Source organism: Dermochelys coriacea, chromosome 24 (assembly GCF_009764565.3).
Source record: "Dermochelys coriacea isolate rDerCor1 chromosome 24, rDerCor1.pri.v4, whole genome shotgun sequence".
In the NCBI taxonomy this organism is placed as follows: domain Eukaryota; kingdom Metazoa; phylum Chordata; order Testudines; family Dermochelyidae; genus Dermochelys; species Dermochelys coriacea.
This window is the reverse complement of record NC_050091.1, coordinates 8,138,627-8,281,507: the sequence shown is the minus strand read 5'-3', so window position 1 is coordinate 8,281,507 and position 142,881 is coordinate 8,138,627. Positions and strand designations below refer to the sequence as shown.

The window sequence follows — 142,881 nt, the reverse complement described above, 5'->3', positions numbered from 1 at the left end:
CAATGGTAAGCAGAAATGCTTTCAATATATTATGGGTGTGGGTGTTCAGGGGGAGATGTTAGGCCACAATGGTAGCTATATGCTTTTGTGCTCGTGATCCTGTGAGATTTCACAAGCTAAGTAGGAATTGGTCAAGTTAGTACTTGGATGGGAGAACTCTTTTAAAAACTCTAGGTTCTTTGAGTGCTGTCCCTGTGGATGCTCTGCTTCAGATGTTGGTGCATCCCGGCGCCACTGATCGGAGATTTTTGGTGGCAGTGCCTGGTCGGGACATGTGTGGGCAGTTGCTGTCTCACAGTTCCGTTGGCACTTCATCTAGCGCTCATGCGGCCCCAGTTCCTTCTCAACCGTCCTTGGCTGCAGATAGAGCTCCAACGGTCGTGTCAGAAATTTACCTAGAAAAGTGTTTCTAATCTTATTGTTAAGTTTAATTCCCAGTAGTTAGTTAGTCTTAGGTTTCTGTTTAATGACTTAGACTTTCCCCATTTAAAAACAAACAAACAATCTTGGAGAGCCTTTCTCTTCATTTCTATCTCCTTGTACCATGACAAAACTGGACAACGAAAATGCCCAGCTTTCTGGGTTTTAAACAGTGCTCTTCGTGTAAGGACGCTATGCCTGTCTCCGATGGACACTCACAGTACATCTGTTGCCTGAGGTAGGTGCACATCCCTCAAAAATGCAACCATTGGAGCAACTTTACAGCCAGAGAGAGGAAGCATAGGGAGCTCAGACTTAAAAGGATCCTTATGGAGAAATCCCTAACACCACCATCTACCTTGAAAAATCCCTATTGGGGATTTTTCGGGTGCCTCCTCGCTGGACAGAGCAAGTTCCCTTTCCTCCAGAAAATTGAGGAAGAGGTAGGTGTCTCCAAACCATGGAGAACCACTGAAGAGGAAATGTTCTGTAGCATGATCTCTACCCTCGGTACCGATGGCCAGCAGGGTGATCACATCTGTTGCTCCAGGCACCTCCACCACCGTCCATATTGGGACCTCTGCCAGCAGAGATAAGGAGTCAAGTAGTAGGCACAAATCAGCCTCCTCCTCCACGGCATCAAATACCCCGAGGAAGGACACGGTGCCGATAGCACCTCCGATTACCATGCCTCTATCGGTGCCGCATGCTGTGGAGCTGATGCCTGAATGCACTAAGTCGGCACCAATCGAGGCCACGCAAAAGCCTGTGGTACTGACAGGACCAACCTCACAGGCCTCTACACATAAGAGCACGGCACCTATGCCCATTGCGCCACGCTTCCTCACTCAATCAACTGACATTGAGATAGCATCCAAGTCTCAGTGAGCTATACTCGGCACCAACAGTTCTCCGGTGCTGATTGCACTGGTACAGACGTACTCACCTAATGCCCAATAATTTTTCAAGTGATGAGGAAGATGACCTAGAAGAGGCAGTCTTCTATTCAGAGCACTCCTGTGCATCAGGCACCGAGCCTCCACAATCTCATACAAGTGCCAGTGACCAGTTACACAGGGACATACCCTTATGGCCAGCTAACCCATGGATGTGCCATTCCCAATGCAGTGGGCACAATGGGACCCATGGGAGGTCTACAGATCTCAGACCCCAAAGGCCTCACACTCCACAGAGGCAACAGATTTGCCTTTCTACCGTGACAGCCACTGACCCCTCGGAGGCGCAGGAGGATTCCAGTACTCAAGGCTGCTCACCTGCCCATAAATCATCTTCATCTTTGGATGAGGCGGTAGTGCCACCTCCGCCTACCGTCGCAGATGACTCAAAACAATTCCAGGACTTATTCAAACAGGTTGCACAAAGTCAGAACATCCCTCTGGAAGAGGTGACTGAAAATCAACATCAGCTCTTAAAAAATACTACACCCAGCGTCCTCAACAAAGATAGCACTACCAATTAATAGCGCCCTGCTGGAACTGGCAGAATCAGTATGGCAAACTCCGGCTACCATACCCCCCACGAGCAAAGGGGCAGATAGGAAATGTTCTGATTTAGTTACGGATTGGTCCTGCTTTGAGCAGGGGGTTAGACCAGATGACCTCCTGAGATCCCTTATAACCCTGATATTCTATGATTACATGCCCAATAAAGGCATGCATTTCCTATTCTCTCACCCTCAACAAAACTCCCTAGTGGTGGACGCAGTGAATCTGTGTCACAGGCACCACCAGCCAAGATGCAATTTGATGATTTGATCGAGGGTCTGATAGACATCCCCTGACAACCAGCACATATTACACAACCTATCCAGATGTTTGGCCACCAACTAAGGCCATTTTTCTGAGTGTGGGCGTCCATCACCACAGATCACTGGATATTGGAGATAGAACGATCTGGTTGTACCATCCCACCTACCCATCCCTCTTCAGAGACTCTTCCATCTTGTACAGCTAGGTGCCATGGAACATGTTCCAATACAACACAGAGGGAAGGGGTTCTACTCCCACTGCATCTTGACTCAAAAGAATAATGGAGGATGGAGACCCATTTTAGATCTCAGAAGACTCAACAAATTTGTACGTACCCACAAATTCAGAATGGTTATGCTGATGTCAATAATTCTGGCATTGGGAGAAGGGGACTGGTTTTCAGCCCTCAACCTACAATATGCATATTTTCATATCACTATAGACACTGCACACAGACAATTCCTACAGCTCACAGTAGGGAGAGACCACTTCCAATACAGGGTGTTACCATTCAGACTCTCAACAGCTCCAAGAGTCTTTGCCAATACCCTTGCCATAGTAACAGCACACTGATGCAGACAGGGAATTATGATATTCCCATACTTGGATGATTGTCTATTGAAGGGTCGCATTCAAGCAGAAGCAATACACTTCACACAGAAGACTATGACACTTTTCCATACCCTATGGTTACAAATAAACTATAAGAAATCTACTTTAATTCTGGTTCAACAGCTAGAATTAATTGTTGCTTGCCTAGACTCGATAGAAGCCAAAACTTCGTTTCCATTGACCAGATTCTCCACAATGACCACTCTCATATCCATAGTCACAAACAGTCCAAAGGGTCTCTGCGTGCACCTGCCTACAATTATTAGGACACATGGTGGCTTCTACTTTTGTGATCAAGAACAAACAACTACATATGCGCGATCTCCAGGGATGACTGAGCACACTCTACATACCATGCAAGCACAGTCTAAACAGACTCCTGTCACTACCACCAAAAGTCATACAATTGCTACAATGGTGGATAAACCCATGAAATGTGTGCGCAGGTGTCCCATTTCACCAAGATCCAGCATCCATCCTGATCACTACAGATGCCTCACTAATCGGATGGAGTGTAAACTTGAACCAACACACAATCCAAGGGAAATGGTCTCCCGTGGAGTCATTATTACACATCAGTCTCCTCGAACTACAAGCAGTTTGAAATGCATGCCAACATTTCCTACCAATGATAAGAAACAAATCACTAGGAATGATGACAGACAATGTAGCCTGTATGTTCTACATAAACAAGCAGGGAGGAACTTAATCTCATTCCCTGTGCACAGAAGCCAAAAAATTATGGAACTGGTGCATTCTCCACAATATTACCATTACAGTGTCGTACCTCCCGGGCCAACAGAACATGATGGCAGACACATTGAGTAGACTGTTTTCCCATGAACATGAATGGGAACTGAACAATGACAACACAACACATATTCTGCATGTGGGGGTCACCATACATCAGTCTGCTCACAAAATCACAAATGTCCAAGGTTTTGCTCATGAGCAGGACTAGGACCACAATCCCTAGGAGATGTCATCTGATGGAACGTACCCCTCCTGTACACATTCCCACTGGTACTGTTATTATCCAGAGTGATACACAGATACGGACCAACAGAGCCAGGATCATACTGATAGCTCCGACATATCCCAGACAGACATAGTTTCCATACTTGAACTGCATGGCACTTTGCACCCCATACACCCTTCCTCTCCGTCAGGATCTTCTCCCTCAGGGTGAGGGTCAAGTTCTTCACCCAAATCTGGGAAAACTCCACCTGAAGGCATGGCTCCCCTATGGTTCCATCATGACAAACTAACCTGTTTGGCAAAGGTTAAAAAGTTGTTGCTAAACAGCGGGAAACTTTCCATGCATACCACTTACCTCCATAAATGGAAGAGATTTTCCTCGTGGTGTCACAACAGCCACATATCTGCACTTACAGTGCTGATGCATTCGATTTTTGAGCACATGTTGTATTTGAAACATTCAGGGTTATCTATTAGTTCACTTAGAATACAACTTGCAGCCATAGCTGCTTTCCGCTACAATATAGATGTTTTTTTCAGCCTTTGCGCACCCGATTACGAAATGCTTCCTTGCAAGTATTCAGAACAGGTACCCTGAAGTCCGCAACCCTACATCAGCAAGGGACCTAAACCTAGTCCTTACAGGCCTTACCAGAGCCCCTTTCAAACCACTTGCTACGTGTTCTCTACTACATTTATCAATGAAGGTAGCGTTCCTGGTCGCAATCACCTCAACACGTAGAGTGGGTGAAATTGGGGCCCTCCTTATACCATATTCTTTAAAGACAGAGTGACTATGGGACCACACCCTAAATTCATACTGAAGGTACCTTCATCATTCGATCTCAATCAACCTATCCATCTACCTGCGTTTTACCCTAAGCTAGATGGGTCTACACAGGAATCTATTCTCCTCACTCTAGATGTTAGAAGAGCACTAGCATTTTACCGAGATGGTGACTTATGGAAAGGTTTTGTTCTAAGAATAATCGAAGGGTGCAGTCATTTTGAAACAGACTATTGAAATGGATTTCGAATTGCAGCCATTATGTTACCAACACCAAAATATAGAACCCCCAACAGGGATCAGAGCCCATTCAACTAGATCAATTTCTGCCTGGACCACATTCCAAGCTATTCCATGGGCTTCCATACACATCTTTGCAAATTACTACATAATAACTCAGAGTTTAGAGGCCGATACAATACTTGGCCTTGCAGTACTAGCTTCAACTGTACAGCCAACTCTGAAACGCATCCTTCCATAATGGGGTACTGCTCTACAGTCACCTGAAGCGGAGCACCCACAGGTACAGCACTTGAAGAAGAAGAGACGGTTACTCACCTTGTGCAGTAACTGAGGTTCTTCAAGATGTATTCCCTGTGGGTGATCTACTACCTGCCCTCCTCCCCTCTACTTTAGAGTTCGCAGAAAGGACTCTGTGGTAGAGAAGGAACCAAGGGGATCGGGCCACGGGAGTGCTAGATGAAGTGCCAGTGGTACCGCGAGACAATTACTGTGCATGCGCATCCCAACTGGGCACTGCTACTGAAAATCTCCGGCACCGGGACGCACCGACACCCGAAGTGGAGCACCCATAGGGACACACATCTCGAAGAACCTCAGTTACTGCACAAGGTGAGTAACCTCTTCTGCTGGAAGTGGAATAGATGCTTCTCTTTTCTCTAATTCAATACTGAATCCAGTGCCCCAGCATGTTAGGGGACACTGCTGTTGCCAGTTGTATAGTCTTTCAGATGTGGTATAACACAAAGGTTTTGACTACTTGTGGTCACTAAAGAACCAGTATTGCATTTTGGAAGAGTAGAGATATTAAACTGGTGCATTGGCCAACTTTAAATTTGAATATTATTTCCTTGAACTTTTCCTGCTGTTTGAATTGGATAATGGTATTCTTTTTCACTTCCTATCCTAAAATTGTCATTCAGTGTGCTGTTAAGTAGCTGCCATGTTTAATTTCAGAGGTGGCTAAAGCAATTTCTCTCTATAGTTTGTATTTCAATGTATAACGTTAATAAAGAGTGTTAGGATCCTTTGGGATTAAAGGGGCTGTATAAATGTAAGATTATTATTCAGTGTTCAATAAATCTAATTAAAAATAATCAGATACCCAATTTTTTAATAGAAAAATTGATCATATGTGCAGGTAATAGGACAGGTGCTTTACCTTATTTGGAGTAGTAATTCATTTATTGAAAAAATACCATATATATTTAAGAATCACTACATAGCATATTTGTGATAAATATTTAATAGTTCTAATGATAAGGGTTGATTAGGGAGATACCTTAAGTCAATCACAAAAAATTAATACAAATCCTTGTGGTATTGGCATGCTGATTAGATTAACACTAATAAACTAAAGCTTAAGGGTTACTGATAGATAATATTCAATATTTTAAAAGTCTGTTAGAAATACGCATTAATCAGTAAATCTGAGCTTGCTAGAACAGTATTCAAAATTTGTACTTTTAACTTAGGGGGTGGTCACTATGCAAGTGATTCCAAATATCTTCTAACAGGTTAGAGTCACAGAAATTGAATTAGAATAGTTTTTTGTCACATCTGAAATTATGATGATTCTATGGTAGTCCTGCCAAAGTCTGACAAACCATCTTATTTTCTCCACTTTTTTTTTGGCTGTCTAAAAATGAGTCTTGGAAAACTTCTGCCATGATACTCTTAATTCAAAGCTCCAGTGTCTCATCTGAAAACAAAACCTGATTCTTCTCTCTTCCTTTCTCAGTCTTTGCTGCATAGAGTCTGAATGTGTCAAGCAAACCCTTTGGGCATTTAGAACATTGGAGGCTTAACAAGATTACTAACATAATGCTTCAGGCTAGTTAGAAAATTTTAGTATGTGTTCTGTAAATCACAGAAGTATATAAAATTGTCTTCCTAATGTATTAGATGCTTGCAGTACTGTTAATGCCCTGGCCATGAACAGGTAGTATTACATTTCTACACATCTATCGCTCCAACAGTTATATTAAAAGGAAGAGGTGTGGTCTCAGTTAACTAAGCCTCTTTTCTTTTCTTTTTTTTTTGGTCTGGCTTACAGAAATGCATTAGCAATTGGCACTGTGCAAATGTCACTGCCTTATGTTTTTTTTAATCCTTAAGGAAGAGATTAAAAACTTCAGTCACATAGACTGAGCTAAGCCAAATGAGGGTCCCCCTATCATTCTCCACAGTTATTTTTCTTTTGTGTGTATGTGTTTGTAGACTGTCTTTCAGTCTCAGGCTACCTGACATAGAAATGAACGAAGAATTATTGTGTGCAGCATTGCAGGTGTTGCCAAAACTCTATTCAATTCTGGATGGCACTTGCAACTTTCAGGAGCATAGGAGCTTCATCTAAATATTTTGCGTACTTAGATCATGGGTGGAATACTGCATGTTGGGACCTATGGTCACCACAGGATGGTCTAAAGAGGAGTGAGTCTGAGGGCTCAAACAATTACTTTTTAGGCCAGATGTTGGCCAGGAAACACTATGGTGACTACAGAATTCTGATGCAAAGTCTTTTAACTAAAGAGGTGTGTGTAAGGGGAAAATACTCTAGAGAAGCAGAGGGGGAAGCTTAACAATGACAACATGGTATTGGGGCAGAATAACTTCCCAAATGCATGGAATGTATGACTGTCAGTTGTGCTGATACAAAAGTATCTGAGACCACTGTCCACTTGTGCTGGAGTGCAAGTCTGATGAAGTTGGGATGTATATTGCTATCTGGTATCTGTTGAAGATGGAAGTGGAAGCCTGTTGAAGTACATTATCGAACGCTGTAGGCAATATGAAAGTGGAAACGCATGCACAAGTGTTAACTTCTTATTTCCGTTCTTTTAAGATTTTAAATGGATGCAATGTGTCCATCAACCTTAACTGCTACTAAACTTAGTTTTGTGGTGGTGGTGTGTCCAAAGCCTGAGGGTCTTTTTAAAAAAAAAAAAAAAAAAAAAATTGTTGCTAACATTGGTTTAAGTTTTGTGAAATGCTTTGCAATCCCTTGAGATGAATGGAGCTGTAGAAACATGACTATTTTCTATATCTCTCTAAAGCCCATTAGTTTATATACATTAGGCTACATTCTCCTTTTGGTTGCTGTCATACTTCTCCATTAATATCAATTGGATTACTGGTACAACAGAGAAAAACTCGGCCAATTAACTTTTAAATCCAATAAGAATAAAATTCTTTGGCTGTGAATGTGGACTTTTCTTTCTGGAGCAGTGGTGTTATTTGAGCTGATGTCATCTCTTACTATTTTGACTTTGGCTCACAGGGGAATCCCTTTAGGCTTGCTGCCAGCAGGGACCGAAGAGGCAAAGTGCCAGAGGGACATCTGTCACCTCTACAATCCCTGCAATATCTACTGGCCCAATAACTGTGAGGGTCAAATCCTGTTTTAAACTTCAGACTACATTGCAGGCTCAAGAAATGAGCCACGTCTGGAGCTATCCCAGCTTTCAGCAATTAATTTTTTACATTCCTAGGTTGTCTTGTTGCATTTTGCTTTACACTCATTAGAAAGAATTCCAAATTAGAGTGGCAAAAGTCCATTAAATCTCATCCATCTTCTCCTAGCCAATACACTGTTGTTTCTTATGCAATGCTGCATGCAGGCTAGCAGTCCTAAAATTTAACTTCTCTTAAACAAGATCCACCATGTTGATAAAAAGCCAGTTTCTTGTGCCTGTGACCCTACAGTAACAAACCCAGTGCAGGGATTCCCTTATGGGCATTGTACATTTTCAGTATTAAAATGTACAAGACTCTAATGCTATGTCTACACTACCACTTTTGTCGGCAAATCTCATGTCGCTCAGGTGAGTGGGAAAAAAACACAACCCTGAGCGACATAAGTTTCGCTGGCATAAGTGATAATGTGCACAGTGCTATGTCAGCGGGGGAGCTCTCTTCTATCAGCCTAGAGCAGCTACACTAGTGATCTTACAGTGGCACAGCTACATTGGTACAGCTATCCTGCCGTAAGCTCACCAGTGTAGATATGGCCTAACTCTCTTTCAGAAGAAGGGGAATAGAAGGACATAGTGGAGTGGACGGTGGTACCTTTGTGTGTCCATGAATCAAATAACAGAGTTGCAGAAGTTAAAGATGGACAATATCTGTTGGTTCATCTAGTCCGTTTCCCTGCTGGAGCAAGATTGTTCCCTACTGTTCAGTTTTAAATGTCTGAAGTGATTAGGCTCCCACCACTTTTCTTGGGGAGATTTTCATAAATACATCTCACTTCAGCAAGTCTTTTAAATTGGCATTCAGTCTACATGGTCCTGTTGTTATTTCCTTCAATTATTCCTACTTCTACCTCTGTGCCCCACCCTAAATAATTCTGGTGTTTTACATATATAGCTAGCAGGTCCAATATTCGTCTGCCAGCTTTGACAGTGTTCCCTTATGTTAAAAAAGAAGCATGTTGATATGAAAATGTGGTAGGTGTCCATCTTCCACATTAGTGTGACAGTTTTGATTCATAATTTCACTGTCAAATAAAAATATAATTTACATTCCTGTAGCACTTTTCACCCCAAGAAGGGCAAAGTGCTTTACACGCTTAAAATAGTGAAACATATAAGGGTAATATTTTACCCATCTCTAATTCGCAACGACAACAACCTGACAGGATACAGCAATGCTATACAATAGTTTAGGACAAGAAGTAGAGAGAATACTATGTCCAGTTACAACTACTAGGGGAATTTAGGCAGGCATATTATAATTTCCTTCGAATGATTGTCGACATGCATTGGACTCTTGCTATGCTACACACACACGACTGATTCTTTTGGTCAGCAGAGTCCACTGGAGGCCCTTGGGGCCCTCACGCCTCCCCACCTGACTGCATAAAGAGCAGAGCAGGCCCAACTGGCTCTTACTTCCTTCTTACTGTCCATGGCAGTTAGTTGGAACCCTGCAATTTCTGCTTACTCTGCACGCTGTCATTTTTTCTTAGCCTTGCGTATAATATTTGATTGGTATAGTTTTTTCTTTTTTGCACCCATTGGTTTTATTTCTATATAATTAGATAAGTTAGCCTACATCCCTCCCCTTGTGCTAGGGTACTAGCATTATTGCAGAATCTAAGTCACTGGGATTTAAGACCTGTTCCTTGTGTCATGCTTTGATGCCTGTTTATGATGGGCACTCTTGATGCTTGCTATGCCTTGGATGAGGCAGTGAGTTCACCCATGTTGGCCTCAGTTGATGAGTCTAAGGTATTCTAGGACCTGATGAAATATATGGCAGAAACCTTAGATGTAGCCCTGGAAGTGGTCTGAGAGAAGCAGCTCAAACTCATGGATATTCTACATCCCTCTATGCTAGTCAGGCTTGCCATGTCCATTAATGAAGGGCTACTGAAGCAGGCAAAAAATATCCATTCTGGTTACATTCAGAAGAACTAACTGGGACTACCACATTCCTGATCAGGGATTCAGGGATTTTTATTTTTATCCAGCACTGGGTTTTCTTGTAGTAGTAGCAGTTCAGGAGAGATCAAAACAGCAGGGACTTCCTAAGTCCACACTGAGGAAAAAAGGATAAGAAATGGGGCCTTCTTCAACTGCATGGCATATTTGTCAGCTAACCTCCAGATGAGGGTGACTATCAGGCCCTCATCTCGAAATATGGTTGTTGTTTTTTTTAAACTGAGATAAGTTGTCTTAGTTTATAAACAGGCTTCTCAAGGAACACCAGGAGAACATGAAGTCTGTCATGGCAGAGGGACAGCTGACTGTCCACACTTCCCTAAAGGTTGCGCTGTACATGTTTAACACTACAGCATTCACAAGGCTGCTGCAGTAGCCATGAGGAGGTAATACTGTCAGTCTTTGGGGATTCCCACGGAGGTCCAAGCAACAGACGAAGATCTCCCCTTTGAGGGTAACAAACTTTTCAACACTGGAATGGATGAGGCCCTCTACTCCTTGAAGGATTCAAGCGTCTATATCCCGGCCCCAAGGAGGAAGCAGTCACTCCAGGAGCCATCCTTCATACAGCACTCCTCTATCCAATATTACAGTTGGCCACAGAGGACCTCGGAGCCGCTGAAGAGGAGACAGATACTATTGCAAATGGTCCTCTGCTGCCCCACAGTCTAGGGTTTCCACAAGGCAGCAGGTTTTATGCCTACTGCTGAGAATGGATAGTATAGCCTGATGCTCTCTCTGTGTTCAAGGGCATTGACCAAGGTTGTGACAGCTTATGTAAGGAAACAGGGAAACGCAGTCTAGCCTTACTTCAACAAGCCCACTGCTAGCTGGGCAGAGGAACATGGCCGGATTCTGGTTAACCTCTGGTGTGAGGCGAGCAAGACATTCGTCTTCAGCAAGAACATGAGAAATGATCATACCTACAAAACTGTATCTGAGTAGCAGACAACAGACAAAAATCCACACTGATTTGGAACATAGAATTTATAGCAGCACTGTTAGGCTCCAGATCAGCAAGAGATTACCTTCTTCAAGTGAGATTCCTAACAAAATTTAGGTGAAACTCCTGAAGGAACACGAGTGAGAACATCTCAGACTTCCAGAACACACAGCCTCATGTACTTATATTGTACAGCATGCTAGACTTCACTTACACTCTGCCTGACATGGTCTGGGACATCACCATTCAGATCCCATACCTGGACACAGTTTCCTTATATCTGACAGCCTGGATGCTGGCTAGATGACATCCACCAAAAGAAGCTGTTCAGCTGAGGTTCAGAACATTCTGCTACAAAGCAGGAAATATTTAGCTAGATTTAATTGCAAAGGTAAATGGAAGAGGTTTTCTGTTTGGGCATCACCACTAGCTTTCTCCCTTAAAAGCACCAATACTGGACTATTTGTTAACCCTGAAACAATCTGGCTTTCCATCCACTCCATAAGGCTCCATCTAATAGTAATATCTGAACATCATCTTCCTATATAGGGGTCACAGTGTATTTTTCCACCCTCAGTGGCAAGATTTCCGAAGAATCTTATACTTGGCTTTTCCTCTAGTTTGGGCGCCCCCATGCTCCTGGGACTTCAGTACAATACACCCTCACTGTAACAAACCTGCCGGGATCCAAGCCATTTGTTTGTTATAGCCAGGGTTTCATTATAGTGAAAGAGGCCGGCTGCGGGGAGGGAGCGGGAGAGGAGAGGAGGCCGCTGACAGCGTCTCCAGCCTTGTGGCTATGGCAGGAGCTGACAGCTCCTCCGGCCTCGTGGCTGTGGCAGGGCTGGAGAAGCTGTCAGCCTCCACTGCAGCTGTGGGGCTCGAAGTGGGATTCGGGAACCGGGTTCTTTATAGTCGAAGGTTTGTTATTATGAAGGGCATTATAGCAAGGATATACTGTATAGAGTTAGCAAGGTGAGAGCATTTGAGCTCAGGCAACCTCTGCTGCGTGTTTGAGGAATGTCTCTATATCTGAAATGTGTAGGGCAGCTACACGGTGTTCAATCTACATACTTACAAGACACTGTTCCTTAGTAGAAGCTTTCAGATCAGATGGTGGTTTAGTAGGGCTGTTCTGCAGTCATTTATTTAAGTAGAACTCCTCTAATATGCATCTCCAAGGAATGGGACAACTACACTGCTTTTTAGTCACCAAGAATAAAATCTGTCAGGGCAATCACTTGAAGAAAGAATGATTATTTCCCCTGTATTAACTGGGATCTTCGAGATGTGTTGTTCACACAGATTACACAGCCTACCCTCCTTGCCCACTTCTACTAATTCCTACTTCTGTGGGATTCTCTATTGGTGAAAGAACTGAGGGATGATTGGATTCACTCTGCCGTTTATGCACTTGGGAGTGTGGGGGTGCAAGGGCAACTAGGACACAGGCATAGCCCCAACTAACACTGCTGACCAAAGTAATCCTATCTTGCATGGAGGGGGTTTGCCCATTAAAAGCAAAATCTTTGTGGACAAAGCTTCTCAAAGAACCACAGTTACTGCAGGGTATGTAACATTCTATTCTAGTTGGATTTTGGCCAAGATACTACTGTTAATTCTTCTTGTTGTGCAAATATTGCTGTGGGATCTTTAATGACCATGAGTGTTCAGAACCTTGGTTTTATGACTCTTCTGAAAGAACATATCCTTGAGCACAGACCTGCTAATATTAGTTCAGTACTGATTTGAAGAATAACTCTTCTTACTGAATTGCTGATGGTACTATATGAAATACTCATTAAAAGGAGATCCCAGCAAAATTCCTTTCTTTCGGGGTTGTAGTCATGGCCTATTGTTGAAGAGTTCTTACCTGTACAGTCTTATCTTGGCATTTTGATACAGTCTCTAACTACATGATCACACTGTTTTTTCTGCAGGACCCCTGCCTCAATCAGTGCACAGGAACAATGCTGCTGACCGAATGGGTAGCTATGCAATACTTCTTTTTACCCTCATCATTTAATGTCTGACCCCATGCCTTTTTTATTGCACACAAATTTAAATCCTGAATACAGTATTATAAATTTCCTCGTGGCTTTTCTTTGACATGCATCACTGTGGTATCTGAGTGGTTCATAAACATTAGTGAATGAATTTCATCTTTGCAATATCCCAGTCAGGTAAGATGGTATTATCCCCCATTTTACAGATGAGGCTGTGAGACAGATTGAAGCCAAAATCATCAAATGCCCCACTTATTTTGGGAGCCCAACCTGAGATGCCACAGGCTTGATTTTTATTCAGAGTACTTAGTGTTTTTATAGCACTGTGTGTGTTCAAAGCACAGCTCCATTGACTTCAGTTGCAGTTGTGAGCTCTTAGTACTTCTTCAGATCAGGTTTCAGGTGTTCTAAAGTGGGAACCCAGAAAATGAGGAAGATCCTGTGGGCGCTTGTGAAAAGTTTTTGGGTTAAGTGACTTACCCCTTATCAGACAGGAACTAAATGGGAGAGGCAGGGATAGACTCCCGTTCTCTAGGGTTACATTCAACTGCCATAAGCACAAAAACCCCTTTCTCCTCTTCCAGTCCCTTGGTTCATTCACTACACATCTTCCAACTTCTGCAACAAATGAGGCTGGCTCATACAGATGACACGGTCTCATTTGTTACACAACCTTGATTCATTCCCAGAGCACTTTTCGTCTGTGCACTGAATGAGGCAGAGATTCTGTGGAAAATATATTATGTGACCATGTAATTAAAGTCTGTATCATAATGTATATGCACAAGGGGAGTGAATTAAAGTTGCCTCTGCAACCTTAATTGGGCATTAATCTAACTTTTACATGCTGGGACTTTTCAACCACAATGTTCTTTTGACATAACTTTTTTTTTTTTCTTCAAGCTCAAAACAAAACAAGTAAACTGAAAAACAGAAATTTAATCACATGGAATTCTGTGACCCCCACATGGGTCATCAGCAAGACTGGCACCTTTAGGCCCACAGCATAGACTTCAATTAACAGGATTTATTTCCCCCAGGTGGCTAGCCCACATAGAGGATAATGAGATGCACATTTTGACAGTGAGTTTCACTGCTATTTAGTGGTAACAGAGGTATGATAGAACTCAAGAATCCTGTGTTCTATTGCAGGTTCTGTAGTGGAGTATGTTTCAGTGGTTAAATAGCTTTTTGCCCTATTTTTCCCCTTTCCTAGTATGTCCTTCTCCCATTCTGTTCCAGTTCCCCTTGGCACCTGTCCCCTTAGCCTGCGCCCCCTAGCCTGCCCGAGTCTTCCCCTCCCTTCTCTTGCTCCTTCCCACTCCCTTTCTTTTGTGCAATCAGGTTGTTTCCTCCTATTCCTTCTCGATCCTTCGCGCTGCCTGGGTGCCAACTGAAGAAGCATAGAGCGTGCAGGAGAAACAATCGCTCTGTTTTCAGTTCTGGTGCCACAGCAGCTCTCTGGGTGCCAGGAGGGACAGTTGCAGGGACAGTCCTGCTAAGCCCCTACATTCCCTGCAGCCTTAAGACTGAGCTTAGTTGCACTCTGGGGATAGTGCACGGTCACTGTGGTTGACATAAAGGAGCTGTAGTGACAGAATCTTTGAAGAATAATGGAGTCAGTGTCTAACAAACCTCTACTGAGCATGTGCAAATGAAATTTTTCTGATGCTGATAGTCAAATTTGGTGTTTTTTCATGTGGGATAGAAGAAGACACATCCTCAACACCAGGGCATCTCTCTGGGCAATATAAAGTTCCTGCTACATAGCTTAGAGGTGCTAGAATTTCTCAACAAAACACTGTAAGAATTTTTTCTATCATGAGTAGAAACAACATATTTTCCCTTAATCTCACTCTCTGAAATGGTGAACCATTTTATGCTGAAACTTTCCTAAGAAAATTCATCTTGAGCAGACACCTGTCATGGAAAAATTTAGCCTGGACAGTCAAATCTTGCAAAATTAATTGCAACTGAAAATGGCATTTATAAGGAGAAAGTGCTAGGCAACTATAACAACAGTAGGCAAAACCAGCACTGCATATAATAATAACAGGCAATGGTATTCCTGCAAAGATACCTATTAGGTGAATAATAACTCTTTGAGACCAAAGGATTGTGATGGACTATTTCACATACCCTGTAATATCAGGAATATTTTAATCAAGGACACCAAGATACTGTCTTTTTCACAGACATGTAGACTAGGCAAAAAGAGTTACTGTTCTTTAATTTAAAAAAAAAAAAGAGAGAGATTCTGAATGAAGGGGCAAGGCCTTAAAGTATGTTAGGGTAGTCTCATGACTCTAGTGTGATCCAAATGTGCTCAATAATTTTCTGTATATAAGGCTGAAAGTGAGATTGTGTACTGTATCTCTTGGATGTGCAGCACATTGCAAGCACTGTCCAGGAGCAGGAAGAGAGGCTAAGGTGGCTTTAAGTTACCTTGTGCCCTCCTTCCAGTACTGGGTTGTTCTAGGGAGCAGTGCAGCGTCTCAGCATGATTGTGGCTGCCATCTCTGACCACCTATGGTTGGCAGTGCTGCCCAGAATTTCTATGATGCTGTGCACTGTGGTTCTTCTCCTGGCAGACCACCTACACTGGGGCTTGCAAGAGGTCCTGTGTCAGTTTGCTTACCTCACCCTGAAAGCAGTGCCTGCGTGCAGTCGAATTCTCTTCTTGTCAGCTAAGAGACTTTTTTAGTCTCATTACACTGCCGGAGCAGTGTTCAACAGCTATGTTGGGGGCAGGAGAACTCCATCTTTGAGATATTTCAAACTACCTGTGGGATTTGGATGCCCAGTGCCCTGCACAGCTTTGAAAATCTCAGGATGTGCAGACTAGTAAAATGATACTGGGAGGGGTGGGTCTTTTGGATAATATATTTTAAAATTGTTCAGTGTAACTAATTCAAATTGTGGAGGCTAAAACTAGTCACTGAGGAATTGGTGTGAAAAAATTTAAGGTGTGTAAAATAAGTAGATCTTGTTTTCTTCTAGCTGCCAACCCTCTTGTTCAGCAAGGTGGACAGCCACTAATCCTTACCCAGAACCCAACCTCGGGGCTAGGCACAATGGTAACACAGCCAGTGTTACGACCTGTTCAGGTGATGCAGAATGCCAACCATGTTACTAATTCACCAGTGAGCAGCCACCTATCTTCATAACAACACAGGTGAGTTTTCTGTTCCCATGTACTTAAGCATTCTTAAATATTTGAAGCACTCTACATAACTGTACTTAAGTACTTTTACGTATTCTGTACTTAGTGCTTGTATTTAAGTACTATTGAAGGTATCTAAATCATAAGTAACTTAAAAAAAAAACTGCAAGTACTTTTTCAAACTGTCCTGGATTCTGGTTCGTCCCCAGAAACCACTGTCCTGGTTTGGGCACTTTAGGCACTCAGTTCCAGCTGCCATGGGCTTTTTTCTGTTCCTGCTGTTCCACCAGCAGGGAGGGTGGTGGCCCTGCCCTCTTCATTTCTGATTGTTAACTGCGACTGGTTCAGCCTATGGAGGGGTGAGTCAGTATGGGGGAGGGGGCAGAGCAGGCAGACACATACCTCTCAGTGTCCTGCATTGAGAAAACAAGCCCAGTAGCTGCATACCCTGCAGGGTGGGATAAGAAATGCCTGCCAGGCACTGGACATTCTCCAGTGCTGAAGGGGCTATTGTGAAATTGAGGCCTAAGGAATTGTTTTGTCAACTTCTGCCAGTGCCACCACTGCCAGTCATTGTATCAGTTGATTATACTTCCTGTTTCATTTCCTTTTGAATTGTAAATATTCTTAGTCTTCTTTAATCTGGAAATATCTCTTCAGTCACTAATGGCGTGTGAAAATAAAATGTTGCCGATTGTAGTGAGAACTACTTCTCAGAAATTGTTGAAGATAATGGGAACTTTATGAAGCAGTTTGTAGTTTGTGCAAACCAAAAGAAAGACGATTCACAGACAAGATAAGGCACCCTCAGATTTCACCAAACATGCAGGTAAATAATTATTATTAATTAAATATGGTTCATTCCATTTTTTGCTCACTATATTTTCTCATCAGTTGGACATATTTATTATTTCTTGAAGTGCTGTTTTAATATGTTCCTGAAATTGTGATTACTTGCCAGAAAAGGCCATAAATACCATATTTACTCTAATTTAGTTTGTTGTAAAACACAGACCCCAAGCAGTATTTATGGTATGTTTTATACATCATTTAGCATTTGTTTTTCCTTTTGTATTTGAGCAGAATAATAATTACAAATTTTTATATATATAGTTGCTCTGAATAAAATAAAATAATTTTTGTTTTTTAGAGAAGTCGTGGAGAAAAGGACTTTGGATATAAGCAAACTGTTGATGACTTGTTCACAGCATCTGGGGAAACCCCAAAGTGAAAGACCCCCAGTTTTGATACTTTTCTGCAGCAATTACTCTGTGATGGAGCAGTGTCCAAAGAAAATATAGACAAGCTAATTCTCAGTTTTATTAGTGATATGCTGACTCTGTCAACTGTTGAAGGGTGTGGCTTTCGCAGTTTATTTATTGGAATTGTTCCCAAGGCTGCTGTCATGTGAACTGAAAAAATAAAGATTAAACTACTGGGACAATACATAAAAAGCATAAAAAACAATTGGCATTTCTACGTTATGTTTGCACAACTGGAGATGTGTGGACACATCAGGCAAGAAGCTATCGTGGATATTACCTGTCACTGGATTGACTACTAATCCAACAAGAGTCCGCAGTCTTAGGCTTCCATCACTTTGTTGGAACACATAGGTAACAATAAGATCATTCTCTATTGACTCAGATCCATTCACAGTGTGATCTGGATTCAGTAAAATAACACTTGGCAAAGACAGTGTTAGCAATTTTGTTAAAGCCTTCAAGCTGTTTTCAGGACCTGGAGTGTTGGAGGATGATGTGATAAGGAAGTGGAGGAAGATGCTAGTAAACAAGTGGACACCCCACGTTCTGATAGATGTAGCCATGTGAGTATTGATGAAGTTTTGACAAGCGGTACTGCTGACTGTTCATATATATTTACCACCAATATTTTGCCACTACATATGAGTGTTTTTCATACACTCTGAACTTGATAGCAACTACTGATGCTTCTAGGGCTCTTGCCAAGAACTCTCAATACAAGCGTCTCTTCAGAAGCGTAGTGGGTAAGTGCTCTGTCCTTAAGCAACACTGCATACCAGAGTTCAAAGAGTTCTGAGCTTGTGATGACACGCTTGGAAAACAATCTGCAAACCTACCTCTACGCAACAGAATTCAGTAGCTTTCACCGTATTTACAACATCCCTGATAGAGTTAATATTGTGATGGAGCATTTCCCACTGCCAAAATTCTCCAACACAGCTGGAATATCTAAGTAAGTTGTTGGAGGTGATGTCCACAGTTGCCACTGGACTTGGTAGATAATGTGAAGGAAGGCCATAGAAAAGGTTTGGACCGTATTTTGACATTTGATGCAGCTGCGAGTAACAAAAGTGCAAAGTCATTTGTCACTGTTTCTGTGCCACACCGATTTTTTTTAAAGTTGCATTGGCTGCTGAATCAGATTGAGAGAAAAATTGCAGAGTAAGTTCTTTTTACATGATCTGGTTTGTTGTGATAGCCTACCAAAGCCTACAGATCAAGTGACAACATCCAAAGATGCCACTAATTTCTACTGCTTTGCTGATCATGGGGCATCTGACTCCCGCTTAAGAATTGTTGGTATGTAACTCCTCAGTGATCCATCTCATGAATTTGATCAACTGAAAAAATATCCAGTAGTTGTTAAACTTTTTATCAAATTTAATACTACCCTACCAATCATGTTCCAGTGGAAAGATTATTCAGTAGCGCTGGACAAATCCTTTTGCCAAGAAGGAACTGTCTTCAGGATGATACGTTCAAGATTCTACCATTCGTTGAAGAAAATGCCCATTTAATCAAATGAGCTGCTGTTTGTACATAATTAATTATATATAAAAAATGATGTAATGGAAAGGAAATGTATTTATGTTTTAAGTGATTTTTTTCCATTGTTGTTCCATCTCTTTTGTGTATATAAATAAAATTTAATCGTTGCTCTTTTTCTTTCTCTTCTACTATGTGCTTATATTATTTAGGTGGTAGTTCATATATTGGCCAGGAAATACAGGCATTGAAAGTACTTGCACTTGTATTTTTTACCTATAAATGCATAAGTATTATTTCCACAATATATTGTATTTCTAAGTTCTTCTTTAATGATATACTTGTCACTTTTATATTAAGTCCTTTTTATCAGTACTTATGGCAACACAAGGGGATGATGCTGGTACCATTGACTGGCACAGAGGAGCCTGGGCTCTTGGATCAGTCAGTTCTGTTGGTTAGTTTTATTTTAGTAATAAACAAACACCTGTGGAAAACAGAGAATAAAAATGCTTGGAAGACTAACCTGTCTTGGCTAATACTTATCAGTTTGTCACTCTGATCACTTCATATGATTTACTCAGACTAGTGCTGTCAATGTGAAAAGTCTTCATTTACTTTTACTTTTTTGAGGTGAGTGGGAGGAGGTTGGGATTAGAGGATCTTTTGAGCAGATTTCTACTGGAAGAGAAATGGATTTATTGCTTTGCAGAAATAGGGTCCGATCTAATGCCAACTGAAATCGATACAAAGATCATACTGACCAATACTCGTTCTTCTGTGGTTGCTGAATTTGTCTCTTCCACTCCTAAACATACCTAGCAAACCTCAAAGAAGTAATTTGGGAAGGACCATTCAGGCACTAACGCCACATTGTGGTTGGTAAACTGCACACGGATTATCTCTGTTTTTGGTTTGTTGGAATAAATATGTTAAAGATAATTTTGCCTCTTAAATGCAGGGATTTCCAGTAAGGAATGTCCGTCCTGTACAAAACACAATGAATCAGGTTGGAATTGTTCTGAACGTACAGCAAGGCCAAACTGTTAGACCCATTACCCTAGTCCCAGGTAAGCAGTGTATCCATTGAAACAGACTAAATGGGCATGTGGTAGAAATCTGTTGTTTAGCGTTTATCCAACTAAAGGAACATAAACTAAAAATATTATATCTTGAAATTTGTTTCCTTATCTGTGTTGCCAGTAGTCCTTGAAGAGTGGATTTTTCTTAGGGGACCTAAGCCCCTGGTCCTGCAAACACTTTCCTACCATGAGTAGTCTCACTCGTAGCAGTAAAGCTAAGCACATATGTAAGAGTTTTCAGGATCGGGGTCTGTATGACTAAGAGTACGAGTCCCATGAAAACTATGGTACTTTGGCAAATCCCACCCAAAATTATTAAAAGGGAAGAATTTGAACATGTAATTTTCACTGTCTGTTTCCTTTTGCATTTCACTCATCTTGGAAAGTGAAACTATTTTCAAATGTGCTGAGCATTCATAATCTCCAGCGAAGTTAGTGGGAGTTGTGGGGGCTCAATTCTGCTGGGAAACAAGCGTTAGAAATCTGACACGTCAAGTGGGAGCATCTGCTCTAACCAGGTTTTCTGTTCTTTTTGAAGCCCCCAGGTACCCAGTTTGTTAAACCAACGTTGGAGTTCCTCAGGTTTTTTCTCAAATGGCCCAGGTGAGACCAGGTACAACCATGCCGGTGCGACCCACTACCAACACTTTCACTACGGTCATTCCGGCCACGCTTACCATCCGGAGCACTGTACCACAGACCCAGTCACAACAGCAAAGTAAGTCCACTCCCAGCACCTCCACAACTCCTACTTCAACGCAGCCAACAACACTGGACAGTTAACTGTGCAGCAGCCAGGGCAATCCAGTCAAGCTACTAACCCTAAATTAGGTAAGACCTCCCATGGGAAAGCAGTGGGACTCAAGTGTTTATAATTTGATCTTCAGATATGTGGCCTAGTGGCTAGAGTATGGGAGTGGGAGTCCTGGTTCTATTCCTGACTTGGTCACTGACATACTGCGTGACTATGGGCAAGTCACTTAACTGCTCTGTGCCTCAGTTTACCCATCTGTTAAAATGGGGATAATCCTTCCATATATCCCAGATGGGTATGAGAATTAACTAATTTGTGTTTATAAAATGTTTTGAGATACTCAGATGAAAGACCCAAGAAATGCTTATTTGTGTGTTTTTAAAAGATTATATATGAAGCTGTTTTTAAGATTAAGAAGGGCACAATGGAAATTAGTTATTCCTTTTTATGATGTCCAATAATACAATAATGATGGATTGTTCAAAAATAATGGCAAACAACTTTTAGAACAATAATAGTACTGCTTCATTCAGCAAGAGGTCCAGACAATGTAATTACATTTTGGAGGTCAGAGTCAAATACTACAGCAAGATTCAGAAAAGGGTGTGGATAATTTTGACAATCAATAACATGTATAGTTATTCACAGGATAAATCTCGTGTTTCATGGTGTAAGCTGATAGCTGGAGGGGGTCAGAAGAGTGTTGTCCTCCCCTAACCCTTCTTGTACAACTCTGGTGAATTAGGTATTGATCATGGTCAGAGTCAGGATACCAGAACTGATGGTCTTATGTGGTACAGTAGATGATGGGGGACATGTTCGACCCATGGTCTGATCGGATATATCAGGATGTAGGACATGAGAGATGAGAGGTCTTGCCTGGTATATCAAATCCGGTGTTCCTAAATTTTTTTTCTGCATTGTCCCTTCTGTTGGCAGTGAGCATTGCAAGCTTTGTGACTGTGAAGAGACCTGGAGTAACTGGAGAGAACAGCAATGAGGTTGCTAAGTTGGTGAACACACTGAATACCATTCCTTCATTAGGCCAGAGCCCTGGTCCACTTGTGGTTTCTAATAGCAGCCCTGCACATGGTTCCCAGCGATCCAGTGTTTCAGAGTCGTCGTCGTCGTCATCATCACTGAAAGGTACGGTCTGTGGTAGCCTAGATTCTGCTGAAAGCACAGACTTCTAAAGATGTTTCTAACACTCAATTTCTGAAGCAGAAAACAGTAACTAAGCATGTTATCTAGATTGCATGTAAAAAGGGAAACAGACATGTTAAACAGCTATACAGTTGAATTTCATGTCTTCATTGCCCTAAAGTTTTTCCTAGTGAGTGTCCTATATTTATCATGTGAGTTCCCGACTACTCCTTGTATTTATAACTGTGTACTCAATATTATGGCTGCCCATACTACCATTGTTAGAATTATTATTTACACATTGCCATGGGCATACAGAGCTTTTTACAGACATGCAAGAGGGTAGCTTCTGTGCTACTTCTCCTGCACAGAAGGCACATCTCAGTGGGAGTGAGGCAAAAGATGGCTTTAAGCCACCTTTTGTGCCATCCAGATTCTGGACTTCTGCCCATGTTTGGAGGTGAGAACAAGGAGTTTGAACTTGATGTGGATGGGGGCAAGAAGTCAGTGAAAGGATACAAGGAGAGTGGAGTGTGATTGGAGTAGTAGAAGAAGATGATTTTAGCTGCAAGATGTTTATCAGAAAGTTCTTAGGACACCAGTGACTGTGTTCTGAGGAATGATGAGTGTGCAGTGTATCTCATATGAATTGTCATAAATCTGCACGTTTTCATACCTCTCCTCTCAAGTCCTGTTAGCAGTTAATGTTATTACTCTTGAAATGAATCACTTTCAATAAGGCCAGAAGTTAGATCCAAGTTTTTATTGAAATGTAGGGGTAGTATCAGATTCCAGATCTGGCTTATCCAGTTTTTTATTATTGTTGTTATTATTGTTATTGTTATTACAGTCAGCTCTTCTCCTGTCCCCACATTTGATTACAAGATGGTGGCCGGAAGTCTGCCCAAGATGCAATGCCCAGTTTCGAGTGACTGAGGCTTTAAGAGGACATATGTGTGTAAGTAACCATTCTGAGATGAAGAATTCATTAGTCAGTACTATTGATTGTATACGGCAATACTGAAGAACAGTGTTCTCCCCCACGGAAGGGGCTTGGGGAGGACAATCTGATGGGGGAATGGAAAATCTACCACAGGATCTTTAATAACTCCAAGTAGGCTGGACCTAGTTTTATATCTTGTTAGAAAGGACTGTTCCTCCAGTAGCACTGCCCCCTCCTAGCACTGGTCTCACCCAGCTGTACTGACTTGGAGGGAAGAACATCCACCTCACTACTTCCTGAAGGTTGCTATGGTGGGCTCCCAGCTTGCTTAGAGGCCCAGCCTGCTTAGCTTGTGCGAACCAATGAGGTCACAGCCCACATTGTATGTGTAGTGATATAGTTACTGTTATGTACAATCTAATCATTAGTGTGGCTTTTCTTTTTCCTGAAGTACTGCTGCCCTGAAATGGTTGAATTCCTCAAGAAAGGAAAATCTCTGGAACCTGAACCAAATATTCAGCCTACAAAGCCTCCATCTCCAGAAAAAACTGCAGCTGTTGCTTCACCGCCCTCCTCTACACCTATCCCTGCATTGTCTCCACCCGCTAAAGCTCCAGAGCAAAGTGAAAATGCAGGTGACTCGTCTCAGAGCAAACTCATCATGTTGGTAGATGATTTCTACTATGGCAGGGATGGCGGCAAAGTGACTCAGCTTTTGAACTTCCCCAAGGTTCCAACATCCTTCCGGTGTCCACACTGCACCAAGAGGCTAAAGAATAACATACGGTAAGAGGAATGCCACATGCCCCTATAACAGTACCTCGTAGTTCTTGAATCTGCACCTCTCAAAGTGAGTTACTATGTCAATCAATTAAGTTCCAGAGCCCCCTTATAGGGTAGGTAAGTCACAAACAGAGGCATGGAGAGGTGAAGTGATTTGCCCATGATCACACAATGAGTCAGTGGCAGAACTGGGAAGTGAACCCAGAACTCTTTTGGCTAGAACAGGGTTCCCAAACTTTTTTCCTTGAGGCCCTCCTGCAGCTGCAATAGCACTGCGGCTGACTATTAGCACTTCTTGCTGCTTTCCAGGAAGTGGGATCCGGGGGTGGGGGTAAGACTTGAGCTGTTCAGAGGCAGCTGAACTTTTAAATTATGCCCTCCCCGCTATCAATGTATACAGTTTGATAGTGCTCCCTCTCACTCACCCACCAGGCAGGTGAGCCATCATCCCCTCAGGATGATCATATGGGAAATCAGGCAAGGGGCTGTCTAGCAAGTAGTCTGTCATGTCGCATGTAGCCACGCGTCTGTCAGGGAGAGGGCACTGTGGAGCGTGCACAGCCCCTCGCCTCAGCAGGGAGCAGGGACAGCAAAAGGGTGAAGGGGCCAGGCAGGTGCCACAGCCAGCCCCCACTGACACCGTCTACCTCTGCAGCCCACTGAGTGCCTTGTGCTTGTCATCTGGCAGCCTTGCCCCAGTCACCCACCCAGCACCCATGTGCGCTTCATAGGCACCCCCTGCCTGACTGCCATGGATTGTGGGGGTGCAGTGGCTTGGAGCTGGAACAACCACGAACCCACTAGCCACCCTGGGAGCTGCCATCTCTCAGGGTCAGCCCCTTCTCGCCCGCCGCACAGCGGCTCCACATCGCCCTCTGTGGGCGCTGAGCTCCTCTGGCACTGAGCAGGGGCCATCACTAGCTGCCACTTCGTCACTGTTTGCTTCACAAACTCCAATATCCTCTCCAAACTCAGCCCATGGCTGTGTCAGTAGACCACCAGGGACTGTCTGGTGGGCCACGGCCCACAGTTTGGGAACCTCTGAGCTAGAATAATGGAATCCTGAGTCCTAATAGAACTTTTAACACCTGTAATTTCTGATTAACTCACCACTAGTCCAGTCCCTAGAAACCACGATAGAGTATTCTCCACTGCTTTATCCAGTTGAGTTTGAACATGAGAGCTGAAGAGAAGAGGTAATTTCCTGTTTGTGGAACAGATTGTACAATGCACAAGAAGCCTCTCTAGTATCTTATTGCGATAATAGTTAGTATTAAAATTGACTTTGAGCTGATATGCTTTGTCATGGCAGATGAAGAATTTTAGTTGTTATCCTCTTGATACTGCTCCTTCAGTGGGCAGTTAGAGAGCAGAGTCAGATGTATCCTGCTATCCAGGGGCTGAATAAGCTGCTGTTGATGCATATCTGGGTCACAGAGTGAGGAATGTCATGTCCATCTCTTTGATGGAGGAGAGTTGCCATCATGTCAGGCTTTTAGTAGGGTTAGTGAGAAGAGAGTATCTTAATGCTATGCCAAAAATGCAGTTATTTTATTAGCTATTTGAAAATAAATGTTTTTGCTACTAGTGAAAGCAATGCCAAAATAACCAACGTAAAAGGATCTGGTTCACATCATTTCCAGGGTTGATGTGGATGCGAATGTTTTTGGATTTATGTTCACATACTCTCTGCTCTCCTTCAGGTTTATGAATCATATGAAACACCATGTTGAACTAGATCAGCAGAATGGGGAGGTAGATGTCCATACTATCTGCCAGCACTGTTACAGGCAGTTCTCCACCCCGTTCCAGCTGCAGTGCCACCTAGAGAATGTTCACAGTCCCTATGAATCAACCAGTAAGTGGTGGTAGCCGGGGGTTTGTTTGTTTATTTCAAGATTTCAGTGCAAGTCTCTGGAGAAAGAGGTCTATCCATCCTGGGAGCATGCCATCATGATGCAGGGTGTGATGTGGGGTTACATGTAATTACATTTTCTTGCATGCCTGCAAAAGTTCAAACTAAACTGTAGTATTAGTCCAAAGCGATTTCATTGTCAAGGACATTTTAAAGGTCCAAAACACTCATAATCAGATAATGTTTAGGTTCTGATATGAACCTCCTAAAGGAATTAAATTCTGAGCTAAGGTAACTCCATGGAGCTTTTATTGGGGCTTGTTGTTTATTCTTTTAAACAATAAAATTAATCTAGTGCAGGTGAAAGCAGACTGAAGTCCTCAGTTTATACACATAAGATGTGTTTCCCCACACCATGCTCATCAGTGCCACCTTGTGGGATGAGAAAGTTCAGGTACTATGCCTTACTCAATCTCTTGTAACTTTTCAACTGTCTTAAAACCTGATGACTAGTCATTGTTTATACCTTTCTTTGGACAATGTACATCTTGTATGTTGTACATCTTGCATGCATTTTGTGGTTAGTTTATTGCTAAAATATCTGTCACAGCAATTTCAAAACATGCCAAATGTTATGCTTAGTAAAATTCCACTACTTAAAGTTAGCTTTATTTTATCCGCAACGCATGATGGGACTGTTGTTTTCACACAAGTCTTAGGTTCTTTCTTTGGCCTGTTCTAAAGGTCAACAGGACACTTTTCAGAGTAGCAACTGTGTTAGTCTGTATCCGCAAAAAGAAAATGGACACTTGTCCATTAGAAGCTTAGAATCACAGAAGATTAGGGTTGGAAGAGACCTCAGGAGGTCATCTAGTCCAAACCCCTGCTCAAAGCAGGACCAACACCAACTAAATCATCCCAGCCAGAGCTTTGTCAAGCCAGCCCTTAAAAACCTCTATGGATGGAGATTCTGCCACTGCCCTAGGTAACCCATTCCAGTGCTTCACCACCCTCCTAGTGAAGAGTTTTTCTTAATATCCAACCTAGACTTTCCCCACTGCAACTTGAGACCATTGCTCCTTGTTCCGTCATCTGCCACCACTTACAACAGCCGAGCTCCATCCTCTTTGGAACCCCCTTCAGGTAGTAGAAGGCTGCTATAAAATCCCCCCTCACTCTTCTCTTCTGCAGACTAAATAAGTCCAGTTCCCTCAGCCTCTCCTCATCATTTTCATTGCCCTCTGCTGGACTCTCTCCTATTTGTCCACATCCTTTCTGTAGTAGGGGGCTCAAAACTGGGCTCAATACTCTAGATGTGGCCTCACCTGTGCCGAATAGAGGGGAATAATCACTTCCCTCGATCTGCTGGCAGTGCTCCTACTAATGCAGCCCAATATGCTGCTAGCCTTCTTGGCAACAAGGCACACTGTTGACTCATATCCAGCTTTTCGTCCACTGTAATCCCCAGGTCCTTTTCTGCAGAACTGCCGCTTAGCCAATCAATCCCCAGCCTATAGCAGTGCCTGGGATTCTTCCATCCTAAGTGCAGGACTCTGCACTTGTTCTTGTTGAACCTCATCAGATTTCTTATAGCCCAATCCTCCCATTTGTGTAGGTCACTCTGGACCCTATCCCTACCCTTCATCTTATCTACCTCTCCCCCCAGCTTATTGTCATCTGCGAACTTGCTGAGGGTGCAATCTATCCCATCATCCAGATCATTAATGAAGATATTGAACAAAATCTGCCCCAGGACAGACCCCTGGGGCACGCCGCTTGATACCAGCTGCCAATTAGACATCGAGCCATTGATCTGTACCTGTTGAGCCCGATGATCTAGCCAGCTTTCTATTCACCTTATAGTCCATTCATCCAATCCATATTTTTTTAACTTGCTGGCAAGAATACTGTGGGAGACTGATCTGTAGTTCCCCAGATTCTCCTTCTTCCCTTTTTTTTAAAGATGGGCACTATATTTGCCTTTTTCTAGTGGTCCAGGACCTCCCCCAGTCGCCATGAGTTTTCAAAGATAATGGCCAGTGGCTCTGCAGTCACATCAGCCAACTCCCTCAGCATCCTTGGATGCATTGCATCCGGCCCCATGGACTTTTGCATGTCCAACTTTTCTAAATAGTTCTTAACCTGTTCTTTCACCACTGAGGGCTGCTCCTCTCCTCCCCATACTTTACTACTCAGTGCAGCAGTCTGGGAGCTGACCTTGTCTGTGAAGACCGAGGCAAAAAAAAGCATTGAATACTTCAGCCTTTTCCACATCATCTGTTACTGGATTGTCTCCCCCATTCAGTAAGGGTCCCACACTTTCCCTGGCCCCTTCTTGTTGCTAACATTCTTGTAAAAACCTTTCTTTTTACCCTTGACATGGCTTGCTAGCTGCCACTCCAACTGCATGCTCGAGCAATATTTTTATACTCCTCCCTAGTCATCTGTCCAAATTTCAACTTCTTGTAAGCTTCCTTTTTGTGTTTAAGCTCACTGAAGATTTCTCTGTTAAGCCAAGCTGGTCGCCTGCCATATTTGCTATTCTTTCTGCACGTCGGGATGGCTTGTTTCTGTGCCCTCAGTAACGCTTCTTTAAAATACAGCCAGCTCTCCTAGACTCCTTTCCCCTCATATTAACCTTCCGGGGATCCTGCCCGTCAGTTCCCTGAGGGAGTCAGTCTGCTTTCTGAAGTCCAGGGTGTGTATTCTGCTTCTCTCCTTTCTTCCTTTTGTCAGGATCCTGAACTTGACCATGTCATGGTCAGGGCTGCCCAGATTGCCACCCACTTTTACTTCCCCTACCAATTCTTTCCTATTTGCAAGCAGCAGGTCAAGAGGAGCACAGCCCCTAGTTAGTTCCTCCAACACTTGCACCAGGAAGTTGTCCTCAGCACTCTCTAAAAACTTCCTGGATTGTCTGTGCACTGCTCTATTGCTCTCCCAGCAGATGTTAGGGACATTGAAGTCCCCCATGAGAAACCAGAGTCTGTGATCTGGAAACTACTGTTAGTTTTCTGAAGAAAGCGTCGTCTACCTCATTCTCCTGGTCTGGTGGTCTATAGCAAACACCCACCATGACATCACCCTTGTTGCTGTCGCTTCTAAACTTAACCCAAAGACTCTCAACAGATTTTTCTCCAGTTTCCTATTGGAGCTCTGAGCAATCATACTGCTCCCTTACATACAGTGCAACTCCTCCACCTTTTCTCCCCCACCAGTCCTTCCTGAATAGTTTATACCCATCCATGACAGTGCTCCAGTCTTGTGAGTTACCCCACCAAGTCTCTGTTATTCCAAGCTTAGTTGTGACCTTCCAAATTCATTTCACATAGGGGTTACCAAATAGACTTCAGATGATGTTAAACTTACCTGATCAAAAATGTACTTTTGGAAACAGTGCAGCATTGGCCTGGGCCAAAGGAAATGGAGCTTTTCCATGTTCTTTGACGACTCAGTTTTACTCCCTGCTCAATTGGTTTTGGTGATGCCTTCCAGAAGATGCTGAGAATAGATATAGATAGATATATTTAAATCCATGCCCCAGATGCAAGAGGAGAGAACCAGTAATATTTTGCTTCCTTTAAAGGGATTATATTATCTGATTTCAAAGTCATTCACTGCAACCCTTGTGTTGTGGGGGTTTTAACTGTTACTTTGCTTTTCCTTCCTGTTACAGCGAAGTGCAAGATTTGTGAATGGGCATTTGAGAGTGAACCAATGTTCTTGCAGCATATGAAGGATACCCACAAGCCTGGAGAAATGCCCTACGTTTGTCAGGTATTACACACATTTTAAACTCTGTGCTTTAGACTGTTTCTATGAAGTCCAGGAGGAGGTCTGGAACTTTCCAACAAAGCATTTAAGTAGGTGATTAATCCTATTGGAGTCAGTGCTGAGGGAGCAGACACTAGTCGTTCACATTGGGGGCCTGGAGATTTCTTTTCAGGAAAGAGAAGCTGTCACTCTAGAGGAGAAGATAAGGCTCTGTCACTCACTCACTACATCCCCAGTTGCTGTCTAACCCTGAGATCAGTGCTTGCATCCACTCTCAAGATGCTACCCTTCATAAATTGGCCCCACTGCTGCCTGTCCAATGAGAAAAGGAGAAGAATAAGAAACTTCTAAAATGTAACCTCTTTCAGTGTTACATAGGGCCTGAGTGAATTGTTCTATCTGACATACTGTGACTTGCTTTTCAGTAACTCCCTATTATTCCTGTTTGCACTGTTACTCCCTCTCTTCTTTTTAAATTGGATGGATAGTGTCATTAACTGCTAATTTTATAACCATCTGAAAGAACAGAATTCTCAGGAGAGATCTGTTCTCAGAAATATTAATTTTAAGATTATGTAGTCTCTTCAAAAAAAATCTAAGTGGCTTATTTTTATTCTTTATGGGTATCCCATAGTAAACCCTGATGTTCCCCCCCGACGCCTTAAGATACCGCTCTCTTCTTGTAGCCCTCTATTCTGAGTGATGAGCTCTGAAAGGAAGTAAATCTTACGCAGTCTTCATTACTCCTCAGGTGCTCAGGAACCATGGTTATGGTTGCCATGTAAGAATCTACCTCAATTGACCAGCCCCATTTTTACCTAGATTCATAGATTCATAGATACTAAGGTCAGAAGGGACCATTCTGATCATCTAGTCCGACCTCCTGCACAGCGCAGGCCACAGAATCTCACCCACCCACTCCTATGAAAAACCTCACCCATGTCTGAGCTAATGAAGTCCTTAAATCATGGTTCAAAGACTTCAAAGAGCAGAGAAGCCTCCCTCAAGTCAACCATGCCCCATGCTACAGAGGAAGGCGAAAAACCTCCAGGGCCTCTCCAATCTGCCCTGGAGGAAAATTCCTTCCCGACCCCAAATATGGCGATCAGCTAAACCCTGAGCATATGGGCAAGATTCACCAGCCAGATACCCAGGAAAGAATTTTCTATAGTAACTCAGATCTCATCCATCTAATATCCCATCTCAGGGGATTTGGCCTATTTACCCTGAATATTTAAAGATCAATTACTTACCAAAATCCCATTATCCCATCATACCATCTCCTCCATAAACTTACCAAGTAGAATCTTAAAACCAGATAGATCTTTTGCCCCCACTGCTTCCCTTGGAAGGTTATTCCAAAACTTCACTCCTCTGATGGTTAAAAACCTTCGTCTGATTTCAAGTCTAAACTTCCTGGTGGCCAGTTTATACCCATTTGTTCTTGTGTCCACATTGGTGCTGAGCTTAAATAATTCCTCCACCAAATGCATCCGATGAAGTGAGCTGTAGCTCACGAAAGCTTATGCTCTAATAAATTTGTTAGTCTCTAAGGTGCCACAAGTTCTCCCTCTCCTGTATTTATCCCTCTGATATATTTATAGAGAGCAATCATATCTCCCCTCAGCCTTCTTTTAGTTAGGCTAAACAAGCCAAGCTCCTTAAGTCTCCTTTCATAAGACAAGTTTTCCATTCCTCGGATCATCCTAGTAGCCCTTCTCTGTACCTGCTCCAGTTTGAATTCATCCTTTTTAAACATGGTTGACCAGTACTGCACACAGTATTCTAGGTGAGGTCTCACCAGTGCCTTGTATAACGGTACTAAAACCACCTTATCCCTACTGGAAATGCCTCTCCTGATGCATCCCAAAACTGCATTAGCTTTTTTCACAGCCATATCACATTGGCAGCTCATAGTCATCCTATGATCAACCAATACTCCAAGGTCCTTCTCTTCTGTTACTTCTAGTTGATGCGTCCCCAACTTATAACTAAAATTCTTGTTATTAATCCCTAAATGCATAACCTTACACTTCTCACTATTAAATTTCATCCTATTACTATTAATCCAGTTTACAAGGTAATCCAGATCCTCCTGTATAATATCCCGATCCTTCTCCGAATTGGCAATACCTCCAGCTTTGTATCGTCTGCAAACTTTATTATCACACTCCCACTTTTTGTGCCAAGGTCAGTAATAAAAAGATTAAATAAGATTGGTCCCAAAACCGATCCCTGAGGAACTCCACTGGTAACCTCCCTCCAACCTGACAGTTTGCCTTTCAGTAGGACCCGTTGCAGTCTCCCCTTTAACCAATTCCTTATCCACCTCTTGATGTTCATATTGATCCCCATCTTCTCCAATTTAACTAATAATTCCCCATGTGGCACGGTATCAAATGCCTTACTGAAATCTAGGTAAATTAGATCCACTGCATTTCCTTTATCTAAAAAATCTGTTACTTTTTCAAAAAGGAGATTAGGTTGGTTTGGCACGATCTACCTTTTGTAAAACCATGTTTTATTTTGTCCCATTTACCATTGACTTCAATGTCCTTAACTAATTTCTCCTTCAAAATTTTTTCCAGGACCTTGCATACTACAGATGTCAAACTAACTGGCCTGTAGTTACCTGGATCACTTTTTTTTCCCTTTCTTAAAAATAGGAACTATATTAGCAATTCTCCAATCATTCGGTACTACTCCTGAGTTTACAGATTCATTAAAAATTCTTGCTAATGGGCTTGCAATTTCAGGTGCCAATTCCTTTAATATTCTTGGATGAAGATTATCTGGGCCCCCCGATTTAGTCCCATTAAGCTGTTTCAGTTTTGCTTCTACCTCAGATATGGTAATATCTACCTCTATATCCTCATTCCCATTTGTCATGCTACCATTATCCCCAAGATCCTCTTTAGCCTTATTAAAGACTGAGGCAAAGTATTTGTTTAGATATTGGGCCATGCCTAGATTATCTTTAACCTCCACTCCATCCTCAGTGTTAAGCAGCCCCCACTTCTTCTTTCTTAGTTTTCTTCTTATTTATATGGCTATAGAACCTTTTACTATTGGTTTTAATTCCCTTTGCAAGGTCCAACTCTACTCGACTTTTAGCCTGTCTCACTTTATCCCTACATGTTCTGACCTCAATTAGGTAGCTTTCCTTGCTGATCCCTCCCATCTTCCACTCCCTGTATGCTTTCTGCTTCTTCTTAATCACCTCTCTAAGATGCTTGCTCATCCAGCTTGGTCTACAACTCCTTCCTATGAATTTTTTCCCCTTTCTTGGGATACAGACTTCTGATAGCTTCTGCAGGTTTGATTTAAAGTAATCCCAGGCCTCCTCCACCTTTAGATCCATAAGTTCTTCAGTCCAATCCACTTCCCTAACTAATTTCCTTAATTTTTGAAAGTCAGCCCTTTTGAAATCAAAAACCCTAGTTGCAGATTTATTTTTGTTAATCCTTCCATTTAGTTTGAACTGAATTAGCTCATGATCACTTCTGCCAAGATTATCCCCTACAACCATTTCTTCTATGAGGTCCTCGCTACTCACCAAAATTAAATCTAAAATGGCATCCCCTCTAGTCAGTTCAGCAACTACTTGATGAAGGAATCCATCAGCTATCGCATCTAGGAAAATCTGAGCCCTATTATTATTACTAGCACTGGTCCTCCAGTCTATATCTGGGAAGTTAAAGTCTCCCATGATCATGCAGTTTCCATTAGTATTTACTTTATTAAAGACATTAAAAAGGGCTCTATTCATATCCAAATTAGATCCCGGAGGTCTATAGCACACCCCAAGCACTATCGTAGGAGAGGCTTTACTAGTTTTCTTCCCCAATGTAATTTTTGCCCAGACGGACTCTGTCTGATCCATTGCATCGCTTCTTATTTCTTTACATTCTACCTCATCATTAATATACAATGCTACTCCACCCCCTTTACCTTTGTTTCTGTCTTTCCTAAAGAGCACATACCCTTCAATACCTGTAGTCCAGTCATGACTACTATTCCACCCTGTTTCTGTTATCCCTATAATATCTGGTTTCACTTCCTGCACCAGTAGCTCTAGTTCCTCCATTTTGTTACCTAGGCTCCTCGCATTGGTGGACAAACATCTTAATTTTTTACCTGATAGAGATCACTCACTGTTAGGTCTCACTTCCTATTATATCTCCCTTCCTGCTTACTTCAGATAAGTTCATTCAGTAACTTAAGGGATGTAGGTTAGCAGCTGCTTAGATGCTTCAGTGAAAGTAACCATATACTACAGTGATAGATGTGATATAAATTCCTAGATTACTTCCATGTTAATTGTTTGCATTTGTTCTTCCCCAGGTCTGTCAGTATCGTTCATCGCTTTACTCTGAAGTGGATAGCCATTTCCGAATGATCCACGAGGACACACGGCACCTGCTCTGTCCTTATTGCCTGAAAGTCTTTAAGAATGGCAATGCCTTCCAGCAGCATTTCATGAGGCACCAGGTAACCCAAGTACGGAATTAGGTTATATTCTTCTCAACGTTTTGGTTAAAATGGTTCACTTTTCACAGAAACTTCATTGGGAATGGAGTACATGCCTAAAGCTGAATCAGGGCCTGAAACAGGCAATGTGCCCACTTCATCACACACACTCTCACACGCATGACTATGCCTCTTACCTCAGCTATGATTAGCACAAATATCATGTGTTTTCCTTGTCGGTACTTGTTTCCATTTTGTAATTAACAAAGATTGTTGGTGGGTGATATCAGCCCTTTATCCTTCTGGGTGAAAAGTTCAGATTCCAGAAAATAAATTCCATCCCACAGACCATGTTTTGTACAGCTGTTGGGAAGCTCTATTTCCATTTTTGTTGCCTAGAATGGTGACCTCATTTAAGTGTGAGTAGTTCTAAGCGTACTTATAAATTATGTAAAATTAGTGCTTTTGGCAGGTAGCAGATTGACAACCCTGGAAGCCCTTAGTTTACCCACAGAACAGGTATAGGATAGGCATTGGAAAGGCAAGCAGCTTCCACGTGCTACTCTGCCAGCGTGCCTCAGCTATGACTTGGAGAAAACCCCCTCTAGGAGAAAGAGAAGAGTTCATTTTTCTTGACCCTGCAGTTCTTGGTACCTCTGCAGATAAAGGGACCAATTGCTGGGGTGAAGGTGATTTTATGATGTGGACACGTTAGCCACTAGAAATGGAACAAACACCACCAGTAACTATTTTTAATACAGCATTTTCAAATGGCACCTAAACTTGGCTGGACTTAAGGTCAAGGGAATAAAAGAAAGAGAAGCCATTGTTTTGGTTTCTTTAAATAAATAAAATAAACCACCCAAGAGCTTCCCTTTTTGCCTCCACTCTCCAAAATTAAAAATTCCTTTTTTATTTTGCTTTAGAAGAAGAGTGTTTATCACTGTAACAAGTGTCGGCTGCAATTCCTATTTGCCAAGGATAAAATTGAACACAAGCTGCAGCACCACAAAACTTTCCGAAAGCCGAAACAGCTAGAAGGACTGAAACCTGGAACCAAGGTAAGGGATCCAAGCTAGACAGCAGCCCTTGCTCCTCCTCCTACATTTTCTCAGAAGTATAGCAACAGTATCAATATGTACCTCCTAAAAATTCCAGCAGCATTTTTCTACAAGTTTTTACTAGATGCCATAAAACAGGCGTTTGCAGAATGTGCATCACTTCATATCTGCACCTGTTGGGACAGATTGATTCCACCTGCCATTCCATGTTAAGTTAAGCAGACCATTGCAAAGCTGAGGAGCAGAGATCAGGAGTGGGGCAGCACATCTCTTAAGATATGCAAAGCTGAGATATCTGTCATTTGCTGCAGGTTACAATTAGAGCATCTAGAGGACAGCCGCGGACAGTGCCAGTATCTTCGTCTGATGCGCCACAGGGCACCTTGCAGGAAGCTACTCCACTGACGACTTCTACGGACCCCCAGCCCATCTTCCTGTACCCACCCGTCCAGAGGAACATCCAGAAGAGAGCAGTCAAGAAAATGTCAGAACTTCTTGCTAAGTTTCAAACTAAAAGGTTGTTAAAGAAAATGCAGTCAGCTATGTTATGCCACCATTGATGGCAGTCTGCTCCTCGGCACTGTGCAGTTTCGGCTTGTCCACTGCCAGGAAGAACTATCATGCCAGGAGAAGCCAGCTTTCCACAAGACCAGGATTAAGTCAAATGATTTAAACAGTTTTTTTTTAATTTTCTCTTTTGTGGGGTTTTCCCTGTAGAGAGCCCAGAGGAGCCTCCCTCTTTCTCTTCCCTCTCTCATACTGTCTCCCTTAGAGGTCCCACATTGCAGCCTTAATTTTTCTGGTTAGGGTAGTCCACTGCATTTGAGTACATGGCATAAGAGAGTGATTCCTTAACGAGGTATCACAAATGGTGAAACTAAAGCCTAACGCTAAGACAATCATTGTAGCTAGGGCTGAAAATATAGGTCAGAGGAGATTATTTTGACAGCAGTTTTTTCTGGAAGTTTGCCTCTGTCAATGATAGTCTTCACTGTTTGCTGGTTAGCTTTGTCTTTTGTGTCTGCCAGCCTGAAAGGGTTTGTAGTAACAAGATTTATAACTCCACAAGGTATCTGTACAGCCACTGATGAGAATGTCCCCTTTCATCTGCAGGAGTGTTCTGGGGAGGCAGACGTGCTTGGAGTGCAGCTTCGAAATCCCAGATTTCCCAAACCACTTCCCTACCTACGTCCACTGTTCGCTGTGTCGTTATAGCACTTGCTGCTCCAGAGCTTATGCCAACCATATGATCAGTAGGTGTAAAAGGACTCTCTAGAAAAGCAAACCTCTCTAATACACTGGAACCCCCTCTCCCTTAGATTGACATTCTCCTTTACTGGGGCATCAGTAAGTTCCAGTTCACTAGAAGTGGGTTATAGGGCAGTGTGCATGTGGTTTGTATCAATGCAAAGGGCGGTAATGGGTTTCTTTATACACCTAAACGATTTGAGCGAACAGTTGAGGGCAAATACTGGATGAGGATTAATCTCAGTGGATTTCAGTTCACATAAGGGACGTGCACAGACACACGCACCCCGACTCCTTTTAATTTGTCAGCCACCTAGAAATATCCCGTCTAACTTTTGCAGCTGCCCTTCCCATTCAGAATCAGGATTTGGTGATCCTGCTCTAGACCATTGGGCCTAAAACCTCTCCAAGTTATTGAGCATCAGTGACTGTGACAAGTCTCGGAGTAGCAGCTGTGTTAGTCTGTATTCGCAAAAAGAAAAGGAGTACTTGTGGCACCTTAGAGACTAACAAATTTATTTGAGCATAAGCTTTCGTGAGCTACAGCTCACTTCATCGGATGCATTCAGTGAAAAATACAGTGGGGAGATTTATATACATAGAGAACATGAAACAATGGGTGTTACCAGACACACTGTAAGGAGAGTGATCACTTAAGATGAGCTATTACCAGCGGGGGAGGGGGAGAAAACCTTTTGTAGTAATAATCAAGGTGGGCCATTTCCAGCAATTGACAAGAACCTCTGAGGAATAGCTGGGGGTGAGAGGGGGAAATAACATGGGGGAAATAGTTTTACTTTGTGTAATGACCCATCCACTCCCAGTCTCTATTCAAGCCTAAGTTAATTGTATCCAGTTTGCAAATTAATTCCAATTCAGCAATCTCTCATTGGAGTCTGTTTTTGAAGTTTTTTTTGTTGAAGGATAGCCACACTTAGGTTTGTAATCGAGTGACCAGAGAGATTGAAGTGTTCTCCGACTGGTTTTTGAATGTTAGAATTCTTGACGTCTGATTTGTGTCCATTTATTTTTTTACGTAGAGACTGTCCAGTTTGACCAATGTACATGGCAGAGGGGCATTGTTGGCACATGATGGCATATATCACATTGGTAGATGCGCAGGTGAACGAGTCTCTGATAGTGTGTCTGATGTGATTAGGCCCTATGATGGTGTCCTCTGAATAGATATGTGGACAGAGTTGGCAACAGGCTTTGTTGCAAGGATAGGTCCTGGGTTAGTGGTTCTGTTGTGTGGTGTGTGGTTGCTGGTGAGTATTTGCTTCAGGTTGGGGGGCTGTCTGTAAGCAAGGACTGGCCTGTCTCCCAAGATCTGTGAGAGTGATGGGTCGTCCTTCAGGATAGGTTGTAGATCCTTGATGATGCGTTGGAGAGGTTTTAGTTGGGGGCTGAAGGTGATGGCTAGTGGCGTTCTGTTATTTTCTTTGTTGGGCCTGACCTGTAGTAGGTAACTTCTGGGTGCTCTTCTGGCTCTGTCTGTTTCTTCACTTCAGCAGGTGGGTATTGTAGTTGTAAAAATGCTTGATAGAGATCTTGTAGGTGCTGTCTCTGTCTGAGGGGTTGGAGCAAATGTGGGTGTATTGTAGAGCTTGGCTGTAGACAATGGATCATGTGGTGTGATCTGAGTGAAAGCTGGAGGCATGTAGGTAGGAATAGCGATCACTAGGTTTCCAGTATAGGGTGGTGTTTGTGACCATCGCTTATTAGCACCGTAGTGTCCAGGAAGTGGATCTCTTGTGTGGACTGGTCCAGGCTGAGGTTGATGGTGGGATGGAAATTGTTGAAATCATGGTGGAATTTCTCAAGGGCTTCTTTTCCATGGGTCCAGATGATGATGTCATCAATGTAACACAAGTAGAGTAGGGGTATTGGGGGACGAGAGCTGAGGAAGCATTGTTCTAAGTCAGCTATGAAAATGTTGGCATACTGTGGGGCCATGCGGGTACCCATCGCAGTGCTGATTTGAAGGTATACATTGTCTCCAAATGTTAAATAGTTATGGGTGAGGACAAAGTCACAAAGTTCAGCCACCAGGTTTGCCGTGACATTATCGGGGATACTGTTCCTGACGGCTTGTAGCCCATCTTTGTGTGGAATGTTGGTGTAGAGGCTTCTACATCCATAGTGGCCAGGATGGTGTTTTCAGGAAGATCACCGATGGATTTGTAGTTTCCTCAGGAAGTTAGTGGTGTCTCGAAGATAGCTGGGAGTGCTGGTAGCGTAGGGCCTGAGGAGGGAGTCTACATAGCCAGACAATCCTGCTGTCAGGGTGCCAATACCTGAGATGATGGGGCGTCCAGGATTTCCAGATTTATGGATCTTGGGTAGCAGATAGAACACCCCTGGTCGGGGTTCCAGGGGTGTGTCTGTGCGGATTTGTTCTTGTGCTTTTTCAGGGAATTTCTTGAGCAAATGGTGTCGTTTCTTTTGGTAATCCTCAGTGGGATCACAGGGTAATGGCTTGTAGAAAGTGGTGTTGGAGTCTGTTTCCCTTCAAGTACTGTGAGCAGCAGTAGGGAAAGCCGGCACAAGGGAGCAAACCAGCACATAGGGCTAATGACAATTGAGTGCTTAGTTGCAATTCAGAACCGTTTAATAAACACGTGTCTGTGCGGATTTGTTCTTGTACTTTTTCAGGGAGTTTCTTGAGCAAATGCTGTAGTTTCTCTGATCCCATCAGGTGCATCCGATGAAGTGAGCTGTAGCTCACAAAAGCTTATGCTCAAATAAATTTGTTAGTCTCTAAGGTGCCACAAGTATTCCTTTTCTTTTTGCGAGTACAGACTAACACGGCTGCTACTCTGAAACTTCTCCTTACAGTGTGTATGATAACACCCATTGTTTCATGTTCTCTGTGTATATAAATCATCTCCCCACTGTATTTTCCACTGAATGCATCCGATGAAGTGAGCTGTAGCTCACAAAAGCTTATGCTCAAATAAATCTGACTGTGACAAATAACACATTACTAGGTGAGAACTGTCATTAACTGCCATCTCGTGCAAATTGCTGAGAGGTGTGGATTTCAGAGCAGGGATATTGCTGTCTTGCTCCTAAAACAGGTTCAAGTATATAGTTCATTGAAAGATGTACTTAATCGCCCAAGCCTACAGATTCTGGAAAACAATGGATGGATGCAGCACAGTTGCCCCCAGAGCCAGGCTCAAGCAGTTTAATCAGGGATAGGAATCCCATTCCCCTGAAACCTTAATTGAAAGATAGGGAAACTTACAACAGAATGGTTCAAAAATAGGATCAGGTTTCTCTGAATAAGTGTGCATGATTTTTTGTCTGGCTTAAATATGCAGAATAATCCTGAGCCGCTAGTAAATATGTTTGTTTTTTTATCTTACAGCAACCACGTTCCTCGGAAGAGTCCAAAATACTTGGCCTTGTTTAAAAACTATACTGCCTGGTAATGCCAGACTTGATTACAACTTATTTTAATTTCCTAACCATCTAAAGTGATTTATTTTCTGATCTTCTAACTCTGCCATCTTCTGTAATTATTCACTTTCTCAAGAAGATCCAATATATTTTTTCTGTAATAGCAAAAAGGTGTTTAAACAGAGCACAAGATCCTGGATCATACTTTACCCTGGATACCTGCAACTCCTAATGACTTCTTAGGGCAGGTCTGCACTACAGCCTGGATCGACGCTCTGAGATCGATCCTCTGGCAGTCAATTTAGCGGGTCTAGATCCACCAAATCGACAGCAGATCGCTCTCCAGTCAACCCCTGTACTCTACCCCCAACGAGAAGAGTAAGACCCCTGCAGTGTAGACCCCGCGGTAACTTGACCTAAGGTACGTCAACTCCAGCTACATTATTCACGTAGCTGGAGTTGCATAGCGTAGGTTGACTTACTGCGGTAGTGTAGACATAGCCTTAGTGTGAGCTAACTTCATGTGGCACATAATGGGAAATGCACTTAAGCAGTTGAAGGCAGAATTTGGTCATAAGAATGGCCATACTCGGTCAGATCAATGATCTGTCCCAGACCAGTATCCTGTTTTCCAATAGTGGCCAGTGTCAGAAGCTTCAGAAGGAGTGAACAGAACAAGGCACTTTACTGAGTGATCTACACCCTGTCATACAGTCCCAGCTTCTTTTAGGACACCCAGAGCATGAGATTGCATCCCTGACCCTCTTAGTTAATAGCCATCGATAGATCTATCCTCCAGTAACTTTATCTAATTATTTTTTTAATTCAGTTATACTTTTGGCCTTTATAACATCCCCTGGCAATGACTTCCCCAGTTTGACTGTGTGGTATGTGAAGAAGTACTTCCTTATACTTGTTTTAAACCTGCCTATTACTGAACTACTGATCCCTGGTTCTTGTGTTATGTGGAAGGGTGAATAACATATCCTTATTCACTTTGTCCACACCATTCATGATTTTCTAAACCTCTAGCATATCTCCCCTCAGTTGTCTCTTTTCCAAGCTGAACAGTCCTGTCTTTTTAATCTCTCCTCACATGAAAGCTGTACCATCCCCCTAATAATTTTTGTTGCCCTTCTGTGTACTTTTTCCAATTCTAATCCATCTTTTATGAGATGGGATGACCATAACTGCACGCAGTATTCAAAGTATGGGCATACCATGTTTTTAATATATGGTGGTATTATGATATTATCTATCCGTTTTCTGATGGTTCCCAGCGTTCTGTTAGGTTTTTTGACTGGTGCACATTAAACGGATGTTTTCAGAGAACTATCCACGATAACTCCAAGATTGCTTTCTTGTGTGGTAACAGCTGATTTAGACACCATCATTTTGTATGTATACTTGGAATTATGTCTTCCAGTGTGCATTACTTTGCATTTATCAACATTGAATATCATCTGCCATTTTGTTGCCCAGTCACCCAGTTTTGTGAGTCCCTTTGTAACTCTTTGCAGTCTGCTTTGGACCTAACTGTCTAGAGTAATTTTGTATCATCTGAAAATTTTGCCAACTCACTGTTTTACCTTTTTTTTTTTTTCCCTAATCATTTGTGACTGTTAAACAGCACTAGTCCCAGTACGGGTCTTTGGGGGACCTTGCTGTTTACCTTTCTCCACTGTGAAAACTGATAATTTAGTCCTACTCTTTGTTTTCTATCTTTTAACCAGTCACTGATCCAGGAGAGGAACTTGACTCTTTTTCCCATGACTGCTTACTTTGCTTAAGATCCTTTGATGAGGGACCTTGTCAAAGGCTTTCTGAAAGGCAAAGTACACTGTGTGCACTAGATCACCCTTGTCCATACATTTGTTTACCCCCTCCTCAAAGAAATCTGATAGATTGATGAGGCATGATTTCCCTTTACAAAAGCTGTATTGGCTCTTGCCCAACGTATCGTGTTCATCTATGTGTCTGATAATTCTGTTCTTTACTGTAGTTTAAACTATTTTGCTGGTACTGAAATTAGGCTCACCAGACTGTAATTGCCAGGATTGGCTCTGGTGCCTTTTTTAAAAATTGGCATCACGTTAGCTCTCCACCACTCATCTGGCACAGAGGTTGATTTAAATGATAGGTTACATGTCATAATTAGTAGTTCTGCAATTTCATATTTGAGTTCCCTCAGAAATCTGGTCCTGGTGATTTATTTCTTTTTAAAGTGTTTGTTCCAAAACCTCCTCTACTGACACCTCAATCTGGGACAGTTCCTCAGCTTTGTCATCTAAAAAAAATGGCTCAGGTGTGGGTATCTCCTTACATCCTCTCCAGTGAAGACCGATGCAGAGAATTCATTTAGCTTCTCATCAATGACCTTTTCTTCCTTGAGTGCATCTTTAGCACCTCAGTTGTCCAGTGGCCCTGCTGATTGTTTGACCAGCTTCCTGCTTCTGATGTACTTTAAATTTTTTTTTTTACTTTTAGTTTTTGTCTTTTGCTAGTTGTTCTTTAAATTCTTTTTTGACTTGCCAGGATGTATGTTCCTTTCTGTTTTTCTTCATTAGGATTTGACTTTCAGTTTTTAAAAGATGTCTTTTTGTCTTTAACCGCCTCTTTTACTCTGTTGTTTAGCCATGATGGCTTTTTTCTGGTCCTCTTACTGTTTTTTGGGAGCGGGGATACATTTAGTTTGAGCCTCTATTATGGTGTTTTTAAAAAAATTTCCATGCAGCTTGCACACATTTCACTTTTGTGACTGTTTCTTTTAATTTCCGTTTAACTAGCCTCCTCGTTTTTGTGTAGTTCCCCTTTTTGAGGTTAAGTGCTACTGTGGTGTATTTTCTCCCCTACAAGGATGTAAATTTAATTACATTGTGGTCGATATTGCCAAGTGGTTCAGCTATATTCGCCTCTTGGACAAGATCCAATCCTGGACCAGATCCAGTCCTCCACTTAGAACTAAATCAAAAATTGCTTCTCCCCTTGTGGGTTCCAGGATTAGCTGCTCCAAGAAGCAGTCAGTAATGGTGTCTAGAAATTTTATCTCTGCATCCCGTCCCGAGGTGACATGTACCCAGTCAATAAGGAGGTAATATTAATGGGGGATTTCAACTAAGTTTTCTGTTTTTATAGCCTCTTTAATCTCCATGAGAACTTTCCATATCTCTTTATTAATGGTTGCTGCTTTATATGAAATGCATATATTTGTTGTGATGCTGGTGTTATTATACACTTCTTTTCTCTTCCCCCTCCTAGCGGGGTAAAGTTGGCCTGTGCCTCCTGTCTTTTTGCAACATCTGAAGGTGATGCAATGGCCAAGCATCTGGTCTTCAATCCATCACATGAGTTCAGTAACATCATTTTCCGAGGTAAGATTTTGAGATGAAGCAGAAATGTCACATTATACTGTAGCGTAATAGTAATGTTGGGCATAATGCATTATTTATAGACTATGGGCCAGATGCTTCCCTGGTGTATCTATTTGGGATGAATTTGGCCTGTAATTCCTCTAGCTTTCCATGATATTTATATGTAAAACATAGAGTAGATTCATAGATTAGAAGGTCAGAAGCAACCATTGTGATCAGCTAGTCTGACCTGCTGTATAACCCAGGCCATAGGACTTGTAGGTAGATGTGTAGTGTTGTGGACCCTTCATAACAGAATGAGAGAGTCTCTTTATTCTGGAGGTTTGAGGGGTTGGTTTAATATCTCCTTTCCTGTTTTGTATATAGTTACAGCTATATGGCAGTGGGACTCATCCAGGGGCTGCATGAATGCTGTTAGTAAGTTTCTCTTCCTCTGAGACCCTGTTGAACCAGTGAGAGGCTAAGAGGCATTGTGCTGCTGAGAAATTACGATTTTGGATGCGTCTTAAAACTTGCATCCTAGACACTTGACATTAAATATCCCTATTACATTTTGCTAAAGGAAGGCGTTACCTCCAATGGCCTGGGCAAATTCCAATTTACTGGCCTATATCCGGCCTAACTATATTCCTCCTGTGACTTCAAATGAATACAGTATTTCTCTGCTGGTTTTAATGGTCATTGTCTAGTGTTACTGTGCATTGTTAGCTGCTGTGCATCATCCCAGAGGTGGCTGCATTTCAGTGTTGGATACAATGATTACTCTATGGGTGTGAAATTATACATATGAAGTGTTTGCAAATTGTGTTGAGATCCTTCAGGATGACTGGCGCTGTAGAGGTACAAGATCATCATCTTAGAAAAATGATTTTTGTTGTTGTTGTCTGTCTTGATGTTTCACTTTCTGTTTGCAAACTAACCTCCAAATATTTCCTTTTTCAGGGCCCACTTGGATTTCACATTCAAGGTAAACTGTTTGACATCTCTCATCCACCAAATACTCTTCTAGTTTTTGTTCCCTGTTTTTGTTTTTCTTGTTTTAAGCTGTTTCTTTGTGTTCTCTCCCTTCAAGGCACAGCCAGCCCCATGACGGAAGCATGAAGAATATATACTCCACCTATCCCCCAAGTAAAGCTGCTACTGTGAAAACAAAGCCTTTGTTAGCTGAGAAGGATGAGTTGGAGCCTGAGGCAGTGCTAGAGGCATATAAGAGACCTGCGGTTAGTCAGGAGGAAGAGTGCTTAAATATTGATGATCAAGAAGAACAGCCAGCAAAAGAGCCCGAATCTGTAAGCAAAAAGGAACAACTGTCCGTGAAAAAGCTTCGTGTCGTACTGTTTGCTTTGTGCTGCAACACTGAACAGGCAGCAGAGCACTTCAGGAATCCTCAGAGGCGTATCAGGCGCTGGCTGCGGAGGTTTCAAGCTTTCCAAGAAGACAACTTAGCATCTTTGTCAGAGGGCAAGTACCTCAGCTTAGAGGCTGAAGAGAAGCTAGCAGAGTGGGTCCTCACACAAAGAGAGCAGCAGCTGCCTGTGAACGAGGAGACTCTCTTTCAGAAGGCAACCAAGATTGGCCGATCCCTTGAGGGAGGCTTCAAGATCTCCTACGAATGGGCAGTGAGGTTCATGCTCAGGCACAACCTCAGCATGCACACCCGCAGAGCAGTGGCTCACCCTCTCCCCAAAGACGTCGATGAAAATGCCAGCTGCTTCATTGAGTTTGTGCAACGGCAGATCCACACCCAGGACCTGCCGCTCTCCATGATCGCAGCTATTGACGAGATCTCTCTTTTCCTTGATGTGGAGGTACTGAGCAGCGACGACAGGAAAGAGAATGCATTGCAGACAGTGGGGACCGGGGAGCCCTGGTGCGACGTTGTCCTCGCTATCTTAGCTGATGGCAGCATTCTGCCAACTTTGGTGTTCTACAGGGGTCATGTAGAGCAGCCTGCCAATGTGCCGGAGTCTATTATATTGGAAGCAAAGGAGAATGGGTACAGCGATGATGAAATCATGGAGCTGTGGTCTTCTAGAGTGTGGCAGAAGCACACGGAGTGCCAGAACAGCAAGGGCATGCTGGTGCTGGATTGCCACCGAACACATCTGTCTGAAGAGGTACTTTCCTTACTGAACGCATCCAGCACTCTGCCAGCCGTAGTCCCTGCTGGCTGCAGCTCCAAAATCCAACCCCTAGATGTGTGCATAAAAAGGACTGTGAAAAACTTCTTGCATAAAAAGTGGAAAGAGCAAGCCAAGGAAATGGCGGACTCCACATGTGATTCGGACATTCTCCTCCAGCTGGTTTTATGCTGGCTGGCGGAGGTTCTGGAGGTCATTGGCGACTGTCCTGAACTCGTGCAACAGTCCTTCCTGGTGGCTAGCGTGCTGCCGGGCCCCGATGGCACGGCCAACTCTCCCACACGCAATGCCGACATGCAGGAGGAGCTGATTGCCTCTCTGGAGGAGCAGCTGAAGCTGAGCGATGAGCTGCAGGACGAAGAAGTTGGGTTCCAGGATAGGACCCATGCCGAAGAATCTACAGACCCAGAAATCCTCCACCAGCTCTTTGAAGGGGAAAGCGAGACTGAATCCTTCTATGGCTTTGAAGATGCTGATTTGGATCTGATGGAAATCTGAGCACTAATCTGAGAATCATGATCCAGAAAGGGTTATTTTTTAAATAAATGTTGGATGAGACCATTACACTTCCCTGTGGATTTGTGGGATTAGGAAATTTGTAGGTGATCACTCAGATTAATAGCCATTTATGCTGTTCATTTATAAGTTTTGTGCTTTTTTTTAAAAAGAAAAAAAAATCACTGTGTTGGTATTTTCTGAAGCTATATTGTGGGTGAATATTTTTGCGTTTTCTTTACCTCACTGTATCATAGTTTTCTGTTTTATTGTGCAAAAATGTTTTGAATTATACTACATCGTCAATGTGACCATTTCTAAAGAAAGGAAAAAAAATGTAGCTAATGAACCAGTATATAAATCTTTTGGTTGTCTTAACACAGATTTTTTTTTTTTTTTAAACACCTGACCCAGAGATTTAGGTTTCTGTAGTAACTTTAGATATGAATTATTGCTTTAATGTGTGAAACCTTCTATTATTGGCCATTAAGATTTGGGTTTTTGTTTCTTTTTTAAAAAAGAAAAGAAGAGCAATGACTTTGCTTGTGAATCTTGACACAGGGTAAAACACAAGCAATAGAATTTTGCCTGTTCAATGCCAGCAACGGTTCTTAGGAGCCATTAGTATTTGAACTGGGGTTGAACTGAGATCTACATTTAGGGAGTTAGGTACAGTGTTAAAGCCAGCCTCTCGTTTTTGAGTAGACTTCATGACAACTGGAGGACACTGTGTGTGATGGTTTCATTTCTCCACCCAGGAAACCATCTGACACCCACCCACCTTGCTCCAAAGAATTACTGACAGAGGGTACATGACGGAAGAGACAAGACAAGCCTGTCTTGATCTTCCTGTACAATAGATGGGAGCTAAAACTATATGGACCATTAAACAACCTTTTTAAACTACTAGTAGTTGATAAACCTGCTTTAACCAGTGGCATCAGACACTACGTTCCTTAGAATTAGAAAATCTGATTTAATGAAACAAACTGTGATGTGCACAAAAGGAAGACATTTGTTTTTATTTTTCACTGCCAGCTTAAATTTTTCTACAATTTGCATGTTTGAGGGTTTTTTAATTGTATGTATTATGGTATAAACTGAAAGCATTTTGACATACAAAAATCAGAAGCACCTGCACCTTTCTGTTTCCGTAGAGGTTTTTAAGAACCTTCCCTATTACCCAAGGAAAGCAGGAGGCAGCATGTGCAGACCTGTAAATGGTTCATCTTTAAAGTGTACATAAGTGGAACATTTAATAAAACCAGGGAAATGGATTTATAAATATGTGTTTTTATTATGGAGAACTATTTAACTCTTGTGACTTTGATAGAAAAGTACATATTATCCTAAATTAATTCTCTTGCTCCTCTGAACGCTGCAAAAAATGTGAAGCTGATGAAGTTTTTTGTTTGACCTGACCAATTCCTGATTTGATTCAGTTTGTACACAAATCCCCTGCTTGGGAAGGGACTCAGTAGCTCAGTGTGTCTGGAAAAAAGCCAGAGATGGGATAGTAATGAAATGGCTTTACATGTAGTTAACACTTAGAGCCTGATTCTGCCCTCACTTGTACCTGTGCAACCCTCCATAAAATCAATGTGACTTTACCAGAGTTTGGCCGCTAACTGCCATATATTAACTACAGAAGGTTAAGTGGGACAGCCTGTTGTCCTGACTTCAAGGGGTTTTTAAAAAAAGTCTGAAAAGCATAAATACATATTTATACTCTACTGTATAAATATATTAATTACATTTCGTCTTTATTTGGCAACCTGCATTCTTAAACTACAGCTTAAAGTTAAGTTTTTATCTCATAGATACTGGTAAATGCACTCTATTCAAATTAAACTTAAGCAGCAGTCATGTATTATAATTTCAAGGCTAAATCAGTTGCAAAGAGATGGCCCAGTTTAAGCAGCCTATTCAGTATTTTAGCTATATGTAGCAGCATTCTTTACTATCCTCCTAATGTATTAGCTGGATAGACACATAACCTGGGATTCCAAAAAAGTGGAGGCATCTTATCTCTAAGTGTTTGTACGATTGTCTTAAGAACGTGTGCTGTGGGCAGTTTTTTGTATGATGTTCATACCAAGTTGTATCCTACTGTGTCTCCTACTATTATGATGAGGCCATTTGATTACGGAACTCTTTAAAATTCCTAATTTCAAATGGTTTTAGTTCCTTCACTGTAATCACTGTTCAGGTGAGGTTCTCTTTCAAGGGCTTCATCCAAGTCCTTTTAGAATTTGATGTAAGCAGGACCTCTGGTTAGACCAGTGAATGGTAAGAGCTGTAAGACTGTCGAAGACCAGCCATATACATAATCATTTGTGAAAGTATAAATGTGTCAGACCATCTATTTAACTGAATGAACTGGTATTTTAACTCTTTGGAGGTAATATCTTTTTGTTTCTTAAGACAGCTATAAGCTAAAGAGCAACGGTTGTTTGTTGTTACTATTTACAAATGGTCAGTAAAGCATTAGGCCTGTGACCAGAGCACAGGCTTGGGAGCTAGTAACTCAAGTTCTAATCCTGGCTCTGCGTTGATATTATGTAGCCCTGGCCAAGTCACAGGAGTCTAAAGTTAGGCATCCAAATCCCTGTTCAACTTAAAACACCTGTTTGAAAACTTGAAATCCGTAACCTCTTGGTATCAAGTTTTTCCAGTCTGCACATTGGGGAAGATATTGAAGAATCTGCCTCTCAGGACAAGGACGTTGGATTACTTAAAGCATGTTAAGTACAAGCCTGCTCATAAAACACTCGCTCGTGAGTAGTCTTTGCAAGTCTGATTTTCCTGGGTGGTGCTTAAATAGGGGGGCAATAGGCAAAGTAGTCAACAGTTAAACTGACGGTCCCATGGATGTTTTTCCCTTCTGGAATTACTTGTGAGAAAGGTTGGAGCCCTGTGTTATTACCTAGCTGCTGTCATTTAGCACTTGCTCCATTTTCCTCCAGGGCAGATTGCAAGAGGCCCTGGAGGTTTTTCGCCTTCCTCTGTAGCATGGGGCACGGGTCACTTGCTGGAGGATTCTCTGCCCTTTGAAGTCTTTAAACCACGATTTGAGGACTTCAAGAGCTCAGACGTAGGTGAGGTTTTTCGCTGGAGTGGGTGGGTGAGATTCTGTGGCCTGTGTTGTGCAGGAGGTTGGACTAGATGACCATAATGGTCCCATCTGACCTTAGTATCTATGAATCTATATGATGATATTAAAAATTGTGGTTTCAGTGCACCTGGGATTGGATTAAAAGGTGAGCTAAAAGTTTTTACCTATCATGATACAAATTCATGGCCCATTTTCTCCATCAGTTGTTGGTATTCCAGGCTGTTGGGGCTGCCCATGTTGTTTTGAGTAGTTGTCACAACTCTAAGTGTGCACCTCTATTAAATGACTACATGTTGACATTTTTCTGAAATGCATTTCAGTTCAGCTTCAAGATGAATTGAAAGGCTGTTCATGCCTACAATCATGTAGCTCTTAGTTTTGCCAGGCTTACAGTCATGCCAAGTCATCCCAAACTGCTTGATGCTACACTAATGCTTTGCAGAGTGCTTACGTAATAAGTTGCAAACCTGAGCACATGGGAAGCAAAGAGACTGCAGCCCAGAACAGTTTTATTTTCCCAAGTGTCAGTTTTTATTAATATTTCAGCTGTTAGCATGTAACAAGTTGTGTAAGTGCAATGCTGGCCTAGTAATATCTCATTACAGCTGCTAAACTCTTGTGGAGAATGGTGGGCAGGAAAGGGAGAACACTGCACTTTTGGGTTAGAATGACCAGGCTTGGGAATAAGTGATGTAACAGTGAGGTTTTGCTCTATCACCTCATGGTGTTAAAACATGTTACTGAATTGCCAGATACTGGAATAGGATATCATCAAACCTAGTTCCATAGTAAATAAGCAGGAAACTCTGGAGATCAGCAGCTCCAGAGCAAAACAGATGAGGTAACTGTTAACTCATCTATCTGAAATGAAGAGGGTTCCTGTTGCAAGGGCAAATGAACTTGGCAGGTAAGTAGTATTTTCCACATGCATTACAATAACCTGAAGCCTTTGCCTTCAGCATGTCTCTATCTAAGCACAGACCCTCTACAATTAAAAGGATCCTGCTCAGCCAGTACAGGAACCTATAAAGCAAACTTCAGTTGCCCACCCTGAACCATGCTGTCAGTCACTGAAAGGGCAGCAGCAGGTCTGCCTATCTCGATTCAAGTTTGCAACTCCAGTCTTCCCCTGCTCCTGGATATTCCAAATGTGATGGCTTGGAAAGATTTCTGTACTTGGATTAGGGCAGTGCCCTCTACAAGGAACTTAAATGGATGCAAAATATAGTTGCCTGCTTACAGTATGCCCTGATGTATAATAAACATGCCCACAATTTAAGATGTTTTAGGTAACATCCCTGAACAGTCTCTCTGGAAGCTGTGTACATTCCATGACCTATTTCCAGAAGTGTTTGTACTATTTTAAGTTAATCTGTATGTACAGCTAGATCCCTAGATAAAAGTGCTTTCTAAGCATAGAGGGAGTAGTATAGGGCTTGTACTGACAGAAGCAGGACCAGTACAAGACAAAATGTCCAACTGCTAGACTTAAAGGCCACTAAGGGGTGTGTAGAGTAGGAGACCCCACTGTTGTCCATCCCTCATCTGTTTCTGCATTAGAGGGTCTATATAGCGCCTACACTGCACCTATGACTAAGGGAATGTCTTATAATAAATGTGCTATGCTTATAGGATAGAACAGGTACAGCCTTCTATCAATGAAGCTGAAGTCATGGCCAGGCCCCTGACAATTGTGAAAGGTAAGTTTACCAGCACAAACCAGATGCTCCATTAAATCCTGGCCTCTTCCAGAAGAGGCTCATATACATCTGCACTTACCACCAACCATTCAAAGTAGTTAATTTCTCAGAGGAACATCTGACTCCCTCTGAACCTCAAATACTCTGACCCTTTGCTTCTTGTTCAGTAAAGCGAAAAATGAGAGACTCTTCTGGTACACCACTACTTTTAGATGTCCCACGCAGAGTACGTTTTCAAGCTTAAACACGTAAACTTGTTTCAACATGTTTATTTCATTTACAAAACTTGTATAACTCAGGGTCGCTCAGAACTCTAAGCTCTGGTAGAAATAACTGATTTACACCGTGCATATGAAAGGCGATATGGACGCACCAGGCTCAAGCAATTCTTCAGATTTCATTCGAAGCCACTGTAAAGAGATTTTAAAAGGTCAGGTTGTTTGAAGACAAGCCAGTTACACAAGAAGCACACACAAACCAGAGAGTCAACATCAATAAGCCTGAAAGACAGATTTGGGTATTTTAGGTGTTACACACACTGCTTGATAGAAGGCAGTTGCCCAAGACAAATGGAAAACTGGTGAACAGGTAAGTCAGCAGCAGATCTCTTCCCTAGGGACCTTTGTCTAGTAATGGCTTCATACCCTGGCCATAGAAACAAAGCAACCAGGTCCAAGATTTAGCCAACCTCAAATACCTAAGAAGCTGTCCCTTAGTGCAGAAAAGACAGTTTTCTAGAATAAATGCTTTCCCCCTCCTGGCCAGAACTATGCATTCATGCCTCCAGGTTCTTCCAAACTATTACACCAAGCAGAAATATTGTTCCAATAGCAGAGCAACACAACTTAAAAAAAAAAAAAGCAGTCTACAAAACCCCCACCCCATGGGGGCCAGAGGGAGGCTCAACTCCCAGGGCAGTTAGAAGCTTGAGGACAGAAGATGGCCATCAGTTTGAGTGAAGTGTACAACTTTTGGCAAGTTACCGGATCAGATGTGCTATGTCCCAGTTGGTTTCTACAGACAGAGGTCCTTCCACTTCAACTCCTTTCTCGGTCACTATGGCAAGTTCGTACTAAGGAGGAGATCAACAATTAGAATTTCCAGTAAACCCTGACTAACGCAAATGAAATCTGAGACCGTAAGTGCTTTGACATTGGGTAAATGATAGTTTGCGACCAAAAAAAGAATATCTGAAGTTCACCTTTCACTGAAGAAATTTGTTTTAGCATGACTACTCAGTTAGCGTCACATTCAATTACCTTCACCTAGTGCTTTACCTTTTGCCCAGCAAAAGCAGAGGTTATACACAGCTAACTGAAGGACTAGATTATAACCAAAAGTCTGAGCCCTGACACTCCTTATCTGAAATCAGTTAGCAGGAGCTACCCACTCTAAGCACCAATGTCAATTCCCAGATCCCAAATGTTCAGAGAAACGTCAGCTAATTTGTTGTATTTTGCCTACTTAAATATCCTTACGGAAACTTGAGACTAAGAGTTTCTTTGCCAGTTCTGCCTGGTAGTTGGCAAACTGCATTTTGCTGTTGCTAGGGATGGAGAAGCCACTGCAAGTCTTGAAAAGATGGATTTCCAAGATTACAGCAGGGAACAAGGACTGAGCTCTCTTCCCACCTTTGCTAACAACCCGTGACGTAGGCAAGTCACATCTCAAACAAATATACTCCCCATTTCAATACCTCACAAAGGTACAGTGAGGCTTAGCAGCTCTAAACCACTCTGAAGTCAGGGGAAGGAAGTTGCTGTAAGACAGCAGAATATCATGACTGAAGATGAATCACGCAAATGTAAGAGGCTACACTCTGCATGTTAGTTGAGCCAGCACAACAGGTACTTCTGTTCCTGCAGGATGACCAGGAAACACCGAGGTAGGATACTTACTCTGTTAAACGATCTGGCATCTCTGTAATACAGGATTTTCATGCAGCGCTCAATCAGGTCCCGGGCCTCGTCCTTTGTCAAGATGGGTTTCTTCTCCAAGACTTCTCTCATTAATGGCTGCATTTAAAAAATAAATAAAAAAAATAAATAAAGCATCTTCAATAACAACTCAGTTCCACGAGGCTGAAGTTGCAGTTAAAGCAACACAGAGCAGCGTGCACTAGTCACAGCACATCATTAGAGCACTCAAGCCTCCGACTCACACGTCCCTTGCCACTAACCTGTGCTGCTTCTCTCTAGAGTTCCCAGTCAATGTTCTACAAGCACTTACCTGAGCTAGGTAAGCTCCATAGCCAGTAGCGAGTGTAGGGTCTTCATAGGCAACACCCAACATGTCAACATACCCTAGAAAGCTGAACACAGAATGATGGAGATTTTCATTCCTGGTTGCACAGAAGAAACATCAGCATCTGGGACAATTCCTGGGGGTGTAACCAGCTTACAAAGGAAACTCCCCTCAGGCTAGCCAAGAAAAAGGTGAAGTCCAGCTGATACTCTGGGCACACAGGCAACTAAAGGAAGGAATGTTCAGGGGCTCATGTTTTAACAGATAGTTCTTTCGAGGGCAAGCATCAAACAAACTTCCAGTCTACTACTCAAAAGAATGGCTTGGGATCAGGGTATTTTCTAGCCTTCAGGGACATGGCTTACTCCTCTTTTTAAAATACCCTCTAGTATTGCCCTCTGTAGCAGACTGCATTAGAATGGGATGTGTGCTGCTAGACTGAGGGTCAGCTCCTCTATGAAGTGGTTTAGAAAAAAAAAGCCATTGGTAAGTGTGGATTGGGAGCTCTCTCTCTCCTAGACAGGCTGTCCCTGAGGAGAAGCAAGGAGAAAGCTGTAAAATGAGTGCCCAAGGGGGGGGGAGGGGGAAGAGCATTTGATCTATGGGACACCAAGGGCCACAATGGCAGGAGAATGCAACTGTGTATCAAAAGGCAGGCCTCACCTGCACACACACATGGGAAGCAATTACAGTCAGTTGCAACGACTGTATATGCACATTATATAGGCAGTCGTGTGCCCCAATACTGAAAATCTGCAATGGAAAGGAAAAAATAGATCTATGCACCATGATACAAGACAAGATATAGTCTGACCTGAAAGAGGCAGAAAATTAATGCCCCAAGACCTCAGATTAGCTACTAACAGAAGTTTTATCGGCTAAGACCACATTGAAAGCCCTTTCCTATGCTTTACAAACATTTTTAGATCTTTCAAATTTACTTTTGTCCTTGCTTAAATCAAGCCCTGAGCTTTATTCTACCAGGGACTATAAATGACACCTATTTCTGTCGTGCGGTGAGTGGATCAAGTCCCTAAAGTGGGCATGTAGCAGAGAAGTTATGCTACACATCCCACATGGTTTGTGCAGGACTCACCTCTCCCCATTATAAAAGCCTCCAATAACAACAGTATTCCAGAGCGGATTCATCTTGGATCTCCGGCTGTACATGGCTCGAGTCAGCCAGGAATGAATGGCCTTTGGACTGTAACTGTGACCATCTCCCAACAGCTCCTCATCAATTCTAGTTTAGAGAAGAGTGTTAGACAACTTAGAAAAACCTACCAACCATTTGACATTATTTAGATTTAACCACAGCCCCCACCCCTGCCAGCCAGGCTAGCAATAAGACAATATGCCCTATATACTAAATCCTCACAGGCTGTTAAAGCAAAAACACATCTCTGCATTCTTACAGCTCATCAGCCATAGATCTAAAGTAAACAAAGGGTAACTGGAGAGACCTGTTGATAGGTCCAGTGAATCGCCAACCAAGGGCCTGTGAGGAGTGATTTGTAGTACAGAAATTGCGATTTCCTTCTTGGGGTGAAGGAGACTGCAGATCAAGAATCAATAGCCCTGTATTAACCTCCAGCTAGTCTGCATACTCAAAGCCAGCTAAGTAAGAGTGGTAGTGGTGGGACCTTATGGGATGGAGACAAGTTTGCACTCTTAGTGAGAGATGGACAAAGAGCTCACACTTAAAATGACAAATCGGGTTTTAGCATCTCTGGAGCCAATTCATTTTGTAAACACGAGTTTGGGGTATTTGTGTTACTTTCATTTAAAATAAATATTTTGTTTATTTTAGTGTTAATGAAAGATGCTAGACTGGCAAACCCTAGAGAGCATAAGAACGGGCATACTGGGTCAGACCAATGCTCCATCTAGCCCAGTATCCTGTCTTGCAACAGGGGCCAGTGCCAGATGCTTCAGAGGGAATGAATAGAACAGGGCAGTTATTGAGTGATCCATCAACCATCCCAGCTTCTGGTTGTCAGAGTTTTAGGTACACCCAGAGCATGGGGTTACATCCCTGACCACCTTGGTTAATAGCCATCAGTGGACCTATCCTCCAGGAACTTATCTAATTCTGCTTTAATTCTAGTTGTACTTTTAGTCTTAACAATCCCTGACAAGATCCACAAGTTAACTGTGCATTGTGTGAAGAAGTACTTCCTTTTGCTTTTAAACCTACAGCCTACTAATTTCATTAGAAGACCCCTAGTTCTTGTTTTATGTGAAGGAGTAAATAACACTTCCCTATTCATTTTCTTCACACCATTTATGATTTTATAGAACTCTAGCATATTCCCCCTCAGTCATCTCTTTCCCATGGTGAACAGCCCCAGTATTTTTAATCTCTTCTCCTAAGGAAGCAGTTCCCTGCTCCTAATTATTTTTGTTGCCCTTCTCTGTACTTTTTCCAATTCTCATGTCTTTTTTGAGATGGTGCAACCTGAACTGCACGCAGTATTCAAGATGTGGGCGTACCACGATTTATATATTGGCATTATGAGATTTTCTATCTTATCTACCCCAGGGGTCAGCAGCCTTTCAGAAGTGAGGTGCCGAGTCTTCATTTATTCACTTTAATTTAAGGTTTCGTGTGTCAGTCATACATTTTAACGTTTTTTAGAAGGTCTCTCTCTATAAGTCTATATATTATATAACTAAACTATTGTCATATGTAAAGTAAATAAGGTTTTCAAAATGTTTAAGATGCTTCATTTAAAATTAAATTAAAATGCTGATCAGTTGGCTGAGCGGGGCCTGCGGCTGGGAGCTCGGCTGGCAAGGGGCCGGCAGCCAGAACCCCAGACCGGCAGTGGGCTGAGCGGCTCAGCCCACTCCCGGTCTGGGATTCCATCCGCTGGCTCCTGCCAGCCAGGGTCCTGGCTGCTAGCCCCGCTCAGTCCGCTGCCGGTTGGGGATCCCGGGCCTGCCCACATAGAGTGGGTACCTACCTTCTCCCTGGTTACAGACCATTCTCTTCCTCTCTCTCTCTGCACTGAGCCGAAGGTGGAAGTGCACTGAGCACAGGGCTGGGGGTGAAGGAGCAGGCTAGGGGTTGGGGTGTAGGATCTGGCCAGGAGCTAGAATGAGGGAGGGGGCTCAGGGTTGGGGCAGGAGGTTTGGGTGTGGAGTGCTTATCTGGGCAGCTCCCATTTGGTGCGAGGGGTGCAGGAGCTCCTGTTTGGTGCTCAGGGTGCGGGTGGGAATGTGGGGGGTGCAAGAATGCTAATGGATTGGCGAAGCATGATTTCCCTTTACAAAAGGTGTGTTGATTAAATCTTCCCCCAACATATTGTGTTCATCTATGTATCTGATCATTCTGTTACTTACTACAGTAAAGTCTAGTGGAGCCAAGTCTAGGTATCCATAGCATAGGCAGAACCAAGTGCAAGCTTGCTTTGCCTGGGAAATGGGGCTCCCCCAAATGCAGAGTGGGAAGGTCTGCTTCCATAGGTCAGCAGAGGAGAAATACTTACACCATCTGGTCAATAACCTGCTTGAGGTACTGGAAATCAGCGTAGTCCCCAGATGCGCCGAGCACAGTGTTATCATTCACTTTCATGATCCTGGAAATGTTACGAAACCGGGCCAGAGAGCCGTAGGAGCCCAGCATGTCTGCAGCGATGATCACACCGCCGTCAAACTTCACTCCCAGCACCGAGGTGCCCGTCACCATGGGATTCCTGGGGAGACGAGCAAAACCATCAGCACTCCCCGCGTTGGACAGCCAACAGCAGCATTACTCTTCTCACGGCCCTTACTCCCCTCCCAGGCCTTACTCGCAGTTACAGACTGTAATTCTGCTCCAAATGAACCCAACAGCAACTCCTTCCCTTCCCCAATGGGGGTTGGCCCAGGGGCTGCTGACTACATGGGGATCAGTGGGTCACAGAGCACGATGGCAGGGCAGCACAGGCACGTACAACAGGGGCTGTGGAAACAAACACCAGCCTCCAGGGACCCTAGGGGCGGCGGCGGGGGGGGGGACCCTGTTCACCCCTTTCCCAGAAGGCCCCAACGCTGTCTCCTCCTTAGCAAAAGTCACCTGGGGCTGCCAGGCTTTTCAGCCATCTCCCCCAGATCTCTCCCTTCCCCACCCAGGTGGCCCAGCCACCGTCCCCTTCGCCAGGCCCTCCCCAGTCTCCCCCCAGGCCCTTGTCCTCCCCCCCCCAGCCCCGCCTCGGCACCCCGCGCCCCCCCGCCCCGCCCCGGCTCCCCCCCCTTGTCCTCCCAGCCAGGCCCCCCCCAGCCCCGCCTCGGCACCCCGCGCCCCCCCGCCCCGCCCCGCCCCGGCTCCCCCCCCTTGTCCTCCCAGCCAGGCCCCCCCCAGCCCCGCCTCGGCACCCCGCGCCCCCCCCTCCGGCTCGGCTCCCCCCGCCCCGCATGAGGCCGCGGCCCGAACCGAAAGCGGCTCCCGGTCACTCACTGGGTCCGCGTGAGGGGGCCGGCCCCGGCCAGCAGCTCCAGGCCCGGCCCGGCCGCGCTAGGACCGGGCAGGCTGTACAGCTCCCCCGAGGCCGGGGCCGGGCCCCCGGCCCAGAACGGCAGCGGCAGCCGCATCCCCCCGGCTTCCATCTTAGTCACTCCGGCGCGGACTGAGTCTGTGCAACGCGCAGGCGCAGCAGCCACTGCCCCCTCCCGCGCGCCGTACGCCGGGCGCCGCCATCTTGAGCGTGGCCCCTACAGAAAACAGGCGAGTCCCATAGGGCGCCATCTTGGGTGCGGCGTGGGTGGGGACTGGCTCCCAGCTCCACCCAGGAGGGCCGATGGGTGCAACTACCTTGAGCGAGGCCCTGATAGCAATAACTGCCCTGAAACAGCGACTCTTGGAGCGGTGACTGGCCCTCATTCAGCGCTATGGTGTGTTAACTCTGAACCCTACTGATGGTGCTTTGCATGGAAAATGCTATTCACTATTCCATTGCTAGTCATTTCAGCAGGAACGTTGCACTACCCTGGACTGGCTGTGGGACTTGACGGTAGTTGGGATACCAGAACTTCCCTGCCCAAACCTATCCCCTATATTTGAATATGAGCCATATGTAAATATAATAATCATGTAACTGTATTATTTGGATAAAGACTTCTTTTTTTTTTATCGGACCATATGAACTGGAACCATAAACTCACTGAACATTAAATCCCACCAAATGAGGGTAGATCCATCCTCATCATCATTATACTCCACACCTGAACATAGCCATTATATGGACAACATACCCCCATATCTCAATGTCTGTACTTTGACCCGCTACACTTTTACCCCCAATCGGGGAGATTGCAGATTATGTATTCCTTACGCCACCCGCTCCAAACTGAACTTCGCACCCTTTGATAATCTGTACCTTATTCCCTGATAACCAGAAACTTCTATGCCTAAACTCTGTACCGTTTTCTTTTTATTTCAACATTATCTTAATAACATTATTAAATATGACTGACCTAAGGATGCCACCTTACCTCACGTTCAGGGTTGCTCTTTATGTGTGTTGCACAACAAAACATTCCCAGCAGAATCCCAACATGGTGCATCGCAAGGCGTGCCTCTACCAGTCAGAATATCATGAGGTTTCCTGCAAATGAGTGCATGCTGGTGTGACAGTATGGAGTGAAAACCCAATGCCATCCATCATGTCACAACATCTCAGTGCAATACCCTGGCCAATCTAATTCTATTAAAAAACTTAGACCAGACAAATGAATTGAGAGCTAAATCCAAACCTTGGCATGAATGCAATTCCCCAATTTAGCCCTCCTGTATGTTGGGATTTGTCCCAGTTGCAGCCACTATTATAGGTGCAGGTTTCAGAGTAGCAGCCGTGTTAGTCTGTATCTGCAAAAACAAAAGGAGTACTTGTGGCACCTTAGAGACTAGCTCATGAAAGCTTATGCTCAAATACATTTGTTAGTCTCTAACAAGGTGCCACAAGTACTCCTTTTCTTTTTGTTATAGTTGCATCAGTCTAAATTTAATGTAGGCAGGTATAGCTGCTATTTGCACTGGTGCAATTTACCCAGTTTGTTAGCATGAATAAGCTGCGTTGGGGCCCCTGTATTGGTTTTGCACTTTTGTATACTAGAAATTTGCACTGGGAAAGTTACACTGTTGAATGGCCATGATGACTGAAATCCCATATGCATTCAAGGCCTTAGTCCCAATTAATCTGAGCCCCAGCACACTGCACCACCCCCTCCTCTTGACTTTTGACAATGCAAATCCAACTCAGCTGTCTTTCCGCCTATCCTTTTGGGATCTCTTGTTTAAACTGCTCAGCATCCAATTAAGGGTTAGTCACTGCAATTTACAAAAAGCCAGCAATGTAGAATGACATCCCCCTTCCCTTGTGTCCCATTCACTCCTCACTGCGATGCTTTGTTCTGCCATCTACACACACAGAAAAGGAAGTGACAGCAGAGTGATCTGATTAAAGCTAACGAGCTGCTGATTACCCAGCCAGAAAACAATTTCGGAGACAGTGTGTTTCATGAACCACATGTCTGCCTGAATCACTCAGAGAAAGTAATTTCCCGGGTTGATAATAAGAGCCAGCTTCTTTGAAAGACATTTTAGAGCAAAGTTACACATCATTTCTGTTCATGATGAGTTCTCACAGCAAACACAATGGTGGATGAAAGAAATGCAAGGCAAACTACGCACTGTGATGTGTGTTCTAGGAAGGAGCTGTCAGGAGGAAGGGCAGATTTGTGGATCAAGCCTAGACGTCTTGAGACCTGGGTTCTGCCACAGATGTTCCATGTACCCACTCTGGGCCCAATCCCACTTCCACTGACTTTAGCAGGAATCGGTGCTGAGGGTTAAAGAGTGGGAGTTGTAGGCCCCCTCAGATCCTTACTCCCAGATGCCTAAATACCTGGGTCAACATCCCTATTGACTAGTCTTAGGCCATGTCTACACTAGAGAGCTTACAGTGGCACAGCTGGACCGATGCAGCGGTGCCTCTGGAAAATGGCTCATATAGCCGCTCTATGCCAACAGGAGAGAGCTCTCCCCCCAGCATAATAAAACCACTTTTTACACCCTGAGCGACATAAGTTTTGCTGACATAAATGGCAGCATAGACATGGCCTGAGTGTTACCAGGTCAATGCAGGTTGCAGATATGCTGTGCGAGGGCAATAGATCTCCCTCTGTCTCAGTTTCCTCATTTGTAACATGTAGATAATTCTCAGCTACCTTCCAGGCTGGGCTGTGGCTGTGAAACTAAATTAATTAATATTTGTAAAGATTCAAAGTAACCATTAAATTACTTATATTGTGTGTTAGTGGGAATCGCAGGAATAGGTTCCATCAAAAGTTATTAATATTATTTTGTATGGCTGAGCCACATGAACCCAGAATGAGCTTCATCCAAGGTCTTTAATCTCCCACCTTCCATCCCTTTGCCATCTCAGCCCTTTACTCGTCAAGGGAGTCAGATCGAAATGTGTGTCCATTTTGTCTCTGGCAGTGCCACCAGGGTGCATTAGAAAAGAAGCGATTCTCTCCCTTCTCCTTTGGTAGAACCTATAATATTGGGGATTCCCAACAAACCTATTTCAGGCATCCGTTGTGTTACTTACGGCTGGTCTACGTGGGAACTTACATCATCATAGCCATAGACGCAGACTCCGTGGGTGCTCCAGGGCTGGAGCACCCACAGGGGAAAAGTGATGGGTGCTGAGCACCCACTGGCAACTCTCCTATCAGCTCCCCTTTCCCCTCCAGCGTCTCTTGCCTGCTGGCAGGCCCCACTGATCAGCACTTCCCCCTCTCTCCCTGCACCTCCTGCCCACCGTGATCAGCTGTTTCACAATGGGCAGGAGGCTCTATTGGGGGAAGGAGCAAGGGTGCCGCACCCTCGGGGATGGAATGGGGCAGAAAGAGGTGGTGAAGGAAGAGGTGGGGTGGGGGGCTTGGGAGAAGGGGTGGGGGCAGGAAGAGGTGGAGAAGGGGTGGGGCCTTGGGGAAGGGACAGAGTGGGGGTGGGGCCTGGGCAGAGCTGGGGGTCGAGCACCCCCGGCACATTGGAAAGGCAGCGCCTGTGGAGAGATATACCTATGCCAGCCTAACCCCTTGGTGTAGACGGCACTAGCTTGATGGAAGAATTCTTCCACTGACCTAGCTACCACCTCTTGGGGAGGTGGATTACCTACACCAACAGGAGAATCCCTCCTGTTGCTGTCATGTCTACACTGAAGTGCTGCAGCTGTACCACTGTAACAGTTTAAATATAGACTGTATCTATGGCAGTAGAAATCCCCTAGTATCTTCCATAGTTAAGAATCTCTCAGAATTTCTACTGTAAATTGGCAGAATACAATAAAGTAGCTGTGAGAAATCCCAGAGGGATAAAAGGTGACATATCTGTCAGTCAGTATATTTCAATGAATCAACTAATGTGCCCTCTACTGGAAGGAATCAGAACTGCTCAACTGTGTGTCATAACTCGTATACTGCATACCATGAATAGTGGCTAGAGCAACGGACTGGATTCAGGGGACCTGGGTTCTAATACCTGGCTCTGCCACTAGCCTTCTGGGTGACCTATGGCAAACTGAAGTGGCACTTCCCCTCCCTGTGCCTCAGTTTCTCCATCTGCAAAATGAGGATACTGCTACTTGTTTGTAAAGCAGTTTGAGATTGTAGCGGGGTGGCTACACTGCTCCTAAAATAGAAGGGGTTAAAAGCAGCCCTGGAGAGGGCTGTGGCTGGGGATGGCTGATTGGGGAAGCAGCCGCAGCTGGACCACGCCCCAATCAGGCCCCAGTTGGCCTGTATAAAAAGGCTGTGAGCCAAAGCCCCAAGGAGTTTCTCTCCAGGCTGGGAGAGAGCAGGGCCTGGCTACCTGACAGGGTACTGAGGGTGGTACAGTGCTAGAGAAGGAGCAGACTGAGTGGGGGCACTCCAGGCTGGTAACTCCCCAGTCTGTAAGGCCTGGTCCAAGGCCCATAGAGGTACTGGGAGGAAGGCAACAGGTCTGAACCCCCTTTCCTATGATAAGTGGCCTTTACACTGCAGTCTGCCCCAGGGAGCAGGGGCTTGGTGATGACTGGCAGTAGTGCAGACTGAGGTAAGGTGGGGATAGTGGGTTGGGGGTCCCCCCAGGAAGGGGAGACCCAGAGGCAGAGTCTGGGGTACTGCCAGGGGGCAGAACCCCAGAGAAAGGGGCACTGGGGTCTGTGAGGGATTTTTTTTCATCAATTCAAATTCATGTCAAAATCCCTGCACACATTTGCTTGGGCTCATAAAAGAAATTGAGCACTGTATTATTAAAGAAATATTTTAAAAGATTCATAGACCATGTGATGATAACAGCAAAATATTGACTCAGTTTATCATCAGCAGTCTTTGAGCCATGGCAAGGATCCAGATGGAAGTCCAAAAATCCCCTGGGGCCTGAAAGTCACTTAAACAGGTACTTTCACAAAGGGCTTGTCTACACTTGAACTGTTACAATGGCACAGCTGTGCTGTGATAGCACTTATCATAGAATCATAGAATATCAGGGTTGGAAGGGACCCCAGAAGGTCATCTAGTCCAACCCCCTGCTCAAAGCAGGACCAAGTCCCAGTTAAATCATCCTAGCCAGGGCTTTGTCAAGCCTGACCTTAAAAACCTCTAAGGAAGGAGATTCTACCACCTCCCTAGGTAACGCATTCCAGTGTTTCACCACCCTCTTAGTGAAAAAGTTTTTCCTAATATCCAATCTAAACCTCCCCCATTGCAACTTGAGACCATTACTCCTCGTTCTGTCATCTGCTACCATTGAGAACAGTCTAGAGCCATCCTCTTTGAAACCCCCTTTCAGGTAGTTGAAAGCAGCTATCAAATCCCCCCTCATTCTTCTCTTCTGCAGACTAAACAATCCCAGCTCCCTCAGCCTCTCCTCATAAGTCATGTGCTCTAGACCCCTAATCATTTTTGTTGCCCTTCGCTGTACTCTTTCCAATTTATCCACATCCTTCTTGTAGTGTGGGGCCCAAAACTGGACACAGTACTCCAGATGAGGCCTCACCAGTGTCGAATAGAGGGGAACGATCACGTCCCTCGATCTGCTCGCTATGCCCCTACTTATACATCCCAAAATGCCATTGGCCTTCTTGGCAACAAGGGCACACTGCTGACTCATATCCAGCTTCTCGTCCACTGTCACCCCTAGGTCCTTTTCCGCAGAACTGCTGCCGAGCCATTCGGTCCCTAGTCTGTAGCGGTGCATTGGATTCTTCCATCCTAAGTGCAGGACCCTGCACTTATCCTTATTGAACCTCATTAGATTTCTTTTGGCCCAATCTTCCAATTTGTCTAGGTCCTTCTGTATCCTATCCCTCCCCTCCAGCGTATCTACCACTCCTCCCAGTTTAGTATCATCCGCAAATTTGCTGAGAGTGCAATCCACACCATCCTCCAGATCATTTATGAAGATATTGAACAAAACGGGCCCCAGGACCGACCCCTGGGGCACTCCACTTGACACCGGCTGCCAACTAGACATGGAGCCATTGATCACTACCCGTTGAGCCCGACAATCTAGCCAGCTTTCTACCCACCTTATAGTGCATTCATCCAGCCCATACTTCCTTAACTTGCTGACAAGAATGCTGTGGGAGACCGTGTCAAAAGCTTTGCTAAAGTCAAGAAACAATACGTCCACTGCTTTCCCTTCATCCACAGAACCAGTAATCTCATCATAAAAGGCGATTAGATTAGTCAGGCATGACCTTCCCTTGGTGAATCCATGCTGACTGTTCCTGATCACTTTCCTCTCCTCTAAGTGTTTCAGGATTGATTCTTTGAGGACCTGCTCCATGATTTTTCCAGGGACTGAGGTGAGGCTGACCGGCCTGTAGTTCCCAGGATCCTCCTTCTTCCCTTTTTTAAAGATGGGCACTACATTAGCCTTTTTCCAGTCATCCGGGACTTCCCCCGTTCGCCACGAGTTTTCAAAGATAATGGCCAAGGGCTCTGCAATCACAGCCGCCAATTCCCTCAGCACTCTCGGATGCAATTCGTCCGGCCCCATGGACTTGTGCACGTCCAGCTTTTCTAAATAGTCCCTAACCACCTCTATCTCTACAGAGGGCTGGCCATCTCTTCCCCATTTTGTGATGCCCAGCACAGCAGTCTGGGAGCTGACCTTGTTAGTGAAAACAGAGGCAAAAAAAGCATTGAGTACATTAGCTTTTTCCACATCCTCTGTCACTAGCTTGCCTCCCTCATTCAGTAAGGGGCCCACACTTTCCTTGGCTTTCTTCTTGTTGCCAACATACCTGAAGAAACCCTTCTTGTTACTCTTGACATCTCTTGCTAGCTGCAGCTCCAGGTGCGATTTGGCCCTCCTGATATCTTTCCTACATGCCCGAGCAATATTTTTATACTCTTCCCTGGTCATATGTCCAACCTTCCACTTCTTGTAAGCTTCTTTTTTATGTTTAAGATCCGCTAAGATTTCACCATTAAGCCAAGCTGGTCGCCTGCCATATTTACTATTCTTTCAACTCATCGGGATGGTTTGTCCCTGTAACCTCAACAGGGATTCCTTGAAATACAGCCAGCTCTCCTGGACTCCCTTCCCTTTCATGTTAGTCCCCCAGGGGATCCTGGCCATCTGTTCCCTGAGGGAGTCAAATAGACCAGTGGTTCTCAAACTTTTATACTGGTGACCCCTTTTACAGAGCAAGCCTTTGAGTGTGACCCCCATAAATATATATTAAAAAGTGTTTTTTAATTTATTTAACACCATTATAAATGCTGGAGACAAAGTGGGGTTTGGGGTGGAGGCTGACAGCTCATGACCCCCCAAGTAATAACCTCATGACCCCCTGAGGGGTCTCAACCCCCAGTTTGAGAAACCCTGACATAGACAATACCTACACCTACAGGAGGAGTTTGTTGGCAGAGACAATCCACCTCTCTAGCACACAGTAGCTAGGAACACTGCCTACAATGGGGTTTAGGTCGGCTTAACTGTGCCACTCAGGGTGTGGATTTTTAACACCCCTGAGCAAGGTAGGTAAGCCAATTTAATTTTCTAGTGTTGCCCAGGCCTAACTAGTATTCCCATAAAGCAATAACCCTTTTGTAGGTATCAATCACTTTGTTACCATGCATCCGATGAAGCGAGCTGTAGCTCACGAAAGCTTATGCTCTAATAAATTTGTTAGTCTCTAAGGTGCCACAAGTACTCCTTTTCTTTTTTGTGAATACAGGCTAACACGGCTGCTACTCTGAAATTTGTTACCATGATCGATTTCCCCCCCACCCCCAACGTGGGATTTTGAATCTTGCTTTTGATTTTTTTAAACACCATAGTTTAAAAAATCTTTACAAAGAAAATCTGCAGCAAAGAGTTAATTCAATTATGCAGGATGTGCATGGTGATACAATACAGTACCACCTATTGTCTGCCTGAATGAACCTGTATGCAGCGTAGCTGTAACCATGTTAGTCCCAGGATATTAGAGAGACAATGTGTGTGAGCTAATATCTTTTATTGGATTAACTTGTGTTGGTGAGAGAGATGACCTTTAGAGACAGAACCTGTTATTTTGGGGGAGGTGTGGCCCATCAGTCATCTAAAGTGGCAGATGCTTTCTATCTGACACACCTTCTGTAGCTATTTGCATTTGTTTATCCACCTTTTGTTTGCAGATTACATGGGATACTGTAGCCAAGCATTCAATTAAAAACTCACCCTTCTGCTTCCAGATCTCTCTTGCAAGTTTTTTCAATTAAACTAATGTCGCCAAGGAAAAATCGACAAAAGCAAAGTCGCCAAAGTGTCTACATTTGCTCCCTCTGTCGACGGATCGTATCCACGTTTGGGGCACCTTTGTCAACGGCAAGAGCAATGGCTTGTGGGTATGTATCCCACAGTGCCTGGCGACACCATCCGTCGCTAGGTGTTGTGGGAATGCAGAAATGGAGCGTGGCGCATCCTGGGATGTGCAAAAATATACCGTCATGCACCGCTTTGTGTCCCACCTCTCCAAAGGTCTCTGGCTTCCTTTCGTGCTTTTTCCAACTGTCGTTCTGTTGTCGTGCACGCCAGCATCTGCAGTGAGAGGATGGATCCCACACTTCTCTCCTATGCGCTGTTAGCTATCGTGAGGACATCGTGCATGGCAGCACGGTTACTCGCAGAGTTATTCGCTAAGCTAGCAGAGGATGAATCGCAGGCACCCGAGTGTGATATGGACGGCAGCAACTTATCTGTGCTTTGTGGATTCACAGAGCAGCTGCATACAGTAGACCGCTGCTTTTGGGCTAGGGAAACAAGCGCTGATTGGTGGGATTGTGTTGTCATGCAGGTGTGGGATGAGGACCAGTGGGTACAGAACTTTAGGATGCGTAACGCAACCTTCATGGAGCTATGTGCTGAGCTGTCCCCCAACCTGTGGCGCAAGGACACCAAATTGAGAGCTGCCCTTCCGGTAGAGAAGCATGTTCCAATTGCTGTGTGGAAGCTGGCAAATCCACACTGCTACCTGTCAGTTGCAAATCGGTTTAGAGTAGAAAAGTCCACTGATGGGGCTGTATCACTCCAAGTGTGCTGGGCAATAAAGCGCATCCTGCTGCATAGGACCGTGACTCCGGGAAATGTGCATGACAAAGCGGATGGCTTTGCACAGATGAGTTTCTCTAACTGGTGGGGCGATTGATGGCACACACATCCCAATTTTAGCACCAGATCAACTTGCCTTTGAATACATCAATAGGAAGGGATACTTCTCCAGGGTGTTGCAGGTGCTTGTGGATCACCGGGGGCGTTTCATGGACATCAATGCAGGCTGGTCTGGAATGGTGCATGATGCATGCATCTTCAGACTGAATGCATCTGATGAAATGAGCTGTAGTTCACGAAGGCTTATGCTCAAATAAATCTGTTAGTCTCTAAGGTGTCACAAGTACGCCTTATCTTCAGAACAGTGGCCTGTACAGAAAGCTGCAGGCAGGGACTTTCTTTCCAGACCACAAGTTCACAGTGAGGGATGTGGAAATGCCCATAGTAATCCTGGGAGACCCGGCTTACCCCTTACAGCCCTGGCTCATGAAACCTTACACAGGGCACCTAGACAGCAGCAAGGAGCGTTTTAACAGGCTGAGCAGGTGCTGCATGGTAGTTGAATGTGCCTTTGGCCGTTTGAAAGCTCGCTGGAAATTGCAGGTTAGACCTTACTGAGGATAATATTTCCGTGGTCATAGCCGTATGCTGCACTTTGCATAATCTGTGTGAATCTAAGGGTGAAATGTTTGCTCATGTGTGGAGCACTGAGGCAGAGTGCTTGGCTGCGTAGTTTGAACAGCCAGAGGCTAGGGCTGTCAGAGGTGCCTAGAGGGTTACTATTAACATCAGAGAGGCTTTGGGGAACCAGAGTAGCAGCCGTGTTAGTCTGTATTCGCAAAAAGAAAAGGAGTACTTGTGGCACCTTAGAGACTAACAAATTTATTTGAGCATAAGCTTTCGTGAGCTACAGCTCACTTCATCGGATGCATTTCACGAAAGCTTATGCTCAAATAAATGTTAGTCTCTAAGGTGCCACAAGTACTTCTTTTCTTTTTGAGGAACCACTTTGACAATGAGGGGCAGTAACACATCTGCTTTGGAGTTGCTTCCCTGTTGCATCCATGTACAATTTTGGGGCCCAAGATCCGAACAACACAATGCTTTAGAAGCCTGTTCCTGAGAGTGAATTAATTGCTATAGGCTTTTGTAGAACACAGCCCCTGATGTAGACAGCGCTAGGCTGACAGAAGAATTCTTCGATCAATTTAGCTACTGCCTCTCAGGGAGGTGGATTAACTACAGGGATGGGGGAAACCCTTCCCATCCGTGTATCGAGGGTCTACACTGAAGCGGTACACAAGCACAGCTGCAGCAGTGCCACTTCAGTGTTTTAAGTGTAGACATACTTGGCCTTAGTAAACAGAATTTAGATTTTTTTTATATCAAACTGTCTAGCAGGATCTGTTGATGCAATAGTGGACTCAGTGCCCACACTCTGAGAAAAGGATAAAAGAAGTCCATTAAATAAGTCTCATTCTATGATTTGTAAACTTTGTGCCACATCCATTATGCAGGCTAGAAGTTAAGCAGAAGACTCTGGCTTTTATCTCCAGCTCAGAGGAGGAGTTTGGTCTTGTAGTTAGAGAGGACGGGGCCTCAAACTGGCTGATTGATCTCAACTCACCTCACTTCTCTGAGCCTCACTTCCCCATCAGTAATACTCAAGAAACCTCACTTAGAAGGAATGCACAAGATAGGCAAAGTACTCTTAGCCCCAATGCTGTGAGGGTGCTGACACGCATCTTATCTGGGAACTGGGGGCACTCCTAGCCCTACCCTCAGGGTTCATTTCAGTTTATATTAGGCTGAAGTTTTGCAATCATTGTGACTTGTTGGGGGTAACTTTCTCTCCTGATCGTTAGAGAGCTACTCTTAATCCTTTACATCAGTAACTGATCTATTCTATATCGTTCTTACAACATGCACAACATAGCAGTATTTCAGAGTAGCAGCCGTGTTGGTCTGTAGTCGCAAAAAGACAAGGAGGACTTGTGGCACCTTAGAGACTCACAAATTTATTTGAGCATAAGCTTTCATGAGCTACAGCTCACTTCATCGGATGCATTTACATAGCAGTAGCACCTCCAGCAACATAACCCCTGTCTCTGAGATACTTGACTTTACCCTCTTTTGATAGACACCCCTTTTGCATAATTAGGAAACTTAGAGATCCCGCAGGGGATATGTACTATTACTTGACATTATTTTTTGACTGACAGCTTACAAAGAGTTTGTGTGGTTTAAGTGGCAAAGGCACATTATTTACCAGTTTGCGAAGTATTTGGTTTAGAAGTCAGATTAGAAAAATTGAAGTCAGGAAACCTGGATTCTCTCTGCACCTGTTTCTTTCTTTTAACTTAGTGTGAGGGTAAATGACTCATCTTTTGTATAAGTGCTGACTAAAACGCTTTGAGATCTACTGACAAAAAGCGGTATATAAAAGCTAAGGATTATCATTACTGTATTAGCAATACTGTAAATGAATGTGTGCAAATAACTTTGAGATCTTGAGATCCATGGCATTATTTCTTACCTTAAATAAGGCTGGGTGGGAGCCTCAGCCCTTTGGTGGGAGAATGGTCAGCGCAGTGGCAATGAAACTGCGCCAGTGTCCTTGATGCTGCTTAGATGCATGCAACATGGCCAAATGTTTAAAAATCACGAATCAGGCTATAAAAACAAAACAAAAATCACAACATTTGCTTAAAAATAAGGAGATTTTTTTAAAATACTTTTTTTTTTTTTTTTTTTTTTTACAAGTTGCCTTCTGTTTTTGGAGCACTTAGGATCATGCTCAGGTCATGTTTCCAAGCGTTTGTGTAATCTTGAGGGTTGGAAATTAGCCTTTGGTGTGTGTGTTTTAATTTAAAAAAAAAAAAAACAGTGGAGAGCCTCACCTAATTGCAGGTTGCCAGGAACTGGGGCTTTAAGAAACACTCCAAATACGCAAAAAGAAAAGGAGTACTTGTGGCACCTTAGAGACTAACAAATTTATTTGAGCATAAACTTTCATGAGCAACAGCTCACTTCATCGGATGCGGTGCGACTTCTCATAAAAATCACAAGAGTTCAAAATACGGCATGTAGGTACAAACCCATACTAAAAAGCAACCCTTCGGGTCACAAGGGTGGTGATGAGAAGGTGTTGGATCTATCTTAGGCCATGTCTACACTAGCACTTATGTCGGCAAAACTTATGTTGCTCCGGGGTGTGGAAAAAACCCACGCCCCTGAGCAACATAAGTTTTGCCAGCAAAAGCGCTCGTGCGCACAGCTCATCAAGCTGGTTTAACTATGTCGAAGGGAGAGCTCTCTCCCGCATGCATAACGCGACTACACGAGCGATCTTACAGCGGCACAGCTATGTCAGTACAGCTGTGCCACTGTAAGGTTGTAAGCGTAGGCATGGCCTTAGATTCATTAGGCTTGATCTATACTACATACTTCCATATAACTATGTTGCACAGGGATATGAAAAACCCACACCCCTAAGCGACATAGTTATACCGACCTTAACCCCCAGTGTAGACAGCACTATGTTGGCGGGACAGCTTCTCCTGCCAACTTAGCAACCGCCTCTCGTGGGGGTGGGGTTATTAAGTTGATGGGAGCACTCTATCCTATTGGTTTAAAGCGGTGGTTCTTAACCGGGGGTGCACACACCCCCTGGAGGTGCAAGATGCCCTTTCTGGGGGTGCGAGACATGCCAGATTTTTTTTAGAAAATAAATCATCGAAAATACAAATTAAGCCCCAGCACGTAAGTAAACTACTTTGTTTCACCAAACCTATGTATGTAACATTATACATTTAACGATTACTGTAATATACAAACAAAAATATATCTAGGTTTAAAGAACTGACCTACTTCAACGATTTTTGATAGGAGGTGTGAGAACATATTTTGAGAACCAAAGCTGTGCAGGCTGCAGGAAAGGTTAAGAACCACTGGTTTAAAGCATCTTCACCAGATACTGCAGTTGCACTGTTATAAACTTGTAATGTAGACCTCCATAGATTCTAAGGCCAGAAAGGCCCATTCTATCTCATCTGACCTCCTGTATAACACAGGCCAGGAGATTTCACCCCGTTATCCCTGATCTTCAGTACTTATATCTGACATACTTACTTATACCACGAGTCCTGGCAGAGAGAAAAGAGAAACAAGTGGGAGGGAATGAAGGGAAAGTGCTATAAGAGTATAGAAGTGACCCACAATCAAAACTTCCCCTTGCCTCATTGTTATGTGGACCACTGTACCCACTCCTGGGGTGGGGGGAATCTGCATTTCAGGGGTGCTGTGCAGATAAAGTCATGAAGCTCATGGAGCTGAAAGGCAGTACAGCAAGCTAAGAAATCAGAGGAGAGAGATTGATTTAGTCCAGCTGCCTTACATCACAGTGAGAAAGGAGCATTATATTTTGCACGGCACCAATAGTGCCTTGGGCACCTTGGAAACATAGAATATCAGGGTTGGAAGGGACCTCAGGAGGTCATCTAGTCCAACCCCCTGCTCAAAGCAGGACCAATCCCCAACTAAATTATCCCAGCCAGGGCTTTGTCAAGACTGACCTTAAGGTGCCACAAGTACTCCTGTTGTTTTTGCGGATACAGACTAACACGGCTGTTCTGAAATCTGTTAAAGGAAGGAGATTCCACCACCTCCCTAGTTAATATATTCCAGTGTTTCACCAGCCTCCTAGTGAAAAAGTTTTTCCTAATATCCAACCTAAACCTCCCCCATTGCAACTTGAGACCATTACTTCACCACCTTGGAGATGAAGAAGCCCACAGATTGCTCCTATTGAACTGTGGAGGGAGAGGGGCAGCAGAAGAAAGAGACAGAAAGGGAAAGAGAGAAGAGGCAAGAGACATGGGAAGAGATGCAGGGATGCCCAGGGTCTGTGTTAGGAATGTTAAGGGTAGAGTTGGTGGGAAGGACACTGGGGAGGGGGCATTAGGATAACTGCTCTTCCCCAGGCCTGTCTGGGGGACACTGGGGAGAGTGGTTCAGGGAGATGGGAGGAACCTTCCCATCTCCAGGAATAGAAGAGACAGGGGGAAATTGCCCAGGCCTCTATAGGGAACATCAGAGAGAGGGGTGCAGGGAAGTGCCTAAGCACAGATCTGAAGTGGAGGAAGACATGGGGCAGGGTGGGGAGCTGCTTAGCCTAGGCCTATCTGGTGGAGGGCTCTAGGGGGTGGATCCAGTCCTAGGCCTGAGAGGGGCCATTCAGGAGTAGAGAGGGGTGGGGGGAGCTGTCCAGGCTAGGAGGGGCATTGGGTAAGAACAGGGGAATGAGAGGGGGGCTACCCAGGCTGGGGGGCACTAGGGAGGGAGAAGAGGGGGGATGAGAAAGCCACCCAAACTGAAGGGAGTACTGTGGGGGAGCACAGAGGGGTGGGGCAGCTGCCCAAGCCTGAGGGGGGCACTGGGGGAACAACAGAATAAGGGGAACTGCCCAGGCCAGGGGATATTGGGGGGGAGTGTAGAGGCAGGGGGGCTATCCAGGCCAGGGGGGAGCTGCTCAAGCCTGAGGGGGGCAGTGGGGGACATGCAAGGGGTAGGGAGGCTGATCAGGGTTGGGGGGACACTGAGGGAGTGGGGGGGCTGCCTAGGCCTGAGGGGGGCACTGGGCTATGTGCATGGGGTGGGGAGGCTGCCCAGGTCTGAGGGGGGGGGCATTGAGGGACGTGCAAGGGGTGGGGAGACTGATCAGGGTTGGGGGGACACTGAGGGAGTGGGGGGGCTGCCCAGCCTGAGGGGGGCTCTGGGGGACATGCAGGGGGTGGGGAGACTGATCAGGGTTGAGAGGACACAGGGAGTGGGGGGGCTGCCCAGCCTGAGGGGGGCTCTGGGGGACATGCAGGGGGTGGGGAGGCTGATCAGGGTGGGGGGGACACTGAGGGAGCGGGGGGGGGCTCTGCTCAAGCCAGAGGGGCGCTAGCTCGGGAGGAGCCCCGTGAGGTGGGGGGGGGGCCTGCGCGGGGCGGGGCTTGTTGCTAACGCGTCCTTCGAACCCCACCCTCGCCAAGATGGCGGCGCACCCCCTCCCTCCTGGGGAGTCACATGACCTCTCCTGCCCGCGGGGGGGGGGGGGGGGCCCGGGCAGGCCGCGGGCCAACGGGGGCGGGGTGGCGCGCGGTGGGGGCGTGGCTTCCTCACCGCGGAGGGGCGGGCCTGGCCGGAGCCCGGGCCAATGGCAGGGGCCGGGGGTGGGGCCTGGGCGAAGGTAACAGGTTGCGGTGGGGCGCGGAGGTGAGGAGCGCTCGCGGCGGGGAGCGGCCGGGGCACGGTGAGTGCGGGGCCCCCTGCCCCTATGGGGCGCTGCCTTCCTCCGCAGCTATGGTTTCTATAGGGGCTCTGCCCCCTGGGACCCGCCCCGCCCCTATAGGGCGCTGCCTTCCCCTATAGATGCCTATAGGCGCTTGCCTGTTCAAGGGACCTCCCAGCCTCCTGGGGACCTGCTGGTTCCCTATAGTGACACCATGTCCCATAGGGCTTCCCTGTATAGGGATTCTCTTCTCTTCTCTTCGGGGTGTGTTCTCCCCATATAGCACCTGCCCCTATAGGGAGCTCCCTCTGTAGTGGCTGCCTGTATAAGGACTCTTCCCCTGGGGACCCATACTCCCTCTAGAGTGACTTCTCCTATGGGGAACTCTCTCCTATAGCATCTGCCCCTATAACAGCCCTTCATCCTTTGGTGGGAAACCCCTAATTCTCCTTGATGTGCATGTGCTTGCCTCCCTCCCCCAACACACGCACCTTCCCCTGCCCCATAAGACACCCCCCCCTTCCTCTGGTGTGTCCTCCCTCCTCATATAGGGCTCCCTCTTGTTGTGTCCCTGTTTTAGTTACTCTTCCTATGAAAAAAGAAAAGGAGGACTTGTGGCACCTTAGAGACTAACAAATGTATTAGAGCATAAGCTTTCGTGAGCTACAGCTCACTTCATTGGATGCACACGAAAGCTTATGCTCTAATAAATTTGTTAGTCTCTAAGGTGCCACAAGTACTCCTTTTCTTTTTGCAAATACAGACTAACACGGCTGCTACTCTCTTCCTATGAAGAGACACCCCCTTCACCCTTCCCAAGCCCCAGCTTCTCCCTATTATTCCCCGAGAAGCGTCATCATCCACTGAGGTTTTCCCACCCAGATATCAGAGTAGCAGCCGTGTTAGTCTGTATTCGCAAAAAGAAAAGGAGTACCGGTGGCACCTTAGAGACTAACAAATTTATTAGAGCATAAGCTTTCGTGAGCTACAGCTCACTTCATAAAGTCCCGCTGGAGAGTGTGTGTATAACACCACAGATGTGTTACAAGGCTTGTGACAGCAGCTGGAGATTGGGGGTGTGTGGGGGGAATTGGCTGGCTTGGGGGAGTGGGAGGTATCTGGAGCCCTTCACCCCCAGGACCCCTGCTCAAATGCAGCCTAGGCTGGAAGTGACTAGAAGCCATGGCCATTCAGTGGCCCTTGTGTGACGGGCTTTCTGTCCAGTTCCTAGTGGCCAGATGCTTAGCAAAGTTGCCACGCTGGATGGCCATAACAGGCTGCTGTGTTAGTAGCCTCAGCAGAGAGGCTGCATGAGACATGGAGACTGAACTTGAGGGCCCCCATGAGGGTCTGTCTGCTGGTGAGGCCCGTTGGCAGGGATTCTGGCAGAAGCCCCGGCTACTTCCACACAGCTTGGCCCTGATCGGTGGTTAAACGGGGACTTCGGACTCCAGGTTTGTCAGGATGAAAGATACGAGCAGCGTTAAATCACCATGACCTAAAGCAAACAAATTACCCCATGCCCAGTAGAAAAATGTAATCTAACCAGTTACTAGTAGCTGAGTTTAATCCCAACTTAATTGTGGGTAGCACAGTTCTCCAAGCGGTGGATGAGCAATGGTCTGTGGCCCCCTACTTGTAGACCTGTGTGTATCTTTTCAAGCTGAATTGAATATAATCTCTTGTGACCTGGACACTGTTGCGTTCACTCTGTAGAGGGACACAGTAAGAACGCACAAGAATCCTTTCCCTGTGTCGCTGACAACACCTGAAATGATTAAAATCCAAAGGGTTCTTAAAATTGCATGTGCAGTTTGCTAGTGTTCAGGCTCCCTCCCTCCTCTCCCCTCCCCAAGCTGATCGAAACTCCAGCAAACATTGAAACTCGCTACTCAGTTTCACTCTCTGGTTCCCGTGCATTCAGAACAATGCTGCTGTTTCTGAGGCCCCTCACCAGTCTCTTATGGTGTGTGTGTGATGGAAATACTTCACATCCAAACAAACTGTTTTCACTGAAGATGAAGGAACAAGATTAGGCTTTGTGAAAACTGTTGTGTAAACAAACCCATAATGTCTCAGCCTGATATACCTCACTAGACAGAAGAATTCTGTATTTATGGCAGTTGCCATGTAAAGCAAATGAGAACTTCTGTTTTAGCTACTCTAATGGAGGGTGATTGTAATTAATTAGGAGTTGGCAATGAACTTTTTGCACTAGTTATTGTATTGTAAATGTTTAAGTGTTTTAATAGCTCAGTTCTCACAAAGTGAGTTCCCCTCTAAGAGCCAAATGCCACTGGCCTAAACATAGAAGCTGTGTGTAACTGCATGACAAGTGAATAGGTTGGAGTTGTCTGGTTTAATCTTTCTGCTTCATTCTTTCTTCTCCCCCCCAAAACCAAACCCAAAACCCAACCCTTGACTGTACTAAGTGCTGAGATAATCCTAACTTGACATTAGTCATTGTCTTGTTTTATGTGAAGTCTCCTGGTGAGGTCTCAAATTGCAGGGAAGGAGGGGATAAATGTCTTCAGGGAAGCCTTGATTTGAAGAAGTGTCTTGGACCCAGCAAATTTTGTGAATTTTGATTGTCAGTTTGCCTTACTATTTTAAAACGCTACAATTCGGGTTTCACCTCTGGTTGCAGAATTTGTGTAATGCAGCATCTTTAAAATTTAATGTGTAGTTTCTTACACTGCTCTGCCCTGCCCTTTAACATTCATTCTGAAGGATGGTATTTTTACCAGTAAGTTTTTGTTTTTTTCCTTCAATCAGAAGAAAAATCTGAGCCCTAGATTGATTATTTATTTATTTATTTATTTATTTATTTATTTACACTCAGCAGCTGGTTACAATGTGAATACTATGCTGGAATTCTTTTAATCTTTATAGGCTTGAGGCTTTTTTAAAGACAATTCCTTCCCATTGTGTTAATACATTAGGTTCAGCAATCAGTGCCATGCCTGAATTGTTCTGATACTACATCTTGTGGCATTTATTTTGTAGCTGTGTAAAAAGGTGTCCTGACAGGGCACTTTAAAAATACAGTCCATTCACAAAACAAAAGAGATAAGTGTCTTTGCAGAATGATTGTTTCTGTGGAATGGCTATCCGTTCCCAAGTGTGTGTTTCCAAACCATGATTATAGATTGCTCCGGCTTAAAATCTTGTACTCTTTTAATTTATTGTGTTCCATTTCTGCCAAGAGCCTTCAGTTAAGAAACTGTGCTGAAGGATGAAATATTCCATCATGTACTCCTGTTCTGTCTAATTAGACTGCACCCTTCAGCATGGGATCTGTTTGTTTATACACAATAATTAGGAATACAGTGCTCTTGCTTATGTAATAAAACAGTGCTCCAGTCAAGGGTTTTATTACTGCCACAAACCCTGGTTGATGGCATGAGTTGTTGGGGAATCTTTCACCTCTAAGAGGAGAGGGGATGGATGGCTTAGTGATGAAGGTAGTGGGTAGGTCTCGAGACATTTGGGTTTAGTTTGTGCTCTGCCACTGACTTCCTATGTGATGCTGGGCAAGTTGCTTAGTCTTGTGCATAGGACCCTCCTAGGGATAATAACCCTTCCTCTATCTTGATTGTGAAGTCCTTGGGGGGGGGGTGTCTCTAATTATAGAGCTACATCACACTTAGCACAGGGGGGTTCTGATCTCTGTTGGGACTTTGAAGTTTTACCGTCATAAAACAATAATACTAACATATTTAAAATGTGTTTCTCTTTAAAAGAAAAACTACTCCCTAGTCTCCTATCACATTTGCTGGTATCTAGAGGCTGAGAGTGGGATTATGTGATGCATCATGGAAGGCAGTGTGGCTTAGTGGGTAGTTCATTGCACTGTCACTCAGAAGACGGGGTTTCAATTCTTGGCTCTGCCACTGGTTGGTGGGTGACCTTGGGCAAGTCACTTCCTGTCCGTGTGCCTTGATACTCCTTTCTGTAAAATGGGGATAATGTTGCTGATCTCCTTTGTAAAGCACTTTTGAGATCTACTGACAACAAGAACTATATAAGAGCTAGGAATTGTCATAATCCAATACCACAATATTATTTCCTGGCCTGGGAGGCAGAGAGACTGAAAGAGAGAGGACTGGGATCCAATCCTGCAAGATGCTAAGTGCCTTTAACTCTTACCCAATCCAATAGTGTATTTTTTTTAATTTTAACTCAGTCCATTCTCTCTGTGGAAAGTGCACTTGGTTTTCTTCCTCCCACTCCCCCCACAGATGGAATCCTGCTGTGTCCTTCATTCCCTAGTCACTTGCCGGGTTTGTTTCCGCAGTTCAGATATCCCTTCCGCTCCTGCCTCCAGCGCCAAGGAGGGAAAATGTCCTTCTTGTTTGGCTACTGAAGTCAGACATCAAACTGCCTGATCCAGTGTAGTGTGCAGTGTTGAAAGTTGGTTAGGCTGTGCTTCATGCTTGGGCAGCTATTTCAAAGCAGGCATCGTCCCTTCACTTCTTCTTCCCTTTTTACATAATGCTTTTAAATTGGCCCTCGGCATCTGTCTTCAATAATAACTCTTTATCTTAGCCTACTGTAGCAACCTTCGTTTTAGAATACATTAACAGGTTGGTTGTGGGGATTTCTTTTTCTTCATTTCATCCCTTCCCCTCCAACCAGTTGGTCTGGTTTTGAATAGGCTCTGTTTCTGTTTAAAGAGTTCTAGTAGATTAAAGTGCGGCTTGTGTGGCTATTCCTGTTGACAATTCTTTATCTCACTTAGGAGAACACATGGTAATTGTGGGGCTAAGAGTTACATGCAGGATCTCTCTTGGGCCTCAAGTCCTTTATTGATTGAAAAAACTAACTGGTCTGTGTATTGGACACTTTCCCCTTAATCTTAATATACTGCAGTGTAGTTGCTTCCTATTGTGGTAGCACATTTTGGGTGCTAGGAGCTGTACAAACATAAGAAGAGGGAGAGATTCAGTCTCTACTGCCCTGCATATTGCCAAGTGAATTACAAATGTTATAACGGGTAGTATTTATATGTGTATTTTGCTGTGGTGTGAATGATTAAAAAGTGCAGGGCGTTGGAGAATAGGGTTCTGAGTCATTGTGCCAAAGGGTTTATAATCTGACGACCTGGTGCTGAAATGTTTGCTTGATAATTGCAAAGTAATGCACACTGGAAAACATAATCTCAGCTATACATTAGCTGTTGCCACTCGAGAAAGATCTTGGGAGTCATTGTGCATAGTTCTCTGAAAACATCTGCTCAATGTGTGACAGCAGTCAAAAAGGCTAACAGAATGTTAGGAAACCATTAGGAAAGGGATGGATAATAGACAGAAAATATCATAATGCCATGGTATGCCCACACCTTGAATATTGTGTGTGGTTCTGGTCTCCCCATCTCAAAAAAGATATATTAGCATTGGGAAAAGATATGATATAGGTTTATTAAAATCATGAATAGTGTGGAGAAAGTGAATAAGGAAGTGTTAGTTACCCCTTTACATAACTCAGAACCAGGGGTCACACAATGAAATTATAGGCTGCATAACAAACAAAAGGAATTATTTCTTCACCCAACACACAGTCAGCCTGTTGGAACTTGTTGCCAGGGGACGTTGTGAAGGCCAAAGTATAACTGGGTTTAAAAAAGCATTAGCTAAATTAATTGAGGATGGGTCCATCGATGGCTATTAGCCAAGTTGGTCAGGGATGCAACCCCATGCTCTTGGGTATCCCTAATCCTCTGATGGCCAGATGCTGGGACCGGGGACACCAAGGGATGGATCACTTTATAATTGCTCTGTTCTGTTCATTTCCTCTGAAGCACGTGGCATTGGCCACTGTTGGAAGAGAGGATGCTGGGCTAGATGGACCATTGGTCTGACCCAGTGTGGCACTTCTCATGTGTTGAGTAGCCCATTGACATCAGTAGGCTTTTCATGGATTACAGTGCTGCTCACCGTGACCCTCAGTATGCAAACAGGCAAACAATATACAAATAAAACATTCAAAATGCTGTCAAGGTATGTGTCATGTTACTGGTATAGGTTGAAATTTTCAGAACCACTTAAGTGACTTGGGCCCCTAATGTTGCTGAAAGTCAATGGGGCTCTTAGATCTTGGGTACAATTTTCAGATTTAGGAGCTATCTGTCTTCCTTAGATATTCCTACATGTTTTTTAAAAAAATGCAAAAATCCCCCACGCATACCATATGTGATTTTTTTAAAAAGTCCTTAGACTACTAACTGGAAGAATTAATAAAGTGTTAGTAGAAAAACAGCTGATTTGGTTTTGCTTTTCATCATGTTTTAGTCTGAACAGTAATGATACAGGACAGGGTGTTAGTTTCAGTCTCTGATACTCATGCACTAACACAATGGTTTTCAACCTTTTTCATTTGTGGACCCCTACACATTTCAAATGGAGATGTAGTCTGTGGACTGCAGGTTGAAAACCACTGCATTAGCACAAACCGCTGTCATGTTCGTTTTGGGTTGCAGGCTCTTCAGGCAACTTTCTAACTCCAAACAAAAGTGCTTGAAATAATAAAAAGAAGTGCATTATGGAACAGCATTTTTTGGGGGGGAGGAGGGGATTAAATTACCTGATATAATTTTAAAGATTATTCTAGGTCTGACTACTTTCCCTCACTCTTTTTTGCATTTATTTTAAAATGAAGGGGTTAACTTTCAGAAAGACCAAATCCCCAAACACCAACCAGCGACGTGCACATTAGTATCTAAAATACCTTGGCACTGTACTGGAAAACAGCCAGGGTGCAGATTCATTATATGCTCTGAGGAGCAGTTCCTTACTCCAGTATTTATGTCTGCCATTAAATATTTACTGGTGGGTCTGTGTGAATCTGAATAACTGTTTCAAAAGCACGATTTGTTTTGAACATTGACAAATGGAAGGTTAACACAAGCAGAAATCTGTGGGAATTTTGGACATGATGCAATTCATGTAACAGTTTGTTTTATTTTAACTATTAAGTTAAGTATTTAGTTTCTTAAATCTGCATCTCACACGTATCTAGGATGTTGGAATTAGTCTTTCTAACTGTGCATACCTAGGCAGGAAGTATCTGAAGAGCGACTATTTGGAGTATTAACTACTTATGGCTCCAGGCCCTGTTTGAGCAAAGCTTTTAAAGACATTGGACTCCTACCAACTTCAAAGCTTTTGCTGAACAGGGGCCCAAACCAGGACTGTTCTCATGTATGTGGTTATCTTTATGCACAAGTCTCTGTAGGATCAGGTTCTAAATCAACAAGGAAATCATGTTTGGGTTTTAAAAACCCTGCATTTTCTCTGTCTTGCAATTCAGATACTCCAGCATCAGGCAAGTGACCAATCTATTTCCATATTTTGGGATCAATCTTCACTAGCCAGGTTGAATGAAATGCAGAAAATGGGTAAAAAGAACAAATGGGGACTACTAAATTGGGCTTCTTAAAATCCAGCTAGTATAAGGCAGTGCAGATTGATTTCAAGGAAAACCTTGATTTAACTCATAAACTGTAATCAGCTTTCTATTTGTACTTCAATTATTTTCTAAAGAATATTGGTTGATATAACCATTAAAATATGTTGATATACTACTAAATAGTATCTTTACACTAGATTTGGTACAATTTTTTGCTATCTAGGAGAGTATGTGTTCTGGGCCACGGTACTCGAAGCACCACAGGTCCAGCAGGAGTACTCTGAGAAAAACGAGGCTTACACACAGCTGTGAGTTATTGGCTTTACTGAAGGTTAGTGACCCACCCGCAATGGGGACTCGAAGTGTTGCAGTCACGAAGGCGGGGAAACCAGCACAGCGGAGCTCTACCTGGGACGGAGTCCAACGGAGAAACAGCTCATGAATATAAAATTAGGTGCTTCTTAAAGGGGGGCTTTCTACTACCTAGCGAAAGGCCATGCAAAGCAGCTATGTCCTTCAAGAACTATCTATATCCTGCAGTAACACAGCAGCTGTGTCCTTCAAGAATTATCTCCTACAATAACAAAGCAGCTATCTATGTCTCACAGTAGCCTCTCGGCTCGAGAAAGCGAAAGTTCCCTAGCTAGGCCATAACAAAGTCTTCCGCAGTCCCTTACAGTATGCTATAAATAGATTAATATTTTCAGATTCTTGTACATGTTAGTGTGTTAGAAATAGTGAATGATATATTACTAAATTAACTTTTGCTCGTGATATGGGTCAAGCTGCATTAGGATGGGAACTGTAATTTAAAGAGACAAAACAGCATATTTATCTTTTTAATTTAAATATTTTAAGAGATTATTACAAGTTTAGACCTTAATATATTTTGTATTTAATTCAGTTTTCATTTAAACAGGTTATTTTTAAAAATAAAAAACTTATAATCTAAATAACAAAATTAAAAAAAAAATCTCTCAGCCTACCTGCCGTAGGGTAAAATTTTCAAAAGAACCTGAGTCCCATTTTTAAAAGTGACTTTTGGATATGTCTACATTGCAGTAGCACTGTCACTTAATTCTGTAGTAACTCTACCCCCTTTCAAAATGGTAGGTAGGTCTTGGGGCTCTGAAGTGTCACTGAAAGTCGGTGGGGCTTAGGCCTGGTCTATGCTTAAAAGTTAGATCGACCTATTTACGTCACTCAGGGCTGTAAAAAATTTTGTGACCTGAGCGCTGTAGTAAGATCAACCTAACAACTGACTTCCTGAGGAAACTACAATCCATCGGTGATCTTCCTAAAAACACCATCCTGGCCACTGTGGATGTAGAAGCCTCTACACCAACATTCCACACAAAGATGGACTATAAGCCATCAGGAACAGTATCCCCGATAATATCACAGCTAACCTGGTGGCTGAACTTTGTGACTTTGTCTTCCTCACCCATAACTATTTCACATTTCAGAGTAGCAGCCGTGTTAGTCTGTATTCGCAAAAAGAAAAGGAGTACTTGTGGCACATTAGAGGCTAACAAATTTATTAGAGCATAAGCTTTCGTGAGCTACAGCTCACTTCATCGGATGAAGTGAGCTGTAGCTCACGAAAACTTATGCTCAAATAAATTTGTTAGCCTCTAAGGTGCCACAAGTATTCCTTTTCTTATTTCACATTTGGGGACAATGTATACCTTCAAATCAGCGGCACTACGATGAGTACCCGTATGGCCCCACAGTATGCCAACTTTTTTATGGCTGACTTAGAACAACGCTTCCTCAGCTCTCATCCCCTAATGCCCCTACTCTACTTGCGCTACATTGATGACATCTTCATTATCTGGACCATGGAAAAGAAGTCCTTGAAGAATTCCACCATGATTTCAACAATTTCCATCCCACCATCAACCTCAGCCTGGACCAGTCCACATAAGAGATCCACTTCCTGGATACTACGGTGCTAATAAGCGATGGTCACATAAACACCACCCTATACTGGAAACCTGCTGACCGCTATTCCTACCTACATGCCTCCAGCTTTCATCCAGATCACACCACACGCTCCATTATCTACAGCCAAACTCTACAATATATGCGCATTTGCTCCAACCCCTCAGACAGACACAAACACCTACAAGATCTCTGTCATGCATTCTTACAACTACAATACCCACCTGCTGAAGTGAAGAAACAGATTGACAAAGCCAGAAGAGTACCCAGAAGTTACCTACTACAGGACAGGCCCAACAAAGAAAATACAGAACACCACTAGCCATCACCTTCAGCCCCCAACTAAAACCTCTCCAACGCATCATCAAGGATCTACAACCTATCCTGAAGGACGACCCATCACTTTCACAGATCTTGGGAGACAGGCCAGTCCTTGCTTACAGACAGCCCCCCAACCTGAAGCAAATACTCACCAGCAATCACACACCACACAACAAAAACATTAACCCAGGAACCTATCCTTGCAACAAAGCCCGTTGCCAACTCTGTCCACATACCTGTTCAGGGGACACCATCATAGGGCCTAATCACATCAGCCACACTATCAGAGGCTCGTTCACCTGCGCATCTACCAATGTGATATATGCCATCATGTGCCAGCAATGCCCCTCTGCCATGTACATTGGTCAAACTGGACAGTCTCTACGTAAAAAAATAAATGGACACAAATCAGACATCAAGAATTCTAACATTCAAAAACCAGACGGAGAACACTTCAATCTCTCCGGTCACTCGATTACAGACCTGAGAGTGGCTATCCTTCAACAAAAAAACTTCAAAAACAGACTCCAATGAGAGATTGCTGAATTGGAATTAATTTGCAAACTGGATACAATTAACTTAGGCTTGAATAGAGACTGGGAGTGGATGGGTCTTTACACAAAATAAAACTATTTCCCCATGTTTATTGCCCCCTTCCCCCCCCTCCCCGCCCCGCTGTTCCTCAGACGTTCTTGTTAACTGCTGGAAATGTCCCACCTTGATTATCACCAGAAAAGGTTGTTCCCCCCCACCCCTGCTGGTAATAGCTCATCTTAAGTGATCATTCTCCTTACAGTGTGTATGATAAAACCCATTGTTCATGTTCTCTGTGTGTGCATATAAATCTCCCCACTGTATTTTCCACTGAATGCATCCGATGAAGTGAGCTGTAGCTCACGAAAGCTTATGCTCAAATAAATTTGTTAGTTTCTAAGGTGCCACAAGTCCTCCTTTTCTTTTTCCGGATATAGACTAACATGGCTGCTACTCTGAAACCTGTCATTAAGAGAGGAAGAGACTTGCCCAAGGCCACCCAGCAAGTTGATGGGGATAGAACCCAAGAATCCTGACTTCCAGGTCTGTCGATGCAAAGCGTCTTCTAATCTTGTAACAACTAGTGGGTGCAGCAGGAGGAAACTGCTATGTAGAATTTCTCTTGTCCCCTCTATAGCCATTGAATGTGAAATAACAAGGCACTGTAGCCCTCGTTTCTCCCAGAACAGGCTATAGTTTCTTTCTTAACAAAGAGAAGAGAGAGTCCCTCTAAAACTATACATTTAATAAGTATTGGTTAATGAGGAAAACCTTCTCTATTGCCAAGAAGGAAAACAGACATATATTTGTCTTCCTGTGGAATACGTGTGGAATTCCTTTTAATCATTATTTACCTTTCACTGCGGAAAGTTGTGCAATGGCTGCAAAGTGGGTTGTATACCTGAGATTCCATTCTGTCTGCGCACCTGCAGGCAAATCCTGTGTGACGTTGGAACGCTGCATGGTGCTGACTCATTCAGAGTACTTTTTTTTTTTAAACTCTCTCATGGTTCTGACCTCTTGGCTAGCACACACTTCAAGGAATGGCCACAAGATATAGTCACTGATTCTACAGTGTTGTCCACCTTGCACATTTTAATGCGGTATGTGATGCAGTTTTTTTGTGTGGCCCTAAGATCACTCACACCTTTTGGAATGAAGGGTGGCTACTTTTCTGACACCACGCTCAGTCTGTGCAGAATAGGGCCAGGTCTCACGTGATATGTGTAGACAACTGTATCTAAACATGTGACAGCAAATTTCAGATGGATTTCAATTCTTGTGGGCCCATGCTGGAAGTGGCTTAAAACTTTGTGGAAGGTAACGGGATGAAATAGTAACCATTTCTTTCCATTGTGCTAGTTAAAATAGGAGGGCATATCTCAGTGATGTCACTCTGGGTGTGGTCTATCTGGCCAATTCCTTAGACTATTCCAAGACTTGAGACTTAACTTAAGCAGCATTTCCCATATGTAGGGCCCTGACAAATTCAGGGTCCATTTTGGTAAATTTCACATTCCTAGCATTTTAAAAATCTTGAATTTCAGAGTTTTAGATATTTAAATCTTAAATTTCATGGTGATATAACTGTGGGGGGTCCTGATTCAAAAGAGGGTCACAGGGTGTAGAGGGGATGGGGTGTCGCAAGCCTATTCTGAAGGGGGAGGGGTTATCACGGTATAGCCACCGTTACTTCTGCGCTGCTTTCAGAGCTGGGTGGCCCAAGAGTGGCAGCTGCTGGCTAGGAACCCAGCTCTGCCACCAGCAGCAGCTGAGAAGTAAGGGTGGCAATATCATACCATAAAGAAAAGGAGTACTTCTGGCACCTTAGAGACTAACACATTTATTTGAGCATAAGCTTTCGTGAGCTACAGCTCACTTCATCAGATGCTGTAGCTCACGAAAGCTTATGCTCAAATAAATTTGTTAGTCTCTATGGTGCCACGAGTACTCCTTTTCTTTTTGCGAATACAGACTAACACGGCTGCTACTCTGAAAAATATCATACCATGCCACCCTTCCTTTCTGAGCTACTGCTGGCGGTGGCTTTGCCTTTTGGGCTGGGTGCCTGGCCAGCAGACACCACTCTCTGGCCGCCCAGCTCTGAAGGCAGCGCAGAAGTAAGGGCAGCAATACCACAACACCTCTACAATAGCCAGCTTTCACAGAGGAGACCAGATTTCACAATCTGTGATTTGTTGGGCCCTAACTATATGTGAGACAGCTGTTTCTTCAATAGCCATAAGGTCTAAATTACAAACATTGAGCTGTGTGATCATCTAGATACATTTTCCCACATCTTGCAGATGTTCAGACTCTAGATTTCCTTTTTGAATTAAGAGGATTTATGTAGCTCCCCCCCCCCTTTTTTTTTTTTTTTTTTTTTTTAATGTTTTCCATTCTCTTTCTGCCAGTTGCAAAACACCCTTTTGGGTTAACCTGTTACCAAAGGTGGTATTGTGTTGCTATCTCCATGAGCAGAAGTTGGCCTCTTTCTATCAATAAAACAGTGATTCAACAGCTCCAGGTTGGGGGTGTGTGTGTGTGTGTGTGTGTGTGTGTGTGTGTGTGTGTGTGTGTGTGTGTGTGTGTGAAGACCCATTAGCAGCCTACAGTTGCCCTTCCTGTGTTGTCCCTACTTCCTTATCTTAACTCTGTGGGCCAAATTAATCCCTGCAATGTACCACTAAAATGGGTTGCATGAAATCCAGTTTAGGCTTTAGTCGTTCAAGGGCTTCCAGTTGGAGGTATGTCTATACAGCAGCTGAACGGGTGTGATTCCCAGCTCAGGTGGGTGTACATGTGCTAGCTCTTCTCACTAGACATAGCTGTGTGGCCACTAGCTTGGGCCACTGGCTCAGGCTAGGTGCCTGAATACATATCCAGGGGGCCGGGAGGGATAGCACTGTGGCAGCTAGTCCGAGACACCCCCCATGCTGCTGCCGCCATAGTATGCTAAACCAAGTAGAGCTTGTGCGTGTATGTCTGCCCGGGCTGGGAATAGCCCCTCCCAGCTGCTGCATAGATGTGCACTGAGAGATTGGAGTCCCAAATTCTAGCCTCCTTGCAGAATTACTCAACGCTGGTGCTAACCCAGCAAGCACTGGAGAGGCTATTGCAGGATAGAGTTAAGATGCAATTGTGTCATAAAGCTTTAGCTTGGCCATAGCTGGGTGAGCAGAGTGCTCAGTTTAATGTAACTGGGTACAACACTCTACTCCTCCCGCCTCTGTTTTGATGTGTACTATCTTGTACACACTAAAATCCCTCCTTTGGAACCATGTTTGGGCTGGGTTTCTCTCAGGACTGCTCTTCCCCTTTTTTGCGTGGGAGCGGATTCCAGATATGCTGTTTCTCAAGTCCCTTTATCAGCTGAGTTGGACTGTAAGAATTCCTGACAGATTAAACATTTACCATGACTCACCCACCTTCACTTAGGTCAGGGTGTAAATCAGATGCAGCATACTCTTATACTAACTCTATTCAGGTAGCACCTAGGAGCCCCCATCATGGATCAGGACCCCACTGTGCTAGGCGCTGTATAAAGAAAGCCCCTGCTCCCAAAAGCTTACAACCTATGTAAGTCTCTAGTCCCTGCCTCTGACTAAACGTGGTTGTATGCAACAAACATACGGGAGTTACAAGGTGCAAGCTAGGGAGTTCTGGGGTTGTGAGCTGGAGGCAGTGTTAACATTCCAGCCATGTTTTGCTTGATCAGGTTTTTTTGCACACTGTAATAGTGATGTTACCTCTGCTTCCCACGGGCACTAGTTCCTGAAATCTGGTATCCTCCAACTTTATTGCCTTTCTGCTTCCTGGGTACTGTCTCTTACATTATTTATTCTCTCTTCTCCCCCTGCCTCTGTCAGACTTACCACGTGTACTTTTTATAGAGGCTGTTATAGGTCAGCACAGCTGATGCCTCCCATACCGGTTGCTCTTTCCTTCGTGCAGTGGCACATCACGCTATGTCTGGCTGAATCTTTAGGCTAGGGTTGGCACCTACAAGAAGGGCTATCTCTGACCTGACTGCATTGTGTCCATTCTGCCTTGATGTGCTGCAGCATCTGTTCTTTTCCTGTTACAAAAGCTACCCACCGCTTTCTACTTGCTGTGACCAGCCAGGCTCCTGTTGCTCCTCTCTTATATCAGCTGCTTTTGCCAAATCTTGTTCCTTCTTCTAGTCACTAGGTGGTTGGAGAGTCTTGAAACAGCTGTTCCGAATCCTTGATACGGTCTGTCCCCCTGCACGATCCCATCACAGAGGTGTGTCTCACTAGGTGTTTAATATCCCTCTGCTTTACAGGGTCTTTCCTCCCATGCATTCAGAGAGGAAGATCTAAGACCAACTGGTAAGATACTGCTGCATCTTGTTGATGCTCTGCATCATCTAGCCTGGAAATATGAAAATAATAAGATTGATTAAGGGTATTTGCTATCTGCTTGTGATCTGGGTATATTTACAGATGCTAGGGATAAACTCCCCTGGATAAAATCAATCTCGTTATTTCAATGTTCCTACAGACTGTGTGGATAACAAGCTCAGGACACTGAGTATAGGGGGATCCAGTATCTTGACACTCTCTGTATGTTGCAGAGGGCGAGTTGTCTAGTGATGATCAATGTCTGGTACGTGTCATGCTGAAGACCTCAGGCTAGATTTAGCACTCCGTGTGAAACAGGTGTAACTATGGAGTTATCACACTTATGAGCATATAGACTGGGGATTATTTCCTGTCTCCTCTCTCCTTGCCTCAGGCACATATTTTAACTAGATGGGGTTGTTCTGCCCCCCCAACCCCCTTGGCATGATATGGACCGATTTAAGGGTGGGTTGTAAACCTTAATTCTGAATTTCCGCTAAGAGGATGAACCAAACACTGAGGCAGGTACTATAATTGGCAGAAAGATTTCTGCAAGTCTTCACCCACACCCATACAAATAAAAAGCCTTAGGGAAAGAGTCCAGTCCTAACAGTTAGATTGTGGAGGCTGTGAATTGGGACTGCTGGGCTCCTGTAGTGTGTATCTTTTTAAAATCGCTATGAACCTACTATTGGTGCCCATTGTGTTCTGTTAGAAGCTGAAGAACACACATGGGTATGACTAATAATTGTGCTTACTGAATATACGCAAATATGCCCAACCTAGCTACTCGTATGCTCCTGCTTGGACTGGCTTCCTGCAGCTTCTTAAGTATAGCACACAGTGAGCACCACTGGAGGGCTCTCAAACTATTTAAAGGGATCCTACCCTCCACTTCCAATCCAGATCTGGACTGGGAACCATGGTGTAGTAGTTAGTGCAGGGACTCCTGGGTTCTGTCCCCGACTTGCTGTGTCACCTTATTTCAGAGTAGCAGCCGTGTTAGTCTGTATTCGCAAAAAAGAAAAGGAGTACTTGTGGCACCTTAGAGACTAACAAATTTATTTGAGCATAAGCTTTTGTGAGCTACAGCTCACTTTCCACTGTATGCATCCGATGAAGTGAGCTGTAGCTCACGAAAGCTTGCGCTCAAATAAATTTGTTAGTCTCTAAGGTGCCACAAGTCCTCCTTATCTTCATTCTAGTGCAGGGTGGGGGAGTAGCATATCCGCTCTTGCACCTGGTGCTAGCCTCATGTCTTTCTCGCTCTCTAAACTGAGTGACTGCTACGGGGATGTAGAGGAAATCACTGCTCTCCTCTTCCAGGATCAAATACTTAATTGCCATGACCTCATTATACCAAAAAATGAGACCTTTTAGTATCTGGCAGAGGTGGATTAATAACACAAGCAGTTGCTCAGGAATAAGGGTTTGCAACATGTTTTAGGCTTTTGCCTTTTGTGCCTGTTTGGAGCAGTGATGATCAACTGGCAGGTTACTGTATAACAGAAATCTTCCTGTTATCTTCCTCCTTCCATTAGGGCTATGCCCAATTTTTCCTCCTTGTTTGTCCTGAAGGCTCCCTGTCAGGCTGGTCTCAGTTTTGGACACTAGGGTAAAGTGTCTGTGTCTCTCTCTCTGTCCCCTGGTTTATTCCTGGATGGATTTGTGTAGTGTTCTGTATCGCCCACATTTCTGCTCCTGGGATCTGTGTCTGGGGAGAGTCTGCCACTGCCTTGCTAGTAGTGCTCACTCTGTGGTGGTACCATAGCCTGCTAGCAGGAAGGCTCTGTGTAGGAATCTGTAGCAGGCTTGCGACTCTTCCAAGGGTTTGCCTTCTGGTAGGGAAAGCTGGATAAGTGAGCTCCCTGACAGGATCTGCTAAATCTTTAAATCCTCAGCTGAGAGTAGCCAGAGTCGTCCTCCACTTACAGTGCAGGGTCTTCCCCCTGGAGGTAGAGGGAAGATGATCCCTGTGTGTGGAGTTTTTTGTTTGTGTCTCTCCCTTCCTCTCTTTCTTCCCACAACTGACTTTGCACATGGAGAATTCAAAGGTCAGCCTGGGCCCAATCAAGCAGAGTGCTGGGCACTTCACAGAATCTGGTTCCTTTTCATCAGCTCTGTGCAGCGGGGGTGGAAATACCAATTCTTAGGCTGCCTTGCAAGCTTGATAAACTGAGAGCAAATGGCTTCTTCGCAGCCTTTAAAATAAATAACTTACTGTGCTTTCTGTGTCTTCATATGTGCTCTGAAAACTGACTCATGCCACAAGGGCTGGCTTAGTGCTGCATGGGGATGGTAAAGACAAATCTGGAAAGGTTTAATTAAAGCTACAATAAATCTCTTCTTCAATAATCCTGCTGTTTCTGAGAGCAACCACTTAACTACGGGTGCTGAAATAAGACCAAATGCGTCTCTTTCCCTGTGTCACTGCACATCTTGCCAGCAGTTTTAAATAAGCAATCTGCTGGTTTGTTTTTAATGGCTCCTCCATAGCTGAATCTCTCTTTCAACACACTTTTTCTTTAGGCCTAGTGTTGCTCATTGATGCCAGCTGATTAGTCTTCCCACCAAAGAGCCTGGACAATTCCTGGTTGAGTAAGGGGACTGCCTACATTACAGAAGTACCTAAAGGTCCAGATTACAATAATCAGGGTCTCGTTGTGCCAGGCGCTGCATAGACTGAGTGTGGGAGTCCCTGTCCTGAAGAATTCAGAGTGCAAACTGGTGAAAGGAAGAAAGTTGAAATCCCATTTTACAGATCGAACTGAGGCCCAAGGCAAAATGACTTGCCCAAGACCACAAAGAGTCTGTGGCAGCCAGGATTAGATTGTGACCTCTTTGGGGCAAGGACTAATTTGTTCAGTTTGTACAGTACCTAGCACGATGTGGGTTCTGGCCCATTGTGACTGAGGCTCCAAGGGGCTACAATAATAACTCTGCTTCTGCTCTGCCTCCGGTGGGGAGGAGATGCTGTGAGGTCCAAACTCCAGCCTCTTCGAAGGCTTTGTATTTCATACGCCAACCAGTTTGAAAGGCTCATAAGTAAACAGAGGGCATGGGAATCCTTTCAATAATCAAACAGGGGGATGGGGGTTCAGATGATAGCTATCCATAGTCTGGGGGAGAGATGAGAAAGCTGTTTCTCAAAAATAGCTGGGCTGGAAACTCAAACCAATTGCGATTTTAAAAAGTCTCCTTTCTGGATCTCCATCATGCACTAATTAGGATAACTGAAGGATGCTACCTGGTTGCTAACAGCCAGTGCCTATTGGCTGACTCTTCTCCTGAGCTGTGGTCTGGAGGCAACTTATCTGCAGAAAAATCTAGCGCAATTGTGGCTGGAAGGTGGCAGGACTTGGAGTGGAAATCCTTCTTGACTTCAAAGCACTAGAAAACCACCGCCCTTCCCCCAAACAGTCGCACTTGCCAGAGTAATCAGCAGGCTCATTTTTGTCCAGAATGTCCCTGCCACAGACCTGCAGGAAAACCAGGAGAGAGGTCATGTGCTACTTAAAGAAACTAACTCTATGCTGCCCTACAGGGAGGCTGCAAGGAGGCATTGCAAGTAGGGATCTGACACTGCTTCCTGAGGAAGACAGGGATTTTTATTTTATACAAACTGTGCTACGTGCCATGGACCTCTGGGAAAAATCCCTCATTGTCTGTATTAATCAAAGAATCCTGTATTTAATCGCTTTTGCTAATCTATTGCTTCCATAGCACTGAGGAAGGATGGTCAGCAGTTAGGGCTCTTTCCTAGCACTTGGGAGACCTGGGTTCAAGTCCCTGCTCCACCACATACTGGGTGTCCTTGGTCAAGTCACATAGCCTCTTCATGCCTCAATTCCCCATCTGTACATGGGGGATAATAGCACTGTCCTAGTTGCCAAGGGGTGGGTGGGAGATTGTGAGGATAAATACATTACTGACTTTGAGGTGCTCAGATACTATGGTAATGAGGGCCAGATAAGAACTTTCAGGTTGTCCTTAGCCATATTTACTTCCCAGAAATGTAATCTCTGAAGAACCATAATTATTGTGGTAGCAGCCCCTATCCTGAATCAGAGCCCACTGGAGTTAAGGACTGTAGAGAAGTATAAGAGATGGCTTTCAAGTGGCTGGCTCCCAAGGTATCCTAGCGAGTGGTGAAATGCTGTTGCAGCACCCAGGAGCCCTGGAAATGAACCAGGACCCCATTGTGCTTGGCGCTGTACGGACTGCTGCAGTCTCTCTACCCTTGTACGAAATGTATAAGCGACACTGCTTGTGAAGTGATCCTGTGAAAACCTGTATACAGAGGGGTAAGGTGGCTTTAGGGCCTCACTGCCTGAGATTCCCCCTCCCACTCTCCCTATGTTCCACCACAACAGCTAATACAACTTGTTTTGGTTGCTTTTAACAATTTTTGGGAGGGCAGGTGAGGATCCCAATTGGAAACATCTCAAAGGGGCCCATATTGTTAATGTACAGAGCACCTGCCTGAAATCACTGGTCACTCTGATGACTTAGGGCTGGTTGACACTAAGCTAGAAAATTTACATCAACTCAGCTGTATCACTCAGGGGTGTGAAAAATCTAGCTATGCTGACCTAAGTCCCTGCGTAGATGGCGCTAGGTCAACGGAAGAATTCTTCCATCGAGTTAGCTACTGCTTCTTGAGGACATGGAGAGATTCTCCCATCAGAGTGGTGGCTTCTATATAGGGTCACACCTGGGGTCTTTTACACACCCCGAAGCCTTTTCCTATAAGCCTCAAGTGTCAATTCAAATGTAAGCTTTTGTGAACTGTTCATAGTCCCCAGAATGAACTCTGTCCATCTGGCTGTACGCCTCTATGGCTTTGGGATGAATACTGAGTGAAACAGCGGGGCTGGTCCGCAGCATCAGCCAGGATCAAACTGCAAGACTTCTCAAAGGCAGTGAGTGAGGTAGGTGTTTATATCTCCCCTCCCCTCTTCAATTGGGGTAACAACTTGGTATCAAGGTACGCTAGAGCAGAATCACGCTTTTCCTCCAGCTGGAAGGGCAGTCTCCAAGCTGCTGTGCAGATCAAGGATAGAAGGAGCCCTGGGAGCTCAAACAGGTAACCTGCTTGGCTGTCAGACAGCTGGAGCGGAGGCAAATCAAACATGCGTACAGATGCCCTGACTGCCGCCCAGTTTCATGCTGGAGGGAATTCAGGCAGGCTGTCATTCCCATTACGTGCTGCCAACCGCCTGCCCGTGCCTACGGTGAAGCAGTCCATGTAGCTTATGGTAATTGCTCATCTAACATATTGCAAAGGGAACTGATGCAGTGAGGCTCACTGCATCCAATGGGGAGCAAAAGACTCTCTCCATGCAGGCTGCCCCTGGGAGTGATGAGCGTTGCATCACTTTTGTGCTCAATATGTCACTGCTAATATCTGTTCCCACCAAATGGGAGTCTTACAGCTACCGAAGTGCCAGGGACGCTAGCTTAGATCAGATGCCGGTGACCGGGTGCAGTGGTGTTCTTATTCAGGTCTCTTGTGGATGTTGGGCATCTGCTTTCGGACCCAACAGAGGTGCTAACCTTCAATTGCAGCGAGTATGCAGCACTCTGCTAGTGTTTCTTAGGCAAGCAAGCCAGAAGAGGTGGGTAGTTTGGTCTTCAGAGTTTGCAACACACACACACACACACACACGATTTCTCTAAGATCATATCCTGCTTTTCTCCTCTACTTTCCCATGTGAGCATGTGCAGGTTGTATTTGCTGACACTGCATATTTTTAACAGGAACCCGAGACTGTAGGCACTTGAGCTGTGCGGCTGATTGGGATTTTGATCGGAGAAGGAGAATAGGATGGGTTGCATCTGGAATGCTGGTGACCAGAAAGATGGCATGAACTCAGTGTCACGATAATGGCCTTTCATTGTGGGTGAAACTGCTCTGTCCTAGAAACGCAGCTCGGTTCAGCAGTGCTAGCGTGAGGCTTCTTGCCCGTTGTATGCTTTTTTGGTTTAGTGTCTCATAAGATTTTAACAATTGCGTGTTTGCCTGCTTTTGCGGAGTGGGGGAGATTTTTGAAAGAAAAATGCTGCTTACAAACTTCAGAAAGCTATTAATCTCCAGCATGGCTAATCCTTGCATGAGATGCATTGCTAGTGTGACAAGTAAAAAGGAATTTTCAGTGTTGTCTAAGGTTCTGCAGTAAAATGCCCCCCCCCCCAATATTGGGAAAAAACAAAATCTTGCACTTGAGAAGCGTGTGTTAATTTATTTATTTAAGGGGTGTCTGTTGAGTAGAGAGAGAAAGGGAGTTGGGATTCCTGGGTTCTATTCATGGCTCTGTTGCGGACTTGCTGCATCCTTGGGCAAGTCACGTAGGCCCCGATGCTAGAAGGGCGTCAGTGTGGGTGAATCCCTGATCTGGCGTTGGATCATTCTCTGCTTTGAGCACCTTGCATTTCTGGTCCTGCTTTTAAAGGGTCCTGCCCAGGGCGCCTTCTGCTTGTACGTGTTTTTCAGTAATAAAAGGAGACACATATTAGGAGTGCCGAACTTTAATCTCTTGAACACTGCTACTTATCTCCAGTGTAAATAAACTCTATCGACAAAGCATTCCAGATTTGAATGGGGGGGGGGGGAAAGAGAGGGAGAGAGAGAGTGCGTGCCCCTACTTGCTCTGGTGGGTTATGCTCTGCTTTCACGAAGTTAATCACATGCCTTTGTAGTGGTTGAGCTCTTTAGCTTAACAAAGAGGAAGTTTAGGGGTATACTTGATTTAGCCTATGTAATGGGGTTCACTCACCACTGTGGTGCATCCTGCAGGCTGTCTTGGGAATTAGCTCAGCGACCTCTTCAGGTGATGTCTTGCCACCATCACTCCTGCTCTAGGACCCAAATCTCTCCAAGGACTGTGGCGTCCTCTTCAGTGACACAGACCTCTGGCTGTGCCACACGCTGTGCTCCCCCCTTCCGGGGGACCTGCAGTCCGCTGTTCAGCCACTTCCCTTAGTGGCTACTGCACCAAATTGTCTGGTTACTTCCTCGTGGCGCCAGCATCCTCTTTGCCCTTGCCTCAGGGCCGCAGCCAGCCAGGAGCTGTCTCTCACTTTCCCCGGTCCCTGCTAGCAGCACTGCTCTGTTCATGGTGCTGGCAGTTGTCTCAGCCCTCCAGGGATACCATCCTTTCTCGCTGGGGACCCAGCAGAGAACTCCCCTCCTCTGCCCTGCAGCTCCCTTTTTATATGGGCCTGGTTGGCTGCTCCCCTCAGCCCTTCTCTGATTGGCTGCCTTCTGCGCAGCCTCCCATGGACTCTACTAACCCCTTAGAGCCCAGTGTGGGGCAGGTGTCCCATCACAGCCTACAAGTACCTACATGGGGAACAAATATTTAACAGTGGGCTCTTCAATCTAGCAGAGAAAGGTCGAACATGAGGCAATAGCTGGAAGCTGAAGCTAGACAAATTCAGCCAGGAAATAAGGTGTGTGTGATTTTTAACAGTGAAAGTAACCACTGGAATAATTTACTGAGGGTCATGGTGGATTCTTCATTGTGGACAATTTTTAAATCCAGATTGGATATTCCTCTAAAAGATCTGGCCTATGTGATCCAGGAGGGCTGACTGGATGATCACAATGGTCCCTTTTGGCCTTGGAATCTATAAGCCCAGCTTCCTCAAGCACAGCCTTGCCAGCAGCTGCTCCTGGCTCCCTACTTAAACCCAGCTGTGCCAGTGGCATAAGAGTGTTCTCTTTCCCCTGCAGGAGGCTGGAGTGCTTTTAACCCCCGGGGATGGAGCAGCATGTGAATGGAGCTATGGGCGAGAAGCCAAACCCCGTGGACTACGGGGTTCAGATCCGATTCATAGATGACCTGAAGGAAATGAAGAAGCCCCAAAACATCAGGCCCAAGCATTCCAAACCAGGCTCCTATGGGGTCGCGGTGAGGGTCCAGGGCATTGATGGGCAGCCCTTTGTGGTCCTGAACAGCGGGGCGAAAGGAGAGGACTCCTTTGGAGTGCAGATCAAAAGTGAGAGTAAATACGGGAACCCTGCTCACAGCCAGTGGCCTGAGCAGCTGGCCCCTAACTCCGTCAGGGAAGGCCTGGGCTCCATCAGTTCTGATTCTGACCTGCCGGAAAGCCGGTACGTGGCCAGACGTTCCCAGTACAGCACCTCTGACGAGGAGCTGAGCTCCCAGCGCTACCCAAGGGAGACGAGGCCTGTCAGCACTGAGGCAGCTCATTCCTACCGCCAGGATGGCTCCTTGTCCCCTCAGGGCAGCTCCAGACAGCTGCCACCCCAGAGGCCTTTTGGGGAGGAGCTGAGGAGGACTCAATCTCACAGCTCTCTCTTAAGCCCCAGTTCAGGGGAGACCTATGGCCCAAGCCCCCTCAGCATGCAGACCAGGGGCACCTACCAATCCCAGTCTCCAGCCAGTACCAAGAGCAGCAGCATGCTGGACATTGCAGGCAGGAAAAGGACTGACCCCAGCCGGGAATCCCACGCAGCTTCTGGACAAAGGTTGGTAACCAAACCATCACCAGACCCAGAGTCCCCCGGGCCTCAGCAGCCAGCTGACCAAAATGACATTGACACGAAGCCCCTGTCCTCGGTGGATTCCCTGATCACGAAGTTCGACGGGAAGGTTCAGCAGAGGGGCCGAGCTGCCAGGAGAAGCCAGATCTCCCTGGAGGGGAAGAAGCGGTCGCAGAGTCTCAAAGGCAGGGTGCCCTACCACGACACGGCCGATTCCAGAGAGCTGAGCTCCGCCCAGGTCCACGATCACCTCAGGGAAGGGCGGAAGGGCCCCGTTGCCAAACAGCCCAATGCAGCCAATGCCTCTTGCACTGGCAGCCTGAACCGAGCACTCCTGGAAGATGTGAAGGAAAACTCGGTCAAGGCCCAGCTGATGCGAGACTGGACCCATAAAGGCTTGGAGGAGCCTGTGGTTGAGCAGCAGCAAAGTCAAGTGCAATCAGAACTGCAGGTAACTCTTCGTTCGGGACTCAGTCCTGCTTGGCACGCTGGCCCTGCTTCAGCACCTATTCCACTCTAAGCACAGGAGTAGCCAATGGGAGTAGCAATGTGCTTGACTTCTTGACAGCCCAGCAAACTGCGTGCGGTCAGTGCTCAGGATGGAGCCTTAATTAGCTCTCTGGGCCTCAAGTTCATTGCTGGTGACGCCATTGGTCCCTGATCTCGGGATACGCCTGCACTGCAGTTGGGAGGTGTGATGCAGTAACTGCTGCACAGGCCAGCTTCGCCTGGCACCCTGGGCTGCAGCAGTGTGGTTATTCAACCTGAAATCGGCATGCTCCATCTTCGGGCTTGTCCTACCCCAATGAGGAAGCTGCTGCTCCTCCTCCTTAAGGAATGCTGTTCCCAGCTGGCCTATTTCCAAGTGCTTTATGCACTAGAGTTCAATGCTGGGAGCATAGATCCCAAGGTGCATTTGACTCGGAAATTCACTAGGCCCTTAAGGGCCGCCACCTAACTGCCACCTACACCTAGTTACGTCAGATCCCAGCCACGTTTGCTTGCAAAACTGCTGCTGTGGCCCTCTCCTAATATAGGGAGCACAGTGACAATGTCACAGGTGGATGCAGATCTTCCTGCTTCAGGGCATAAACCAAGCACTCATTGCCTGGGCTTAAGAAGAAACTTACCCTGTTGGTAGGTTATTCCATAAAGGGAGTGGTGGGGTTGGCTTGCGCATTGCTCTGAATCAGCTGGTGCTGGCTGCCATCAGACGGGGTACCAGGCTAGATGGGCCCGTTGGTCTGATCTCATCTGGCAGCTCCTACTGCTGTGCAATGAGCATCTGGTGATGCTTGTCCTGTCTCGTTAGCAGCTTAAGTCCACTCCAGACCTTCTGAAAGACCAGCAGGAAGTCTCTCCGCCTGGGAGCAGCGAGTACACCAAGGAACTGATTTTCAGTATTCTGAAGGATGGGTGAGTGTTGGGGCGAGCGCTCGTGGGTCCAGTTTTAGACAGAATAGCAGCATCTGATGTGCAGCTTGCTCCGTTGGAGCATGGGAGACTGGAAGCATTGGGTGCTTCAATGCTTCACTGCCATAAACTATGGGTGACAAGGTGAGGGAGGGAATATCTTTTATTGGACCAATTTCTGTTGGTGAGAGGAACACGCTTTCATGCTTACAGCCTGCTCTCACAGAAAGCCGGTCCAACCAAAAGATATTCCCTCCCACCCCTGTTTCTCTCATATCCTGGGACCAATACAACTCCAACAATGCTGCATAAACCACTTTAGTGAAAAAGGTTTCTGAAACAATACAAAGAAGTGCTGCATCATCTTGGGGGTGGGATCAGGGCTGACCAGAGGCGAGGGGAAAAAGGGGACACAATTGTACTGGGGCCCTGAGCTCAGGGCCCCCCCAAAACATCTGTATAAATAAAGTGAAATGGGAGGAGGTGGAGCCCCAGCAAACATGATGCATCAGGGCCCCACATTTCTCTCAAGGGGGTGGTGTTTCTCAAATGAACTCTGCCCCGTAGCTCTCACTAGGCAAATCTATCCTAAACAGGAGCCTAGCTATCAAGTCTGTTACACAGGAGCTCAGACTAGCTGATCACAAATGGGCCCTTCTGGCCTTGGAAATCTGAGTCTCTAGAAAATCTTGCCCCAATGTGCAGGAAAATTGGTCCTTTAAATAAAACAAAACTCTGTTCCTTTTAAATCCAGCCCTGGGATAGGGTCTAGCGCCCTGGGCATCTTGCTGGGAGTGTACGCTTAAGAACCCTTGAACTACCGCTTAGCCCACACTAACAACTGTAAGCACTCTTGGCTAAGCGGTAGCAACTTAGAAAGGTGCAAATTGTGCACATGGCAACCTTGAAGCCGACAAAGGGAATTAATTCCTAGCGGCGTCGCCTTCTGTGTTTAAGTAATCCTGATGGAGGTGGATAGTGTCTGTTCTCTGGGAAGTCCCCACAGTTGGGTGGGAGTACAGGGCAAATGAGCAGCTGATCTGCTGAACTTAATCACTAAAAAGGATTCTCTATGGGAAAGCGAGGGTTTACAGATGACCTCTCTCCTTCCCCTTCCCGGCCTTGTGGACACTTGACTGAAACACTCACTTTCAGATTTCACTCCCCCTGGCTTCTTGTAAAGAGGGACTTACCCCTTTATCTTCAATTCATACATTATGGGCCTCATAAGCTGTGGGGAGCGGTGAATCGAACTTTCCTCTAACTTGCCCCAGAGATGCTCATCTTAAGTGTTACCTGCAACAACATTAAGTTAAAAAAATCTGGACAGAAGTGTGTATGTCTCTTAAGTACTTACTTTGGTAACAAGGGCCAAGTATCTGAGCACTTCACAACCTTTAATGTATTTCATCCCCTCAACACCCCTATGAGGCAGTGAAGAGCAATTATCTCCCTTGTTCAGATGGGGAAACTGAGGCATGGAGGGGTTAAGTGACTTGCCCACGGTCACACAGGTCCTGTGGCAGAGCAGGGATTCAAACCTAAGTCTCCAGAGTCATAGGCGAGTGCCTTAAACACTGTTCTGCTTCTTCCTTCCCCACCCCCCTTGTGGTTGTGTCCCTTTTAACCTGAATGATTTTCTTTGTTGGTATTTGCTTGTTTCTTTTTCAGGAGCAAAGAAAGTGAAAGCTCACTGAAGAGAAAAACCAACCTGATGTTTGAGAAGATCCAAGCACTCGCTGTAAGTCTCCATACCAGCCTCCCCTTATTTTGCAAAGAATGACTTTCACCCCTGGACTGAGTCCAGTGCAAAAGCCCTATGAGACTTATGGGGCACCCGGCTCTCAGCAGAAGGGTGAATTTTTCACCCCCGTATAATCAAGCCAGGGTGGTACTGATCGGCCAGGATGACTGCCGTCTCTTAGTGTACATCTGCACTGCAGCTGGAAGTGTAATTCCCTGTTCAGAGAGACGTACATCTGCTAGCTCCGATCAAGTTAGTGCAATAAAAATAGCAGCATGCCAGGGTGGGGTGGGCCGCGGGAGAGGCTAACCATCCTACTACTTAGCTATTGTTTCACATGGGATTGTTCTCCAGGCAGCTTGCATTGCTGTGCAACGCTGCTATTTTTAGAGCACTAACTCAGTCAAAGCTAGCCCAGGCATTCTTTCCCGAGCTGGAAACTTACAGCTGCAGTGTAGACACTACCCTCTTCTCCTGAGCCACACCAACAGGCTGAGCTCCCTCCCCCTCCACCCCCCACTGCAACCCCCCAATACACAGCGTGGTCAGATGCATTGTGGGCTTTTCACCTTTCGTTAAGCCATCGACAATTGGCCCGAGCTGGGGGTTGGATTCCAGGTTTGACAAATCAGTGATCTGACAAATGCTTTGCTCTCTAGGACTCAATATTTTTTATCCTTTCTGAACTGCAACCTTAAGCAGTTTGAAGCAAAAATGAAAGTTTTGGGGCGGGGATTCTGGGGTATGTGTGTTTTTTACATTATCCCATTAGCTGGAAGAGATCAGTTTCTCCTGTGGACACTGCTGTGGCCCTGGAATTGGATTTTTGTTTGTTTGTCATCTTCTCCAGGGAAGCAGACAGAAATGACTCTCTTTAATTCTGAGAATTATCTGTGTATGAAAGCAACATGGCTTCCTTTCAGGAATCTGCTCTGACGCTGCTGGAGATGTTAAGTTAACAGGGAGTGCAGTTCCCATTTAATATTCTTTGTTAAAAGGGATCTGAACCCATTTTGCTAACGTCACTATTCTCACAGCTCGTCTGGTGCTGGCTGCTTCCTGCTGTGCTCAGAGCTTGCCTGAAATGGCAGAGGTCTTGATTAAAACTGGCATTTCAGAGCCTCAGGCTTGAGGCCCAACATACCTCTGGCAGGACGTGGAGCAATATCTTTTGATGTTGGTATCAGAGGGCTGCTTGCTAGTGTCTGGTTTAAAACGAAAAACTGCTGCTGAGAACGAGATTGTTGATTTTTCCTCTTAACTTATAGGAAGTTTAAAATTGGTGGCCTGAACTACTTGAGCACTGAGGGGGAAAAACCGGAGACCACTGGATTGGCACTCAGGAGATCTGCGTCCTAGTCCTGGCCCTGCCACAGGCTGCGGGTGTGACCTTGGACAAGTCCTTGCGCCTCTCCGTGCCTCAGTTTCCCCATATGCACCCTAGGGATACTAGCTCTGCCCTGTCTCACAGGGGGTTTGTGAGAATCAATGCACTAAAACTGTGAGGTGCCCAAAGTCTGTCATGATGGAGGGCTGTAAGAGTACCTAGATATAACTAAAGGTACTCTATATTACCACCATCGGAGGAGACTGAGATCAAGGTCCCGTTTTGCTAGGTGCTGTACAGACACATGGTCCTTGAAGTGAAGTGCTTTCATCTACACAGGAGAGAGAAAGGAAGATCCCCACTCCTGTTTTACGGGCCTGTCTTGGGTACTTACCTGGCCCCCATCACCGCAATATCAGAGCACCACACATTTGTCAATCAATTCATCCTCCCAAGACCCAGAAGGTGGAGCTAGGCAGTTGTCCCCATTGTACAGGTGGGGAACTGAGGCACAGGGAGGCCAAGTGATTTGCCAAGGGTCACACAGGAACTCTGGCGGAACTGGGACTTGAACCCAGGGCTCCAGAGTGCCATCCCAGTCAGTGTCTTAACCACAAGACTGTCCTTCCTCTTCAGTAATTGACTTCAGGCAGCATCTCCAGGGTGCTTGTGTTAGACAGAGCCCCCTCTTTGTTTAACAGGTGGTGCCTCCTGAGGATGCGAGAGCATCCATTTCCCAGAACAGTGAGCTGAAGAGGAAGGTGGAGGAGCTGCAGGAGAAACTAGATGAAGAGACAAAGGTGACGCCAGTACCTGGTCGGTTAGATGCACTGGACAGTCAGCTCCTACATTGCCAGGAGGGTGGTGAAAGGCTGCTGGTCCTATGGAGCTGCCACCCTTCCACTACTTTGGGTGGGGAGAGTTGCGGGGGGGGGGTGAACTCTGTGCTGTCGACATACACCCCAGCATGGAGTGGGGAGGTTTGGGGGGAGACTTGGCCAATTACACTATAATTACACTGGTCCAGTGGCTGTAAGTACTGTGTATCCTTTACTCTTGGACTGGAATATCAGCTGTAGGGTTGCCTGCGGGTTGTGGGGTGGGTTCTGTCTCTGCCTACCCCAACCAGTTCCCTGCACAAACTCATCCCCTTTTTACCCCCCTTCCCTCTCTGCAAATTAGGAGTGAGGTGCCTAATCCCATTAGGACCAGATCCTCAGCTGGCCCAGTTCCGGTTGACTGACTTACGCCAGCTGAGGATCCGTTTGTGGGATGCCACGAGAAACATTCTCTGAAGTTAGCTGGTGGCAGCATCCCTTTAAATCCTAGCCTCTTCCTCTTCCGTGGCCGCTAATGCTCTATTCTCCCCTCTCCCAGCTCCGTCAGAAAGCGGAGCAGGCCAGGGAGCATCCCAGGAGCAGTGCTGCTCGGAACCTGGAGAGCCAGCTGGAGAAGGCGCAGAACGAGTGCAGGCTCCTCAAGGGAACCTTGGAGAAGACGATGCAGGAGCTGAAAAGCCGCTTGCAAGAGTAGGAGCCACTTCTTGTGTCTGGGGTGGGCTACGCAGGTCCTGGAAGAGCGCTAGCGTGTCTCGCTATGGATACCGTGCTCTCCATCATTAACAAGCCCTTCCCACCTCCTGAGTTAGGTTGTGGGCATTCCTGTTTTATAGATGAAGAAACTGAGAAAGAAGTGACTTGCCTTATCTAGCTGATCCTAACTGCCTCAAGACCATTAATGGCTTTGTCCTCTCAGCCCCTGCTTGAGGTACTATCCCCATTGTACAGCTGGAGAACTGAGGCACAGGGTAGATGGAATGACTTGCCCAAGGTCCCACAGCAAGTCTGTGGCCAAGGCTGGGAATTGAACTCGGGTCTCTTGACTCCCAGCCCAGAGCCCTACCCACTAGGACCCCTGGTGTCTGGGCCAGAATAGTATGTGGGCCTCTGGCTGTACTGTGCTGAGACCAGGCTCCTCCCTGGCTGGCTCTAACAGGCTCGCCTGGTCTCCTCTAGGCTGACAGAAGTGAAAGCTGCCAGAGAGCAGATAGAGGACAAACTGGGAGACGCAGAAGAGCAGCTAATGGGGATGCACGAGGAGCTAGACAGGCTGCGGAAAACCTCGGTGGACTCTGCAGACCAAGACGAGCTCATGAAGGTACGTGACTCTCCCCGCCTCATCATGCGTCTTGGATCCTGACTGTGCTATGGGCCTGGTTCTCAGCAGGAGTAAATAGATGCAGCCATTGAAGCTGACGGTGCTGCGCTGAATTACAGCACTGGGGGAGCAGGGCCTCTCCCTGAATCAGCGTTCCACCAATAATCTCTAGCGCCCTCCGCACCGGATACAGGAGGTCGGTCTCATTATCCCCACTGAGCAGATGGGGAAACTGAGGCACCGAGGCACAGTATCTTGCCCGAGGTCACCCTGCAGGCTGGGGGCAGAGCTGGGAATGGAACTCAGATTGCCAGAGTCCCAGTCCAGTGTGCTATCTACTAGCCAAGACTGCCTCTCTACAGCACTGCTAGAGGTGTATAGCATAGCTCCAGGTGGGGAAAGCATCTCTGTCCCTGCCCTCCCCTCAGGAGCTTCTGGAAACCAGAGAGGAGTTGGAGGAGGTCCTCAGTGCCAAACAGAAGCAAGAAGAACATCTGCGCCTGCGGGAGCGGGAGCTGACGGCGCTGAAAGGAGCCCTGAAGGAGGAGGTGGCAAATCACGACAAGGAGCTGGACCGGGTGACGCAGCAGTACCAGCACAACATGGACCAGCTAAGGCGAAACATGGAGGATGTGTCTCAGGTAAAGCCACAGACGCGTGAAATGGAAGCATAAAGTGAACAAGCTGGGGGAACTGCTGGCGTCTGCTAGGAGATTTAAGGCTTGCTCGTTTTACGGACTGGATTTAGAAGACAGAAAATTATAGCTGTATACCGTTTCCCTTAAATGCCCTCCCCTGTAGCTTTTCAGTTGGCTGTGACCTTTGCTTCCAGTCCTAAAGTATTCTCGAGGGGTGGTGTGGCCATGGGCACTGCATGTCCCTGCTCAGTGACTGGGAGGCTCGGGGCTATACCAGAAAGTTGCACCAATTTTAACTTAGTGTGATCTCTCTTAAACTGCTTTCTAGCTGATTCAGAAAGCTCAGTGGATGCTCATTTTGGTCAGAACCTGGTTTATTTCCGCTCCACACAGCTGACCAAAATCAGCATCCACACAGCCTTCTGCACTGATTTAACGAAAGCTGGTTTAAAAGAGATCCCAGCTCAACTTAAACTGGTGCAACGGCTCAGCCGATGCTTTGGTCAGTGTGTACAAAGCACTGTGAACCGCCAGAGAAAAGGGGCACGTTACTTAGTGCTCCTCCTCCCCCAGCACTGAACTTCTGAATCCGCTGACCAAGCGCTACATGTGGGTGCTCAAATCACTTGCTTAAGAGATGGCTCGAATATGTCTCTCCGTGGTGCTGAATTCTGGTGTGTTACGCTAGTATCCAGTTGGAGGAGCTCCCTAGATTTTAGAGAAGCTACTGCAGATGACCCTGATGTAACGAAGGACAGGATCTAGGCTGGGTGTGCGTTGGAAGCCTCCACTGAGTACACGGAAAGCTGTAAGGAACCCTGTGTAAATTTTGCAGAGATTTCTAACCTCTTAGGCATAACTTCCCCATAACTTCCCCTACTTTCAGTAAATGCACCCAACCCAACAGCAAATGCTTAACAGCTTCGTTCCTGTTCCTAGGATCAAGCCAGTCTAGAGATCGAGAGGCAGAAAATCAACTCAATAATGAGGAACCTCCAGAAGGAGCTGGAGGAGAGCAACGAGGAGACGGGCCACTGGAGGGAGATGTTCCAGAAGAACAAGGAGGAGCTGCGCAGCACCAAGCAGGAGTGAGCTCTCACTGATGCGCCGTGTGCATCCCAGGATGGCAGCTGTGACTGGGCATGGTTAGCTAGGGCCGATCTGCCCACAGGCTAGAGTGGCCCTAAAGGATTCGGCTGCTCCATCTTATCCAGTTAAACGCCTTTCCTGTAAATCCAGGAAAGATAACTGGGGGATGTCTCCCGACCTGGCTCTAGGGTGTCATTCCAGGGAGAATCAAGGCAGGATTCTTGGCCTGGGCTCACTGGCAGAAGCCATGTTGCGGTCGGTGGACAGGCTGACAGGGACTGGCATCGCTGATGCAGAGCCCAGCAAGGAGCTGCACGGTGCCTCTCTCTGATCATGTCACAACGTTACCCAAGGGAGGATAGGGGGTCATGTAGCTCAGGCTTGGCTGGCGTGCACAGGGCATGCAGCCAGCCACCTGAGTCTCGGTGTACCCTTCCTGGTGACCTTTGTAGGCTTTCTTCCCACTCAGCCCAGCTTCTCCCAGGGTCAGACTCCCCATGGTTCTTCCATGGGGCAATGGGGAGCCCACCTGACACTACTTCTCTTCCCGCATGTAGGCTCATGCAGGCGAAACAGGAGCGGGAGGAGTTCGAGGAGGAGCTGCGGGAGCTACGGGAGCGGTTCTCAGCCATGCGGGTGGAAGTGGACCAGGTCAGGAACAGCACCGTGGATGCTGGCCAAGTAGAAGCCCTGAAGAAGGTATGATGGGCAGAGCGTGGTCAGAAGGAAGGTGGCTCTTGGCTCATAGAGCAGCTGTGTGAACTACCTGAAGGTTGGGGCCTGGTTCTCACGGATGCCAAGGCCTCTTCAGGCCACTCTGGTAGCAGAAAGGTGCCTTAAAATGAGCTCCTTGAGATCCCCATGGCACATGGGGCCACTGTACCACTGGTGTAGCCGCTGGCATAGAGGGCAGGGTAAGGAAGTGGTCAGAGCTTGCCCCACTACTCTCTGCTGCCCAGAGCCCAGGGGGTTATGGCTAGAGCAGGTTGGGAATCTTCTGACAGAAAGGTTCTCTCTCTCTCTCCCCAAATGGGGACAGGAAAAACCACTTCCTGCCCAGGCTTAGCTACCACAATGCAGTGGTCTTAATCGGGACCACCGCTATGCTGAGGGTAGCAGGCTCTCTGGGAGCCCAGTTCCCTCTCTGTTAGGCCTCCGGCTACCTTGTGAGCACTGCTGGGACTCCCAGAGCTTGGCACATGTATTCGATGCTCTTTAAAGCCTGTCAGCAACTCTCCTCCTCCTCCTCCTCCTGCAGAAGCTGCGTCAAGCCCAAGAGGAGCTGAGGGAGCTGACTTCAGAGAAGCAGGCCCAGGACGAGCTGGTCCACCAGAGGGAGCGGGAGCTGGCCGCCCTGAAGGGAGCACTTCAGGAAGAGGTGGCCAGCCATGACACGGAGGTAGAACAGCTGAAGCAGCAGTTCCAGAAGAACTTGCAGCAGCTCAGGAAGGATTACGACGAAGCTGCCAAGGCAAGAGCCCAGGGTCTCCCAGCTCAGACCCCCTATAGCAGAGGACCCTGGGAATGCCTATCCCTGCCTGATCTCAAGCCAGACGTGCTGAAGGCTGCACACCTGGGTAACTGGCACCGGTGGGCAGTAACTATTGCAGCTCAGGGGTGTGGGGCACAGAACTGTACCCAGGACACAGATCTGGGGCACCTTCTGCACAGCTTGCTTTGCTGCACCCTGCCCCTGAGACCTGCCCTTTATCGCTGTGACAGCAGCAAACCTCTGAGCCCACAATGCCCCTTGGGCATGTCTTGCTGCTTGCTGCCTCCATATCCTTGGAGTTCCGTCATAAGCTCCATTTCCCACCCCGTTTACCCAGCCAGCGAGAGGTGCCACCTCTTGCAGAGACGCCTGCTCACTGTGCGTGGGCCACAGTGGAACGGGCATCCTCTGTCCAAAGATCTACACCTGAGAGCCCGTTTACCCTCCGCTGGGCAGAAGCCTTTGGAGACCAGCTCCTGTGAGCTCCGGCTTCCCACGTGCCAGCGGATGGTGTCCAGGTCTGGCCCTGGACTCACCTGTGCATGTTTTCTTGCCCGGCGTGCAGGTGAAGGTGGCCATGGAGAGCGAGAAGGAGGCCACGGAGCAGATGAGGAAGGCCATGGAGTCCACTCTGCAGGAGACGCAGGAGGAGAATGACAACTTGAGGAGGAAGATCCTGGGCCTGGAGATGCAGGTCAAGGAGTACAGGCACTTCTCCGAGAACTGGGAGGGCTCGGAGGCCAGGCTCAGGGAGAAGATCACCAAGCTGGAGGTACAGGAGGGCCGCAGCACTGCCCTGCACACAGACCCACCTCCTTCCCGAGCTTCCTTCCCCGGGGAACCCCTTGAAGGCCCCATGGTGCTGGGTGCTGCACAGACCTAAAGAAAGTCAGTGCTTCAGAGCATGTCTACACTATAAAGTTAAGTCGGCCTATAGAGATACAGCCACTGTAGTAATCACTGCCCTGTGATTCGTGTCCACGCAGCCCTTTTTCCGTCAGTGGTGCACGTCCTCACCAGGAGCACTTCCACCAACTTTTGCGGGGGGGCTGAGTCCCATGAGCTCCTGTGCTCCTGACAGGGAGCCGAGAGCCCAGGGGGTCCGCGCCCGGTGTCCAGTCAGCTGCCCCATTCCTAGCAGGGAGCTGAGAAGCCCAGGGGGGAGCCTGAGCCAGGAGTGGAGACCGTGCAGCAGCTCTGCTGAGGAGCTGGCTCGTCAATTTCACGGCTCCAGCAGAGCTGTGAAGTTGACAAGAATGAGAGCCAATAGATGCAAGTAATACAGTGTCTACAGGACACTGCGTCGCCCTAACTACACCGACATAAGCCCTACGCCTCTCGGGGAGGTGGAGTTAATTCTGTTGGTGTAACAGGGCACTTCCATCGGCGGGAGCGAGGCTGTAGTTTGTACTCTGACATAATTAGATTGATGTAAGCTGCCTTCTGTCAACCTCCTGCTGCCATGTAGGCCAGGCCTCAGTGAGCTTACAGCCCACACAGAGGGGAAGGGCCTTGCCCAGGGTCACCCGCAGGTCACACATCTCCTGAGCATTATCCATTGGACCATACTGCCCCTCCAGACTGAAATATTCAGATACAAAACTTCCAGGGATGTTAGGGGCTGGGCTGTTTCTCTGAGAGCTCCTCCCCTTCCAGGCTGATCGCAGACAGATGGAGGAATCCTTGGAGGAGGCTGTGGAGCAGGAGCAGGAGCTGCTGATGGCCAAGAGGTCTCTGGAGAGCCACCTGGAAGAGGCCCAGAGGAGTCTCAGCCGGCTGTCTCAGGAGCACCAGGTGCTGAGCGCCTCGTACCAGGAGGAGATGAAGCAGAAGGAACAGCTGAGGAGGACCAAGAATGAGCTGGAGGAGCAGAAGAGGCTGCTGGATAAGACCACGGAGAAGCTGACCAGAGAGGTTTGTGAGACTCCTCAGCTGATGTCACCGGCTTAAAGCCTGGGGGAGGGGCCAGGTGCTGCCCATGGTCTCCCATGGCTGCTTGGGTCAAGTTATTGCACTGCATGCTGGGACGTGTAGTCTCTGTGGGATGTGGCCATCTTAGTCCTGAGAAGCTTGCGCAAGGGCCCTGAGTTTAAACCTCCCCCCACCCCCAAATCTTACACCGGTGTGATTTGCTACCAACGAGGGGAGAGGCCTCTATTTGCAAAGGGCTGGGATTCTGATATGTCCAGCAGCTAGGGTGACCAGATAGCAACTGTAAAAAATCAGGATGGGAGCTGCTGGAGGGGTAATAAGTGCCTATGTAAGACACAATCCTGAATATTGGGACTGTCCCTATAAAATCGGGACATGTGGTCACCCTACCAGCAACCTGCTTGAAAACAGAACTTGGCTGCGTTGAAACATTAACACTAAGATGCATCAGGTTCATAAACTGTTCCACTCCACCCAAGCACAGCATCCTTTTGGCTGGGGGGGGCTTTCAGAGACTTTGGGCTTGATATTCTGGACATCAATGGGTGTCACCAACAGATTAGGTGGTTGCACCCTAGCTGGGCCGTACTAGCACACAAGGTAGGGAGGTGGTCTGGGGGAAGCCTCTCTTCTCCCTGTTAGGCAGCAAGCACTGCCTGTGACTGTATTTTGCTCCTGCTCGGAGATCTATCTGGGAGCCCTTTAACAGAGCACACACGGGACAGTCTTCCTGCTTCCTCTCCCTCTGGCTGGAATAGGATTTAGTCTTTTAATCTCAGGCGCTAGCAGAAGCCCATGAAACCTTTTGGGGGGGAAAACAAGTTCCTGCCTCCAAGCTGGTATCCTTAGCTGTAGGAGGAGATGGTTCTCGGGTGTGTCGTTCTAGCTTGTGAGCAGCTGGTATGTGACTAGGAGTTGCCATGCAGCTGTCCTACAAGCTCTGACGCTTCTGTTTGTTTATAAGAGGCTCTCTTAACCACTTTTGAGCTAGTATTTCATCAGCTTGTACGAGGATGGCCCCCACTGCGCTAGGCACCACAAACCCAGTAAGAGACCCCAGCAACTGCAGAGCGCTTTTAATAATCCCTGGCTCTTATCTAGTGCTCTTGATGAGTAAATTCCAAAGGAGGCCTGTACCATGGTCCCCATTTTGCAGATGGAGAAGCTGAGGCACAGAGCAGGGAAGTAACTGGGCCAAGGTCACCCAGCTGCAGAGCTAAGAATAAAATCCCGGTCTCCTGAGTCTCAGTCCAGTGTGCTGTCCACTAGGCCACGCTGCCTCCCCATTTTTAGGAGTTTCCAGTCTAGGTTACAGATAAAGCAGTGAGGAGCAATAACTGGCCATTGCGGAAAGCGAGCAGTAAAGCGGGTGACGCCTCTTAGGAGAGATGCTTGTTGTTGCAGCAAAAGCTTCTCTGCCGCTCTACCAGCGACCCTCCAGACTCTCCAGCGCTGCAGGGTAGGCCTGACATAAGGGAAAGGCCAGATCATTACACAGTGTCGCGTGGCTGCCAACTCTGTTTGTCACCCAGGCTTACAGAGCTGTTGCTTGGTGTTCGGCTGGGATTCTGCAGGGGTGGCGGGCTGGCCTGCTAGCTAGAGTGCATGTGGCTCGTGCTGCCGTGGCTTGGCTCGCCAAGGGGTGGCATTGGGAGCTCGTCTAGTAGAATAACTGGAGCTGCCTTGCAAAACCAGCTGAAATATGGAGCCATCCGGAAGGTGCTGAGCCACCCAGCTGGGGAGGATATTAGCATAGACGAGCTTTTCTTGCCCTCTTAAAATGTCTCGTTAGTCTTCATTAAACGCACTATGTCTTCTCAGCTCATTAGAGACCCTAAGGGATGCAGCATCCTGGCAGGTTCCGGATGCTAGAAGATTTGGGAGTTGTAGGGTGAACTCTGGTATCCAGGGTGACTCATTTTGCAGTCCTCTGGTCCCACCAGGCTCGCTTATGAAATTCACTGGATGATGAGCTCCGGTGGCTGGATTACCCCAGCGATAGGTGCTGTATAAATCTAAGCTGTGCTGCTGGGTGACCTTCGTATTTCTGGCCCCAGCCGGGTTAGCCAGCTGCATTTAACAGGCATTTCTGTGCAAAATCTCTGCTTTGAGTTCAGCTTTGCCCGTCTCCTTCAGACATCAGCACCATTCCTAGCAGCCTCAGCTCTGTTGTTCAAACCAAATGTCTGGGAGAAAAAGGGGAAAGTCCAGCCCACTAACCAGTATTGCAGGGAACACCCTCTTCCTTCCTTCCCTTCCTCCTCATGGTGGTTCTAAACCTACTAGGGCTCTCTTCCCTCCACTCCCATGGACGTTAACTGGGACCCCCCAGGTGGCTCCACTGGCATTGTTGATCCCTATGTGGCCCGGGGGAGGTGGTTGGTTGTGGGCACTAATTGTGGGTTCCTAAGTACTCCTTCCCCTGTGCTTAGCTGGACCAGATGGCCCAGGAGTCCCACAGCTCACTGGCCATGCTGCAGTCGCAGCTGGAGGAGTACAAGGAGAAGTCACGGAAGGAGGTTGCAGATTCCCAGAAGCAGGCCAAGGACCGCAGTGCGGAGGTGGAAAAGATGCACTTCACCATGGGCCGGCTGCAGGATGAGGTAGGCTGCTGGCTCTCAGGTGGTTTGTCTTGCTCACAACCTTCCAGGGGCTGTCTTTGGAGAGGGCGTCTACGATGTGTTTGCCAGAAATCACTAGCGCTGGGAAGATGCGAACGTCCCTCGTCCACTTTCAAATTACCCAGTGTAACCAAGTCACGCACCTTTCCTGCCTCAGGCAAACTGCCTGCTCAGCTCAGGACTTGATCCAAAGGCGAGTGTAGCCCTGTTAGAACATGGGACAATGCTGGAGCGGCAGCCACTGTAATTCTAGACAGTACAAGAGCTCCCTTGCCCCCAATTCCAGTGGAAGAGGCTGCGCTACCTGAGATTGGCCGCTGTGTGTCCTTGAAGTCGGCTGTGCTCAAGGGCATCGCGGAGGCTGTATCGCCAGCAATCACAGATCAGATCTGTTCAGTAGACAAGTAAAGGGGTGAGCGTCTGTAACAGCAAGCGCCAGCAGGGACCAGAGTTGGGCTGGGCGCCATCTGGCTCCCACATGGCCAGCAATAAAGATCCTGCAGTCAGAACTTAGCAATTCCATTTGTGAGCCAGGAAAGAGCCTGCCTCCCTCTTGCATCACTTGGGGGACTTGGGGACAGACTCTGGTTCCCTCCCCTGGAGCTGGGCTGGCCCTCCAGGGCTAAGAGGAGTGACAGGTAGAGGAATCTCTCTCTAGTTAAGTCAGCTGCCCTGTTCTGACTGGGAGCACAGACTGGACAGATCTAAGTTGGAGTAGTTCTTGCCTTCCGAGTGAAACTGCAGTGTCTCTGCCTTCCTGAGACCAGATACCTCTAAGGTGCTTCCTGTGAAACCCACAAGCCCAGTGCTGGGCCCCAGCATGTGCAGGTGGAGTGGGGTTGTGCGCTCGCAGGGCTGGAGAGCTCTACCCAGCTATTCCAAATCCAGCTGCTGAGAGCCCTCTGTGCAAAGAGGGAAGCTCTGCTGTGGCTAAGCTCTGAGTCAGTTGCAGCATCACCAGCTCCAGGCCACACCTAGGGCACAGGCTGGAGTGCTTTGTGAGGTGCATTCCCCTCCTTGGCATGTGTGGGGGTGGGTTTTTTGTTTCAAATCCAGAGTCATTCCAGTCCCTTTCCTGCAGGCTGGCCATTGTCCAGAGGGCCACTCGCTACCTGAAGTATGTAGCTTGGTGGTGTCCAGCCCCTCCTAAATCTGTTAATCACCCTGATGACAGAGCTGGGTGTTCTCTGCTATGCAAAGAGAAGGTCACTGGTACTATGCGTGGGTGCCCAGAAGTGTCCTTAGACCAGAGCCTGCTGGGTGTGAGGGAAGAGTCTCCTCTCGCCACACAGTGCAGAAATGGGGGCTGTTTCTCTTTTCTCTCCCTCTCCTCCAGCCGAAGCAGGTTGGCCATGGCTGTCTGCAGGACTCGCTAGCGCTGCAAGCATCAACCACAGGGTATCACTGGATGCCACTAGGGGGTCGTTCCATGGTTGGCACCACACTGGTCCTATCTGGCCCAGCCTTTGCTTCTCCCCTCCCCCATGATCCTCTGCTTTGTCCAGCTGCTACACCTGTGAGCCAGCCTGTGTGGTCACTAGGGGAGATCTTCAGACGCCTGGCGTGTACAGCTTTCTGCAAGCTCTAGGAGAACGCCAGGGTAGCACGGTAACTCTCTGACGCCGTCTCTTCCCGCAGATCATGCGGCTGAAGCAAGCACTTCAGGACAGCCAGGCCGAGCGGGAAAGTGCCGTGCTGGATAAGGATGTGCTGGCCCAGCGCCTGCAGAACCTGGAGCAGGAGGTGGAGTCCAAGAAACGCTCCCAGGGTGATCGCACTCGGCAGGTCAAAGCGCTGGAGGTTTGTTTGCTCTCCCTGACCCTAGTGCCACTTTTAACTCCTGTGGCACAGGGAGCTCACTGGAATGCAGGAGTTCTTATTCACAGGGCTTTGGAGTGGAGCCCGGAGCTGGAGCGCGGAGCAGCTCCGGAGCAGTGGAGCTGCAGGTTTTTGCCTGGAGCTGGAGCGGAGCCGGAGCACAACTCCAAAGCCCTGCTTATTCAAGTGCTGGCGGGGTGAGGGTTCCCTGGGAAGGCTGCAGTGGTTGGGAGGGAGCTCATCCTCTCTCTTCCTCGGGGAAGAGTCTTTATGACCAAGTCCCCATCTCCACTGGTGGCCTTGCTACAATCCTATCTGTGCCGTCTTCCTCCAGAACATCTCACCAGCACTAAATCCCCACGCACAGAACATAGTATCGTTCTCTGTTCTGCCACAGAATGGGCGCGACCATGAAACTGCAACTAGCTCCTTTAGCATGGCACCAAACGGTGCGACGGACCCCAGCCCCGGCACCCTGCCTGGGACCCCCAGCAACAGTCTGGTGACTAGACTGCCCTGGCACCCTGATACCAGTGCTGCCTCTCCTGCTTGCAGCCCCAGTAATGGCGTAGCTGGGGGACACAGGACTATAGTCTCATCCATGAGTATGCAGTGGGTGGGGGCTGTATCTCCAGATCTGCCTGCATTCTCCGGAGTCCAAGCGTCTGGATTGGCCTGTTTTAGTGCCACAGCTATGCAGGTGCTGGTCAAACGTTTCTTCTCCCCAAGAGCATTTGTAAGTACACGGTCTGCTTTCTCCTCCAGCATACGCAAACAGCAGGTTGGTTAATGCTGACTGCTGAGGTTCTGATTGCCACAGCCTTTTCTTAGGCCAAACTCCCACTGACTACATGTTGGGGGGCCTTTCGTGACATAGAATCCTAGAATATCAGGATTGGAAGGGACCTCAGGAGGTCATCTAGTCCAACCCCCTGCTCAAAGCAGGACCAATCCACAAGTAAATCATTTGTCAAGCCTGATCTTAAAAACGTCTAAGGAAGGAGATTCCACCACCTCCCTAGGTAATGCATTCCAGTGCTTCACCACCCTCCTAGTGAAAATTTTTTTCCTAATATCCAACCTAAATCTCCCCCACTGCAACTTGAGACCATTACTCCTCGTTCTGTCATCTGCTACCACTGAGAACAGTCTAGATCCATCCTCTTTGGAACCCCCTTTCAGGTAGTTGAAAGCAGCTACCAAATCCCCCCTCATTCTTCTCTTCCGCAGACTAAACAATCCCAGTTCCCTCAGCCTCTCCTCATAAGTCATGTGTTCCAATCCCCCTAATCATTTTTGTTGCCCTCCGCTGGACACTTTCCAATTTTTTCACATCCTTCTTGTAGTGTGGGCCCAAAACTGGACACAGTACTCCAGATGAGGCCACACCAATGTTGAATAGAGGGGAACGATCACGTCCCTCCATCTGCTGGCAATGCCCCTACTTATACAGCCCAAAATGCCATTGGCCTTCTTGGCAACAAGGACACACTGCTGACTCATATCCAGCTTCTCATCCACTGTAACGCCTAGGTCCTTTTCTGCAGAACTGCTGCCTAGCCACTTGGTCCCCAGCCTATAGCGGTGCATGAGATTCTTCCATCCTAAGTGCAGGACTCTGCATTTGTCCTTGTTGAACCTCATCAGATTTCTTTTGGCCCAATCCTCTAAGTTGTCTAGGTCCCTCTGTATCCTATTCCTACCCTCCAGCGTATCTACCTCTCCTCCCAGTTTAGTGTCATCTGCAAACTTGCTGAGGGTGCAATCCACACTATCCTCCAGATCATTGATGAAGATATTGAACAAAACCAGCCCCAGGACTGACCCTTGGGGCACTCCACTTGATACCGGCTGCCAACTAGACATGGAGCCATTGATCACTACCCGTTGAGCCCGACAATCTAGCCAGCTTTCTATCCACCTTATAGTCCATTCATCCAACCCATACTTCTTTAACTTGTTTGGTGACGTAACCCTGCCCCCCTCCCCATAGTGGTCATGAAGCCATCAGAGTTAGTAGAGCCCACATGTTCACCTGTTTTTAAGAAGGACTCTTTTAGCTCCACGACCTAGGCTGTGGGGCTCCGAATAGGTACTCAAGAACAATAATCAAACTTTCTTGCAACAGCCCCGGTCTTAGTGCTATTAAAGGCAATTGCTAACAAGCAACGATATCTGCTGTAACTGGGATTTTAAAACCAAATGTTTGTAACTGTTAGACTAAAAGCAACCGAGTAAGTTTTTAAGAGTAGCCAGCTGGTTCATCTGTGTAATGGTGAGACAAATCAGCAGGGAGCTGGACTCTGGGAGCGGCGTGTCTAGAAATGACAAGGAGGACTCTGTTTTGAGGGAGAGCTGTGAGTTTACTCCAGTGTTTTGCCCACGTCTAACAGCAAGTAAAAAAGCATGCACTCAATCCAGGAGAGCATCTGCTGCTGTCTGTGGCACAAAACCTGCTAGCTACAAAGCCTGCCTTTAACAGCAGAGGGCAGAGTTGTCTTCAGAGTCTCTCATTCAGCTGGAAACTGGATCTTTTGTTTAACACTTTCTTTAATTGCCAAGTAACTGATTTCGTATCAGCTCTTTCAAGCCTTGCAGCATAATTGTTCATGGCAGAGACTTGTTCAGTTTCTGGGGTTCTTTATTTATGAATTTATAAAGCAGCTATTTTGATCTGAATGCCAACCCTCAGAGGAGTGAAGTTTTGGAATAGCCTTCCAAGGGAAGCAGTGGGGGCAAAAGATCTATCTGGTTTTAAGATTCTACTTGATAAGTTTATGGAGGAGATGGTATGATGGGATAATGGGATTTTGGTAAGTAATTGATCTTTAAATATTCAGGGTAAATAGGCCAAATCCCCTGAGATGGGATATTAGATGGATGGGATCTGAGTTACTACAGAAAATTCTTTCCTGGGTATCTGGCTGGTGAATCTTGCCCATATGCTCAGGGTTTAGCTGATCGCCATATTTGGGGTCGGGAAGGAATTTTCCTCCAGGGCAGATTGGAGAGGCCCTAGAGGTTTTTCGCCTTCCTCTGTAGCATGGGGCATGGTTGACTTGAGGGAGGCTTCTCTGCTCCTTGAAGTCTTTGAACCATGATTTAGGGACTTCAATAGCTCAGACATGGGTGAGGTTTTTCATAGGAGTGGGTGGGTGAGATTCTGTGGCCTGCGCTGTGCAGGAGGTCAGACTAGATGATCAGAATGGTCCCTTCTGACTTTAGTATCTATGAATCTATGAAACAGCAGGCTTGAGATTCTTTGTGCAGGTCTGTAGTGATCCGCAACGAACCTTATGGTAAAACTTAAATCCTTTCGGATCAAATCCAAGTCCTCGTTCACCAGTACATTTTAGATGAAGCTCCCAAGCAGATCCAACCCAAACCAATCTCTTAGAAAAATCAAATAGCTTTAGTGGTGTGGAACAGAGCAGAGACAGCAGAACCCAAGCAGCCTCAAACACGGTGTCTGGAGATCATGGCTTTCCAAGCCACGTTTGAGTTCAGGAAAGGCTTCAGATGCACTTGAACCTTCTGTATTGTCCATGCAAACTGTATGGTTTGAAGCCAATGTAGCGGCAGTGAAACTTAACGAGGGATCAGACTCTTATTTTCAAGCATGATTCAAATCCCATGGCAGACAGGTTCTAAAGTTGCTTAACTGGCTGTCTGCTGCAATCTGCATTGAAATCTCCAGTGCACCGGAGAAGGGATTTTATGAGGGGTCTTTCCCTCCCGCCCTCCAGGTTGGCTGACAAATGCCCCCCTTCAGAGAGTGTAAATTGTAAATGCTGGGGACCAAGGTATCTCCTGTCTGGCCTCAGAGAATAAATGGCTTTCCAAATCTGAAGCCCTTCTGCCCCCCATCCCTCTCCCCCGACCTGGCCGTAGGAGTCCTTAAAGTTTTGGCTCTGTGATGCAGGAATTAATGGGTTGGGGTCAGTGCCTTGTCAAAATTAAAATAGCCACTGATTTTTGGTTGCCTGGCTTGAGGCACCCTTGCTCAGCACCTCTGGAAAAAAGTGAGGTCCACCTGCCACTGACTCCAGTTCTGGGCGCTCAGCATTTTGGCAATTCAGCCAACGGTGCCTCCTGTTGGGCACCTGAAATCAGTAGCCCTTTCTAGAAAGGATGCTCGGAATCTCCTTCCAGCAGGTTGTTCTGTAGGGGCAGCCCCTGGGGCTCTCAGAGCCCCGTGGCAGGCAGTGAGGCTCTACACAGGCCCGGGGACCAACTTGTGTGGCTCATGTTTCAGGAATAGGGTCTTGGGAGTCCTACCGAGCTCTCCCACTGAATCCCCATCACGTTCCTATCCTTACTCCAGCACTCTTGGGGTTAACCGCCTAGCTTCACCATTTCTGAGCACACTGATGTCTTAGTGCACCCATAACTCCTGCGAGTGCCACAACACACTGTGTGAATGGCCCTCTGTCTGATCCAAGGTTGGGGTGGAGAGCAGTAGTGTCCCATAAACACCCCCTCCCCCCAGTGATGAGCTGCCAAAATCTGAACAACTGGTTCCCTCCTCACCCCGTGAGGGGGTTGTGCCCCCCGACTCCTGCACGCCCCCCCCCACCGACTGCCCTGGATCTGGGCAGGAGAGTCTCGTGGGCCACCGTAGTGGGTGCCCACCCTTCCCCCCCCCCCCAAGAGCCAGAGGGACCTGCTGGGGGGCGAGGTGGGGAGTCCTGGTGGTGCTTACCTGGGGTGGCTCCCGGGAAGCATCCGGCAGGTCCCTCTGGCTCCTAGAGGCGGGGGAGCGTAGCGAGGGGGGGAACAGGGGGAGCAGCTGCTCCCCCCACTGATCACATCAAAAGTGGCGCCTTAGGCACCAACTCCGTGGGTGCTCCGGGGCTAGAGCACCCATGGGGAAAATTTGGTGGGTGCAGAGCCCCCACTGGCAGCTCCCTGCCCCCCACTTGGCCCCACCTCACCTCCGCTCCGTCTCCGCCTCCTCCCCTGAACGCACCGCCCTGCTCTGCTTTGCCGCGAATCAGCTGTTCACGCAGGAAGCCGGGGAGGGCTGAGAAGCAGACGGCGGCTTCGCGCTCAGGCCCAGGGAGGCGGAGGTGAGCTGGGGCGGGGAGCGGTTCCCCTGCGTGCTCCTGGGTTACCTGCTGCGGCGCGGGCGGCCCTCCTCGCTCCCCTCCGCCCCAGCTCACCTCTGCTCTGCCTCCGCCTCCCTGGGCCTGAGTGTAAAACCACCACTTGCCTCTTAGCCCTCCCAGGCTTCCCGCGCGAACAGCTGATTCGCGGGAAGCTGGGCGGGGGGAGTGCGGAGCGGAGGTGAGCTGGGGCGGGGAGGGGAGCTGCACCCACAAATTTTCCCTAAGCAAATTTTCCCTGGCAAATTTTTCTAAGGCGCCACTTTTGGCCACTTGTTAAATTTAGAAGCCCTTTTAGAACCAGTTGTCCCTCGTGGGACAACTGGTTCTAAAAGGGCTTCTAAATTTAACAACCGGTTCCAGCGAACCGGCTCCAGCTCACCACTGCCCCCCGCCCCCGTCCTTCCCAGAATCTGAAGCTAGAATAACCTGGGCTCTGCTCACAGGAGAAATCCAAGTGCCTCGAGGTGGAGCTGGAGGAGGAGAGGAACACGGTGGAGCTGTTGACCGACCGGATTAACCGCAGCAGAGACCAGGTAGGAGTGTGCTGCAAAGGGAAGGGTTTGAAAACCACACCATAGCCCAGCTTCATCCAGTGGGTTAATGGAGACCTGGCGTGGTGAATTATAGATTCCTGCTGTAACTCGTTTCTCTGGTGGCCTTCTGACCGCTCCCATCTCTACCTATGTTGCTGGTTTTTGAATCCAAATTGCAGAACCCTATGGACGCTGCAAGTGCATTTTGAATTGCAAGGTGATTATCTTAATGGCACAGAGAGAACAGGTTACATACAGGTGGAATGGCTTTTTTGGCGCTTAAATTTTCCGAACAGAATTCTCCTTTTGATCTATGGCTTATTAACTCATATTAGAGCCAGACCTGGAAGTGCTGTGCAGGGAACATATTTTTGAATTGCAGACTCTATTTTGTCTGCTCCCTAATTTCTGATGCATAGAATCTGAAAGCCAGCTGTCAGCCCCAAGCCAGCTATTCTGTCGTGCTAAGCCATCAGTGGTCTATGGAGAAGTTGCAAAAAGTTTGGGGACTGCCTGCCTGTTAGGCTCAGTGCTTCTTAGAGCCAGGTACAACCCTGGTGTACTCTCCAAGTAGCCACAGTTATTCAGACTCTACATACCTATCACTAAATGGTCCTAAATTCTCCATCGCATGCAGCTTAAGTTAAGACTGGACATCCCTTTCTCAGAGGTCTGCTCTAGCTTGGTACATTGGGTGAAGTTCTCTGGCCGACGTTCATGTGTGACATCAGACTATATCAGGGGGTCTCAAACTGGGGTTGGGACCCCTCAGGGGGTCACGAGGTTATTACATGAGGGGTTGCCAGCTGTCAGCCTCCACCCCAAACCCCGCTTTGCCTCCTGCATTTATAACGGTGTCAAATATATTTAAAAGTGTTTTTAATTTGTAAGGGGGGTCGCACTCAGAGGCTGGCTATGTGAAAGGGGTCACCAGTTCAAAATCTTGAGAACCAGTGGACTAGATCATAATGGTCCCTACTGGCCTAAACATTTACTAATCTGGGTGCCGTCAAAGTCTGAGCTCTGTTTCAGACTGGGAAAGTGAGGAACAGAAATGGGTTGCAATACCTGGATTGTAAGATCTCCGGGGCAGGACTCTTTTCTTCTGTGTTTGTGCAGCACCTAGTGCCAGGTGGGGGCATGGCTAACATCCATCAGTAGGTGAAGGGGAGATGCACTGCAAATGCCCTGCAGATCACTGATGTCTTAAGAAAATTTATCCATGCGCAACAGCAATAAGAGCCTAACTTCTCCTGCCAGGTCTTTTGGGTGTGTCTACATGAGAGTTGCCAACCCTCCAGGATTGGCTGGGAGTCTCCCAGAATATGCCTCAATCTCCTGGTGACTATTAAAGGCAATCTGGGAGATTTTAATAGGTCAAAGTCCTGTTGGCAGCGCAGCAGGGCGAAGGCAGTATCCCTACCTGCCCTGGTGCTGCGCGGCTCCCAGAAACAGCCAGCAGGCGGCTCCGCGTACTGCCCCTGCCCTGAGCGCTGCCCACTGGTGCTGCGGAGCGGTGCCTGCAGGCAGGGGCAGTGTGCAGAGCTGCCTAGCCACCCCTGAGCCTAGAAACCAAATGTGCCAATCTCTTCCAAGAGCCGCCCAAGGTAAACGCCACCCAGCTGGAGCCTGCACCCTGAACCCTCTCTTGCACCCCATCTCCCTCCTGGAGCCCCCTCCCACACTCCAAAACCCCTAGCCCCAGCCCGGTGAAAGTGAGTGAGGGTGGGGGAGAGCGAGCAACTGAGGGAGAGGGGATGGAGCGAGTAGGGGTGTGGGGCCTCAGAGGAGGAGTGGTGCAGGGTGTGGCCTTGAGGAAAGGGCGTGGCAAGGGTGTTTGGGTTTGTGTGATTAGCTAGTTAGCAACCTTAGTCTACACTGCGGCTGGGACAGACTCGTGCTAACGGGGCATGGCCACTGCACTCAGAATAGCAGTGTGGACGTTGTGGCAGAGGCTCGGGCCAGTCCTCCGAGCTCAGACCCAGGGGCTAGAGAGTCCGCAGTGTTCACACAGCTGTTTGTAGAGCGCCAATGGGATCCGAACCTCCCAGCTGCAGTGTAAGAACATCCCCGCATGGTCTCCGCTCACATCAGTGAAAACACCCGTTGGTTTGGCTATCCACACTGATCCGCCTCCACCCTGTCTGGCAAAGGGAAGGGCGTTGTTGGCAGGGGGCTGGCAGCAAGTCTAGCGCCTGACCTTGGCGAACGTTAAGAAAATAGAAAAGATCTGGCTGCTGAGTAAACAATGATCTAATCTCGCTAGGGATGAAATGTGCTGCAGCCTCTGTACAGTGTCTCGTATGCAATTAACCAGCATCAGGGACTCTGCCAAGCCATGATCTCAAGCTGGGCTGCACCTTGCTGTACATGCATCTCTTCCAGGTCCCTGGGTATTCATGGTTTCTCTAACTCAGTGAACCCAGCTGCCACAGCAGAGGAGCAGCATACACTGCTGAGTGCTCACACCAGCCATGGGGAATGGACGGCAGCTGAGAACAGTTTCCCCTTTTAATGATGCTTTGTTCCATCCCTGCCGCTGGTTGCCAGAGCGGGCCTGCAACCCACCAAAGATTTATCCCTCTGATGACAGCAAGTTTCAGTTGAAGACCTAGCACATAGCAGTGACTTAAGCAGGGTGGGCCTATGGGTGAGGGTTTGATGTCTTCCAGGTCCTGGCCTAGGGGCTGATCTAGATAGCCCAGCCTTCCAGTATCGGTTTGTAAAACAGGGATACTCCTTCTGTCCTGCCTACTCAGACCGAACTCTGCGGGGGGGACTTCGTACAGCGCCTGGCACAAAGGGGCCCTGGCCCTGGCGGAGGCCCCCTGGCTGTTCCACAGAGAACTGGAATCTTAGTATAGTTGCTTTCAGCTCCCATGGAACCCACATTAATGAAATGGGACCACAGTGCCCGCTACTTATCATGTGTTATGGGCCAGCCACTCCAGACTGCCACTGGTGTGACTCCGTTGATCGTGAGGGACGTGGGCTGAATTAAGAATTAGGCCCTGGCGCCTTTGATTTCCCCAAAAATGCCAATTGTGCCTAGCTTCTGTTGGCTTTGGAAACACACAGCCCCCCTTGAAATGCAGTGCTGCCTCTAATCCTTACAGCCCTCCGCAGGAAAGGCAGGCTACAGGTGGAGAAACTTGAGGCACATCGTGGGGAAGAGACTCAGGACGTGTGTAATAGCCAAGATTAGAATTTGGGAGTTCCTGAACTGCCCCGCCAGTCTTCTGACTGGCTGTAGCCATGAATGACCTCGGGAACCTTAGCTGTCTGCCAGGGAGAGAACTGCCACTGGCTGAGAGAAGACACACCAGTCTGACCAGAAATAACCCCTAAACAAAACCAACCTTCCTTCCTTCAGATTGACCAGCTGCGTACAGAGCTGCTGCAGGAGCGCTCCAGCCGGCAGGACCTGGAGTGCGACAAGATCTCCCTGGAGAGGCAGGTAAGGCTGTGACCAGATGCGGGATTTGGACACCTCTTTCAATGCTGGCAGCCAGTGCTGCTTGGGATGTGCTGCTGCACTGCTCTGCCTCTCCTAGAGCTAGCCCTGCTGTCTGCTTGGGTTGCTGATGGCTGCTCTTGTGGTTTCTTGCAAATGCTGAGATGTCAAGGGGTTGCAAGTCTGCCTCCTCCTGCAAGTGACAACTCTAGAAAATGCATTTAAACCAGCTTGCTCTTGTGACTTGGTTGATCATCTTGCTCTGATCCTGGAAAAGCTTCCTCACCCAGAGATCTATCTGGCGGTGGCAGGGTCCCCAAAGGAGAGGAGTGGAAGCCTCCTTTGCTTGGGAGTTTTAAAACTAGGCTGGAGAGAATGCTGCAGACTGTGTCCTGCAGGGAGCGACCCTGCCCCAGGTGGGGAATTGGGTCACCTGGAGCAATAGGTCTGCCCCTTTGCTACTGCCCACAATGTGATGGTCTTAGCTCATCACCAGCCTGCTTTTTCTACGCAAGACCGACTCTACTGGTCCCGCTTGTTTTTCTTTATCAACAAAAGTCCCCCAACCCCTTCTACACTATTTCACAGTCTCCTATGCCACCCCTACCCCCATCCCAGTTCATAAAGCTGTCACCTCACGTTAGCATCCTCAAAACCTGCCTCTGCAGTGACACCTCCTGTCTGGTGCTGTCAGGCCAGGACGCCTGCTGAACTCTGCTTGTTCTGTTGTTTGATCCTCACGTTGCGTCCATTTCATCCACCTGGGGGAAGCAGCAACTCTGAAAAAGATTTGGGAGTCGTGGTGGGTGACCAGCTGAGTGTGAACTCCTGGTGTGATGCTGTCGCCAAAGGGCTAATGCAATCCTGGGAGGCATAAACGGGGGAATCTCAGGTAGGAGTCGGGAGGTTATTTTACCTCAGTACTAGGCACTGATGTGACTCCTGCTGGAATCCTGTGTCCAGTTCTGGCACCCACAGTTCAAGGAGAATGCTGATAAATTGCAGAGCGGTCAGAGAAGAGCCACATGAACAATTAAAGGATTAGAAAACATGCCTGAGAGTTATAAACTCAAAGAGCACAAACTAGGTAACTTAACAAAGAGGTTAAGGGGTGGCTAGATTAGTCTAAACACCCACATGGGGAACAAATATTTAACAATGGGCTCTTCAGTCTAGCAGAGAAAGGTCTAAGATAATCTAATGGCTGGACGTTGAAGCTAGACAAGTTCAAACTGGAAATAAGGGGTAAATTTTTAACAGGTGGGTAACTAACCACTGGAACAGTTTACCAAGGGTCATGGTGGATTCTCCATCACTGATAACTTTTTGAATCAAGACTGGATGTTTTTCTAAAAGCTCTGCTCTGGGAATTATTTGGGGGCAGTTCTCTGCGTCATACAGAAGGTCAGACTAAGTGATTGCACTGGTCCCTTCTGGCCTTGCAATCTGTGACTTGTTGTGTTATTCTCGATATCTCGGTCTGAAGCTCTCTGCAGAAGGGATGGTCTGTCTGTCTTCCTCATCTGCCCAGCATCTAACACAAAAAGGAACCCCGGTCAAGGATCGGGGCCATGTTACCATAATAGAAACAATCAATATATGCTGTGGTCCCAGCCCATCTATGCAAAGAAGAGTCTGTATCCCTGTCCTCCCTTCCCTCTCTCTCATTTGCATCCCAAAGTATGACTATATGATCTCTATGCCAGATGTGACACAGTCCCTGCTCCAGTGGGCCCTGTTTGGTGTCTCTGGGGGCTACTGGAATATGAGCAGCAAAATGCTGCGAATGGCTGAAGTATTTAACCTCCTTTCCAAGCAGGGACAGAGTCGGAGATCCTCAGGATTTCTTCTGGCAGCATCGTTGCGCCTCCTGCCAGCGGCTCTGCGATCCCTCCAGTGGCATTCCAAAGGCGGCTAGGATAATAAGGAGTGTCTCTTCTCCTAATCCTTATTCTTAATTTTCAGTTTATTGCACACACCCAGCTCGGGGGGGGCCCCAGGCGTGTTGCACCTTGTGTAGGGAGCTCTTAATGGACATGATTTTCTAATCCCCTGGAACTCCCATAAACCTCTCCCTGCCTGCAGGGGAGTGAGGCTAGCCGTGTGCCCTGGGAGGCTGAGAACCTTGGGCTTGGCCTAATTCTTAAAGGGGAAGTTGTAGCTCACAAAAGCTTATGCTCAAATAAATTTGTTAGTCTCTAAGGTGCCACAAGTCCTCCTTTTCTTTTTGTGGATACAGACTAACACGGCTGCTACTCTGAAACTTAAAGGGGAAGAGGAATTTATAGGTGAAATGCAGGGGCTGTCGGTAAAAGGAGGGTGGGGAGTCCTAAATAGTTTAGTTCTTTGGCTGTCTCAGAGATCTGCCCCTCTGCTTTGCTATCTGCCTGCCCAGCCTAGGAGACTCGCTCCCAGCTGCAGTGTAATAGTGTCCCAAACGGCCTTCAGTGGAAGCAAACTCTGCAGCAATCCATGGAGGTGTTGTACGAGCATGTGCCACAAGGGACTGCCGGAGAGCAGCTGTGTAACTCTCCGCCCTGCCTTACCTCTGAGAATAACTGTCCGCTGTGTTCTGTCCAGCACTGTGACCCTCCCAAGGCCCCTGCCTCCCGCACAGCTGTGAGCCAGGGCATCTCGTTAGTGCTGCCTGGAACCAGAGCAACCTGCAACAGGGCTCAAGCGTTAAGCTGTTGGGGTTTGTTCTTAACCTGGTTGCAAGGGTGCAGCGAGCTCTTGTTGCAGGTTGTCGTGCAGTCAATATTCTCAGGTCTCCTGGCTCCTTTGTAGATATGGAGATGGGGCCTCTATGAGCAGGCTGATGCCCTTTGCCTTTCCAGGAGAAGGGAGGCCCTGAGCTATTGGGGTCCAAGAGACAGCTCTCTCCTGCCATCCCAGAATGCTGACCTCGCTGCCAGGAGCTGTTCCCGAAGGCAGGGAGAGGGAGGGCTTGGGGTGGGAGGCTTTGTCACCTGCCATCCACAAGAAACTCTTGGGGTTTGAGTTCAGAGACTGGGACCTGGCTAGGCACAGCGCTGGAGTGGAGGCTGAGGTGCCAGTGGCTTTGTGTCTCTTCCGGATACTGAGGCTACCGGAGCTAAAGCTGCACCCAGGGCAGCTCTAACGTGCACCTTGGCTGCAACGCGGCCCCATGTAGCAACATCAACTAGCCGGAGGGCAGGGTTCTTTGCCCTCGCCCCTTCCTTCCTTTTACACGCTTAGGGGGGATGTGGCACAGAGCATCTCCACCAGTCTTATGCCGGGGCAATCGGCAGTGGAGCTGTGCAGAAACACAGACCTGAGGCCTGTCATGAGACGTCACTGATTTGGTGCTCTGCTCAATGTTGATAACAGTCGGTTGCGTGCATGTGTTCCCTCTGTGTGCTGCCCCGGCTCTGCAGATCGCTGACACAGCAGCCCCCGAGAGACCCCCCCAATGACCACGGACTCCAATAAGGTACCAAGGCACCCGGCCAGGTTTATTGTCAAATGAAGCTCGGGAATAGTTCCCCGCAGACTCTACAGGACTAGTACGAATTTGTGCCCCCAACAATGGACCAGCTAATCCGTGGTGGGACACTCCACTGGCCCCTAGGCCGGACAAAGACAACCCCTCAGGGCTGCACTTATACACGGGTACAAACAAGTTACACATCACTCCTTATGCATTGAGGTGCAATCCCTCTACGCAGTAAGGTGCCGCCGCTCACCTTGTACATGTTGGTTTGAACAAAACAACTCTCCATCATAGTATCCCTTTGCCCCGTCTTTATGGTGGGTCAACCTGTTCCTTGTTATCTGTGTGGAATGTGCAAGTATCGGAGTGTTCTGGTACCGTCCTAGCATGTGTTTATCTCTCTAGCGTCCAGTGCCTTGTAGGTTTGTGTATTTTTGCAACATCAGCCCTTTCCTTGCCAGGTTCTGTGAGCTGGGCCTGCCTCCGGCTCACAGCTTAATTTTGCTTTATGTCAGCAAAGTCTTGACCATTACTTTAGTTCAGGCCTTAGGCCTCATACCGGGCCTCTGATGTAAGGGTTTATGTTTCAGGGCTTCATCTTACTACAAGGCCCATATCTTAAGGGTCTATCTGCAGACCCAAACTGACTCATGTTTCAAATCCATTGGGAGCCCCAGAACTCATTGACCCGTGCTTTAGAGGAACCGGGTGACTTAAGACCGGGTCTGTAATGACTCGAAATTGCTGCCGATGCTCCTAGACAGCTTTTCCTGCCGCGATGCACCTTAATTCGTAGATGGACTCTTAATTCCAAAGTTTTAAAAAAACGTAGTGGTAAACTACAGCCTGGGCTGCTGTGAACATGCAGCACTGCCTGTCCGGACTTGTGTTACCAAATGTTCTGTTACACAAGTGTGTGCTGGCTTAAAAAAGCAAATCCTTCAAGCTGTTCTTGTTCTCTGCATGTAATTAACAAGGACAAAACAACACTCAGCTTGAGCTGCTGACTTCAGGTGGTGCAAAAAGTCACAAAGTTCCCTGCAGTGCATTGAGCTCATTCTTCAAAAGTTTTCAGCCTTCTTTCTCCCTCCTGGACGTTGCCAGTTACCGAGGCGTGTTTAATATTGGTGTTGTCTCTGCTGTCGCTTCATGTGGAGCAGGCTAGAGGAGCTGTGATGGCTCTTAGGGAAGGAGGTGAAGCTGGCAAATTTAGCTCTTTGGGCTGAGGAAGCTATTAAATACACTGGTCATTAATATCTGAGTTCTGCACTGGATTGTGTCCCTGCAGGAGAGCTTTGGCTTGCTGCTACACCTGTATCCGTACAGGACTGTGGGCAGGTAAATTCCATTCTGGGGGGTGGTGTGCAGTTTTTCCTGCTGATCGTGATGGAGCATTGGGAGGCATGGCCTAAATGGAGATGTAAGCTATTCTCTGGCCTGTGATCCTAGCCAGCGTGTTCTGACTGCACTGGCTTTGCAGAGCGGGAGAACTGTCTTCACCTGTTTTTAGCGCTTTGATTCCACACACAGTTTTAAACTACGCTCAGTTGGCAACATTTTTAATGTTTGCCATTATATAACCCAACGCATTAAGCTTCCTATTTATGAAAGGGATTTCGCAGAGCTTGACTCACTGCCGGGGTTTACATAATGCTCCGTTCCTTCTCTGCTTGTTTATAAGGCCAACTTTCTCACTCTGCTGCTGGCTGTTGGTTTCTTGGGTGACTAATCAGGTGTAATTTCTCCCATCAGAACAAAGACCTGAAAAGCCGACTGGCCAGCTCGGAAGGCTTGCAGAAACCGAGCGCCAGTTTGTCTCAGCTGGAGTCACAGATCCAGGAACTGCAGGATAAGCTGCAGGCAGAAGAGAGGTAAAAGATGGGGAAACAGTAATTGGACCTGGCCCTGTCTGGCAGAAGAGCACAAAGCACTCAATGCTAAGTCTTTGTCTAAACACAGGTTATATCACTCTAACAGTATAGAGAGCTACAACCCTTCCCTTCACACCCCCCAGAGCGGATGCAGTTCGACCAGTATAGCTATTCCTCTGTGGAAAGGAGACTAAGCTATATTGGTATAATTGTGTCTACACTAGGGGTTGCACCGGTATAACCATATCAGTAAAAATTCAAACCTGAACTGACAACCAGCCTTGGTTTACACTGTAAAGTTTTACCAATATAAGTGTCTCGGCCCCTCTGCACAGAGATGGAGGGAATCGCCACCCCCAGTTTTAGATAGGGAAACTGATGCATGTAACAGGCATGTGATTCCTCCGATGTCTGTAGCAGAGCTGCTAATGGAGTATAGGAATGCTTACCCCCACCCCATGCACTAACCAGAAAGCTCAAGGGTCTTTGCACAGGACTGCAGTTTCAGGGGAGTGCATGGGTTCTAGCCCCATCTGTGCCCTGATCTTGCTTTGCAGCCTCAGGAAGGGGTTTCATTTGGTAGTACTGGTGCTGCTCCGTGGGACTTCACATCCAGAATCCTCTCCATCCTAAGTCCCATTTCTCTCCCTCACGCCCCTTTTCAAAATGGACCTCAGCCTGATCTGTCTCCCAGGCATGTTCCGAGGGTTAATTTCATAATAACCGCTTTCAGGAGAGGTCAGATGTTGCATAAGTATCAACAACATTCCTGTGCAAAGTGGCGCGAGAATGTGCAGTTAACCCTTTAACTGGCACGTGCGAGTTCAGCAGCGGTCTGGTACCAACCGTGGCAGCCTGGAACTGACTCCCGATCAGTGCAGGCGTGGAGAAGGGTCTCTGCCATATCGAATCAGAAGCCTTTCTCCTAGCTGGCAGGAGAGGGCCAGTACCTCACTTACTTGTGTTTCTGGCTGGGTTTGAACTACCCTAGTGGCATGAGGCAGAATAACCAGCTGTGCGGACAGCCCCTGCTACAGGGCTCTCGGCAGCAAGAGCAGCCATTGCCAGGTTTAAAAAAAAAATGGTGAAAAGAAAACCATCTATGCAGTGGGTCGCACTCAGTTAATACCAATTTTTAAACTGATTTTAGCTAAACCGCTTCAACCCCCGTGTGGATGCCCTGGTTTCAGTTTGAGCGTTCCCCAATGTGAACGTTTTATTTAAAATGTAAATACATTGAAATCCGAGTGTCCATTTGATACTGATTTAACAGAATTTGGTTTAAAATAACCCCCAAAATGCACGTCTCTCACATAGACAAGTCTTGAAAGACTGCCTTGGGGGGGAGAGGGGGTGTGTCCCTATCTCAGACTAGAGTTTTAAAAACAGGCATTCCTAATTGGTGTAACTCACATGGTTGAATCCACTCATTGTTTGCTGCCTAGTGTTATGCAGTGGAAAAATACATCATCCAGAGGTTGTGGCACTGATTGTTGCTGTATAAAAGGGAACTGAGACACTCAGCCATCCACGGGCAACTCTTCTCCAGCTCAGGTTGGCATTGTCAGAGCCACCCCTCTTGGATGATTGAACCATGTGCACAATAATCTTGAAGTAGTGCTCGGCCTTGCATAATAACCTTGTTGTGCCCAGCGCTATCTGCCTTGGGGCTGTCCCTGTGTTGTAAATAAACTGGGTGTCTGTTTCCAGGCGTGTCAACCTGGCACTTTGCACCAGAACTAAATTCTCGTGCACCATCGTAACTTTTCTTGAGCCAAATCTAATTTTTGCAGGTAGCTCATCCCAGGTCATTGTGGGTGCAAGTTATGCTTCCCTCAAAGGGCAGAGGGAAGGGGTGGCCTAGTGGTTAGGGTGCTGCACTGGGACTCAGAAGTTTTGGGTTCAAATCTCAGCTCTGTCTCTGACTGCTTGTGTGAGCTGGAGCTAGGCGCTCTATCTCTCTGGGTCTCAGTTTCCCTGTTCAGACTGTGAGCTCTCTGGGGCACGGACTGTCTGTGCAGCACCCAGCACCAGAGCAGGCCCCAATCTCAATAGGGGCTTCTGGGGGCCACCATAAGGTAAACAGATCCTGTGCGTGTCTGAGTGGAGCTGCAGCTGAGCTGTGCCCAATGTGGTTTCAGAGAGAAGAACGTCCTGGTGTCCTCAAACCGCAAACTGGAAAGGAAAGTGAAGGAGCTGACAATCCAGATTGACGACGAAAGGCAGCATGTGAATGACCAGAAGGACCAGGTGTGTAGATGATATTATGTCGTCTTTCTCCCCCAACCACACCACACACTCTGACTCTTGGAACTGCCTTGGGGCATCACTTTCATCCCTCAATTCTTGTCTTCCAATTTTTATTTGTTTAAATGGCTTCCACAGCCTCTGGCACCTGCTTGGCAGACAAATGGGGAAACCTCAGCCAAGTTGGCTCTGTGTGCAACCGGAGAGGTGTGTGTGTGTGTGTGTGTGTGTGTGTGTGTGTGTGAGAGACCCTTTACACAGCTGATCCCAGCTCAGCTGCTGGATAGCACAGACCCTAGAACATCAGGGGTGTGCGTGTGCGTGTATGCATGCATGTGTGTTTGCATATGAGTGTTTGTACATGCTCTTTCAGACAGTGATTTGGCTCCAATTCAGGGCTGATCTCTCCTACTGGCCAATCCAATCTGGATACCAATGGAAACCATGGGCCAGACCCACGGATCTGATCTCTGCTTATCTTCCACACATCTCCTTTCTGCTCCTTCAGGCAGCATGTTTCTCCTCTTGATGCAAGAGCCATCCCCCTTTCCAGCTGCAGCCACCCCATTCTCTCTGCGTCATCGACCCCCTCCTGCCCCCCATCCTGATTACAGCCTAATATTTCGGTGTCTCTGCCTCTCATGTCCTTTTAGGGCGTGGGGGGCAGGGATTGGGGGGAAGACCCCATGCAGAATAGTCCTGTAGAAGCATTTTGAGAATCTGCTTCAGCTTCCTGGTCTCTGTTGCTGCTCCGTCTTGCCTAATTACGGCTGGTCTGCCATCATATCTCCCAATCCTGCTCTTGGTTTTCGGTTCTCTGCTCCCGTTGGCCTACTTGAGCTGCTCTCTTGGTGTGGGGGGCAGATCCTTTGGGTTCTACTGACCGTATCTCCCCTTGGTTCGCTGAGAACAAAACATGAGGGAACAAAAACACCCCTCTCGTTGCCTGACTAAACTGAGCCACTAGCCAAGATCTGCCTGCATACAGCATGTCTTGGGTGGCGTTCCTAGAGCCAGAGGCCTCCACACATAATACACTGGTAGGACAGTAGTTTGCATCTTCTCCACCTGGATTCCTTGTGGAGAAAGTCCTAATTGCGCCTGGTTCCTCAAGCTGTTGCTGATGCATGTGGCACAGTGGAGTGCAGATGGATCTAAAGGAGTGTAAGGAGATAAGATAGCATCTGTCCATGGTGCCAAGGGAGCCTGCCCATGTACAGTAGCTTAGAAGACTGCACGAATTTGATCGGTATCTGAGCATCTTTATTCCCCCCCCCCGCCCCCCCAAACCTTACTTCTGTCCATGGAGCTGACTCCATACTCTAACAAAAAATCTTCCCTCCTGTGCTGGTTGCTTCTTAACCCTCTAAGAGTCTCTCTTCCCTGCAGAGCTAGCCTGGGCTCTTAGCCAGGTGTGGACCCTGGTCCCCCTCCCACAAAACCCTCTCACACAAGTTTGGTGCTTTAGAATCATAGAAGATTAGAGTTGGAAGGGGCCTCAGGAGGTCATCTAGTCCAACCCCCTGCTCAAAGCAGCACCAACACCAACTAAATCATCCCAGCCAGGGCTTTGTCAAGCTGGGCCTTAAAAACCTCTAAGGATGGAGATCCCACCACCTCCCTAGAGAACCCATTCCAATGCTTCACCAACCTCCTAGTGAAAGAGTTTCTCCTAATATCCAACCTAAACCTCCCCCACTTCAACTTGAGACCATTGCTCTTTGTTCTGTCATCTGCAACCACTGAGAACAGCCAAGCTCCATCCTCTTTGGAACCCCCCTTCAGGTAGTTGAAGGCTGCTATCAAATCCCCCCCTTGCTCTTCTCTTCTGCAGACTGAATAAGCCCAGTTCCCTCAGCATCTCCTCTTTAGTCATGTGCCCTAGCCACCAAATCATTTTCATTGCCCCCACTGCACTTTCTCCAATTTGTCCACATCCCTTCTGTAGTGGGGGGCCCAAAACTGGATGCAGTACTCCAGGCGTGGCCTCACCAGTGCCAAATAGAGGGGAATAATCAGTTCCCTGGATCTGCTGGCAAAGCTCCTACTAATGCAGCCCAATATGCCATTAGCTTTCTTGGCAACAAGACTGACTCATATCCAGCTTCTCATCCACCGTAATCCCAAGGTCCTTTTCTCAGGAACTGCTGCTTAGCCAGTTGGTCCCCACCCTGTAGCAGTGCATGGGATTCTTCCATCCTAAGTGCAGGACTCTGCACTTGTCGTCGTTGAACCTCATCAGATTTCTTTTAGCCCAATCCTCCAATTTGTGTAGGTCACTCTGGACCCTATCCCTACCCTTCAGCTTATCTACCTCTCCCCCCAGTTTACTGTCATTCGCAAACTTGCTGAGGGTGCAATCCATCCCATCATCCAGATCATTAATGAACATGTTGAACAAAACCGGCCCCAGGACAGACCCCTGGGGCACTCCACTTGATGTCTAGCTGCCAACTAGACATCGAGCCATAGATCAACTACTTATTGAGCCTAATAATCGACCTTATAATCCATTCATCCAATCCATACTTTTTTGACTTGTTGGCAAGAATACTGTGGGAGACAGTATCAAAAGCTTTACTAAAGTCAAGATATGATCACGTCCGCTGTTTTCCTCATAGCCACACAGCCAGTTATCTCATCATAGAAGGCAATCAGGTTGGTCAGGCATGGCTTGCCCTTGGTGAATCCGTGTTGACTGTTCCTGATCACCTTCCTCTCCTCCAAGTGCTTCATAATGGATTCCTTGAAGACCTGCTCCATGATTTTTCCAGGGACTGAGGTGATGCTGACCGGTCTGTAGTTCCCTGGGTTCTCCTTCCCTTTTTTAAAGATGGGCACTATATTTGCTTTTTTCCAATCATCCGGGACCTCACCCGATCGCCACAAGTTTTCAAAGATAATGGCCAATGGCTCTGCAATCACAGCAGCCAACTCCCTCAGCACCCTTGGATACATTGCATCTGGCCCCATGGACTTGTGCACCTCCAGCTTTTCTAAATAGTCCTTAATCTGTTCTTTCACCACTGAGGGCTGCTTACCTCCTCCCCATGCTGTGCTGCTCAGTGCAGTAGTGTGGGAGCTGACCTTGTCTATGAAGACGGAGGCAAAAAAAGCACTGAGTACTTCAGCCTTTTCCACATCATCTGTCACTAGGTTGCTTCCCCCATTCAGTAAGGGTCCGACACTTTCCTTGATCCCTTCTTGTTGCTAACATTCCTGCAGAAACCCTTCTTGTTATCCTTCACATCCCTTGCTAGCTGCAACTCCAGTTGTGCTTTGGCCTTCCTGATTACACCCCTGCGTGCTTGAGCAATATTTTTATACTCCTCTAGTCGTCTGTCCAAGTTTCCACTTCTTGTAAGCTTCCTTTTTGTGTTTAAGCTCACTGAAGATTTCTCTGTTAAGCCAAGCTGGTCGCCTGCCATATTTGCTATTCTTTCTGCATATCGGAATGATTTGTTCCTGCATCCTCAATAAGGCTTCTTTAAAATACAGCCAGCTCTCCTGGACTCCTTGCCCCCTCATATTAGCCTTCCAGGAGATCCTGCCCATTAGTTCCCTGAGGGAGTCAAAGTCTGCTTTTCTGAAGTCCAGGGTCCGTATTCTGCTACTCTTCTTTCTTCCTTTTGTTAGGATCCTGAACTCGACCATCTCGTGGTCACTGCTGCCCAGGTTGCCACCCACTTCTACTTCCCCTACCAATTCTTCCCTGTTTGTGAGCAGCAGGTCAAGAGGAGCATGGCCCCTAGTTAGTTCCTCCAGCACTTGCACCAGGAAGTTGTCCCCAACACTCTCTAAAAACTTCTGGATTGTCTGTGCCCTGCTCTATTGCTCTCCCAGCAGATGTCAGGGTGATCCTGCCGGCCCGGGTGTGGGTGAGGGCTCAGGTTCCACTTCGAAATGAGGATGCAGGCTGTACGCCTGATAGTGCTGACAGTCCTCCACTGCCTTCCCACAATTCCCCCCACATCCCCCCGTATGCCAGAAAGCCAGACAAGTTCTCCCACAATTCACTGGGAAAGAATCTAGAGCGGCTCCGCTCGCTGCAGAGCTAAGAACTGTGGGATGTGCCCCTGCGAGTCCTAGTGTGTCTAGGCTCTTATCCCGCTCCCAGTCTCCAGAGGGGGCTGAGCATGGCTGGTTCCCGGCTTGCTCTGGCCTCCTTCAGCACCAGGACACTGCTGTGGCTGTGAATGCCTCTTGATGCTAGCAGAGGCCCGGAGGGTCCTGGGGTAGGAGGAGAGGGGTAGAGATGGGGGTGAGGTCCCTCCAGCACTGCCTGGGTGTCCGGGTCTAGGTGGCATCCTCCCAGCACCACAAGCCAACATGCCCCTCCCCTTACGCCCCCATTGCTCTGCCCCGCGCAGCTGAGCCTACGCGTCAAGGCGCTCAAGCGCCAGATGGACGAGGCCGAGGAGGAGATCGAGCGCCTGGAAAGCGCCAGGAAGAAAGCGCAGCGGGAGCTGGAGGAGCAGCACGAACTCAACGAGCAGCTGCAGAATCGCGTCAAGGCCCTGGAGAAGGAGGCCCGGTAGGCAGTGGGGGCGGTGGGTGGTCAGGTGTGTCCCAACTGTGTACTGCAGAATCCCAACCCTAGTCTGGTGTCCTAGGGATCCCTCCAGAGCCACAGGTAAGGGGCTCCTGGAGCAATACTCCTCCCACCTTAGCTCTTCTCCATATCAGTCTCCCTATATGGCCGGCCAGAAATGTGACAGTAGAAAACTCCCCCTTGAGGAATAATCGCACGCTGCCTGTCCCCGGCCCTCCCTCCAGCCCTGTAGCTAGGCGTAGTTCTGCACTGGGCGCGCCGAGGAAGATCTGCTCTCAGAGAGCAGGAATCTGGGTCTAAGCGACCTCCCCGAAGCAGAGCAGCAGTGTGTCCATAATCTAAGCCATGCTCTAGTGCCCTAGCGAGGGTTGTTCACACTGAGCCTGTGGCCAAGGGAAGTCCATAGCGCGTTGGGCGGGGATAGTCAAACAATCCTGCCCTGGTCCCGCTGAGAGTCAAGCGAAGGCTGGGCACTGACCTGCCCCAGCTCCATGGAAATTTCAGCCCAGCAGGCTTGGAAAGGTTCCTGTCCGGAATTTCGTTGATCTTTTCGTCTCATTGCTGCCCTCTAACGCAGTGTTTGGGATGCAGGGTGTCCAATCAGGGCTGTGGGCAGATGGGAGCTCCTGGTTTAGAGCAGAGATCTCCCCATTGCTCTAGGCCCTAGTGGGAATCAGCCAGCCAGGGCCAGAGTGCAGGGCTGGCCATTCACTGGCTCGTCTTCTTCCCACCCAGGCGCAAGGCCGCCCGCTCAGCTGCAGAGGCCTCCCTGGACAACGACTGCTTGAGCTCAGACGAGGAATTCGAAAGTGCCTACGGCCCGTCCTCCATTGCCTCGCTGCTGACGGAGGGAAACCTGCAGACCAGCTCGTGCTAGCAGCTGGCGCGGGTCGTTAACTGGCTCCTGGGGTGTGCCCTTTTCCCCACGGTCAGAACTGCTTCGGGCCCCTTGAGAGGCCGGTGCAGGGCGTCATTCCACGGGGGAGCGTTCCCTACCCACTGACGTTCCAGTCCCTTTAGGAGGCAAAACAACACCCTGGAAGCCAGCGGTCCTTGGATTGGAGTCCGCTGACACATGCGTCCATTCCAAAAAGCAGCTAACTGGAGAGGAGCCGGCAGCAGAAGAACTGAGAACAATGTGCAGGAAGGTTTTCTGCTTAAATTGGGAGGGAGGATGGGGCAGAATTGGGTGTTAAGCTCCCCAGAAAATTCTATTTAATCTGTTTTTCTCTGTGATTCTCAGGGCTTAAATTCCAGATGTTTCGTATCTTAACCAAATGTTTGTCTGTATACAGGGGGTGGAGGGTGGAAACAGATGTGCAATAAGGCAGGATGATTTTCTGTGCCTCATAAACAAAAGGTGAACCTGTCTCTTCAATCACCTCAGGAGTTCACTTTTCTCTGCCAGAAGGGGAAGCGTGGTAGGTTACCGTCAGCAACCAGAGTCTGAGGAGACGGCCTGGGTGTTTGGGAAAGCTGGGTTCTGCTCTGAGAGTCTCTTTAATGTCTATAGATGCTCTCATGGAGTCCTGCGTCTAAAATCCGGCGGCTGCTTTTTCCAGGACTTTTGCAGCTGTCATTTCCTCACGCCGTGTTAAAGAGAAATTCCCGGCCAGCCCATCAATCTGTGGGGCCTACATGCTGCTCTTCCCTTCTCTTCATTCTTTGTGAGGGTGTGGCTGCGCTGAAAGATGGCTCTGACTTCGCAATGACAGAGGATGGGGAGTGGGAGCCTCAGGCTTGCGACACTCTATGGGGCTAGTGTGCTTGGCAAGGGACTCTGTTGGCACTTTTTTGGCCCTTTCTGTTGGCCTTGCTCTGGGGGAGGAGGGCAAGGATGGAGATGTAGGACAGGAAAAGTTTGAGATCGCCCAGGTTGGGTGGGACCCCAAGGATTCATGGCCTGTGTGCGAGGAACTGGTGGGTCTTGGTCCAGTCCCCAGCTGTCAGTGACATTACACTAATTCCCGTCGCAGCTGGCCCATGGAGGAAGAAGTAACACTGGTTTTGGAATAGCTGAGACTTTTATCTGACATGATAGCACTTTGTTGTTGAGACTAATGAGCGTGAGAGCTTGCCTCCACCTCTGTCTGAGCTGAGCGATCAATCACAAAATGAGGCATGACCCTGGGGGTCCATCCAGGGCAGGGCTGCCTGGCCTTCCTGTCCACATTCTGCTGTCCTATATAAAGGGACATCCAGCCTCCAGGGCTGTCTCCAATACACAGTTAACAACAAACACCTGGGGTCTGCCTGCTGGGGGCCCCTCCTATCTTGCACCTCTCCAGCAATTTCTCGCTTCTGTTTTTTTGTCAATAAACCAGACAGGGAAAGCAAACCCCTGCGTTTGGAAGCACATGTGCTGCAGATGTTAATGGAAAAGCAGGGGCTATACTGGCCTTGATGGGCCAAGCAGCCAAATTCTCTCACCTTCGAGCTCCATGTCTCCAAACGCTGCTCCTGCTTCACTCACCCAGTTGCAGTTGTGGTCAGTGGAGTGTGAGCTGGGCTGGGCTGTCATGCATCCAGGCTATTCAGAGGGGAAAGAACAATACTGGGCCAGCCCTGCTTGAGACCTGTGTATACTTTAAACGAACCTGCCTTTCAGCTCTCATTGGGCCTCGTTTTGTAGCTGAATTTGCACCTGTTCCTAAAGTGCCACTTTATAGATTGGGAACATATGCAGGGTGGGGTTCCACTAAGTGTATGACCCCCGACCTCCCCCCCCGCTTCTATTGCGGGTTGAGCTGCTAACACCTCAGTCTCCCTCTGTTACCTTTTTAAATTTCACCAGCTCAGCGGTTTCAGAGCAATCTGAAAGTCAGTTCTTGACCGTCGTGTCTTAATGGGGAGTGTCCAGTGGGGGAACTGAGTCCAGTGAATTTCTGCTTGGAAGCGGACTTGGGGGGTAGAACATTTAAACATGCCTCTGTTTTAAAATAACCTGATTTAACATGCACGTGCCCCCTGCCTGAGGCAGCAAGACACAGGAGCAGGGGTGGGGAGGTGACAAATACACCCTGGTGCTCGGTCTGAACTCAAGGGCTAACAAAAATCCCCGGTGCCCAAATATAGCCATTGCCTTGTCTTGCATGATTTCAGCTTCCACTAGTGTTCATGCCCTTCTGCTCCCAACAGGGGCCTTATCCCTGCACCCTGCTTTGCTTGGCGTGCTGCCCTAGAGCAGATCTCCATAGCCATGCGGATGAGGTGGCGCTTTGGATGCTTATTTTTTGTCCTGATGCTTGGTTTGAACGTCTGCAACTACGGGCCAGGCACTTCGCAAAACGCCATGGGAACAGCAAGTCCTCAGAGTTCTCATCTGCTCCATGGCAGCGAGCTGGTCACGCAGCACAGAGAGCCATTCTCAGAGGCTTGCTTGGACCACTTAAATTGCTGCCCCTAATTGGGAACTCCCCAAGCTGCTGATCTAGATGTAAAAGGTGTTTGGCTCTAGCATTTCCAGGCTAACATCCCCCCCCCCCCCCGAAAACAAACACACTCAGTAGATAAATTCTGCAGGATGCATCTCACGTCATCGACAAGCCGGTGCTGTCACCTTCTCCTGGGATGCTGTGGGTCAGAGACACCTTTGCAATCTCTCAACCTACCCCAACCAGCTCCAGCTCTCCACCATGAGGCTTTGGGGAGGAATCTGCTCAGGGAACCAAGTTTTTTCTTGTTTAGAGGCTGCCGCCACTGAGGAAGAGCAGGCGAATCAAGGCTTGACTTACGAATCACATCGTCTGCTGGTGTGAAGGGGAGTAACTCCATTGCTGTGGATGGAAGACCGCGGATCTGCACCAGCTGAGCAGCCAACCCCAGCTTTCAAACAGCTGGATTTTCAGCTGATCTTGGTGGGTTGGGTCTCTCTCTCTCTGGGTTTTAATGGGGACTCTTCACACTGGGCATAATAATTGAAACAAAGATTCCTTGTTAAAACACCCATAGATGGCTGGGGGGAATCTTTCCCCCCACACACCCACACCCTACCCCCAAAAAAGCCCTGGATGGGTGCAGCTGTATCATGACGACGGCCTGAACCTGTGATGCTCTGTGACTGTAGGAATGTGCCCATTGCAAAGGAGCTGAAGCGAAGGTTTCACTAACAAGGTTGCCATCCGCATCTTTTGAGGGCTGTCCTGTTTCACTCTCCATCTGAAGGGCCTGTGTGGGTTTCGTTGCAGGCAGCCTCCGCCTTCTGCGCCTGGCTTTGCTTCTCCTCCAACTAGCCAAGAGCATTTCTCCAGAGCTGGCCAGCCTCTGGATCCCAGGGCGGTCTCCCTAGACAGCAGATGCCTCATCAGGACTCTGTTGATGGATGCAGAGACCCACCCCTTTCACTGTTACGGGCAAGCTGCTCAGTGAAGCAGCAGCTTCAAAAGGGAGGTTGGTAGGGGTGGAATGAGGAGATGGAATTTAAGGTTCCCTTCCCCCACCAGCCGTCAAAGTAATGGGACGTGGGACTCTTGAGAAACAGCCATTGATGAGCTGTGTGGCTCATGGAGCAAGAAGATGGTCCTCCCAGCAGAGTTGTGGGGGTGCATTTTGGGGTTTGATTTTTTTTTTGTTTATTTGTTTGGTTTTTTGAGATCTAACATACCTCCCGCTTCAGGAGCCTGATGGGAGCCAGCAAACAATCCAAGTTCCCTCAGCCTCTCCTCAAAAATCTTGTAGAGAGTGAGGGGGAATCCTTGCTGAGATCTCCTCCGAGGATAACTTGCTTTTTTAAAATAAAATCCAATGTAATAGGAATTTGAGACAAGGGAGGGGAAGGATTGATTCAAGTCCCATGCTAATAGCGTTTATTGCAGAGTGGCTTTCATGCCCCTGTGGATTCTGATGGCATGTATAACAGCATATGAGAGAGATGATCTGATTATTATGTAATTTTGTTTTCCTCTTGCATATGCCCTTCAACTTGTATTTTAAAATTAAAAGTTTATACATGCTGAAGCTAATCTCATTGCAGTTTTCCCCTGCATCTCGTATTTATTTTTGTTTGTGTTGTACTAGCAGCCCCAATCATGGCTGCGAGGGGCTGTGCAAACACAGAACAAAAATACAGTCACTTCCCCAAAGAGCTGACAATCTTAAGTATCAAATGAGACAACAGGTGGAGATGGACAAATAAGGGCGCACAAGGACACAAATACCTTGCAGCGTCAACATTTAAAAATTCTATTGTAATATGATCCTAATAGAAGACATTTTCACAAGTTCTCTCCTGTAAAACTGTGACCATTTCAAACCACTGCTAGCAAGAACTGGGATTCTGCAAACAGTTAAGCGTGTGCAGATATGTTGCCAGGACTGGGGCCTCTGGGACATGCCTAGACGGAACAGATGCTTTGAAGTGGCTTCTGCGTGTTCTTTCACTGTTTGGGGGCGTGCTTCCAGAACGGCAGAGCTTTGGACCCATCTAAAAGTTGTCCACTAGGTGCTGTAGGGGTGCGCCCTTCTGGCACAGACTGCCTGGTGCGTGCAGCTTGGCTTCTGCCACTGACCCTCAGTCGTCGGAGCGAAAGGTGGTGGAAGCATGAGGGTCCCTCTGCTTATCTGGATCTCGGATTGAGAAATTGCTGCACGCTTCAAACCTGAGAGAGGTGAAATTTGTTGTTTGCCCAGCACCAGTTGGGAGGCTGGCTGTTTGTGTGCCATGGAGCTCTCCTAGGCCGGGAAGAAGTATTTACTAGCACACATCAGGGCTGGCCTTACCTGAGGCAGGTGCCAGCCTGGGGGGGGGCACCACTAGGACCCAGTGTTTCAAAGTTTTGGCCCAAGCGTGGGGGCACAGAGCCATCATTTGAGCTCCCCACCTCAGGTGCCAAAATGTTGTGGGCCAGGCCTGGCACACATTATTATTGAGGGTTGTCAAGTGCTAATTAACTGAGTTGACCTGAATAGCAGGTGTTCACCGTGATGCAGTGGTGAGCTCAAGTCCAACTTGTCCCGGCCAGTTTATCCCTGGTGTAACTGTGCTAACTTTAAGGGACTTACAGCAGGGACATGTCACTTACAGAGCCGAATTGGACCCATAACTGGGGAAACAAATGTATCTGAACTGCAAAGAGGTAATGAACAAATTCCCTGGTGTTACATCCTATCAGTAACCAAACAGCCACCCTGAAATAATAGTTCTCTGCCCCTCTCCTTTCAATGGAGAAGGGTCTGTTTGCATTGGGATAGCACCTAGGAACACCAGGCATGAACCAGGACCCAGTAGGTGCCATACTCCCACGGGAAAAGACCCTCCCAGTCCCAGAAACTTCCAGTCTCACTGTGTTCTGCACAATCTAATGATTTGCATTTCACAGCTGGGGATGCTGATGCAAGGCTGGTCTTCAGTGCAATGATGCATTCCCGCTACTCCACTCCAGTGAGAGCAACCATCTTGCGAAACACCTCTGGAGCCAGGCAGATTGACCGGCTTAGCAGCTGATGGGTCGTTGGGATCCGGTTACAGCGGGAGTTACCACTGTGTTACTAGCTTGAGTATCTGCAGCACTGGACCTTCAACCCCTACCCCCTACAAGTAGGCTAGTTTAAGTTTAAAGTGCCGCTTCAAAGGGGCTTGAGATTTTTGTGTGGGGCTAGGAGTTGGACTGGGGTAGTATTCGAGCTGTATCTTGAGCAAATGCAGAAGGTGAAGCAAAGCATTTCTCTTCAGTTTATTACAGTAGCATGTAGGAACCCCAGTTAGGGCCCTGTGATGCTGCACGGACAAAGACTTTCAATAAGCCAAACGTGGGGTTAGTGCCGCCAAATTCAGGAACATCCTTTCTGGATTATGAAAATCTTAAACTCCCTGTTTTTTACAAAAAGAAAAGGAGTACTTGTGGCACCTTAGAGACTAACAAATTTATTAGAGCATAAGCTTTCGTGAGTGAGCTGTAGCTCACGAAAGCTTATGCTCTAATAAATTTGTTAGTCTCTAAGGTGCCACAAGTACTCCTTTTCTTTTTGCGAATACAGACTAACACGGCTGCTACTCTGAAACCTGTTTTTTACAGAGCTTCAGTTTTACCAGATCACTCAGATCTTGGACATAGTAAAACTTAAATCAAACTCTTCGGAGGAGAGTCAGAGAGATCAAACAGCACATAGCAGCTGTGAATGACCTCTCAATACCCAACTGCAGTGATGAGGGTCAGATAAGAACTCCCATAGGGCAGAATCTCTAACTCCTGGTCTTGTGCTTTCACCTTATGTCTGTCCTTCCTCTGGCTAGCAAAGGAAGCTGCCTTCAGCTAGAAAATGGACTTCGTATGAAGACTAGTGGATCAGGGAAGAAAATGCCAAGTGTTTAATTCTTACACCCTACCTCCATTAAAGAGAGAGTTAACCCTACAGCCACGATGAAAAAGATGTGGAAAATGGGTAGGGAAGGTTGTGTTGGATCAACTAGCATTTATTCCAAAGGGTGATGTGCTTTACCTGAGATAATCACCCATGTTTCTTGGGAGCAAATATTCACTGTGTGCAGAAATGTCCATTTCTCCTCCCTTTGGAAAAATCCCCCACTCATGCGAAAAGAATTGTTGAATCCCATACGCAGCGGGACAGCAATGGAGGGGCAACATAAAGGTTGATGTCATGAGGGAAATTGCAGCTCTTTCTTCATTGGCTCATCGTTGCTACTGACCTTTTCGCTAATTGCAGAACAAACCCTGTTTACTTTTCCACAGGTGCGAGTGCTTTGTTGTTGTTGTTTTTTAAATCGCCAAGGGACTTTTATAGCAGCCAGCAGTTAAGGTAAAGCACAACCCATCCTCTGAATGCCAAAACTCTGTTGTGTTGGGTGGAGATGGTGCAGAGAAAAAAGAGAACTGTCAATTCGTAAGACCCCTGTTATGATAATTGGGCCTACAAATTTACCTTATCTGTAAGATCAATCGGAAAAAGTATATGAAAGTTCATAAGCTGTTACAATAACCTCTAACAACAAATGGCGATGGAAAAGAGGTCAATTGTTTTTCATAATAAATGTAATAAACAGGTGCAAAAAAACAGCCCTGCTGATGTTCTTCAAGGAGTAGGCTGAAATCGTGCTTGGTAAAAACAGAAGACTTGGGACTGGAAATTAATGAACCAAAATTAGTGTGTCAGATATTAGGCCTAATGGGTGGACAAAATCATGAGGGGATGGGCTATTCCACACGCTGGGTGCTTAAAGAAAAGACAGAAGTTAACCGAGGTCGGCATGGCACGGCCCCCAGGGTTAACAGTTAAGGTCCAGTTAAGCCTAATGTTTACTGGTTAAACTTTTACATCCCTCGTGTGGGACGCAGGATCAGGGTGGTCAGCAAACTCTGCAATGTTGAATTGGTGGACTGAGATGGCTGAAAATGAGGCGCAAACAGCCAGTGCTCTGGGTTCAATGGAAAACCCTTTTTTCATGTGGATGTGTATTTCCTCAAAGGGGCCTTCTGCAAGCGACCACCCGTCCTGACTCTTGTGGTTGGTTTAATGGAGCTTCCTTGACAGCTCATGGGGGCAATGGATGGGGGCTCAGGGACCCTGGATTCTATGTTCCTAGCTCTGCCACTGATTCGCCTTGTGACCCTCGGCACATCCCTTCTCCTCCCACCTTGTGTCTGGCTGGTCTATTTAGATTGTATGTTCTGCAGGGCCTGTCGCTCACTAGGTATATGTGTAGCACCCAGCACAGTGGAGGGGGCTTCCAGCTGCTGTAGTGATTCACATCATGCATCAGGTTTATCTGAGCTGCAACCCACTCTCCTTCCTTTCATCAGATCCCTGTTCGCAGCATCACCAGGTGTGGGAGCAGCAGAAGGGGGTTAGCTGGGTGTTTACACATTGATTCCCAGTCAAAGGTCAGCATTGACTGGAACTAGGACCATAGGCGCCAACTTCTCCTGGCACCAGCGGGGTGCTCGACACCCCCCCGGCTCCTCCCCAACTCTGCCCCTGCCCTGCCCTGCCCCCATTCCAACCCCTTCCCGAAAGTCCCCGCCCCAACTGTGCCCCCTCCCTGCCCCTATTGGACCCTTCTCCAAATCCTGGCCCCAGTCCCGCCTCTTCCCCACCTCCTCCCCGAGTGTGCTGAATTCCTGCTCCTCCCCTCTCCCTCCCACAGCTTGCTACGCTGAAAAATGGCTGTTTCACAGCGGCAAGCGCTGGGAGGAGGTGCCGGTGAGCTGGGGTGGGGCGGGCAGCTGCTGGTGGGAGCAGAGCACCCCACCAATTTTTTCCCATTGGTGCTCCAGCTCCGAAGCACCCACGGAGTCCGCGCCTATGACTAGGACAGAGGTAGAGGACTGTGCAACTGCCGGAAGCAGCAGCCCTATGTTGGGTGCTTTGGAAAGGCTCCCGCCTAGCTGCAGATTTGCATAAGGCAGCTGCTTCCCCCTCCCTAAACTGTTCTCAGTATTTATCCCTAGTCATGGGATTTAATCAAACACACTCCACCTACAGCAGATCAGGCCCTGGCTCTCCTGGCTGATAGCCATTCACCCCCTCACCTGCTCTGCATGAACAAGAGGGGTGTGGCGGGGACCTTGGTTTTCAAGTGCTGACTTGAAACTCCAGGCAGCAGGGCTCAATGCCTGTCTCTGCCACAAGCTCCCCATGTGTCCCTGATCAAATCACTTGAATCTCTCCAGGCTGCTGCTCCCCAACTAGAAAATGAGGCTGCAGATCCTTCTTTTCTAATTGGATTGCAAGCTCTTCAGGGTAGGGACCGGCCCTCACTCTGTACATGTGCTGCACGCAGGATGAGTGGGCCTTGAGGTGCTACTATCCTGCAACTAATGGACTAGTGTAGAGGAAAGAAAACTAAT

General features: G+C 46.9%; 3 protein-coding genes across 6 annotated transcripts in view; 2 read left to right on the top strand and 1 right to left on the bottom strand.

Moving 5' to 3' along the window:
* Positions 1–46,922, top strand: part of POGZ (pogo transposable element derived with ZNF domain) — a 64,424-nt gene extending 17,502 nt beyond the window's left edge. The window contains 22 exon segments of the mRNA XM_038383051.2: positions 1–5; positions 16,200–16,349; positions 16,352–16,374; positions 20,074–20,182; positions 20,354–20,359; positions 20,740–20,760; positions 20,763–20,963; positions 20,966–21,025; positions 21,888–22,077; positions 22,942–22,988; positions 22,991–23,049; positions 23,486–23,820; positions 25,521–25,675; positions 29,349–29,449; positions 33,791–33,937; positions 34,843–34,977; positions 35,289–35,461; positions 36,091–36,234; positions 39,599–39,658; positions 42,889–43,001; positions 43,944–43,968; positions 44,074–46,922. The exon segment at positions 1–5 is cut by the window's left edge and continues 154 nt beyond it. Coding sequence (XP_038238979.1) covers positions 1–5; positions 16,200–16,349; positions 16,352–16,374; positions 20,074–20,182; positions 20,354–20,359; positions 20,740–20,760; positions 20,763–20,963; positions 20,966–21,025; positions 21,888–22,077; positions 22,942–22,988; positions 22,991–23,049; positions 23,486–23,820; positions 25,521–25,675; positions 29,349–29,449; positions 33,791–33,937; positions 34,843–34,977; positions 35,289–35,461; positions 36,091–36,234; positions 39,599–39,658; positions 42,889–43,001; positions 43,944–43,968; positions 44,074–45,640 — 3,826 coding nt within the window. The 3' untranslated portion in view covers positions 45,641–46,922.
* A 3,784-nt stretch (positions 46,923–50,706) lies between these two features.
* Positions 50,707–57,346, bottom strand: PSMB4 (proteasome 20S subunit beta 4). Of its 2 annotated transcripts, XM_043502235.1 has the most exons (8): positions 57,242–57,346; positions 57,138–57,157; positions 56,188–56,394; positions 53,793–53,939; positions 52,682–52,763; positions 52,351–52,467; positions 51,436–51,524; positions 50,707–50,862 (listed from the first exon to the last, which is right to left on the bottom strand). In XM_043502235.1, exons 1-8 carry the CDS (start codon positions 57,284–57,286, stop codon positions 50,850–50,852), a joined length of 720 nt encoding a protein of 239 aa, XP_043358170.1. In that variant the 5' UTR covers positions 57,287–57,346; the 3' UTR covers positions 50,707–50,849. The 2 variants fall into 2 exon arrangements, with proteins under 2 accessions (XP_043358170.1, XP_038239256.1); XM_038383328.2 differs by having other exon boundaries at positions 57,138–57,315.
* A 15,130-nt stretch (positions 57,347–72,476) lies between these two features.
* CGN (cingulin) lies at positions 72,477–137,984 on the top strand. Of its 3 annotated transcripts, none has more exons than XM_038383020.1 (21): positions 72,477–72,570; positions 94,855–96,079; positions 96,944–97,044; positions 98,713–98,782; positions 100,814–100,912; positions 101,490–101,641; positions 102,128–102,269; positions 102,698–102,910; positions 103,847–103,995; positions 104,554–104,695; positions 105,255–105,467; positions 106,054–106,260; positions 107,145–107,402; positions 109,853–110,023; positions 111,680–111,841; positions 117,411–117,500; positions 120,874–120,957; positions 126,161–126,279; positions 128,421–128,529; positions 132,897–133,060; positions 133,814–137,984. In XM_038383020.1, the coding sequence occupies exons 2-21, from the start codon at positions 94,883–94,885 to the stop codon at positions 133,953–133,955; spliced, it is 3,984 nt and encodes a 1,327-aa protein (XP_038238948.1). In that variant the 5' UTR covers positions 72,477–72,570; positions 94,855–94,882; the 3' UTR covers positions 133,956–137,984. The 3 variants fall into 3 exon arrangements, with proteins under 3 accessions (XP_038238948.1, XP_038238945.1, XP_038238947.1); XM_038383017.1 differs by having other exon boundaries at positions 96,941–97,044; XM_038383019.2 differs by lacking the exon at positions 72,477–72,570 and adding an exon at positions 83,276–83,298 and having other exon boundaries at positions 96,941–97,044.
* Positions 137,985–142,881: the final 4,897 nt, after the last annotated feature.

Excerpts from the sequence above, each read along its gene's own strand:
- PSMB4 (XM_038383328.2), bottom strand. The coding sequence starts at position 57,286 with ATGGAAGCCGGGGGGATGCGGCTGCCGCTGCCGTTCTGGGCCGGGGGC. Across the intron at positions 52,764-53,792 it reads GGCTTTTATAATGGGGAGAG|CTTTCTAGGGTATGTTGACA; the intron begins GTGAGTCCTGCA and ends TTCTGTGTTCAG. Across the intron at positions 51,525-52,350 it reads ATGCCAGATCGTTTAACAGA|TACGAACTTGCCATAGTGAC; the intron begins GTAAGTATCCTA and ends TCTCCTCCTTAG.
- CGN (XM_038383017.1), top strand. The coding sequence starts at position 94,883 with ATGGAGCAGCATGTGAATGGAGCTATGGGCGAGAAGCCAAACCCCGTG. Across the intron at positions 104,696-105,254 it reads AAGTAGAAGCCCTGAAGAAG|AAGCTGCGTCAAGCCCAAGA; the intron begins GTATGATGGGCA and ends CTCCTCCTGCAG. Across the intron at positions 107,403-109,852 it reads CGGAGAAGCTGACCAGAGAG|CTGGACCAGATGGCCCAGGA; the intron begins GTTTGTGAGACT and ends CCCTGTGCTTAG.